The sequence below is a fragment of the Gopherus flavomarginatus genome, chromosome 8 (assembly GCF_025201925.1).
Source record: "Gopherus flavomarginatus isolate rGopFla2 chromosome 8, rGopFla2.mat.asm, whole genome shotgun sequence".
Lineage (NCBI taxonomy): Eukaryota > Metazoa > Chordata > Testudines > Testudinidae > Gopherus > Gopherus flavomarginatus.
The window spans coordinates 40054269-40176164 of record NC_066624.1 but is presented as its reverse complement, the minus strand read 5'-3'; the positions used below and the strand labels follow the sequence as shown (position 1 = coordinate 40176164).

Genomic DNA, 121896 nt, shown 5'->3' with positions numbered 1-121896 from the left:
TCAGTTTTAGATGAAGGTTTCAAACCTCCTAAAGGATTATTCTGCAATAACCTGCCGCTGGGGGAAGGTTTTGCTAACCCCAGGCAGTCAGTGGTATTATATATTGTTTGTATCAACTCCAAGAGGTATAAAGCCATCCTTCACTCCCGTAACCGACAGCGAGCTGCTGGAACATGTGCTGGTGTGTAGTGCAGACGCTGAGGCAGGGGATCTTCAATCCACAGCCTCTGATGCACGAATAGGAGTTGTACCTCCTGGACATCTCTCCTTTTCCTTTCTCCTGCTGCAGGATCAGGGCATCTCTCAAACAAAAGGGGCAAACTGGTTCACCAGTTCGCAGCTTCTCTGTTTCAGTCTCCCTTTCCTCTCTAACAGGCTGAGAGTGAGACTAGAAGGAAGCAGTTCTAGTGGACCCACTCAGAGTTTGCCCAATGTTCTTAAATCCTGACCTAAAGCCTCCCCATCTATTCTGGCCCTGGGATCCACACACAAGAACAGAATTCATGTGCAGCATGGAGCCCTCGACTGGATTTAGACAGGTCATGGCTTAATTCTGACATGCTACCCCCCTGCAGTTCCAGGGTCTCCATACAGGTCTGACAATGCTTCTGATTTCTCACATGTAGCACTACTTATCTTCTGGCCTGTCCCTCCCCTCAAACAGCACCTGGCATTCAGCATAAATGGCATGGTGCTTTTCATGTTCCGACAAACAGTCCAATGAAAATTTGGATGAGAATAGCCACCTCATCCAAATGTACCACTGGAGGGGGGCACGTGCCTGCTGGGGATGCCTTCTCTTGTGCTCCCCAGCTCTCTCCACCACCAGTGATCCTCCTCTAGCCTGATCTCTCTCTTTCCAATAGTACTGTGACGATGCAGTTCTGGCTGGACCCAACTGAGAGTGCCAGTTCAGGACCAATTGCTCAAACAGGGCAGTCACAGCCCAAGGCTGGGTTTTTTTCACCTCTAAGGCAAATCAAACCAGCCAGACAAAAAGGACTTCAGTTTCACCCCACTGGCTAACCACAAGTCACAGAAGCAATTTCCTTAGACACTCCAGTCTCCCAGTATCACCACCAGTGCCACCCCTCCTGGGGATGAATGGTTATGAAAACCAACACCCCAGTAAAAGAAAAAGGTTCTCTCGATCTCAAAGGACCAAACCCCAGACCCAGGTCAATATACACATCAGATTTAACCCACAAATCACGCTGTTGCCAATCCTTTAGAATCTAAAATCTAAAGGTTTATTCGTAAAGGGAAAAAGGTAGAAATGAGAGCTAGAATTGGTTAAATGGAATCAATTACATACAGTAATGGCAAAGTTCTTAGTTCAGGCTTGTAGCAGTGATGGAGTAAACTGCAGGTTTAAATCAAGTCTCTGGCGTACATCCCCTGCCGGGATGGGTCATCAGTCCCTTGTGTAGAGCTTCAGCTTGTAGCAAAGTCCCTCCAGAGGTAGGAAGCAGGATTGAAGACAAGATGGAGATGAGGCATCAGCCTTATATAGGCTTTTCCAGGTGTAAGAACCTCTTTGTTCTTACTGTGGAAATTTACAGCAAAATGGAGTCTGGAGTCACATGGGCAAGTTTCTGCACACCCTGCTGAGTTACAAGGCATATCTGCCTCCTCTCAATGGGTCAACTGTGTAGCTGATGGTCCTTAATGGGCCATCAAGCAGGCTAAGCAGAGCTAAAAGACTGTTACTCACCTTTGTAACTGTTGTTCTTCGAGATGTGTTGCTCACATCCATTCCAGTTAGGTGTGCTCGCCGCGCATGCATGTTCGTCGGAAACTTTTTACCCTAGCAACTCCAGTGGGCCGGCAGGTCGCCCCCTAGAGTGGCGCCGCCATGGCAGCCGATATATACCCCTGCCGGCCCACCCGCTCCTCAGTTCCTTCTTGCCGGCTACTCCGACAGTGGGGAAGGAGGGCGGGTGTGGAATGGATATGAGCAACACATCTCGAAGAACAACAGTTACAAAGGTGAGTAACCGTCTTTTCTTCTTCAAGTGATTGCTCACATCCATTCCAGTTAGGTGAATCCCAAGCCATACCTAGGCGGTGGGGTCGGAGTGAGAAGTCGCGGCATGGAGCACTGCAGATCCGAAGGCCGCGTCCTCTCTTGACTGCTGGACCAGGGCGTAGTGGGAAGCAAAGGTGTGGACCGATGACCAGGTCGCTGCCCAACAGATTTCCTGGATGGGCACATGGGCGAGGAAAGCCAGCGATGACGCCTGCGCCCTGGTAGAATGCGCAGTCACACGGCCCGTAGGAACGTGGGCCAGCTCATAGCAGGTCCTGATACAGGATGTTACCCATGAGGATAACCTCTGCGAGGAAGTGGGAAGCCCCTTCATGCGGTCCGCTACTGCCACAAAAGCTGGGCGGATTTGCGGAACGATTTGGTCCTCTCCACGTAGAACGCGAGAGCCCTACGGACATCAAGCGAGTGGAGTTGTTGCTCCCTGCCTGAAGAATGAGGTTTCAGGAAAAAAACCGGGAGGAATATCTCTTGGTTGACGTGGAAGGCTGAGACCACCTTGGGGAGAAAGGCAGGGTGTGGCCTCAGCTGCACCTTATCTTTGTGGAAGACTGTATACGGGGGGTCTACCGTGAGAGCCCGGAGTTCCGACACCCGTCTAGCTGAGGTAATAGCTACTAGAAAGGCAGTCTTCCAAGAAAGATAGAGTAGGGAGCAAGTAGCTAACGGCTCGAAGGGGGGCCCCATGAGCCGAGACAACACCAGGTTAAGATCCCAGGTCGGGGCAAGGAGTCGGACGTTAGGGTATAGACGTTCCAGCCCCTTCAGGAATCTAGTCACCGTCGGGTGAGAGAAAACGGAGCGGCCATCCCCACCCGGGTGAAAGGTGGAGATAGCCGCCAGGTGGACCCGCAGGGACGATATCGCCAGGCCCTGTTGTTTGAGGGACCAAATATAGTCCAAAATATTGGCCACCGAAGCTTCCATCGGGAGGAGACCTTTCTCCACGCACCAACAGGAGAAACGCTTCCACTTGGCCGAGTATGTCGCTCTAGTGGAAGGCTTCCTGCTGCCCAAGAGTACCTCACGTACCGGGGTGGAGCAGCGCAACTCAGAACTGGTCAGCCACGCAGGAGCCACGCTGCTAGGTGCAGCGACTGGAGGTCCGGGTGACAGAGAGTTCCACATTCCTGGGTGATCAGGTCCGGGTGAAGGGGCAGGGGAACTGGGTCGGCTATGGCCAGGTCCAGCAACATGGGGTACCAATGCTGTCTGGGCCACGCCGGGGCTACAATGATCACGCGGGCCCTGTCCCTGCACACCTTCAGAAGGACCCTGTGGACCAGCGGGAACGGGGGGAACGCGTAGTACAAGTGGGTCGTCCACGGAATAAGGAAGGCATCCGCTATAGACCCGGGTTCCCGGCCCTGAAAGGAGCAGAACGCCTGGCATTTCCTGTTCCCCCCGGACGCGAAGAGGTCCACACGGGGACAACCCCACCTCTGGAAGATCGAGAGGGCGACATCCGGGCGAAGGGACCACTCGTGTGAGAGGAAGGATCTGCTCAGGCGGTCCGCCAGCATGTTCCGTACTCCGGGGAGGAAGGAAGCCGTGAGGTGAATGGAGTGGGCTATACAAAAGTCCCAGAGTCGCATCGCCTCGTGACATAGGGGAGAGGATCTGGTGCCGCCCTGCTTGTTGATATAGTACATGGTCGTCGTGTTGTCGGTAAATACCGCGACACAACGACCCTGAAGCTGGTGACAGAACGTTTGACAAGCAAGGCGGACCGCTCTCAACTCCCGCATGTTGATGTGCAGCTTCACCTCCTGTGGGGACCACGGGCCCTGCGTTCTCAGGGTTCCTAGGTGGGCCCCCCAGCCGAGATCTGAGGCATCCGTCGTTAGGGACACCGAGGGCTGGGGCGGGTGGAATGGGAGCCCCGCACACACTACGGACTGGTCTAGCCACCAGCTGAGAGAATCCAACACCCCCTGGGGGATTGTGATCAGCATGTCTAGTGGTTGCCTTGCCGGCCGGTAATGTGCGATGAGCACGACTGGAGGGGCCTCATGCGGAGCAGAGCGTAACCGGTCACAAATGTGCATGCTGCCATATGGCCTAACAGGGTTAGACATGTCCGTATCGATGTCAAGGGGGCTGCCCGCAAGCGCTGAACGATCGCAGACAACGCCTGGAACCTTGGCAACGGCAGAAGGGCCCTGGCCACTGTGGAGTCCAGGACGGCCCCAATGAACTCCACCCTCTGCGAGGGGAGCAGGGTGGACTTGTCCACGTTGATCATGAGGCCCAAGGTAGCAAACAGGCCAGTGATCCTGCGGACGTGGCTGCAAACCTGTAGCTCCGACGTGCCCCGAATTAGCCAATCGTCTAGGTAAGGGAACACGTGGATACGACTGCACCGAAGATGTGCCACAACGACGGCCATGCATTTTGTGAATACCCTCGGAGTCGTAGAAAGGCCAAATGGGAGGACTGCAAATTGGTAGTGAAGGCGGCCCACCACGAATCGAAGGAATCGTCTGTGGTGTGGCCATATGGCAATATGAAAATAAGCGTCCTGCATGTCGAGGGGGGTATACCAGTCTCCTAGATCCAGGGATGGAATAATGGTCCCCAGGGATACCATGCGGAACTTCAACTTCGCTAGGTACTTGTTGAGCTCTCGCAGGTCGAGGATAGGCCTGAGGCCTCCCTTGGCCTTGGGGATCAGAAAGTAGCGGGAATAAAACCCCTTGCCTTTCTCGTTTTCCGGAACCGCCTCTATAGCTCCTTTGTCGAGGAGCGTCTGTACCTCCTGCCGAAGGAATTGCTCGTGAGAGGGGTCCCTGAAGAGGGACGAGGAAGGGGGGCGGGAGGGAGGAAATGATACAAACTGCAGGCCGTATCCCGTCTGCACCGTGCGTAAGACCCAGCGATCGGATGTTATTTGGGTCCACGTCTGGAGGAAAAACGAAAGGCGGTTGGAAAACGGGGGGGAAGGATCCGTGGGGGAAACTGGTACTGCGCCCTCGGGCGCACCTTCAAAACGAAGGTTTGGGCCCAGGCGGGGGCTTGGAGGAGCTTTGATTCTGCCCCCCTTGGTTCCCCGACTGTCTGCGCCTTCCATTCCTGCCGCGGCGCCTATTAAGGTCCTGCCGCTGGCGGAACTGGGGGTATGGCCGACGCTGCTGCTGTTGTTGCGGCCGGAAGGGTCTGCGCTGCGTCCCAGGTGTGTGCATCCCAAGGGAGTGCATAATGACCCGATTGTCCTTAAGACTTTTCAGTCTGGGGTCTGTCTTTTCTGAGAACAGGCCCTGGCCTTCGAACGGGAGGTCCTGGATGGTGTATTGGAGCTCCGGTGGAAGGCCAGAAACCTGAAGCCAGGAGATGCGGCGCATTGTTACCCCCGAGGCCAGGGTACGGGCAGCCGAGTCTGCAGCGTCCAGAGAGGCCTGCAACGAGGTTCGTGCAACCTTCTTGCCCTCGTCAAGAATCGCCGCGAATTCCTGACGAGCCTCTTGTGGCAGCAGCTCTTTAAACTTGTCCGCTGCCACCCATGAGTTAAAAGCGTAGCAGCTAAGAAGGGCTTGCTGATTGGAGACCCTGAGCTGAAGGGCCCCAGCCGAATAGACCTTGCGGCCGAGGAGGTCCATACGCCTGGCCTCCTTGGATTTGGGGGCTGGGGCTTCCTGTCCGTGACGCTCCCTCTCGTTTACCGACTGCACCACCAGGGAACATGGTGTCGGGTGAATGTGGAGGTACTCATAGCCCTTGGAGGGGGCCATGTACTTCCTTTCGACGCCCCTCGCCGTAGGGGGGATGGAGGCCGGTGACTGCCAGATTGTATTGGCATTGGCCTGGATCGTCCTAATGAAGGGAAGGGCGACCCTGGTGGGAGCATCGGAGGAGAGGATGCTGACGACGGGGTCCTCGATCTCAGAGACCTCCTCGGCTTGCAGGCTCAGATTCTGTGCTACGCGCCTGAGGAGGTCCTGATGTGCCCTGAGATCTAGCGGAGGAGGGCTATTGGAGGAAGTGCCAGCCACCGCTTCGTCAGGAGAGGAGGATGAGGAGACCCCTGGCAAGAAAGTGTCCAGCGGGGGGTCCGCCTCAGCCCTCGCCTCTGGCTCAGGAGGAAGACCAGGGTCTTGCTGCTTCGATCCTTCCTCCCCATCCGGGGAGGGAGGGGGGCGGGACAACGACGCCTCCGGCACCCTGTGCTCTGCCGTTGCAGGCCTAGGAGGAAGCTGTTGGGGGCCCTGGGCTTGATGGTATGCCCAGGGTGTCCAGAACCCCCACTGCTGCGGACCCTGGTCCTGTTGCGGAGGGTCCTGGAAGACAGCCGCTTGTCTGTCGGTGCCCAGCGCATATACGCTGTCCGCTTGTGATGACACCAACGGCTGTCTGGAAGGCCATGGTGGGGCCGACCGCGGCTGGTAAGAGTCTCCGCGGTCCGGCACCGAAGATGTTCTCGGTGCCGGGGACCGGTACCGGGAGTCATACCGGCGCCGGGATCGGGACCGGGTTCTGTCTCGGTGCCGGGATCTGGACCGGTACTGGCCGCTGCTTCGGTGCCGAGATCGGGACCGGGACCTGCCACCAACGCGGTGCCGGGAGGTCGACCGGGACCGGGACCTGCCACCAGCTCAGTGCCGGGAGGTCAACCGGTGCGCTGAACGACGGCGAGACTGGCTCCTAGAGTCCCGGTGTCTGTATCGGCGGCTGGAACCAGACCGTGACCGTCTGGAGGCCGATCGGTGCCGCGAGTACGACCGGTACCGCCGAGGGGAGCGGTGCCGGGACTGCGAGCGGCAGCGGGATCTCGAGCGACCGTGGCGTCGGGACCTCGATCGCGAGCGTGAGTCCCGAGACGGCGCTGTCATCATGGGTTTGCCCCTGGACGCTACCCGCACCGGAGGTACCGGGGGTGGCGGCTGAGTTGACTCAGTCAGGGCAATGAGGTCCCGTGCCGAAGCGAAGGTCTCTGGAGTGGATGGGACCAATAGCTCAACCCCAGATCTTATGGGGGAGCTCGGCGGGACCGGACTCGACGGACCCACCGGGCCCGGAGTTGACGGTGCCGGTAGCGCCGCGGCAGATGTCGATGCCGGGCGCTCCACTCGAGTCTGCCTGGCTGGAGTTGCAGACTTCGATGGTCTTGTTTCTGCACCCGGTGCCGGGGAAGGTCGGTGCCGGGGAGTCTTTCCGGTGCCGATGCGATCCGGTGCCGGTGTAGAGATCACGGTCTGCGAAGCTGCTGGGTCAAGTGCCGCTTCCATTAGGAGAGTCCTAAGTCTCTGGTCTCTCTCCTTCTTTGTTCTGGGCTTAAAAGCCTTGCAAATGCGGCACTTGTCCGACCTGTGCGATTCCCCCAGGCACTTTAGACACGCGTCGTGAGGGTCGCTGGTCGGCATAGGCTTCTTACAGGCCGCACATTGCTTAAAGCCCGGCGAACCAGGCATGAGCCCGGTGCCGGGTGCCGGGAAGGGCTACGGCCCAAACCGGCTAACAACTATGTACAATATTATTTACACTATAAACTAAATAACTAACTATACTTAACCACTAACTAACAACGGTAGTAACAAGGAGAGCTAGGGACGTGGAGGACAGCAATGCCGTGCTCCACAGTTCCAACGACCGACACAGCGGTAAGAAGGAACTGAGGAGCGGGTGGGCCGGCAGGGGTATATATCGGCTGCCATGGCGGCGCCACTCTAGGGGGCGACCTGCCGGCCCACTGGAGTTGCTAGGGTAAAAAGTTTCCGATGAACGTGCACGCACGGCGCGCACACCTAACTGGAATGGATGTGAGCAATCACTCGAAGAAGAACACCAACTTGTCTGGGGTGTCACCCAGAACTACAGCACCAATTTGAAATACAGACAGTACATAGCCAATATTTATAACTTCAGCTACATAATACAGACATACAGACAGCATAATCATAACCAGCAACCCATAACCTGGTCTTAGACACCTTATATGACCCCCTTCACATAGGATTTGGTGCCACTACAAAACCTTGGTTGCAAACCATGTTCTATATGGTCCCAGTTTATATCAATAACGTCACAGGCACATCTCCACTGCAACCCCATATCTTAGTTCCTCTGCGCAGCTCTCTCCACTCCACATGGCCTATCCCTCCTGCCAGCACTTTCCCCTCTTCCCATGCTAGCCCCACTCTACCACCATCCCAAATTCTTACTCCTCCACCCAACACTTCCCTCCCCACCCCAGCAAACGTGCCCCTGCCTCCTGGCTGCCTTTCCAGTCCTCACATCCTCTCACCCTTGTTCCACCAGAACCTCGTTCCTCTCACATCACACAAAAACAGTGCCCTCCAGTTGTTAGGAGCTGCTCCATACCTCGTCCTGTTCCATCCATCCCCTATCCACCTCCCTCATCGCCATCAGCACCGAGATGGAAACTCAAAGGAGGTTAAATTCATCTTCACAAAGCATAAGCCCAAGCCTCCAGCTACCTTTTGTATGTTGGGAAAAGATGTCCAGTCTAGAATACCATCGCCATTAGCAGAGTCATCCGGAGGTGGAGTATGACTAGATGATGGAGTGCTCCTCACCCTAAGGCCATGCTGAATGTTTGGAAGATGATGCATGTCCCAATTAGAAAGGACAGCACCCCAAGCATCTCTGTATTTTAACACCGCTCTTGGTGGAGGTACAGTAAATGCAGTTCAATATCCATGGCATGACCGACAGCAGCTTTGCACTGTACTGAGCAGCAGAAAGGTGGCCCTCAGCCAGGTTGTGTAACAATGTTTACATTTAACTGACCCACAGTAACATTTAACAAAATGTTTGGTTTAAAGTTGCTTATTCAACCCAGCAGAGAAGAAATGAGAAACAACAGCTAATTAAAAATATTGATCCACAGCAATCCAAAGCTGTGCAGCTGGCCAGGAGTTAGACCCTCAGCAAACTTTGCTTTTCAAAGCTACCCAATCTCCATGCTTCTTGAGTAAGGACAGAGCAGACTTCCTTATAAATACCATGGCTGTGATTTGAGTGACAGTGCCAGACTCAGAAGTGCCCTGGTCCTCTGTGATTCCTTGCCAGTGTGTGTGGGCGGGGGGAGAAGAGGGGATTATTCATATTGTAAATATCCAGCCAGTATAGGGCAGTCACATGATAAATAAATGAACCACTATATGGCACTTGCCTTACTGAAAAAAAAAAAAACTCTGCAATTCTATGACATTTACTCTGTAAATATCCTGGCATACCACGGAACCTTGCCTATTTTTATATGTTGAACAGTCACCTGGGATGTCAAAAGTCCTGAAATAAGAGAAATAAATAAGAAATCAAAACTGCCTGTCTTTATAAGTGAGATGCCCCATTTCAACCACAAGTTGCTAGGCTCGATACAGGATTCGCCGGGCAAAATTCCCTGGCCTGTGCAGGAGGTCAGACTAGACTGGAGGATCACAATGGCCCCTTCTGGCCTTTGAATCTGTGAAGAACTGAGCAACTCACAAAGGTAAGTCATCATCTGACTCCTACACAGACGGGCATGCACCAGTCAATTATTCAGCAAGAGCTCAACAGCTGTACAGGCTATTTTCTACAGAGGGTGAAATGAAACTGCCTATGTCTGGTCACAGCACCTGTGCTCTGCTTGGATGGGGAGAAGCTCCTGACTCCTCATTTCTGGATGGGAACAAAAACATTCTGTCTTAATTAAGAGATAAACAAAGTGACGAGCAGCTTGACAGCTCTGCGCCACTAACAGCGCTATGAATAGACCCAAACACCTGCCCATGAGGCAGGGAGCTGCTGCGCCCTTGTACCGTGTTACCCTGCACCTCTCGCCTTGTACAACCTACAAACTGCTATCCCATGAGCTGTGAAAGGAGCCAACAACTGAAACTAGAAACTCGGGTCAGTCCCTTTTGCTCCCAGCTCCATTGAAGTCTGCTGTAATCTTCCTTTGATCACGCGCACTGTGCAGCAGCTGGCAAAATTCATTACGTTGGTGTAAGTGAGCTGTGAGCAGGCTCATCCACAGCAGTAGGATCAAGCAGAGACTAGATGTCTCGATTTTATAGGGACAGTTCCGATATTTGGGTCTTTGTCTTATATAGGCTCCTATTACCCCCCACTCTCTGTCCCGATTTTTCACACTTGCTGTCTGATCACCCTAAGCAGGGACTTACAGGCAACACAGAGTAACCATGGAGCGATGGCGGATGGTCCAGGCTGAAGATTGGGTTTGGACAATCAACCCACTGTCTAGACCCCTCTATGAGCCATCTCCAAACTTGGGCCTCCAGCCCTGCGCTGGTAATCTTGTAGGCAGAGGCACACTCAGGAATGCTATCTGCCGTGCTCTGTCTTTTACATGAGCTGAACTTCGTTTCAACAGTCCCATGAGTTTCAGGCTGATTTTATACAGCCCAGATTGCTGCTCCCCATAACCACTCCCAAGCACAGCCAGGCAACCTCCCTAAGCATCAGTTGATCTTTCTGAGCAGAGTGCTCTTGTGACTTCAGGGAGCTCAACCAGTCTTCGAGAATGATAACGGAAAAGCTGGTGACAGCATCGGCCCCTCTCACTTCTGCCCATGCAAACAGCCATTGCAGATCCCTGGATTACCCATGTTTTTACTCAGGCATGTCTGTATCTGAGTGCCACCCCATCCCCCTCTTGCAATCTCCCACCCCTCAGTCACCAAGATCACAATATTACTGTGTTCAAGGGTCCTACTAAAGATACAGATAATCCTTGGAGCGAAGCAGCCAGGCAAATTCAGTTCTCTTTGCAGACATTATCTGACTCCAGCTCCAGGAGACAATCTGGCATCTGATTTAGACTGAAATACAACATTAGAGAAAGGCATGAGATAGGGACGGCTGTTGGGACAGGGAGGAGGAGGAGGAGGGGAAGGGACATAGAGTGGGGCACCAGAGGGGAATCTGAGAGGGAGGGAGGCCTGTAAAATAAAAACATATCTCAGGATGGAACTGGTAATATCCTTGCCCCACAACTCTGCTCCTACAATGCCAAACCTTCTGATGAAATGGCATCCATGGGCACTATCATGCACTATCATGCTTGAACCTGGCCAAGTTCTAGGCCTTGAATTCTGAGTCCTCCCAGGAAATGCAGCACAATGAGGATCTCCTAACCAAGGCAAAGTTACAGGCACCCTGATCCCACCCATCTACCCACTCCAGGCAGAATTTCATCCACCATGCTGCTCAACTACTTTGGTAGCAGCTCGTACAGTCCAAGGTTCAGTCTAGCCCACAGGGACTTTCCATTTCTTCTTAGCTCCCACCACATCCAGCCTTGCTGTGATTGACCAACTTCTGCTCCTTGGCATGCCCTGAACTAAGACAGCTCAGCTCCCCCTCAAGCACGGAGCAGGCCCAAGCAGATGAGCAAATCCTGGTGGGTTGGGATTAACTAGATTGCATGCCTTTTCAAAGGCAGTGTTCAGAAGAGGTTAGCCATACCCCCATCCATACCCCTTTCCTTCAGCTATGAAATGGCAGGTCGCCACCAGTGCCAATCCCGTATGAGTTACAGGGGGCTCTGCAGAGACAGACCCTTCTCCCCTCCTCCTGGGAGTAAAGGAGAATTCGCACTTGGGATTCGGAATTGCAGCCTGGAACTCAGCTGCTGCTGCAGATAAGTGCCATCTCCCTGTAAGAATGAGTTAAGTGAACAGCTGTCTAGGTGTGCTTCCAGCCCAATGTGTCTATGATTCTCCATCCACAAGGATATTTGGAGGGTTGAGGACAATCGCAGGCCATATTTCCAGCCTCTGTAATCAAACTATTCTCTCTCTTCCCTCCCTCTCTCAGGAAGTGAGATGTCTCCCCCCAAGTTCTAACAGAGGGTTGCTCTGGCTCATTTCATGTGCCATGCTCTTGTTGCCCATCACCGTTGTCATGACAACTCGCTCTTTGATCTGGGCAAGGAACCAACCTGTGACTTGTGTTTATTTAAATAACTAGAAAGTGCCCCTGACATTTTGAATGTAAAAGAAGAGACTCCGAGAGAAAGAGAGAGAGAGAGAGAGAGAGATCAATCCCTAGCTGGTACTCCGGAAGAACTGTCCTGTGAGCCTGATTTGCTCCTTCCTGGTGTAATTAAATAGGGCTACTTTCAAATGTTATTGTCCCATGGAGCAGGTGGAGTCTCCCATGCCCTGGGAGTAAAGATTGCTTAGTGCCCTCAGAGCAGGTCATTGCCGTACGACTTGGAGAGGTCACCATGGGACCTGGTGAGGCTGCACCATCACATCTTATTGCTCTTGGGTCCGGCCATGGCAAGACATTATGATGTGACAGAGGGCCTGAATGCCTGCAGCTCTCTGAAGTCACAGGTGCTCAGCAACTCTGAGGGTCAGGCCTAGATCTGCAATGTTCCGGGAGGGATTCTGCCCTGGCGTGCCAGCAGCAAGAGAGGCAGTGTTGCCCAGTGAGTAGGGCACTGGACTGGGATTCAAGATACCCAGCTTCAATTTCTGGCTGCCTGCTGGGTGGCGTTGAGCAAGTAACTGCCCCTCTCCGGGACTCAGTTTCCCCACATATGAAGTGGAGATAATACTGCCCTCTGTTGTACAGCACTCTGAGATCTAAACACTGTTTAGAGCTATCTTTGCCACCCCTTCCCCAGGCTGTCTCTCTGGCAGCACAGCCCAGAATCTATTCTTCTGTGCCCCTCCTCCTGCCTGCATCTGAGTCAATCAACAGGATGCCAACTTCTCCTGGGCAAAGACAACCTCACAGAAGAAGGGTGACTAATGGTGCTGTAGGAAACTGCCCATTCCTTTACAGCAAGTGTTTGCTTCAGGAAAGCTTTGAGGGGACTTGCAAATCCAGGCTAGCGGCAATGCATCTTTCTTGCTATTTCTACCAGCAAGCATGAAAACATTGCAATAACGTGTCAGCCCTGTGCAGGAAATTTCTCCTTGGTAAGTTGCTGATTTATATCGCAGGGAATTTTATCCTATCGACGTAACATCTCATCTCACCTGCTCCAGACTGTGGGTCTGAATGGCATTTCCCATGGCTGAACTCTACAGACTTGCTTCTCATGGATGCTCTAATTCCCACTTAGAAGCATGTCATGAGAACCCTCAGCCACTGGTTTGGACCACAAAATACAGAATTATCCAATGTTATCTTCATGTTATACATGACTGCTGCAAAGGACACATGTGAAGACAAGCACAGCAACACACTCAGACTTGCATGCATGCATACACACAGAGGAATAGGAGAGAACCGTGACAGACAGGCCTATTTGCATAAACCTGCTGACACTAGTGTACACACTCTACAATAATGGCACACGCACTCTGACACTGGAACACTGGCACAAAGACACTGTGCCATACACATGGTCACACTGATGTACGCAGAGGCACGGATGTGCACATGTACGAACCCCGTCCTGCACTTGGCCCTGACCTTGGCCACCCCTCCCCCAATCAGTACATGCTCCAGTGAAGCTGTGGCCTGTTGCTTCACATGTTGAGCTGCCCTAAGACCGGCTGACCACACCTGGCAAACACAGCAATGCTCTTCTCCAGGGCTTCCTGTGGGGAGCTAGGAAATGAACTGCTGGTGGGAATTAAGAGGGCAGCACTTGGCTTCAGCTTCAAGATCATGGCTGGGAGGGAAGGGGCAGGGAGCTGGGCACTCTGTGCCAGGGTTGAACTCCTATACACGCTGCAAGTTCAAGGGGGAAACAGTGAGCAGCTGCCAGGGCTATCTTAGGGCCCAGGCCTGCTCAGACTGACACCAATAGGCATTTTGCCATTGCCTCCAATGGAAGCAGGACTAGGCCTTTCCTGGCTCCATTTAGGTTCCTTCATAAACTATGAGGGAGTGCAGAAGGGGTCCCTCACTCTGTCCCCACACTGTACCTCAGCACATGGGCAGGGGCCCCTCTTCAGAAGCATTGCCCCATCCAGCACCAGCACTGACAGCAGCATAAGGTCAGAGCCTTTATTTATATTTTAGAAAACCCAACTCTGCTCCCTTAGGAGGAGAAGAAGAAAACAACAGTTCAGGTTTACAGCTAATAAAGTCCAGCTGCTCTTTGGCCAAGCCTCCAAAGCCTCCCCTGGATGCAATTGCCTAGCAATCTGGTGCCCTCACAAGCCACCAAGGGAAATCCTGCAAAGCCACAAGGTAACTGATTGGAGTAAAAACTTCACTATCAGAGGATATAATGCAGCCAGGTGCAAGGGAAAGGGAGGGACAGGGGACGGATACTTCTACAGATGCAGCCTTCAGCGCTTAGATAAGCTCATGCTGCAAAGTTTGGATCTTGATCTGAACTTTCCTACAGCTCAAGGGATTCAAATCTAGCTGGTCACATTGTGCAAGTAAGGGCCAGCTAGGAAGATAGATCGAGATTGGAACCTGCCCATTGACTCAGGTCCATCTCTCCTCCTAAACCATCTGAGTAGGTGAGGAGAAGAGGATGTTAGCAATGACATGCAGTGAGGATGTACACTGCAGAGATCAGAAGCTCTTCCGAACTGCCTGAATCTGTTGCATTAGCAAGAGCAAACTGGCACTCAAGCCAGAGCAGAGATAGCCAGCACTCCCTACTTCCCAGCAAGCCAGCAACACCACAAGCTTGCCCAATGTTATCCGCTGACCCCAGACAGTGCAGAGAATGACAACAATATGTAACGGGGGGGTGGGCAAGCCACATTCAGTGAAAAGGTCTGGTTTCATGCTAGAGATGGACCAAAACCAGAACCTCCCCCAATCCCATACACCAGTGATTCAAATTCATTAGAACCTACATCCAAATCAGCTCAGTTTGGAGCTTGGGTTTGCCAGACTGAGACCTTCCACCTTGCCCATTCTGGAGCTGGAACAAACCCAGAATCTTTTATATGCACCCTACCTCTGAGACCACCAACTTTCCTGTCCACAAACCTAGGGGAGAACTAGGTTAACTGGAAACCAGTTCTAAGCCACATCTCGCTTGGGAGTCAGAAAATCAAAACCACCTCCTCACCCCATCAGGCTTGGAGATAAAGCACAGGAACCAGGTTCCATTCCCAGCTCTGTCACTGGGCTCCACTCACCACTAGAGCACCTTCTCTTGGCTGCTGTGGGGGTCCAATGCCCTCTTCTGCCACTCACACACACCACCTTCCTCTCTCTCTTTGTGGCCCAGGGTGATCTTTCTTCATGGCTCAACCCTTCAGCCCGGTGACTATAGTCCTTTCCTTCCATGTTAGCAAAGCCCTATCAGACAACTGTCTCAGTCTTCTGCTCCATTGCCTAGTCTGTGCCACTTCCCCAGTGAGTGGTAGGGGAACGGAGGCCTGCCCTCTACTCCAGATTCCAGCCCAGGGACTCTGTGTCTAGCAACTGTGGTCTGCTTGTTCCCAGACCCTATTCCTCTTTCCCTGGATTCCTTCCTACAGTTTCTGGCTCTCTCCCCCAACTGTGTTTACCAGTCCAAACTTCCCCCCTCCCACGTGGTGACTGCAGACTACTTCCCCTGCAGCCCCTTTCTGCTCCCAGCTACCTGACTCTGTACCAGCCCTGCCTATTCCTTCTCAGCTGGGCTTTATCTTCAATCAGCCTTTCTAAACCTGGCTCTCCCAGGTGCAGCCTATCAGGGTAATTAACCTAATTTAACTTGCTCTGCCACCCCATCACAGTGGCTATCTGGGTGACTTTAGGCAAGTCACAACCTCTCTGTGGCTCAGTTTCCCACCTGTACAATAGAAATAATGGTCATGCCAGCCCAGATCTAGCCTCCACTGACATCAACAGCAAGACTCCCCTGGCTGTCCATAGGAGCAGGACAGGGCTACTCCTTGGGTGGGTAGGTTGTGAGGCTAAATGAATTAATGTTGAGAAGGTGTGTGGGAAGGCAACAGAGCTACACAAAGTATCATTAGCAGTGACTTATTCTACCTGCACTGCCTCAACCATCCCTAGAGAATATGATGCTGTTCATTTACACATAACCCCAAAGGAAATCCACATTCCCTGTCCATCTCTTTTCTTGAAGGCAAACTGGCAAAATATTTGCTGTCATCCTCTTCTTAACTCTCTCAGGCCAGCGCTGGCAGCTGATAGCAGCTAACGGTGTATTTTGGCTTTTAGAAAAAGCAACCTTTAATAATCCAACATATGAATCCACTTGGGAAGTTTGAAGCTGTTAGACAAACATCATCAGAGGATGATGTTAAGAATTCTGAACAGATCCCGCCAGGAAATCACAGGGTGATGAACTGCTCGATGAGAATGTTAATGAAACAAACACTAGCTTTAGGGTTTTCCCATGAGCAGGATGGAGGTGGGCTTGCAGGGAAAGGAACAATGGCACCGATGCACCGCCAGGCACCCTCTTTCCTAGCAAAACAGGGCACCCTGTTCTAGTATGTGCCCAACTGAGGGATTACATTGTGTAATGTCTTCTTGCCTGAGGGGTGGGGATGGGCCTTGTTAAATGACTCTGTGCTCTGTGTGCTAATAATGAAAAGGAATTTAATCAAAAATGACCTCCCACTGAAGAGATGCAGAAGAAAGAGTGTCAACAACACACAACGTGGCCTTTCACAGACAGGCTGTATCTGGGGCTAGGGGGGTGCTGAAACCTTAACAATAATCTTAATCACTGCTGGCTGGAGGTGCTTTGGTGAATGCAATAAAGTAGGTGGGGTAGTTCACAGCTGCTCTAGTTCTAGTCTTCCCCAGCAGGAGCCACTGTAAGGGGTGGTTTAGGAGCCTTGGCTATGGAGAACTCTCACCAATATTCCCATCCTTTCCCAGCAGGAGGCACTGCAGAGAGCAGTGTTGAAAGCTCACAGCTCATCTATTCCTAGTCCCCATTAGTAACAACAACAAACTGAATGGGGACATGGGACGTTTCAAACCAAGCTGGGACAGTGAACTGCTAAATCCCCTTCCCCGAATTCCATGTCCCTGTTTTGCTAGGAAAGAAGGTGCCTGGCGGTGCATCGGTGCCATTGTTCCTTTCCCTGCAAGCCCACCTCCATCCTGCTCATGGGAAAACCCTAAAGCTAGTGTTTGTTTCATTAACATTCTCATCGAGCAGTTCATCACCCTGTGATTTCCTGGCGGGATCTGTTCAGAATTCTTAACATCATCCTCTGATGATGTTTGTCTAAAGGCTTTAAACTTCCCAAGTGGATTCGTATGTTGGATTATTAAAGATTGCTTTTTCTAAAAGCCAAAATACACCATTAGCTGCTATCAGCTGCCAGCGCTGGCCTGTCAGGGCTGCAGGGCTCGCATCCCTGGAACTAACTATAGCTGTAGCTGCTCCCTGCAGCCACTGTCCCAGCGCTGAAATGTCTATAACTGAAGGCATCAGAATCCAGCCCTCTCTAGGCTCCCTGCAGCCACTGTCCCAGCGCTGAAATGTCAGTTAGTTGTGGATTAGTCCCCTTGAAACTGAATCTCTCTGCTCCCCATCATTGGTCCCTCGGCATCTCTGCCAGCTCAGGACTGTAAATCTTTCTCTTCCCTGCCCCAATCTCCAGGAAACCTCTGCCCTAGCGCTGGCCTGTCTGTGCAAATGCTCCTGAGATCCTCTTTTAAGCTGCATCCCTTCATTTCTGCCACCCGCTCCCGCTCGGATCCTCAGATCTCCAATGAGAAGATGGGACTGGCTCAGTGTATCTCTACCCCCTCGGCTGGGACAGCTTCCTTGTCTGTGGAGAAGGAATCAGATCATTTCCTGAGGGTGATATCTGAGTGGGCTGGAGGGATCCAGAGCTCAGGGGTGAAACCATGACCCACATTCTCCTTCTCTCTCGTTATTCCAGTCTATCCCCATTTTAGCATTGCCCTGTCACGGAGCCAGCTCTGCGTGCAGTTCTGTGGTTCACAGCACCCTCTTGTGGCTCTTTCTGCATCCACACGGTGACAGCATCCAAACTGGCCAGGGAATTGCTGTTTCTAAGGGAGGGGTGTGGACTTAACGTTTGCCTGCGTTTGCAGTGACAGGACACAGAGGTGCACATGGCTGGGGAGGTCACATGGCATTTTATTTTGGGGGCTTATGGGCTCATTGTGGTTTGCCCTTAAGACAGGAGCACAAAGATGTGGGGGTACAAGGAGAGGTCCAACCCATCGTGTGCTCCCACCTAGTTCTGTTCCATCTCCTTGTCCAACTGCAGCAGCAATAAAAGAAAGTGAAGGCTTCATTTGCACCATTCTTTCCTTAAGCCTAAAGCAGTAGCCGGGCAGGACCAGAGTTGATGGAAATACCAGGCCCTCTAGGGAAGTTTCCAAGGGTGAGAACTCAGCTGGGGTGAGCCTGAGGGGGATGACAGGAGCCCAATCTGCATTTTCCCTATCTAGGCTCCTACAGTGTATCCATCACCATAACATCTGAGCACATCAGGAGGACTCTAGCAAAGCTGCTGTACAACAAAGGACCAAAAAGAAGCTGAAACAGCCAGCACCAAGACAGAGGAAGGCAGGCCTGGTGGTTAAAGCACAGGGCTGGAGCTCCGAAGTTTTGGATTCAGCTTCTGATTGCCCCAGACACCCTGTGTGAACTGCTTTATCTCTCGGTGTTTCAGTTCTCCATCCAGAAAACAGGCATGAGGATTCCTTTCTCCTCCTCACACCAGCTGTCTTGTCTGGTTAGGTTAGATGTCATGCAGAGACTCTCATTCTGTGTTTGTAGAGCAGCTAGCACAATGGGGCCTCAGTTTCATTAGGAGCCTGTAGATGCTAGAGTAATACACGTACTAAGTTCCCAGGGTATGAAGGTGCAGGGACCAGGAATAAGGGAGTCTGATTTTATAGGGTGAAGACAAAGCTCCTGTCCAAGTTAACTAGGCGCACCTGATCCCACTCTACCATCTGGGACAGGATTCATAAGACCTTTTGGCTCAGTCTGGGCCTGGATTCTAGGGAAACAGACACAGTTGTCACACCATCACAAGGGAATGACATAATGGGCATGGTTGTGCAGAGGTGTGAAAAGTGACCCATTTTCACCTCCCACATGAAAACCAGTCGTATCACAAGTGTTTGAAAATTGTCCACAGAGTGGATCCAGGGTGAAATGTGACCTTTCCTACCAGCAAATGCAGCTTTTCATAGAGAAATTCAACTGCAGGGAGGGGCTGGACTAGTCCTGAGTTTACATTAATTTGATGGAAATTGACAAGATATTAACCATTTGGGGTTGGAGACCTCTCCTCTTGCCCTGAAAAATCAGGCTTCTGATCTGCAAATATGCAGTGGGGTCACCAGGAGGCATGTACACATCTCTACAACATCTCTGCTCACTACTTCTATTCTAATGGGTCTGTGCAGCCCCCCCTGCAAAATGTCCACTATGGGAAGGGAGAGTGACACTGACTAGCATGACAACAATAAAAACAATAAACAAGTGAGATGAACTGCATCTTCTTATGTGAAGGCGCTGAAGTCAGGGTCATTGGGGCTGCAGCAGCAGGAAGGATGGCTCCGTCATCTCCAGAGGCCTGATATATTTTTCAAATCCTATTAACTTCATTGCGTTATAGGCCAGATCCAACCCTGGCATAAAATTCCCTTAGCTTCAATGGATGGATGAATTTGGCTCACTGAAATACAACAGGAAGCAAAACTATGCAAGTCCTGTGAAAGAAGCACATCATTTGTGTTGCAGAGAGAGTGAATGGGCCATGTTAACAGATCATGTTTTCCCAGGGGGTTTTCTCAGAGATCAGTAACACAGGGGTACAGGTAAGTATCCTTTGCTGTGGCTTGGGGAAACTGTCAAGCTGCAGAGGCGCACACACACACTAACCACCTAACCGGCATGCAATCTCCAGGATGCCCAGTTTCTGCAAGCAGGGACATTACAGGCTTACTGTGGCTACAGTGCTCGGGCATTAACTAGTTCAGAGCAGTGGGATGGCAGTCCACACACCCAGTGTACCTTAGTTCTGCAAGCACAGTGATGTTACAGGATCCTTTGGGGGCTCCAGCTCCCAGAATGCTTAGTTTGTAAACATGCAGGGTGCAGATGGCCCATCCTGCCTGGTAAGAGTCATTGGTATATAAGAGGTGGGAATGAAACTGCTATTACAGCCACACAGTTTGTCATAAACAGATAGCTAAGGGTTAATGTCTCTTTCACCTGGAAAGGGGTAACAAACAACACCTGACCAGAGGACCAATCAGGAAACAAGACTTTCAAATCTGTGTGGAGGGAAGTTTTGGGTGCGAGTCCTTTGTTCTTGGTCTGTTCCTTTTCTCGTCTCTGAGAGTCATCTTTCTATCTCCTGGCTTTCTAATCTTCTGTTTCCAAGTTGTAAGTACAAGGATAGTAAGACAATAGGTTTATATTGTTTTTCTTTTGTAGTTACATGTGTGTAGTTGCTGGAATGTGTTAAATTGTATTCTTATGGAATAAGGCTGTTTATTCACTTTTTTTTCTTAAGCAATTGACCCTGTATATTGTCACCTTATTACAGAGACCATTTTATGTCCTTTTTCTTTCTTTTTATATAAAGCTTTCTTTTTAAGACCTGTTGGAGTTTTTCTTTAGTGGGGACTCCAGGGAATTGAGTCTGCAGCTCACCAGGGAATTGGTGGGAGGAAGAAGTCAGGGGGAAAATCTCTTTGTGTTAGATTTACTAAGCCTGACTTTGCATACCCTCTGGGTGAGGGGGAAGAGAGATTAGATCTCTCGGTACTTGTGTTTCCAGGACTGGAAGCAGGGAATCTCCTAGGGTCATCCAGGGAGGGGAGCCTGGGAGGAAGTAACAAGGAAACAAGGGGAGGGGATTATTTCCCTTTGTTGTAAGACTCAAGGCATCTGAGTCTGGGGGTCCCCCAGGGAAGGTTTTGGGGAGACCACAGTGAGCTAGGCACTGTATAATTCCTGACTGGTGGTAGCAATTACCAGGTCCAAGCTGATAACTAAGCTTGGAGGTTTTCATGCTAACACCCATATTTGGACGCTGAGGTCCAGATCTGGGCAGAAATGTTATGACACAGGTCATTACAGGGAGAGTGTAGGCTAAAGCACTCGCTGGTGGGCAGAGAAACCTTTCAGAGGTTCCTTTGTATCACAAAGCAGCTTCCCCTAGGCAGGGTTGGTGGCCAGGCTCATCGTTGAAGGCCATGTGGTCCCAGGTGAGGAGCTTGGATTAGGGGATTTCCCAGCTGAAGCTCAGGAGCTGAGGCAGAACAGGGAATGGCATTTTAAGCAGCAAGCTTCTAAGAGAGGCAGAGGCCACGCAAAGCTGCTTCTTGTGGACAGAGCAGAGGTGAGGTTGCTGCAAGAGGGAGTTGCCTGGCTGCTGTTTATTTACTAGCTGTTTCCTTGGTCACTAACAGTTACACCAAGAATACCCAAGGGGTGAAATCCCAGCCCCAGTGAAGTTAACAAGTGTTTTGCCATAGACCTCAAGGGGCCAACATTTCATCCCCTGACCGTAGGTCACCAATTCCTCCTCCAAACGGATCTGCAAAGCCCTGACACCTACTGCTGCTTGGAAAGGGGAACATCATGTAGAAAAATACATGGGCTCTGCTAACAGCCCATGAGTTATCCACTGTAAATAAAAGGCAGATAGTTGGGTCTTGCCACAGCTTTATGTCTTTAGAACATGCATCCCTGGTGCATCTAGTCATGATTAGAGAGCAGAGAGAGTTTCTTATTTTTGCACCTAAAGGAACAGGTGCTGTCAGACCCAAGCACACTGCTAATGTCACCAGAGGCTTCTCCAGCCCAAGTAAAATTCAAGCTGTACCCAGTGGTTTGAGAACAGAATGCCTAGCAAAAGGCCATTCTTCAGGAAATCATGACCTAGTAAAATCCATCCAGGAAAATTGCTCCTCAACCTCATCAGCCAAGAACTAAATACACACAAGAGAGTTTCTGCCTATTAAGTAAGATGTTCATACAGGAAAATACAGCCTGGTTTCTCCTATCCCCACCATCATCTCCTGTTCAGGGCTACAGTGAGTCTGATCTACAGGGCTACGCTGAACCAGAAGACATTCCATATGCAGACAAACAAGGCTTGGGCTGGATTTCGCCCCTCCCCCATCAGATTTTAGTCTCTTGAACATATGGACTCAGACACTGGAAAAGTAGTATTTACATAACATAGTGTGTGTGTTAGAAAAGCAGATACCAAAATACATTAATGAGCATCTGGTTTATGCTTCAGTTTCTCTCTTGCGATTTAGAAGGACCAGCATTCCCATGAGATAATGAAGGGCATCCTCCTCACCAGCCCCACCAAAAAAAGGGAGAAGTGAAGATCTCTGACTACATCAATGCTTATGCACCCCCACCTCGGCAATGCCAGGGTCCAGAAGTCCTCACTGACTCCCACACGCAAGGCACTGGGTTAATGGAGTCCTGATCTCTAAGGCCAGAAAGAGGCCAGCAGGCTCCCTGCAGGAGCTTAAAGGAAAAGTTAGCAGCAGCAGAGGTCAGTCTCATGCTTTTACGGATCTGTGAGGTCTTGGATAAAGGCAGCAAGGAGAGAGAGAAACCTGAGTGAGAGCTACTGGAGTCACCTGACTGCTCTCTACTCAGTTCCCAGCCATCCAAGGCCGCAGCAGCACTTCTATGGGTTCAAGATAAGTCTCATATAAGGCAGTGCGCATTCCTGGAAATACCATCTCAATACCGTGCACACAGCCAAAGCTAACATCTGTGGCCCTCACTCCTGCCCTTTGAATTTAGCTACTTCTTCTTCCTCCAGGGGGCTGTCTGAGCTGTCTGAGAAGAATTCCTCCTGGTTGTACTGCTTTACCCTGGATTCCAAGACAGTTATGCGCTGTTTGAGCTTCTGCTGGGCAGCATTGTACTCAGTTAGGAGCCGGGCAAAACGGGTGTGCAGCGTGTTCAGATGGGACTCCAGCCTCTCCAGTTTCTGCTCAGTGTCCTTCCCTTCCGAGCTCTCTGCAGCCGCAGACTCATCCAGAAGCCCTTCCTTGATCAGGATCTCCCGGCCACGCTCCTCCAGGACCCGCTTGGCATCAGGGTACTCAGTCACTGCTTCCATCAAGTCATCCTTCGACAGGCAGAAGAGATCGGAGTAGCCAAGGCTTCGGATGTTGGCCGTGCGCCGGTTGCCCATTTTGCTCCCTTTGATGTTGAGGATGCTGATCTCGCCAAAGCAACTTCCTGTGGTGAGTAAAGCATACTGAGTCACGCCATCGTCTGCCACCACAGCCAGCTTTCCTTCCTTGATGATGTACATCTCCTTGCCAATGTCCCCCTTCCGGCAAATATAATCTCCTGGGCTGAAAACCTGTGGTCGAAGCTTCAGCACTAGCTCCACTAGCAGACCAGCCTCACAGTCCTGGAAGATTCTTACTTTCTTCAAAGTCTCCAGGTGGACATTGATGGCAATCTCCGCCCTCAGCTTGTCAGGGAGGTTCTTGAGGACCTCACGCTCATCCACAGCCTTCTTGTTGGTCCACAAGTAGTCAAACCACTTGATAACTTTGGCCTCCATGTGCTTGCTGACCTTGCGGAATTGCATGTAGTGCTTGATGGCATCTATCTTGGCCTGGAACTCTGCCCTGGTGGCATTCATGTTGGAGATCATGGAGCCCACATTCCCCACGATGGTGGCGAAGATCAGGACACCAATGAGGAAGTCGACAATGACAAAGAGGTACTCCTCATCGCGCTCCGGGGGCGGGGTCTCACCAATGGTTGTCAGGGTCAGAGTGGACCAGTAGAGGCAGTAGACATATTCTCTGGCAAGATAGCCATACTCAGGGTCGGTGATATTGGGGTACACCCAGGTGTCTGTCCCAAACCCAATGGCCTTGGAGATGGCATAGTAAATACAGGCGTTCCAATGGATGATTATCAGGATGTAGAGAACCAGGTTGCTGATCCTGAAGATATTTGGGTAGCTGGTTCTGGTCTCGGTCCGGTCAAAAAACTCAAACATGCGGGAGAAGTGCAGCAGCCGGTTGAAGCGTAGTTCAGGCTGATGTAATCCCACTGCAAGGTAGGCCAGGTCTGTTGGCAAGATGGAGAGGACGTCCAGCTTGAATTGTAAGGTGGTGATGTAGTTATCCCGTAGCTTCTTCGGGTCCCTGACCAGCAGACCCTGTTCCAAAAAACCTACCAGAGAAACAAGGGGAAGAATTATCCTGGCTCAGGTATGTTTGTTCTCCTGGATTTGGGGTTGCATTCAACCAACATACACATATAGTAATTAAAATATTTCTAATTCCACCTGATCTGCTCAGTCTACAAGCCTTTGCCAGCCCTCGAGCGCTTCATCTGGAAAAAGCCACAAAAAGGTATTACTTAGGGCTTTACTCTGATGACACAGAGATAGGAGGACATACTGATGTTTCTGCCCTGCATATAGTGAATTAGATCAGAGCTCTTCAGTGACAGACAGAAATTGCAAAGCAGCCAGCTGCGTTCTGGGAACATTAAATTCTACCATTTTTCCATTTAGATTACTCATTCACGTAACAGATATCAAACCAGAGACATAGACCTAAAGCTGTGCCCGAATACTAATGGTCATGTGGGTAATTTTGTACAATTATTCATAGGTGAAGTTAAAAGCTGTGGATGATGAATCTTTCATTTTGAAACTTAGTCTATTTTACAGAGCTTTTAATGAGATTCTTTCTCCAGAGGCCATTTCCTGCCAGCTAACACCAAGGCATGGATTAAGCCAGTGGCTCTCAACCTTTCCAGACCACTGCACCCCTTTTAGGAGTCGAATTTGCCTTGTGTATCCCCAACTTCATCTCACTTAAAAACAACTTGCTTACAAAATCAGACATCAAAATACAAAAGTGTCACAGCACACTAGTACTGAACAATTGCTGACTGGTTTAATTTTACCATAGAATTATAAAATAGATCAATTGGAATATAAATATTGTACTTACATTTCAGTGTATAGATCAGTATTAACAAGTCATTGTCTGTATGAAATTTTAGTTTGCACTGACTTTGCTAGTGCTTTGTATGTAGCCGGTTGTAAAACTAGGCAAATATCTAGATGAGTTGATGTACCCTTGGGGTACGCAGAGGTCTTCTGTGGGGTACATGTACCCCTTGTTGAGAACCACTGGATTAAACCACTCCTCCTAAAGGAGCCCCAGATCAGGCCAGCCCCTCACAGCTTATATCAAATCTCGGGTAATGACATTAAAACAAACCCTTCCCAGGCTAGGCTGCCTCTTCTGCTCACCTGTGCGCAGCCGAATGACAATATCGGCGACGTAGATACAGTCTGAGACATAGTCCAGCACCAGCCAGTGGATCCAGTAGTCCCTCTGGAGGTCACTGAAACAGGATCTGCAGGAGAAGCACATGGCAGTAATTAGAGCGGGGGGTGTTATCAAGATACCAAAACCAATTCATCTCCATCACCTATACCGAACAAAGGTGGATACTGGGTTCCTACAGGCTGTGGTGTCTCGGTGGGCACCAGGGCTGATCTCTGACAATTGCCAGCCATTCCCTCGCTCCTCGGAAACTAAGTCCATCACATCTGGGACATTTGCCTTCCACTAAGCTAAGCAGTAATGCTACGGAAACTGACTCCCACACGCAACAGCACAATGCTGCTCCACCACCCCACACTCAGTTGTTACCAACCCAGCACTTACAGCCAACCTAGCTGGAAGAGGCTCTGCCTTTCCTGAGCCGTGACAACAGAAAAATGTGGGTTTTTTGCCATTGATGCAACAAGATCAAGCACTTCCCCTCTGCCTTCTCATGGCCAGGGATGGTCTGCCTCAGTTTCCCTCCTTGGACTCCTCAGATATTCCCAAGACATTCACAAGTCCAACAGATGCTTTTCTGGGGGTCTGGCTTTTTAGCATAAAGTTCAAAAATGAACCCAAGAAGACTTCCACCCCGGCCTTACTCCCAGCACAACCCCACCTCCCCAAGGTACTGTCTCTTACTGCTCTCAGAGGCACTGGACGAGATGCAAGGCCTGGCCTGCTTTCTTTGTCCGCCTCCCCAAAAGGAAAGCAAAACTTCCAACCCAGGCTTTCTACCCAGCCATAACTCCCTCCCAGAGGGACCACTGCAGGAGACACTCTTCCTGCAACTTCACTCTACAGTCACCGCCCCCCAACTGTCTACTGGCCACTGCTTCCCCCTACCACACCTCCAATTTAGACACATGACCACCTCGCACATGATCTAATTCATCCTCTCTGCGCTAGGAGGCAAATCAGCTGTATAACAGGTGGGCCGAACCCTCTCTGCCTTTGAATGGGCCAGCCACCCAGTGACAAGCAGCCTCAGAAACAAACAATGCAAGACATAAGCCAGTTTTCAGCTGGCCGATGCTAGTCTCAGAGATAGCATCTATGGTGGTGGAAGGGTTACAGAACAGAGTTGCCCTGGAATGCTCCCTACTCACCTTGCCACGAGTAAACACCAGTTGTAAAGGACGGGCACTGCAATGACAAGCAGCCAGTGGTAATACCAGTCTTCTGCAGGATCCACCACAAAGAGCTCCCATTTCTTCCTGAAAATAGAAACCGAGGCAACTAGGGCATCGGAGACTGCATGTGGTTAATGGCACAAGCAGCATCAATTACAGCTTGGTTTAATTATCATATCGAGCACTGAACCCCTTCCATCTAAAAAGCACTAAGCATCTGCCAAGGTTGCTCAGTTAACCATCCCCCACCCAACACCCCTTTGCACTAGGTAAAAAATGAGCTCACTCAATTTACAGATGAGGAAACTGAGGCACAGAGCGGCTAACTGACTTGCCCAAGGTCATGCAGCAAGTCAGTGGCAGAATCAGGAATTTGAGTTCCAAGCTGCTGTTGCCATCACTAGACAACATGCTCTCTCATATAGAATGTTGGGACAATATGTGTCAGTATAATAGATGCAGCTCTGAGATAGTTTATAACTCTAGTATTGATTAGGCAGAGTGAAATGCATGTCCATGCAGTTTAGGGGCATACAAGGCACCACACTAAGGAAGGAAGTGGGTTGCTGTGGCAGCTAGTACTATGGAATTGCCATTTCCGTTCTGCTGTATGCTGCCTGCAGTCTGCTCACTGAATCGCTGGGTCCAGCCTTTGAACTGTTCCCAAGCATTTGATCCTGCTTATCTAGGGACTGAGCAGTAAGATGTGTGTGCTGCAATTGCTAGATTTCACTGGAGGAGATAGGGGACAGAAACTCTGCTTCCCAACTGATAGGCTTGTCTATCATTCACTCTGTGCCAAGAGGACAAAATTCCCCCCAGCCTTTGAGTTTACAAAAATCCCTCTGAGAAATAGAAAACAACTCATTTGCCAACAAATTTCACTGTTTTCCATGTGGCAATTGCCAGTTCCCTCACCCTCTAGTGCTGCTTCTGCCACCTTCAAAACCAGCATCTTCTGGCCTTTTGTTTATACCTCTGGTTTTGCACAGCACAGGCATCATCAGCAGGAATGCACCGAGCTTTGAGAATAACGCATTTGGCAAAGCCTGGAGAGCAGGTTCTCACATGGTTTTGGTAGGGCCACAACAACAGTAATTGTTCAACATGGCTCCAAAAATGGGTCAAGTGTTTTCAGAGAAACAAACTGTCTTCTACTGTGTCTGCACATCACATAGCTGATCTCAGAGACAGCTAAGCCACCAGCTCCCAAACTGTGGGTCATGACCCCAAATGAGGTTGTGCCATCAGCAGATGGTGTTGCACTGATCCCTAGTGTGGACATAGGTGCTGGAACTAGGGATGCTGCCACATCCCCTGGCTTGAAGTGGTTTCCATTATATACAGGGTTTACAGTTTGGTTCAATGGCTTTCAGCACCCCCACTGTACAAAATTGTTCCAGCACCCTTGAGTGTGGAGGACACCATTTTGCTCCGTACATCGCATATTGCGCCTGCAGGATCACGATGTATGGAGGGTGCTATTTTGCTCTATGAACCCCTGGTGGTCATCATGGATGGGTCAGCCCCAAGGGGAAATAATTGCTTGAGGATGCCGAAATGCTGCATCACAACATCACATTAGTGACAATGTCATGACAGGTATTGGCTTGATTTCTGTCCCCAATCTCTGGCCAATGAGATATTTCTCCCTAGAAAATGATGGAAATGGGAAACCCCCACCCTTAATCATCCCTGTGTGCACCAGGTGGCCAGGGAACCCATCCTGAATTTTGTGGGACTATCCTGAATTTACAAATCCTCAAATGGACCAATGGCCCCACATAACTACAGGCTGACAAACATGTAACAACCACCGTCTTTGCCATCCTGTCATATAACATTATGGTGACATTTTTGTTGCATCACAACAGGCAGACGCAGACAGATTTTGCCTGCAAACCAAACCTCAGCAAGGTGGCAGCCCCCTGTCCAGAGCTCATTCTGGTTGAAGAACCTCACTGTACCCCTTCAGAATATACTCCAATTCCATCTCTCTGTATTCGAGTTCTAAGCCTATTGCCTCTGATAATTAACAAGATACCCTTAACCTCGCAGGGCAGAACATTTTCTTCTCTGCCTATTAAAGTCTCAGATACAAGCCTCTGATATTTTTCTCCCGCAGAAAACAATCATTTCTCAGTGTTCTAATTACCATTTATAATGGAGGGGTCCATACTAGTCAGTGACCTTTGCCCTTTAATTATTGAGAGGAAGAAAAGCTAGGTTACTGTTTTTCACCATGTGAGAGTGTGTAGAGCAGATGAAAGGACTGGATTTGAAAGAGCCTTTTAGAGAACTAGCCCTCACAAAGTATGTTCTGGAAGAAGGCTTGGGCAAGGAACACACTTCCCTTCCTCTCCTGCAGATGATGAAACAAGACTTACAAGCATCAGCCGGGTGACTCACTCACTTTGTCAAAATCCCCTGGGGAGTTCCTCCTGGAAGGAGCTACTGCTGATGAGAAGTAGCTGGGCCTAATAGCTGGAGTTTGGGTTGGGGAGCTGGGAGACTAGAGACCATTTCAAACTTTGCCTCAGATTTCCCATTTGAGCTTAAACACCCAAAACCAGGGGCTGTCAGCCAGGGGATCATGAATAGCCACATTGCCTTCCCATATTGCAACATGGAAGAGTGGTCACGGCTAGATCAGAAGCGGGTCGTGGTATAGAAAAGGGGGCCACCATATGAAAAAGATAGCAAACCAGTGCTATTAGCCTTAGTTTTGCCCTTCTAGAAAATGGGGACACTACAACTTACAGATCCTTATAAAGTGCTTTGAGACCCTGTGATCAGGATGTGCCAGCTGTGAGCACTGTGGCAAATATAAGTGATTAGTGTAAGGGTCTAGTACAGAATCACAGATGGCATGTGAGACTAGACAGCGAGTAAAGGGTACGCACCAACTACAGGTGCAGGTGCTCACGTCTGGGCAATGGATCAGGCACAATGGATCATACACTTCCTCTACCAGGGCCCTGTACCAGCTTCCAAACAGTAAACACACTGATACCAAACTGTTCAGAAACACAGTTAACCAAGCTGGGTCTGGTCCTCTGACTTAGCACAGCATGGTGACCCCAGTCACTTCTAGTTCATGCAACCGTCCCGCTTGTATCAGGGCACACAGTCAAATCACTTAGCCCCCTTCATCATGGGAGAGAGGAGCCCAGAGGGTGGGGGGAAGAGGTCTACCACCACATGCAAGAAACATTTCCCTTTCTGCCAAGATGTTTTAGAGAAAAAAACTCTACTTTTTGCGTTTGCTGCTATCATTTTCTTGGTCCCCTTGGGCATTGCCATCTGCTTCGGTCACCATCTGGAGCTCCGGCCCATGGAACCGCTCAAGAAATGAGTCTGGCCTTTGCTCCTCCTCTCGCAAGCCTTTGTTAGCCCAGTCTCTGAGCACCACGACCAGCCGGACTATCCTGGCCAGGGAGAGAAGAAGTCAGAGTTAGGAATCTGTGCCGTGACAGAAAATAACACATTCCCGGCAAGCACATTGTTCAGAGGCGTCGCTGTGCGGTTCCAAGTGCAGCTGCATGGCTGCTTGTGGACTGTGCACACCTAAGCCAAATGCCTATTCTAAACCATGAACGTACAGCATGAGCACCCTCCAGCCCCCTGGGCTCACTTGCTCGGCATTCTAGCCCTCCATACAGCTGGACACGCTTATTACATGCCAGGTGAACCTGTACAAAAAACAGCAAGTCTGAATCCAAGATCTTCAACCCCTGTAAAGCCAATGGGATCCAGTGTGATGCCAAATGTCCCCAACTCCCACTGAATGCATCGAGACAGGAGGGAGCTCAGCTCAGCAAAGGACTAAGCCGTAAGCCAGGAAAATGTCACCTCTTCAGGGGGTGAATGAAAAGGCCACAGTTGTAACAGAGCCCACTTTGCCGAGTGCGGCTGGAAAAGGATTTGCCAGAGGTGACAGGTTAATACTACACTTTGTAAGCACAGAGTAGCTGGGCCCAAACATGCTGGTCATCTGGAACCCCACACAGCCCCTGCAAAAGCAGTGGTGGTTGAACAGTACTCAGTGCTCAACCCTTCATCCTCCACCTGGCTACATCCCACAGGCACATGTACCTGGACAGAGCTCCTCTCCCTTGGAAGGTGGAGCGGTCTGGCTGATCTGCATTGTCCAACGCAGCCACCCTCTGCAGCTCCGAGGAGGTATCATCAGCTGCAGACAGGGCTCTGCAGAAGAGAAAAGAGATCAGGATAACTCTCTGCTTGCTCGGTGTCCACCACCAGTTACGTTAGATGAACTAGACCCTGAGGGAAGAAGAGACCTGACATCATGAAGATCCTGCCCTCCTACTTCCCAGCCCTCTGCTCCTTCACATGTGCAATTGCCTAGAGTCCCCAGGTTAATTCAGACATAGACTTCCCCCTCACACACCTGTGCTAGAACTGTTATTTCAATCCTTGATTTCCTCCCCTCAGCCTGGAGAGGTTGTTCATGGTAATATCGTCTCCTCAGTGTTCCCCTCCAATCATGTGAGCCCACTTTGCTTTCTGTGGAGAATAGGGTGGGTGTCCAGGAGGAGCTGGAGTAAAGTGACCAGGCTACTTGCACAGTGAGGTCTGGATTTCCCTTTGGATACTCACTGGTTTCACCAGCCCCTGGGGTATGTGTTCAATGCTAAAGTCCTGCTTCTGAGAGGGAGAATGGTCCAATGATTAGGGTGCTAGCCTGTGATTCAGGGGACAGGAGTTCAAGTCATTGCTCCTCCAGAGACGGCCAGTGTGATCCTGGGTAAGTCACTTAGCTTTCCGTGCCTTTGCCTCCATCTGTACAACAGGGATAACTGCACTGCCCTGCCTCGCAGACATCTGCGAGGGTAAATACATTAATGATTATGAACTGCTCAGATACTAGCATATTATTGTTATTCTTCCTCCCTGGCTCTACAGAGCACAAAAGTCCTTGGCTCCTCTCACAGTTTGCCCCCACCTCTCTCTATCTTCCGCTAAGTCAGCCACCAGGCTGCACACCACAAAGACAGGCTCAATTGGCCTGCCTTCCAGCATCCTAACCATGTGCCCTGCCCACTGAAATCACTGGGGCTTCTTCACTACATTTACTATTCTTGGTCCATAGACCTTGCGCAGGTCCCTGTTAGATCTTCTGCATGTGTCATTCTCCCTTACTGGCCCCAAAATTCATCTCAACACTTCATTTTTAAAGGTAATTAGCATCTTTCTTCCTTCTTAGTCAGTGCCCGGGCTCACGTCCGTATAAAACTACCATCTTTATGCATCTAAAGCTTGGGCTCTCTCAGTAGTAGTTTGGAGCTGAACATTCCCTGCCAAGCAAAGTAACAGGTATTCCAGCTCAGTAACTGGGCCTTACTTTCTTCTCCTACCAAACTGTTCATGGGCATCAGTGTGCATAAGTACTGAACCTGTCTAACTTGTTACTATTTCAATGGGGGCGTATAAGTATCTAAGACAGATAGCACCTTCAATGTTATTGACTACAGTAGGAGAGGTTGGGACCTCTCAGCAGCATTCCCCAAAGCTCCAATACATTTTAAGTAGGTGGTGTATGCACCCTTTTCTAACACATGGCACATACTGTGGGCATTGCCTGACCCACACAGAGCCTTCCTGGGATCTGCCCAATGCCTCAGCCAGGACTGGAACTCCAAATCTAAGCCTCATCCCTCAGGCTCCTACCTGGATTCTTCCTGCAGGACCCACCACTCTCTGGCCTGAGAGAAAACGACTCGGCTTTTATCTTCGGGAGCAGCATTAACAAGACACTATCTGGTCTGCCTGCCAGGCTGAGCCAGCAGAATAGCTCTGCTCCCCCTTCAAAACTGGGTGTCCAAGATACACCTTCTCACATACACACACACACTTTTCCCATATCAACTAGAGGTTCCCTATACCACTCTGGTTGCTTTCAGTTTAAGTTCCCCTAGATCTGGGTTGTGCTGTCCAGATCCCTCTATTATGCCATGCCTGAGAGGGCCAGATACCTGCCGAAGGAGTCTGAGGCCCATCTGTCCTTTCACCCCTACTAATAGACTCCCCTTCTCTAGCAGACCATTCCTGTTCCAAACTGAAGAGCAGCCTGACCTGCTGGAGCCGAGCTCAGTCCGCTCCGGATCATCTTCAGTACTGGTTGTGACAGACAACTGGGGAGGGTGGCTGGCAGGCGAATTCTTCAGACCATTACTCTGTCCCTTCATCCTCCATGTGAGAAAGCCACTGGCATGAACCCTGCCCCAGGAAGCAAGAAAGAGCAGAAAATAACTAAGATCTGAAACATATGGCACACACATAACACACTCCATGCAGGGCTGTCCCCAACCCCCTATACACAGCACTCGTGAAGGCTTCTGCTGTTGGAAGAGGATGCATCCAAGAACAAAGGCTTTGCTGACCTAGATCATACTAAAAAGGCATTCCCCATTGTGCCTCCAACAGTAGCCTCTGCTGGAGGAAGATGAAAATTACCCACAATGCATTTCATGTAGGGTTGCCAGGTAGCTGGTTTTCAACAGGAATGGCCAGTCAAAAACGGACCCTGATGAGCCGTTAGCAGTCCGGTTGGCAGTGCAGCGCTGGCCCAGGGCTAAGGCAGGCTCTCTGCCTGCCCTAGCTCTGCGCAGCTCCTGGAAGCAGCCACCAGGTCCTTGAGGCCCCTAGGCGCATGGCCAGCTAGGGAGGCTCCATGTGCTGCCCTCACCCCAGTACCAGCTCCACAGCTCCCATTGGCCAGGAACCGCGACCAGTAGGAGCTGCAGGGGTGGCACCTGCAGGCACAAGGGCTGCGCACAGAACCTCCCTGGCCGCCAACACACCTAGGGGCTGCAGGGACCTGACGGTCGCTTCCTGGGAGCCATGTTAAGTGCTACAGGGACCCCAAACTCCAAACCCTCTCCCACACCCCAAACCACTGCCCCAGCCCAGAATCCCCTCCCACATCCAAACTCCTTTCCGGAGCCTGCGTCCCATACACACACCACGCCCCAGCTCTGAGCCTCCTCCTGCACCCCAAACCCTTCATCCCCAGCCAGGGTCCTTACCCCTGCATATATACCCCAACCCCCATCCTGGAGCCCCCTCCCACACCCTGAACCCCTCATTTCTGGCCCCACTCAGAGCCTGCACCCCCATCCCAGAGACCATACCCCCTGCACCCCAATCCCCTGCCCCAGCCTGGTGCCCTCTCCTGCACCCCAAACCCCTCATTCCCAGCCCCACCCCAGAGCCCACATCCCCTCCCACACAAACTCCCTGCGCCAACCTGGGGAAAGAGAGTGAGGGTCGGGGAGAGTGAGCAATGGAGGGAGTGGGGATGGAGCAAGCAGGGGCAGGGCGGGGGTGTTCAGTTTTGTGCCATTAGAAAGACGGCAACCCTAATTTCATCATCACAGGCAGCTATCCCAAACCATGGTTTTGTGAATAAATCTCATCATGTACTATCCACATGCAGGCTTGGGGTTAACCCACGGGGCTGGAAACGGGAAGTCTGGGTTCTAGACTCCCCAAAGGGCTGTCAGCAAAGTAGTTTATCTCTGTGCTTGGCAGTTTCCCCATCTGTAGTCTAGCAAGAACCACACTTACTAGCCTGTCTCATGGGACATGGCTGGGAGCAGTCTTTTGACCATCTTTTAAAAGCACGTGCATCTCCTGACAAGGGTGCAAGTGTATATGTGTACAGAGAGATCACATGAGGCAGAGGAAAAATTGTCTCCGCTCTGTCCTCTGTACTGATCTTTCCCTATTTCTCCCTCATTTTCCTCTTCCTTAATCTCTGCCTCTCTCTCTTCCTCCCTGCCCCCATCGCCTTTTGCTCCACTCTGCTTCTTCCATGCCTCCCTCCCTTCCCCCATCCCCCTCCCTCATTGCCCTTCACTGTGCTGTGTGAATGGAAAGATGCTCTCGCACTAGCTCTAATCTTTGCACAGTTACCAGGGTGATGGCATCAACATCAAGCACTGCCCTAACAACAGGTGCCAGCTGCTCCAGGGGCTGCAACCTCAGCAAGATAATGAGGCCCTAAAGAGGGAGCTTGCAGGGAGGAGCAGCTCCTTCAACCCCCCACCCCCTTGTGAATACTCAATAGTTATGAAAGCAGAAGACTCCAGGCAGTGAAGAAAGCCAAAGCCACCCTGTCACCGAGGTGCTGCTGAAGGCCTGTCTTGCAGCCAGGGCTGGCAACGCCTGGTACCTGTCTGCTTACAAAGAAACCTGACCTGCAGGGCAGCACAACAGCCCGGAAGTTTGCCCAGCAAGCCACGAGCCTCATCAGGCACAAGTTCTCTGCTGCGTTTGAAATTAAGGCTACTCATTAAAATGGGCCTTTCTGAGCCTCTGACTAGCAGCTGTCACTGCCCTGCTCCAGATAGCAGCAGGGAAACCATAATAGATACATGAACAATGCTGCGGAATTGTTAGAGCAGGGGGTCTCCAGGTTTATCATGGTGTGCACCACATCTTAGTAGAGAGACTGCTGCCCTCCCCACAGTCACGACTCCGGAATTTCCCTGTGGCAGCCACGGCACCAGGATTCTTTTAATGCAATTTAGCAGCTGGAAACCAGGAAGAGACTCAGCCCAGCTCTCCCCATCAAGTACCCCATAGACAAACTCTGTATTAGACAGTAATAGCTTGTTTTATTTCTAGGGGGAGGAGGGAAGATTTTATGCTCCCCCAGAATAATCCCCAATTCACCTTTATAATGCACCCAAGGCTAAGCTTTGTCCCCTTGTTCACTCAAAGTTTTAGTGCAGTGTCTCACAGGTGAACTGTTTAAATATCTAGGCAGACTCAGGGGGTGGAGAAGTTTGTCCTTATACCTGACGAACTGTGCAGAGTGGAACTATCTGCCCATGATACAGAAGCAAAAACAGGACTTAAGATGCACAGGGTGAATGAACCATTCCAGAGAACTCATATTCAAATGGGTCCAAGCCCCCCCTCCCTTACATTATAATACCAATTGAACCAATGATGGCTCAAGGATTGTGTAGCTGGACAGAGCCCACGGTGTTGTTTACAGGTCCTTAAATAAACCTCTGACTGGCACAGAATCTCAGATCCTCCAGAATAAAAACTCCACGTCCTCAAATGAATTGGGGAACAGGCCCAGGTGGACCCAGCCCTATCTCAGGTAGCATGGAGGCAGGAGATGCAGGAGCTAAGGGATCTGACAGTCCAAGGCAGCTTTGCTCTCCTTCTGCTACCCAGCAAGTTATGACAGCTGCCCCCAGACTCAGGAGATACAGCTCAGTTTAACTAGGGGCCCAGCTAAGAAGAGGGCAGCTGCTCCAATTCAAGCAGATGCTTAGAAGTAACATCTCAGCTGGCTCTGCTGTTTCATCTTTTCCAGGTCCTGCAGCACACTGCTGAAGTCCTCGTACATCACGCCCTTCCCCAACACACCTGAGTCCTGACTTGGGCAGTCACTGCAGCAGAGGAGAAGAAGGGTGTTTGGGTTCCAGGCCCCACTCTCTGCTGAGGCTGCCTATGAATGAGCCAGGTAAGGCAAATTCTGGTTTCTTTGGTATGAACACTTATCCCTTAGGAATGGAACTGAAAACACAAAACTCACATCGCAGAGGCCACCGTACAGGAGCTTAGACATAAAAAAAACCTCCACACTCTCCTGCAAAGGTCTGGAGCCTTTGTAGCAGAGAGAGTAACGTTCCGGTGGGGCGGGGTGCAAACTGGTTTCCAAGTGCTAACCTCCTGCTCCCACTGCCAGTGTCTCCCAGCATTATTTCCCAGTCATTGTTACTGTGCCCATTTCACACTGACCCAGGAGCTTTAGGATCCGTGCTCACTTAGAATATTAGGGTTGGAAGAGACCTCAGGAGATCATCTAGTCCAACACTCTGCTTGGAGCAGGGCCAGCACCAACTAAATCATCCCAGCCAGGGCTTTGTCAAGCTGGGACTTAAAAACCTCCAAGGATGGAGATTCCACCACCTCCCTAGGTAACCCATTCCAGTGCGTCACCACCTTCCTAGTGAAAAAGTGTTTCCTAATACCCAACCTAAACCTCCCCCACTGCAACTTGAGAGCATCGCTCCTTGTTCTGTCATCTGCCACCACTGAGAACAGCTTAGCTCCATCCCTTTTGGAACCCCCTTTCAGGTAGTTGAAGGCTGCTGTCAAATTCCCCCCTCAGCCTTCTCTTCTGCAGACTAAATAACCCCAGTTCCCTCAACCTCTCGTAAGTTATTTGCCCCAGCCCCTTAATCATTTTCGTTGCCCTCCGCTGGACTCTCTCCAATTTGTCCACATCCTTTCTGTAGTGAAGGGACCAAAACTGGACGTAATACTCACCAGTGCCAAATAGAGGGAAATAATCATTTCCCTCGATCTGCTGGCAATGCTCCTACTAATACAGCCCAATATGTTGTTCGCCTTCTTGGCAACAAGGACATACTGCTGACTCATATATAGCTTCTCGTCCACTGTAATCCCCAGGTCCTTTGCTGCATAACTGCTGCTTAGCCAGTTGGTCTCCAGCCTGTAGTAGTGCATGAGATTCTTCCTTCCTAAGTGCAGGACTTTGCACTTATCCTTGCTGAACCTCATCAGATTTCTTTTGGCCCAGTCCTCCAATTTGTCTAGGTCAATCTGTACCTACCTCTCCCCGCAGCTTAATGTCATATGCGAACTTGCTGAGGGTGCCAATAGAGACCCAGCTTTGGTGCTCAGGCACTTCCCTTCCAAGACAGCAGGCCCGGAGCAGTAAATCAGCTAGGTGAGTCAGTCCTGAGAAGGAAGAAATTCCTCACACCACTCCACAAAGGTCATCGTGGCTGAGTTAGGACCCCCCTAAGGGCTTAGCAGGGAGTCCCCCCGCCCCCCAGCCACCCCTCAAGAATTAAAATCTTGTCATAATGTAGACCTCATCTCTCCCTGTGAGCACAAAATGGGGAAGGGTTTATTTCTGGAGAATTGTGAATTCGTCCCTGCACTTCTCAAAACAGGGTCCTGGAGTCAGTCACCTGCCATGCACTACAGAATCCATAGACCATTCTGCAGCTCAGCTGGACATGTGGGCATCTGTTGCCATTAGGGCAGTCAATTAATCTCAGTTAACTCATGCGATTAACTCAAACAAATTAATCATGATTAATCGCACTTATAACAATAGAATACCAATTGAAATTTATTAAATATTTTGGATGTTTTTCTACATTTTCAATATTAATTTCAATTACAATACAGAATACAAAGTGCACAGTGCTCACTTTATATTATTATTTTGATTACAAATACTTGCACTGTAAAAAACAATTTTTTTCAATTCACCTCATACAAGTACTGAAGTGCAATCTCTTTATCATGAAAGTGTAACTTACAAATGCAGATTTTTTTTTGGTTACATAACTGCACTCAAAAACAAATCAGTGTAAAACTTTAGAGCCTACAAGTCCACTCAGTCCTACTTCTTATTCTGCCAATCACTAAGACAAACAAGTTTGTGTACATTGATGAGAGATACTGCTGCCTGCTTCTTATTTACAATGTCACCTAAAAGTGAGAACAGGCATTTGCATGGCACTTTTGTAGCTGGCGTTGCAAGATATTTACATGCCAGATATGCTAAACATTCATATGCCCCTTCATGCTTTGGCCCCCATTCCAGAGGATATGCTTCCATGCTGATGATTCTCGTTAAAAAAATAATGTGTTGATTAAATTTGTGACTGTACTCCTTGGGGGGAGAATTGTATGTCTCCTGCTCTGTTTTACCTGCATTCTGCATATATTTCATGTTATAGCAGTCTCAAATAATGACCCAGCACATGTTTGTTTTAAGAACATTTTCACAGCAGATTTGACAAAAATGCAAAGAAGGTACTGATGTGAGGTTTAAGAATCTGAAGTGACGTCCAAAATCTGAGAGGGACAAGGTGTGGAGCATGCTTTCAGAAGTTTTAAAAGAGCAACTCTCTGATATGGAAACTACAGAGCCCAAACCACCAAAAAAGAAAATCAACCAACTTTCTGCTAGTGGCATCTGACTCAGATGATGAAAATGAACATGTCAGTCTGCAATGCTTTGGATTGTTATCAAGCAGAACCCATCATCAACATGGAAGCATGTCCTCTGGAATGGTGGTTGAAATGTGAAGGGACATATGAATCTTTAGCACATCTGGCACGTATATATCTTGCAATGCCAGCTACAACAGTGCCATGCAAACACCTGTTCTCACTTTCAGGTGACATTGTAAACAAGAAGCAGGCAGCATTATCTCCTGCAAATTGTAACCAGCCTTGTTTGTCTGAGTGATTGGCTGACCAAGAAGTAGGACTGAGTGGACTTGTAGGTTCTAAAGTTTTACATTGCATTCAAAAATAAAACTGGGTTTTGGAAAATAATTCTACATTTGTAAAGTTCAACTTTCATGATAAAGAGATTGCACTACAGTACTTGTATGAGGTGAATTGAAAAAATATTATTTACAGTGCAAATATTTGTAATCAAAATAATATAAAATGAGCGCTGTGTACTTCGTATTCTGTGTTGTAACTGAAATTAATATATTTGAAAATGTAGTAAACATCCAAAAATATTTAAAATAGATGATATTTTATTGTTTAACAGCACTTTTAATCACTTGACAGCCCTAGTTGCAATGCATGCTGTACAGATCCGTCTCAGCGCAAAGTGCAGGGGTCACTAGGGCTGGTCGAACAAGGGAGATGGCAAGCTGAATTTGGCTGCTTCCTTGCTCCTCAGGGACAAGTGCTGCCACTGCCCAAATTGTGCCACTTGCCAGCAGGGCTTCAATTTGTGCCTAGATGGAGCCACAGTAGGTGTGACTGAAGATACTGTGGGGTTAAGACACCCCTGTTAGCATCACAAAGGCCATTGGCAAGAACTGCATTTCAGCGAGGGCCAAGGCTCATCAGACTGACTCAGGGAGAGGGTGCCAGGCACGTGGCCTACAGTGGAAGACCCCTGGAGAGAAGAATGGGAGGAAGCAGAGGGAGCAACGATGAACTGGTTGAGGAAATAGCAAGGGGAGAGTAAAATCAAAGCAGACCAGCGGTAATCCACGGGGACCCTGCCAGCAGTGCGTGAGTGCACGGGTAATACAACATTTGGCTACGACTGATTCTTCTCCTTGTTTTATCTACTTGCAGCAGTGGCACCTCTAACACCCCAGAGCTGTGTGCAGCCAGACACTGGGGCCATCAGGCAACTGCAAACACACATCACCTTCATCTCCAAACACAGGCCCCGGGTGAGATAAAGGAGCAGTTCCAGCAGCACAGAGAGCGTCTAGATACGCACACACAGGCCTGGCACATCTCCTTCAGAAGACATTGGAGAGCAACGAACATCTCATCCAGCAAAGAGCTCAGCCTATTGCCTGTCATGACATTAAGTCATTAATCATAGAATCACAGGACTGGGCGGGACCTCGCGAAGTCATCCAGGCCAGACCCCTGCACTCATGGCAGAACTAAGTATTATCTAGCATCCTAAGGCAATTATTTCCCCTCGGGGCTCACCATCAACGATGACCAACAAGGGTTCGTTGAGGACACATCTGGAATACTGCATGCACCATAGCGGAGACTTTCTACAAGGGGTGATGGTAGAACAGAGACCCACGGAGATGCCAGGGCCTGACTGGTTCAGAGAGGTTAGTGAAACCACACCTGCAAGAGCTGAAGTAAAGGAGATTAGGTTGGAGGATGAGGGAAGAAGAGAGTGGAGGCTTTGTAAGACTTCACGCAGTCTGGAGGGGACAGAGCAGAGAGGAGCTGTAATGCTAAGTCAGAACAGGCAGGTGGGAGTTTAAAGGGATTTCATGGGAATTTCTTGGCACAGAATAAAGCTGATATATAGGACAGTCTGCTAAAGGCAGGAATGGGAGCAACAAGGACGGACTCTTGCACAGTTCAGGGAAGAAGAATTCACGCTGGGTGTATAACTGCTGCCTGAACAATTAGGTATGGGGAAGAAAGGAGGGAAGAACAGGCCTAGTGTTTCCCTGGCCTTCCTTACTTCTGAAGCCACCTAAACTCCAGCCAAGGAAATTATACCCAGCTGGCCAAAAAGAGCACCAGTGTTATGAAGCCGACATCACAGGACTGTCAGAGTCTGATATGAATACGGTTAGTTGCTAAGCCTCCCGTCACCAGAGTAATGGGGGATGGTGCAGGTCAGGGAATTGAGCTGCAATAAGAGGTGTGAAGGGTGCAGGGCTGGGACTGCGGCAGGTCAGGACTGAGGGGCTTCAGAGTGTGGGGAGGACCCTGCACTGGACAAAGGGCGGGGGCTGTGCTGCAGGTTAGGAATCAGATCTGATGGCAGAGCTTACAATGCCTTACTGTTCTGGGCCTCGTCAAAGGCCGTGCTCTCAGTCCTGGATTTGCAGACACTGAGACTCACCCCAGCTTTAGGAACATGGCTGCAGAAGTCCTAGTCACTGGGGGCTCAAGCAGGGGCAGCTCTAGGCAGCCTGGAGGAGGTCTGCCGAAGCCGCGGGACCAGCTGACCCTCCGCAGGCAAGCCGCCGAAGGCAGCCTGCCTGCCACCCTCGCGGCAACCGGCAGAGCGCCCTCAGTGGCTTGCCGCCCCAAGCACGCGCTTGGCGTGCTGGTGCCTGGAGCCATCCCTGGGCTCAAGTCAGAGCAGGGAGGGAGTTCACCCACTGATGAGATGAGAGAATTGCTGCGTCAGCCACAGCTTCCCCAGACCAGTCATGCAGGGGACAGCTGCAGGGAGTGAAACTCCCGCAGGACAAGACATTTTATAAAGAACCTAGTCAAACTCTTTGCGGCAGAAGTGAGGCAGCTCGGTAATAATTAATGAGCACTGTCTCCTAACCTGGTTATTGGGATGTTTACTGGAAGATTATATCGGCTTTAAACTACTGGTGTTGTTGGGAAACAAGCAATAAGACAGAACAAAGGCTCAAGACAAAACACCTCTCAGCACACGCTTGTGGGTTGTTAGGACAATGGCAGAGTCATTGGCCATGAAGAGACTGACTCAACCTGCCAACGAGCCCACCAAACTGTTTTTAGACAGCAGGGCCCAAATGCCTGGGAACTCCAGCAGAATAGCAGTGACTCTCTCATAAGATGGTAGGGCTGTAGGTAAGATAGAGAGGCATGTATGTTGACTACGTTGTTTTAAAATCCTTTTCTCTAAATGTTTTATTCCTACTGTTCAGATTAAACAATACTTTGGTTTAAGCAGACCCTCTGGTCAGTCTAGTCACCAGAGATCAGAGATCTCTGCAGGGCAGAACTGCAAGTGTTGAGCCCAGTCAGACCTGGTGAGTAAGCACAGTCAATACACACAAAGTGCTGTAGCCCAGGGCCCAGTCTGAGAGTGGGACATTCATGGGATTCTGGCCCAGGAGAAGAAGGCCCACGTCCTGAAAGCTGAGAGGTGAACTCAGAATCCATGAAAGGGACGAGGTGCAGCTAGCCCCATAACTGGAACACTCTTCACAGAGGTTTCTCATTGCCTATTAAATCCAGAACATGTCTCAGCAGAGATGGGCCCTTGACCACACTGGTAGGAGGAATGGGCAGTTCCAGCCCTGACAACCTTCAGGGCTCTTGGCAGCTGGATGGGTCACCTGTCACTGCCCTTGTGACCAGACCACTGCAGCTCAGAATGCTAGATCAGACCCTGCTTAGGGGGATGATATCAGAGCTGTTCCTACCAGAGGGGCTGAGCAACTGAAATTCTCACAATTGCTCAAGAGACCACATATTCCTAATGCAGTCACAGGGCAGAAACCAAACTTGAGGCACCTAAAGGAAGTCTGTAGTCTCTTTCTGCCCAGCTTAGCTTTAAACTATATATACACATGGAGCTATACCTGTCTCATAGAACAGGAGGGACCCCAAAGTGTCATCGAGTCCAGCTCCCTGCCTTCACTAGCAGGACCAAGTACTGATTTTGCCCCAGATCCCTAAGTGGCCCCCTCAAGGTTGAACTCACAACCCTGGGTTTAGCAGGCCAATGCTCAAACCACTGAGCTATCCCTCCCCTGTACACATGTATCCACAGTGGGCAAACTCCTGGGTACTCCACTCCACTGCAAGTAATGTATACAGCATGCAGAGGTGCTAATAATAGATAAGTACGGAGTGGACACACCACAAACGATGTGGCAGCTTAAAAAGAAACTCCATGGAGATACAGGCATGTGCACTGAAATACACAAAGACCCATGGACAATAGCCACCAGTACACATGCACTAATAGTGATGTATTCCCTTAACACCACATATTCCTACATTAAAGACAGGCTGCATGGACATCATTAAATATACCAGGGGTAGGCAACCTGCGGCACGCGAGCTGATTTTCAGTGGCACTCACACTGCCTGGGTCCTGGCCACTTGTCTGGAGGGCTCTGCATTTTATTTAATTTTAAATGAAGCTTCTAAAACATTTTAAAAACCTAATTTACACTACATATAACAATAGTTTAGTTATATATTATAGACTTATAGAAAGAGACCTTCTAAGAACGTTAAAATGTATTACTGGCATGCAAAACCTTAAATTAGAGTGAATGAATGAAGACTTGGCACACCACTTCTGAAAGGTTGCCGACCCCGATATACACACACAAATTTCTCATTTACATATGCACCATACACTAAATAATACGCATATAGATTATATACAGGAAACGCTTATGCAGCACGCAGAGGAGTTGAGCACATGCATACATACATGCATGCAGTGCATTATAAACTGAACTTCTTTGTCTACAAAGAAAACATACATAGCAACATACAACAGAGGGACAACACCCAGTCATAGGCATACAGAGTGCAATGCATCTGGCATACGTATACATCCAACTATGCATGATGAGTAGATTCATAGACTTTAAGGTCAGAAGGGACCATCATGATCATCTAGTCTGACCTCCTGCACATCGCAGGCCACAGAACCTCACCCACTCCTGTAATGGACCCCTAACCTCTGGCTGAGTTACTGAAGTCCTCAAACTGGGATTTAAAGACTTCAAGTTACAGAAAATCCACCATTTACACTAGTTTAAACCAGCAAATGACCTGTGCCCAATGCCACAAAGGAAGACGAAACCCCTCAGGATCTCTTCCAATCTGACCCAGGGGAAAATTCCTTCCCAACCCCACGAACATGCACAGGTCGGTCCTACAGCCACTAGGCATATGCACACTGTGAGATGGGGGAACAACCACATATGGGGCACTCCAGGGGCAGAATAAGCCGTTGTACTTACTAATCAGATGTCCCGCACAGCATCTAGTGACAAAACTCAACCTCAGAGCAGCCTTTGCTAGCACAAGCGATTTGCTCCAATTGGCTCAGCCTCTCCAGTGCACTGCCATCTGACCCAGTCGCTCGCCTCCAAGTTCCTATCTCAGTGCAGAAGGTGGATCCAGCAAACCACATACAAACTTGTTATCTCCAGGGGCAACCAGGAGCTGACCAGGGATTCATCACCCCAAAAATTTTCAGCAGCTTCTAGGACTGAACTAATTTAGGATTTTAATTCCACATACTGATTTGAAAAGAAACAGCTCTGTCCCTGTTCCAAGGCGCTGCCTTTTGCCTGGGCTCAGGAGCTTGGCCAGTAGCCCATGGGGCAAGGCTCTAGCTTATAGCCAAGAAATGAAGTAAACTTGAGGTGAAAGGGGTTGGGGCAGGTGCCCCCAACAGTAGCGAAAGGGTCTCCGAGCTGCTCTGAGCTGGTCTCTCTCTCCCACTGCTACAGTGTGCGCATCCCCTGCACGGACCCAAAGCGCTAGGTGTACTTCACAGGCGTTAATCACAGATGGCTTTGTGTCTGGGGAATGAAAGGGGAGGAGAGATAAAAGCTCTCCCCCGGCCAACCCCCCTTCTGATACCACTGGGCTGGGACTGCTCTACTTCCCAGCAAATTCCCACTCGTCTTTCATCTGCGTCTGACTGAGTCTCCACCTGCCTGGAAAGAATATAGGGGTATCCATTGTCTTCCTTTCCCCTGCCCTCCTATGATGGGAGGTGGGGAGGCAGGCATTTCACAAAGCATTCAAGGAATAGCGTGGCTGGACAGAATAGCCATCCAACACACCTCCCTAGCAATTCTGATACGAGGATCTCCAAGCACTTCACAAACCTTCATGAATTAACCCACTCAGCCGCTCTGTGCCTCACAAGGATGTTAAGTGACTCACCCACTAGTTCCAAGACCCAAAGAAGAGTTCTGTGTAAGCTCAAAAGCTTGTCTCTCTCTCGCCCCAACAGAATTTGGTCCAATTAAATATGACCTCCTCCACTGTGTCACACTGAGCCAAAGAACTACACAATAAACTGGGAGAGTCAGAACTAGAGGTCCCACCTCTGCACAGCACCTCCTGCTGGCTTTAATCAATACAGCATGGGATACCGCAATCAGCCATAGCACTAATATTTTTATTTCCATTGTGTCTCTGCCATGCTACAGCTGTCACTCGGCCTCAAAACCACAGGAAAAGGCCAATATTTTAGTATCATACGCCTCCATCACCACTTTAGACACGCATTTACACAGAAGGGAGCAGGAAGTGAAATCTGACACACAAGCTTACCAGGGAAGCGAACAGGTCAGGGCGGAGATCATCAGGAGGACAGATTTATGTGGGAGACATTTCATGGGGCCATCTTTTCAGGGGGTATTAAAGCTTTCCAGAGGCCATTGTAATGAGAGACAGTGGGGGAGGGAGGGAATTCTCCATTTGCAACTCAGAACATCTACAGCCCAGAGGTTTATATAAAACGGGTATTTTATCCAATCCCCAACTATGTTAAAACATCTGTAAGGTGCAGCGGCTAATTACTTGGCTAGATCAGTTGGTTGCCACCTCCTACAGGAGTCTCAGGAGTCTTTGGTGTTTCTCTAAAAGTCCTAGGCTCTGGTGTTATGTGATTACATGAAAAGTCTCAGCTTACATTGAAAACAAAAAAGTCTCTAGCCATTATGGTTGCAGAGTAAACCTGAAAATATGAGTCCTAAAGGCTGAAAACTCAAAAGGCAAATGAAAAGAATCCAAAAAGTGTACTACAATTATTCTCAAATTTTACGATTTTGGGGGCCTAATTAATGATTTCTGCATGTCTCAGGTTGGTGATAGTGCTAAATGTATGCCTTTGCCCATCATGCCTGCCTCAATCTGGCCCAGGTTGGCAGTTCCATCAAAGATTACCTCAGTGCCAATCCCACTATCCCACAAAGCAGAGCTGGGCTGAGGGGTGTGAATGGAGCAAGCACTAGCTAACCATGCTTAACATCTAAATTCTGGTCTCATGCCAAAGGCTCTTTACTTGGCACCAGGGGAAGAGCTTGAGCAGCTGAGACCTGCCCCTTCACCCAACTCATTTCATGGGTGAAGGAATGTGGTGCGGCAACAGTAACACACTAGCAGTTAAGCCCTCATTTTTGCCACCCCTTGCTCTTAGATTGCCCTGGTTTTTAGCACCTTGTGGCAGCAGGAGTCTCGCATACGAACAGCGAAGATGCCCTTGGGACCACGAAGGATGAATCTGATGCTCCTCCTCTTTATACCAGCACGGTGAAGGAGAGAGACAAGGGAATCAGACACAGACCCCACAGACACCTACCAAAGCTTCATGGGAACTTCAGAGGCCTATTTGTTTCCATTCCTGTGAATCATGGCCAAGCAACTGCCCTGAGCACCTCTGTCACACAACCTGCTTCAAGCTTCCCCTTCCCACCAGCCTCTCCAGGGAAGCATCATTACAGACAGGGAAACTGAGGCATGGGGGTTAAGTGACTCACCTGAAGCCACTGTGGAAATTGTGCTAGCAACTTCCCTAAAGCCAAGGACAGTCTCTTTCTGCTACAGAAAAGCTGCCTCCACTCAAGGGCTCAGGAGCTCATCATGGACAGTGTCAGCCTGCCAGATGCCCGCAGTTCCCTGGCAAATCATTATGGAAAAGGGTCAGCAAGAGCAGCAGAACAGGACTTACCTTAGCAGAACAACAGTGGCTTAGCCAGTCTCATCTCCCGTCTCTGATGGAAAGGATGCCCCGAGGAGGAGGTGGCTGCTCCTCACCTGGAAACAGCAGCAGCATTACCAAGCAGCCTCCAGCCATGAATTCCCCATGGCCTTTGGCTTGTGTCATTTTTTTATTTTACACCAGTTGGCCAATTTCACCAACATGCTCTTACACAGTAAGAATACTGAACCCTTGTTAAATGTGTGGCTACAATACCCAGTACAAGGTCACAGCCCTGCAGCCACCAGGAAACTTCCTGATTATTCCTACCCAGGTTGATATGGTGAGTGCAGGAGTGCAAGTAGGGCAGTACCCTTCAGTACACAGTATCGGCAAGAGATTTTTAGCAGGTACAGGGTACCTGAATGACTTGGGGCTAGCCCCCTCCTCTGCCCCCCCCCAGTAGAGGAGGGGCTGTGCTAGGAAGGGCATTCATTCTTTAAATTGATTTAACAGCACACTACATATGCTAACAAACTTAAACAAAGGCTTTGTTTAAGTTTGTTTGTTAGCATATGTAGTGTGCTGTTACCTTGGTCAGGAGTCCTCAAGATGGTGCGAGGGGCAGATTCTGTTTCTCCCGATTGGTCTGAATTATCCACGATATCCATACTGCATCACATCAATTCCAAATAATTAGAGGAATGCCTTTGCTTGCACTGACCAGAGGATGTTTGGATTCTGATGTCAGCCCAGTTCTGCAGCCTGACAGGAATCAGGGTATTGCCCCCAGTGTACACAGAATTCTTCTTTGCAGCCAAACCAGTCTAACATGCATTTTGTTAACTAGAACTGGAGCACCAAAACAAAGAAAATAAATGCCTCATTTTCCAGCTTTGTGGGTGAGAGAACTATAAGTGAAGATTGATAGAGCTAAGACTTATTGCACATCTTTCCACCTTTATTCGAATGAAGCTCCTTCTGATCTGACAGCTCAGGCATTGTTCTGGATGAAACTGACAATTTACAAATTTGGCACCTAATCCTGTAAACCAGGGGTCTCAAACTCAATTTACCTTAGGGCCAATGCCAGTCCTCAAATCCTCCCAGTGGGCCAATGTCACTCATGCCACCTAGAACACCCCCCCTCAAAACTCCACAAACCCCCACCTGCCTAAGGCTCTGGGATGGAGTTTGGGTTGGGGAGGAGGTCTGGGGTAAGGGACTGGGGTGCAGGCTCTGGGAGGGAGTTTGGATGCAGAAGAGGTGAGAGGTTGGGCTCTGGGAAGGAGTCTGGGGTGCAGGCTCTGGAATGGAGTTTGGCAGCTGGAGGGAGTATGTAGGCAGGAGGTAGGGGTGCAGGCTCTGGGAGGGGGTCAGGGTGCAGTGCTTACCTAGGGCTCCAAGGCGAGGCAGGCACTGCCCCCACAGCATCCCATTGGCCGCAGGGGCACTCGGGGCAGGAGCAGCATGCAGAGGCATAGCCTCCCCTAGGCTGCAGGGCAGGGCCAGCAGCCACTGGAGCGAGCAGGCAGACACCGCTCAGTTCTGCTGCGCTGCCAGGGCCCCTGAGGGGGGAGTGCCCAGGGGCGGCAGGTGGGGCCAAGGAAGAGACCTGGCCCCAAAACTGCTGGAGGCCTGCGGGCCACATTGGGAAGGTTTGCAGGTCATAGAGGCCCGTGGGCCAGGGGTTTGAGACCCCTGCTGTAAACCCTTAATCATTTGATGGGTCCCATTGAAGACAATGTGACTATTTGCATGACTATGGACCACTTTTGTGGACTGGTAAGAGGTTCAGGAGTCTGTTCCTATAAAGGAAGTTGAATCCTCCATTGAAATGCAATGTTTGGGTACAATACCATAGAGCAGTTTAGAATACAGTTCTACTTAAAATGTGTCTTTTAATAAGTCATACATATGCTGAAATGACTCCCCACCTAACTCCCATATAAACAGACTGAATGCTACATATCTGGGGAGAAATGAATAGTTAAGCATGTTGATGTTTGTATATGCAAGAGGGAGTGTCAGAGGGGATGAGGAGAGAGTGGGGGCCCTGGGCTAGGGGCAGGGCCGGGAGGAGGCACATGGAGAGTCATGCGGGGATGTCACATGCCCCGCATTGTCCCTCCCGTGAGTGCAGTACCAGCAATAAAGGATTTCTACTTACACCACTGGGTGAGTGGGTTTAGAGGCCACCTCTCAGGGTCAGGATGCAGGTGGCCAGGTCCAGTGGCTAAAGCAGGAATCAAACCAAGAGTCAGAGCTAGAGCCCAGGGGCAAGAGTTAGAAACAGGGCAGGACGCAGGGAGTCAAACAGACAGGCTCCAATGTAGCAGCCAGAGAGCCTAATTGTGCAGAGAGTGACCAGATAGCAAGTGTGAAAAATCAGGACCTTTTCTTTTTTCTTTTTTTTTTTTTTTTGGGGGGGGGGGGGGCCAGCATAGTTGCATATATAAAAGACAAAGCCCCTAATAGTAGGAAGTCTGGTCACTTTAGTTGTGCAGACACTTCCCCATACCTCTCTTTGAGTTTAAATAGGAAACCCTGGCCAACCAGCGGTCCTTGTGTTCCTCCAGTCAGGGCCCTGGCGAGGCGTCCCTGATGTAGCTTCAGGTTTCATGGTCTCTCTGCTCCATCACTTTGTAGCAAGCTACTTGGTGGGAGCAGAGAAGCACTAGTCGCCTGGGAATCTTGCAGATCCAGGTTTTGGAGCTGTGGGGTCGTACCACCCTTAGCCAAGGGGCTGCTAGCACATACCAATGCCTTCGTTTAAAAATGCATTTTATTGATTGATATTTCCAGATTTACATACATACACACACACGAACAGCAGGACATTTGCCTTATACAAAATAAATCCATATTTCACCCCTGGTGGCTGCTCACCAATTGCCCTCTGAGTAGGCACCACAAGCCTGATCCTGGAAGTTGATGATTTCAAAAGAGCATGAGGGCACTGGACGCCCCACAGGATCAGTCTCTAGCCTGGATTGGAAAGCACAGCTTCCTACTGCAAACATCTCCTCTTCTCCGGCTAGGGGCCACCACAAGAGCACACACATTTCCAGCAAAATAGTAGCAGATTCTTCCTTGACATTACATGCAATTGGAGTGATACAGTGAGAAGAGCAGGCCCATCTGACCCCTGTTGGAATGGGTGGTCCCCTTTGGGGGCCCCACCCAAAAAGAAATGAGAGAAACTGGAGTTACAGCCCTGCAGACTAAAAATCCAATCACCCCAGAATAACCCAGACAGAAGTACTAGAAGATCCCTGCCATACTCCCTCACCCATGTTCCTTAACCTTGAGATGCAGGAAGCACCTGTAGGCAGACAGCCATCCCACGCCAGGCACTCACCATCATTTCATGATGAGACAACTGAACAATCAGCAGATCTCAGCTTCTGCTGTAATAAATCTTGATGTTCTCCTCAGCTCAGTCCCGAGGCACAGTTTGCACCCACAATTATTTATGGGTCGATTATTTAGGTGCCCAAGTATCTGATTTATAGGCCTGGCCAGTTGGTACAATGTAAGTCATTTAAACCTCTACATACCTGTGCCTGTAAATCAGGTACTTAGACATCTAAACGACCTAAACTACATCCATGTTTATTTATAGATGGAATAAGAGAGGTCTGCTTACAACTGGGCTAATATGGGTGTATGTAACGATATATACATCAGAATGAACTGGAAGTGTCCCCATTACAACCATGAATTGCTGTGAGAGTATATGATATAAGTGCACACACTAAAATACACCATTCAGTTGCACTGTTTCCTGCTACATATCATCTATTCCGTTTCTTGGCTTTGTACCTTGTCTGTTAAGTTTGCAAGCCCTCTGGGGCAGTGTTCTTGTCTTCCTACAGGTCTGTAAAGTGCTTATCATGTTGGCGCTATATAAATATTGCTGAACACAACCACCATTCGAAATGAGGGGTGAAGTTAGATGCCTCTGCAAAAACCATGGTGGGCTGCAAGTGAGCCAAGCAAGTGATTTGCATACGTGAGCCGAACGGTTACCATTGTTCCAAAAGAGAAGATTGCGGAGATCCAAGAAGGTAGATGGCAGCAGCTTCCAGAATCATCACCACGTGACAGTTTTTTAGCCAATAATGAGCCAAGAATTGTCATTGTCAGCATCTTAGGGCCACTTCAGTTGCTCAATATGTCTTACTGACAACAGCTCCACATCAGTTACCACAGCGCAGAGCCTGCACAATGCTTTTCTATCCCAGCCCAGCACCTGGAATGCATGGGGCTACAAGAATTGATAAACCATTCTCTTATCCAGCTGATATGCTCTAAGCGGGAGATCCCATTTATCCCCCTTTACACCCGAATACCAAAGTCATCGTCCAGGCTCCTAGACAACACCTGAACACTGACCACAAAATGCAGCCTTCCCCGAGATGAGACATAGTAACCATTTAAAAGTGTACAGCCATCCAACATAAAATTTAGGCCAGGAGATGCAGAAGGGCCTAAATAAAACTACAGGGGACTCTTAAGGAGTCAAAGTTTAGTTGTTTGGCTGGAATTTGGCCAGGAGGCCTGGGCTGATCATGTCCAAAATGCAGTGGCATTTCTGATGGCCACAGGTGCCCAGAATGTCAGTTTTGTCTCTCCTCTGAAAGATGGAACCAATAGCAGCCCAGGATCCCCTAACAGCGGGCTGGGGTGCCAGTTCAGTGCAGATCCCAAGGAAATAGAGGACCAACTACTGAATGCCCAAGGCTACTTCTTGAAGCGCCTGGGATATCCCTGGAGGCTTCCCATCTAGGTACTGACCCAACCCAGTTTACAACACCATTGTCAATCTTATAGAATCATAGAATCATAGAATCATAGACTATAATTATAGAGTCACAGCCCAAAGCAACATGGCTGCAGGACACAGCTTGCTTATAAAACAATGAATTTTGGTCTATCTCCTCATAGTCACTGGTGGCACAGGCAAGAGAACCCAGCCCTGCAGTTCTCACTCCTCCCTCCAACCCCATTTTCCTCCAGCATTGCAGGTACATCCCTGTCTGTTCATCTTCATTCCAACAGGGGCCAAAGGTCTCAGATCCTCAGGGAATCTACACTAGGAGAAGTGGGCCAGTCACTTTAAGCAGCACACTGAGTTTACTGTTCATAAGTGCTCTAGTGAGGATTCCCCCATCACACACACACACACACACACACACACACGCTGTCTCTCCTGGGATGGGTAGGGCTCTTTATCTCCTTAGCCAAAGCCAGGTGCTGATGAGACATGCAGAGACTAGCACAGAGTAGACTAGAAGCTCCTTCTGACGCCAGCCAGTACATTGCTCTTCCAGAGTCCGCAGCCTCCTCGAGATCTTGTTCAACTGCAGAAAAAGCAGCCAGGTCAGTAACAAGTAATGCAGCAAATGAGGGTATAAAGAAAGCTGCCCCTAGCCTCTACCAGCAGGTGCCTCTGTAGGGTTGGTGCAACAGCACTGAGCACAGGGGTGGGAGCTCCCAGTTACTCCAGGTCTACTTCTCCCAGCAGGAGAGACTGTCCTGGTGTGGAAAGGGTCGTCATCTGGACCACACAAATACAGCAGGAAGCAAAATGTTAGGGTCCAGCAGAGCATCAGGGGCCATTTAGTGTCAGTGACTGGAGTCTGCCAGGGTCAAGCACTTTCCCAGTTGCCTTAGAACAGTAAAATCTCTACTAGAGTGACCAGATTTTATAGAAACAATCAGGACAGTCCTAATTTTTGGGTCTTTTTCTTATATGGGCTCCTATTACCCCCCACCCCCTGTCCTGATTTTTCACACTTGCTGTCTGGTCACCCTAATCCCTACGGCCAGCTCCGAGTATAGGAGCACTAGTTGCAAGAGGAGCTCTCAAGCCCACTGCCCTTGAGGGTACCCCTGATAAGAGGAGAGACTGGGATCAAAGAATGCTAGCTGTGGAGGAGCTCACTACTGGTACTGGTGGCACCTGCTCTCATTATCCCTTAGGCAGCTTTCACAGAGTCCAGTTGCAAAATGTCTCCTCTCTTTCTCACCTGTTTCCTCATGGCTATAATGTCAGTCACACCAATCTCCTCCAGGGAGCTTTCTGAGGCTGGCCCTGCGTTCTGGGAGCTAGGAAGAAGGAAAAACAGAGAGATGCAAATGTGCAAACAGAAATCAAAAGAATGCAATCACATCAGCTCGTGTACACAGCCAGGAAGAGGTGAGGGAAGGGTTACCCATGCAAAAAGCACACCTGTTGGATGGGAAAAAAATAAAAAACAGAGGAAAAAACACCAGATGTTATTGTGAAGATCTAGCATGTCTTTGTAACCACACCACAGCCACTTAAAACCTATCTACATGCAGCTCTGTTACCATCATTGCAAAATATACAGCGATCCTGCAATGGATAGTGTTATAAAGCCATGCCTATATTGTTAGAAGCCCAACATATGGAGCGTAGAGAATGTGATATTTACCAATTGGCAGTTTGCTATATATACGTAGAGTGATTAAAACAGCCCATGAAAACACAAATCAGGGCCAAGGCCTCAACCGGCATAAACTGGCATAGCTCCATTGAATTCTACGGATCTGTGCTGGTGTAAATCAGAAGATCTGGTCCATAATGTATAAATCTGCTATTTTTTTCCATTAAAAAATCAAATGGTGATTATCTGCCCCAGTGCATGAGCCATGGATCTCTGTTAAAAGGAGGGTTCTCTAGTTACTTTGCATGATCGCCAGCAGTGTCACTTCACTAAGCAAAAGGACCTTATTGCCTTCAGGAGAAATTCTATGTGAGACCTGGAAAAAAAAAATAATCCGTCTGTGTTCTGTCTGCTTCTTACATCACCAGTAGTGAAGATTTAGTTGGGGAATCACCAGTACTGGCAGATTTAGTTGGGGATTGGTCCTGCTTTGAGCAGGGGGTTGGATTAGATGACCTCCTGAGGTCCCTTCCAACCCTGATATTCTAAGATCCTATGAATGAGAGATACAGAAAGAACTCCAGCCCACTCTCCCATAGCTGTATTGATTCTGCAGGGCTAGTGGGAGTAACAGCTTTGTCTCAGGAAAGTCAGTGGACAGGACTAGAGGGGACAGGCTGGGTAAAAGGGAGCTGCCATTTTCAGAGTCAACTTCTCTAACACGGTGCTCCAAATCATATCTCATTGTAATCGTAAAACCAGATTCTCAGCTGGTATGAACAGATGTCATTCCACAGACTTCGGTGCTCCCATTTACACAGTCTGAGAGGCTCTGGCCCAAAATGTGGACTATGTTGGATAACATACAAAACAGACAGGATCTCTTTGGATTTTAATTAGTTCGCAAAGTTTGCTCTGGGGAAAAAACCACAAACAAAGACAGTTTAAAGAGGTTTAAGAAAATGGATGCTAATCAATTTTATATCTTCATATAACACTCTATAATACGAAAAAAGTTAAAATTAATTGTGATGCAGCAGTGTTGATGTCTCCAGATGTAAAATATCAACTGAAACAACCCACAATTTTTCATTGAAAAAATCATGGCAGGTCTAGGTAGTGCCCATTATGGTATAGACTGAAAATTACCTTTAATTCTAACCCCCTTTTTCCTATGATGCAACTTTCAAGAATGTCATCTAGCAGTAGATTTACCAAAGGTTTGTTTCTGGTTATGAACATTGGATCAAAAATCAATTGTCATTTTTTACTATGTGTGAAAATAAACTTTTCATCTAACAGAAAAGGTGCATTTGGATAAGAGAAAAAAATAGCCAAAACTCAGTTTCAAACTATGCTGGTTTTGTAGACAAAACAGCCTTCCAAAAACAAGCCAGGTTTGAAGAACATTGGTCAAGCAGCTTTAAATGTGTGAATGTCACTTTGCGTCTACACAATATAAACTTCTGTTTCCCCTGTTCCTTCCTCAAAATCATTTGATTAGGGAGATCCTAGCCTGCTCACAACAGAGATGATGTGCAAATTCCAGGGGCTGCATAGCTTAGCATAACAGAATCCTGAAAGAGAACTGAAGGATGACTGAGTTATAGCCACCGGTGTTGGGAGCCTTAAAAAAAACAAACAAACTCTGCAGAGAGGAGAGCTGCTGGATCAGAAACCCATGTCAGAGGCTCAAGATCTTGGAATCTGCTGCCAAATAGCTCTGGATTTTGAGACCCTTTCCTGCCCCAAACCCATTTGATAAATTCAATTAGGCAGCGTAAATGCAGAACCCCTAGCACTCGTGTAATGTTAAGGTAACAGCTGGAGTCATGTGCATGTCACAAGAGGCCTTAGATAATTTGGGACAGTCAAGTGAATTATTGATGTTAGCAGACGCAGGTGGCCAAAAGCCTGGCTCAGAGAGTTTCAGATAGTCCAGGCCAGAGGTTCTCAAACTGGGGGTCAGAACCCCTGAGGGGGTCACGAGGCTATTACATGGGGGTTGTTTGCTGTCAGCCTCCACCCCAATTTATAATGGTGTTCAATATATTGAAGAGTGTCTTTAATGTATAAGGGGGGGGGGTTGCACTCAAAGGCTGGTCCAGGCTGACTGCACAGGTAGTTCCCCCCACCCCGTCATCATAGGCTAGCAGTTGGGGATGTAAAGCAGCGAAAGAGCATGAACGGCCCCAAGAGAATATGCTGAACAGATCCTCTCCTGCTGTGCTGCCCCCTACGGGTTAAAAAGTGCATGCCCGCTTCATGCCATGTTATGTCTGAGGAAAGCAACAGCGTCTACACAGAGTTGTGCGGATACAGGCCTGAAGCAAGCCAGACAGAGTCACCTGGGCTGGGCTCGGTCTTGGGCAGACTTCTTAACATGGTGGAAGAGTAGGTGACCTAGGAAGTACACCATCTGGAAAATGTTCTGCGGGGAGTAGATCCTGGCATCCTGAGGGAATGGAGGGCTGGGGCTTGGTAGTGGGCTTATGCCTGGCCTGCAGGGCATATACAGAATCATTCTAGTTATTCCCTTCTGTGCTGCATTTTCCCTCCCCCTCCCTATGCACTGGTGCGCCGGGGACCCAGGATTGGGTTGTTCTCAGTATCCTTATGATGGCACCAAGTCTTTCTGTGGAATGTAGTTAGCAAGGGTACTGTCTCACTTACAATCAGGCATCATGGAATGGACACTTAATCTCAGAACCATTAGCAATTATCTTCAAGAACTCATGGAAGACAGGTGACGTCCCAGAGGGCTGGAGAAAGGCAAACATAGTACCCGTCTGTTTTTTTTTTAAATGAGGAACAAAGAGGACCTAGAAAATTATAGCCCAATCAGCCTAACTTCAATACTTGGAAAGATACTGAACCAAATTATTAAACAATCAGTTTGTAAGCACCTAGAAGACAATAGGGTATTAAGTAATGACCAACATGGATTTTTCAAGAACAAATGCCAAACCAACCTAATTTCCTTCTTTGATAGGGTTACTGTCCTAGTGGACTGGGGAGTGGGGGCAGTAGATGTGATATCTTGATTTTACAAAGGCTTTTAATGGTCCCACATGACTTTCTCATAAGCAAACTAGCAAAATGTGGTCTAGGTGAAACTACTATAAAGTGAATGCTCAACTGGTTGAAAGACCATACTCAAAGAGTAGTTATCAATGGTTTGCTGTCAAACTGGGAGAGTGTATCTAGTGAGGTCCATCGGGGTCTGTCTGTGGATCTGGCACTATTTAATATTTCATTAATTACTTGGATAATGAAGTAAAGAATATGCTTATAAAATCTGCAGATAACACCAGGCTGTGAGGGATTGCAAGCACTTTGGAGGACAGGATTAGAATTCAAAATGCCCTGGACAAATTGGACAATTGGTCTGAATTTAACAAGATGAAATTCAAGAGAGACAAGTGCAAAGTACTGCACTTGTGCATTTTATTTTTTCCTTTCTCAACTACAAAAAAAAAATGGGGAATAACTTGCTAAGCAGTAGTATTGCTGAAAAGGATCTAGAGGCAGTATTCAAGCAATCAGTGATTTACTATGAGCCAAGAATGTGATGCAGCTGCAAAAAAGCCTAATACTACGCTGGGGGGGGGGTATTAACAGAAGTATTCTATGCGAGACCAGCAAAGTAATTATCCCATGCTACTCGGCCCTGAGGCCTCAGCTGGTGTATCAGGTCCAGTTTTAGCCACCATGTTTTCAGAAAGATATGGGCAAACTGGAGAGAGAGAGTCCAGAGGAGAGCAACCAAAAAAGGATCAAAGGTTTAGAAAACCTGATCAATGAGGAAAGGTTAAAATAACTGGGCGTGTTTAATTTTGAGACTAGATGGCTGAGGGGAGACCTGCTAACACTCTTCAAATATGTTAAGGGCTGTTATAAAGAGGACAAAAATGAGTCCTGTGGCATCTTGTAGACTAACAGACGTACTGGAGCATGAGCTTTCATGGGGGAATACCCACTTCATCAGACGCATGTACACCCACGAAAGCTCATGCTCCAATACGTCTGTTAGTCTATAAGGTGCCACATGGCTCTGTCACTTTTTACAGATCCAGACTAACACGGCTACCTTTCTCATACATAAAGAGGACAGTGATCAATTGTTCTCCATGGTCCACTGAAGACAGGAGAAGAAGTAATTAGCAAGGGAGATTTAGATTAGCTATTAGGAAAAAACTTTAAGTCTAAGGATAGTTGAGTACTGAAATAGGTAACCAAGGGAGGCTGTGGAACCCTCATCATTGGAGGTTTCTAAGAACAGGTCAGACAAACACCTGTCAGGGATGGTCTAGGTCTAGGTCTACTTGGTCCAGTCTTGGAGAGGGGGATGGATTAAATTATCTTTCAAGCTCTTTGTTGCTACCATTGATATGATAGTTATACTCAACCAGGATCACCAGCTCAGAGTCTATAGATTGGTGACCCATCTGCTTATACCACACTCACCACAGTGGTATCTGACTATTAGCTTCTGTGAACGATGTCACAGAAAGTCAGCCTTCACAGCATTAGCAACAGGGGAAGGATGATTGTTTCCAGGGGTCAGCGGGCCAGAGGTCTAGCCTTGGCTCTAATACAGATGTACTAGTGTAACACTGCAGCAACCTCTCAGTAAAACAGAGATGACACCAAGTTCAGGAAGGTGCTCAGAGTCTTAACATATGGCTGGTGAAGGGTTCCAGCCTTCTCAGATGGACGGTGCGAGAGAAGGCCAGTGCGTTGTTAAAGATCAATGAGGGAGATCAGCATGGCTATGGGAAACACGGCCTGTCCAGCCCAAGCTGGTTAAGGCTGACCAGGCTGTCATAAACAGATAGTTAAGGGTTAATGTCTCTCTTACTTGTAAAGGGTTAACAAACAGGGACCCTCAACACCTGACCAGAGGACCAATCAGAAGACAATATAGTTAAAATCTCGTGGGAGGGAAGCCTTTGTTTGTGGGTTTGGGGTTTGGCTTTGTTCTCTGAGTCCTGAACGGGGCTAGAGATGTAACCAGGTTTCTGCCAATCTCCCTGCTACAGTCTCTTATCTGTTCAGAATTGTAAGTAGAAAATGCGGTCATAGTCTTTTAGTTTGTTCTCTTTTTCATTTGCATATGTGTACTTGCTGGAAGTAGCTTAAATTGTGTTTCTGCTGGAGAAAGTTTCTTTCTATTGTTTATAAGTTGAAAGACCCTGTAACTTTTTACCATCTAAAGTGCAGAGTACTTTTTTCTTTCTTTTTTTATTAAAAGCTTTGCTTTAGACCTGTTTGAGTGTTTTCTCCTAGTTAAGGCTCAAAGAAGCTTGAGTCTGTATTGCCTGAGGAAGGGAATAGTAAAGTTCCTCTTTGTGTTAGATTCACGGAGTTGAATCAGGTGATCTCCTAGTGTTCCCAGGGCGGGAAGGAGCTGGAGAGGAAGGAGGGAGGGAGGGGGAAGGAAATGGTTTATTCCCCTTTGTTGTGAGACTCAGGAAATTTGGGTCTTGGGACACCCAGGGAAGGTTTTTGGGGGAGACTAGAGTCGATCAGGCGCTCTACTCTAAGTCCTGATTGGTGGCAGCCTATCAGATCTAAGCTGGTAATTAAGCTTAGGGGAATTCATGCTAATACCCATATTTTGGACGCTAAGGTCCAGAATTGGGAATTATATTATGACACAGGCACCAGCCACACCTTTCAGCATGATATAGTCAGGCCAAGTGCTGACAAGACCTTGAGCCCTCAGTAAGCCGAGAGCACCTCGTACAGAGGATCACACATGAGAGGATGGATCATCTGATGCTGGGACATCATTTAATAAGAGCACTTCACTAGAACTTGCCAACATGGACTTAGTCCCTTCCTTCCATGCCATTGCCTGTCAATACCCTTAGATTGATGGAGATCATGCCTCCCATAGTGTGTAAGTACTGTCAGGCCAATGGGCCATCTAACACAGTAAGAGAGGCTGAATGCTCAGCGTGTGAATTAGCCCCTGGCAGTTCTCACCAGTCAGGCTTCCGGCTTGTGCTACGCAAGGCGATCTGGGGGGTCTCTCTCGTTCTCTCCTTTTGCAGTCTGCCATGGTGGGTCTGTTAGAACACGTACACAAAACGAGAATATTAGTACTGACACTCTGCAAGACATTCTCCTCATTCAACCCTCCAATGATCCCACGGCATCCCCTATGCTCTGCCACCATCAGCTGGGGCAGGAGGCAGCAGAGGGCAACAACCCCAGTAATTCAATAGAATTGCTACAGCTCTATTGCAGCCCCACCATAGCTACTGTGAAACTGCAGTGCCAAGTGAGTTTTAACATGGTAAATGAATGTGCTTTCACAGCCACATGGGCCTGATCCCATGGTCTTTACTCCAGTAAAGACCCACTGGCATCAGTGGGAGTTTTGCCTTGAGTAAGGACCATAGAAACAATTTCAAATTCATACTCTGCCACTGGGGTAGCATAATAATAACCTATTTATGCAACAGCCTCCCAGCCTACACAGCAGTTATCTTAGCCCACTTCTTATCCAGTGCAACACATTATGTCATAATTATACAGTCATTCAGGCCATAAAGGTATTAATGTGACATATTGTGTTTAGATCCCAGAACAGCATATGCCCGAACACATCTCCACACCAGCCTTGCCCATGATCAGCCTTGCTCCACAAGAATACATAATAAAGACTCTGTCTCGATGCAAACATCATATTCAAATGAAACCCCTTATTGAAGCTGAAAGAATTTGTATACAACCTCGTTTGAAGTTTGTTTATTCTCTTGCATTTCATTTGGCTCAGACAGCAAGGCAAGACTGACCTGTTTATGCCTTGGTTTGATCACAGACTAGCCTCCTGCCACAGCATCTGAGGAGGCTTAATATACCATTGTGGGGGAGGAGAAACAGATGGAGTTTTGCCAATCCATAGGAGAAGGAGAAGGCCCAGTGATCCAACCTTTCTTGGAAATATTCCCACTACCATCACGTTGTATAGAACAACCTTGACCTTGGGCCTGAAGTGCATATGTGACCATCCCACACAGTGTCGTCCTTTCCCAGCAGCAGTATTCCCTTATCACCCACAGTAGAGCTGCATGAAATTTGGTAGCTTCTTTTCACAGCCAGTTGTGGAAGCATTTCCCTTGGTTTCAGTTCACAGCCAGGGCCTGACTGGAGCCAGAAGTTGGCATTTAGATCAATGAGTGAGCTCTGAAGAGAAAGAAATTAAGCTTTACATGTCCTAGCATTCCTGTATCACTCTAGTGGGTGAAGGCACCTTAGAGAAGGCCTGGTTCGATGGTCTGGATGACTAAAGATGCAAGTCTCTATCTGTAAGCAGTGGAGAACCAGAGACAGCTTCTTTCTTCTAGATTAGTTTCGCATTAGAGTAAGATTTGTCTCTGGATTATCAGATACTGGATTTTTGAATAATGTTTTGATCCCAAGTACTAACAAAACTAACTTCTTTTCCTGTTTGACACAGTAGGAGGGTTGAAAAGGGATCCCACAGCCCAGTTGGCCTATATTTGGGACACACTCAGTGTTTAATTTGTGCCAGGGCTGAGCCCTAGCACCACTAGGCTTGGCAGTTAGTAGCCCCGACACCTCTGGGCTTGGCACTTCGTAGCCTCGGGGGGTGGGGGGGGAATAAGCATGGTGAAATAGCATTTTTTACTAATAGCTTATTTTTCCGCCCCCCCTACAGTTCCTCACATCTCCTTGTCAATTGCTGGAAATGGGCCATTTTCATTACCACTACACACAGTTCTTTTTCTCTCCTGCTGATAACAGTTCACCTTAATTGATCACTCTCCTTATAGTGTGTATGGTAACATCCATTGTTTCGTGTGTGTGTGTGTGTGTGTGTGTGTACACACATCTATATCTTCCTACTGTATTTTCCACTACATGCATCCGATGAAGTGGGCTGTAGCCCACGAAAGCTTATGCTCAAATTTGTTAGTCTCTGAAGTGCCACAAGTACTCCTGTTCTTTTTATGGAACAAAGTGGCACCAGAACACATTCTGCCCAGAGGATATGATAGCGGTGGACATTAGTGGTGGGACAAAAATGAATTTAGAAAGAACCCCTCCAACGATCTCTTGCTCTGGACAGAGCCAGAGTTCATAGGAGTCAGCTACAACATGAGTCATCCCATCAATCTATTCTGCAGAGGTGGGAATTCTCCTTTTACACATCTGTCTTGTCACTTAAATCAGGGCTTCACCACAGATATGGGGCACTAGCTATGGGGCTATGGGACGCAGGAGGAAGACGACACTGGGGACATTTCACTATCCCAGGAATTTTTCTCCGGGACACTGCCTTGTTATGGGTGCCCACATCTGTTCTAGATACAGTACCAATCGCTTGCGTTTCTGGGTGCCTGATTGGGTTGTGGTGTCCATAAACAGGAGCTCCCCAAACCCTGCAGGCTGGGTGGAGGTGTCCTGAAGCATATGCACAACAATAGAGGGGTGCTGCCTTAGCTGGTCCAACAGGAAAGGCCTTCGACTATCATCCATCATCTCTACAAAGAGGAAAGAGAGGGCAGTTAGAAACATTTGCATACGTCCCAGAACATAACAGCATCGTGTTCAGACTGGGTGCAAGAGGGGGGAAGTGATGTCCAAATTCCTGGGAGAAGCAACTCTGTTTCTATGGCTACCAATACAGTACTCCACGGGGGGGGGAGGCGAGGTACACCACCTTCCAACCCCCCTGAAGCTTTGACAGTCATTGTCTGCAGTCTTTATCCAGTGCCTGTTCCAGGTTTTCCGATTGAAATCCATTTCAGGATTTCCTCCCCACCTCCCTCCAGTATCACTGGAGCACTCTCTGCTTAGCTGAAAGTGGGGCAGGCTTCATTAACAGGCACTATTCACCCACAGGCACATGGAAATCCCATGCCGGAATTCTTACACCCACATGGCTCGGAATCTGAATGGAGAGCAATGACAAAACTCCTCTGACTAAGACATTCACTGCTTCAGGCAGAGTCTAACCATGGCCTTCTTGGCTCTACTTGTTTTCACGGGCCTTAGAGGCTCTTGGGCACTGATGGCAGCAGTTTGAACACACTGACTCATAGCCAATCTCCCCAAAAGCCAGCCCCCAGAGAAGTAATCAGAGTTTTAGCTTCAAATCTCTAAAACAAGCATTCCTCGGAAACACACCACCAGCTGTGCAGAGGATAAGCCAGCCTTCCTCTCAAGGAACAGAGAAGGAAAGTCACTTACTATACAGCTCCAAAGCTGCTAGTGCACTGCGGTTGGGGACTTAGTGTAAAAAGAGTAAGGGCCCTAGGTCCTCCTCCTCCTTGAGATGCCAGGTAGAGACTCTACCAAGGAGTGGAGAGGGGAAAAGATATGGATAATGCGGGTCGTAGCTCCACCTCCCCCAAGCAGGGACTCAAGGATATTAGCCAGCTTGAGTGGCACCAAGAGGATCTTAGAACTTTCTCTCCATCACCCTTATCCCCCTCTGAGTTCATGCACGCACACTAACCACCTCAAGCCCTCTGCCCCCAAGGCCGCACACTCAGAGCAATTCTGGATCCCAAACATTTTTGCTCCCACATCTGCAAACCTGCCTGTCACCAGCTCCACAGAAACAGCCAGAAGCCAGCCTCACCCTGATCCTGCTTTAACCCTCATTCATATCTCCAGCACTTCCTCTTAGGCTGAGTCAGTCTCTCTTGGGTCCTTGCTGACTAGGGCCCAGAATGCGGCAGCAGGACTACTCTGCTGCCCCAGAAAGCTACATTAGTCCTGCCTCCATCACCATCTCTAGCTTCCTACCCACTTCCAGACCTAATCCACAATTTCCCCACATGGCCTCACGCTGCTCCAGCTAAACATCCACACTGCACAGCTACCTTCTCTTGCCTCTTCACTCTGCATCTTCTCTCCACACTTGGAAAATGTAACCTCTCTCATCTCTCTGGAGCCCATTCCCTGCCTGCCATCGGGCCCTTTGGCACCTTTACTAGTGTGTGAAGAATATCACTTCCCACTCGCTTTCCCCATCATTCTAACACTCCTCCCCACACCTCCCTCATGCTACAGGAAGACACCAAGATCTTTTGTCTCTCACACAGCAGCAGCTGATGCAATTCTCAGAAACAAACACTCTGTCCCCACTCTCAGGGCAAAGCCTGTCAGGATCAGCTGATAGGGGATGCTACACAGAGTCCATTGCATTCTATGCTCCATGCTAGATCATGTCCAATCAAAGCCAGCCCATTCCATCACCTGCCAGTGACAGCCTATCAGGGATGTGCATCTGGAAGGACGGGCGAAGCTCCTCAGCTTCTCTCTCCTCATCCAATGGGTTGGACTCATCTGCCACCTTCAGCCTGTTGGGCACCTGCATGCGCTGATTGATGGCCTCCATGAAGCTCAGGTCACATGGGGCTCGGTTCATTTCCAGACCCCGAAATGGCCACATCATTTCATTCCCAGCCTCACTTTGGCAGCCTGGAGGTCACACAATAAAAAAAAAAAAAAAGCCAGCACGGCACTGAAAGAAAGCTATCAACACCAAACGCTCTCACATCCTGCCATGATGGACACAATTTAAGATGCAAATGTAAGAATAATCCCTAACTTTCATACAGTGAGTTTCATCGGCAGACCTCAAAGCATTTTACAAGGGTGCCCTTCTGTGAAATGGGGATGATACTGAGGAAACTGAGGCACAGAGCAATGCAGTGAGTTGCCCAAGGTCACCTAGCAGGCTAATGGCAGAGGTAATCAATATTAAAAATGGACACTGTTTTAAAAGCCAAGTAAGGGCACACCTTAAGAATTAGCTGGTGGGAGGAGACAAAGATTCTGATAGTGATTAAAAATGGAAAATTCCTGTAGGAGGGGAAAAAGCATGTTCTCTCTCATTTACATTCAGCAGTAAAGAAATGAGCAAGAAAGAAGTAAAGTGTCCATAGGAAAGAGCATAGTATACGTGATACAGCCAGGCAAAATTTTTCCACCAGAACTGTTTGAAGGAAAACTGGGTTTTCAATTCAACTCAGAATTTTTCCATGAAAAAAAAAGAGTGTTCTGTCCACACACAAATTTCAAGTTTTTGTCAAAAACCATTTTTTTTCTTTCAGGGAAAAAGCTGAAATTTTCCCCTGAGAAATTTCAACAAAAATGAATTCCCTGCTGCCATTTTTGGCACAATTTTCTGCAAGAATAGGGCTGCTCAGAAAACAAGCCTTTGTGTGCTTTTAAGAAGAAAATGGTCACAATCTCTTAGAAAGATAGAAGATTAGGGTTGGAAGAGACTTCAGGAGGTCATCTAGTCCAACCCCTGCTCTAAGCAGGGCCAACCCCAACTAAATCATCCCAGCCAGGGCTTCGTTATGCCAGGTCTTGAAAACCTCCAAGGATGGAGATTCCACCACCTCCCTAGGTAACCCATCCCAGTGCTTCACCACCATCCTAGTGAAATAGTGTTTCCCCAATATCCAGCCTAGACCTCCCACATTGCAACTTGAGACCATTGCTCCTTGTTCTGTCATCTGCCACCACTGAGAACAGCCGAGCTCCATCCTCTTTGGAACCCCCCTTCAGGTAGTTGAAGGTTGCTATTAAATCCCCCCTCACTCTTCTCTTCTGCAGACTAAATAAGCCAAGTTCCCTCAGCCTCTCCTCATAAGAGGAGGAGCTTTTCAAAGCTTAAAGGTACAGTACTCAGCAAACATAGGTGTAACAGTTTTACTGTTTAAAAAGCTACCAGAAATGAGCAAGATAGTATTTCTCAAACTGTAGGTCAGGACCCTAAAGTGGATCATGGCCCTGTTTTAATGGGATTGCCAGGGCTGGTGGGTGTTAGACTCCTGGGGCCCGGGGCCAACGCTCAAGCCCCATTGCTGGGACCAATGTCTGAGCTCAGGTTACAGGTCCCCTGCCTGGGGTTGAAGCCCTTAGGCTTTAGCTTTGCCCCCCCACCCACCCAAGGCAGCAGGGCTCAGGCTTTGGTCCCCCCTCCTGGGGTCATGTAGTAATTTTTGTTGTCGGAAGGGGGTCGCGGTGCAATGAAGAAGTTTGAGAATCCCTGAACTAGAGGGAAGGCTTTGGTGGGTGGGAGAGTAAATGCCCCGTGTTCCAAGGCACCCAGACAAAAGCACAATCCCCTATGGTGATTAAAGGTGTGCAACAGTGAACTTCCTAACAAGTGGGTTGTGTCTGAGCAGAGATGCTTGTTAGGACAAATGACAAGGAGAGGATCCCAAAAGTAGCCAGGGCTTTGAAAACCAGTAGGGCCACTGGTGTCAATCTCCCACTCGGTAGGCAGCCAGTGTGCCTAGATAGGGGAGCAACTAGTCAACAGAACTCAAGCAACGTCCAGATTGGTGTTATGCCACATGGTTATCCTGTTAGGATAGTTCTCTCCCTTCACTAAGTGTCCATGGCAGGCTGGTCCACAGGCCTCTGCCACTGAGCACAATGTGACAAGGACTTCGCCCCACTCTGCAGCCAGCTGCTTGTTGAAGAGCAGCACCCAATGTGACAAAAGGATCTGGACTAGACCTGGGGAAGGGGCAAGTGCTGGGGTAAGTGGGGAAAACCCCAAGGATCCAGGAGGTGCATGCAGGGTCTGGCTTGGGTGGCTGGAACACTGTAAGTACACATGGAGCTTTACCACCATGACGAACCTGGGTAGTCCCTAGGCATGTCTGTGACAAACACGCTTAATAGACTCATAGACTCTAGGACTGGAAGGGACCTCGAGAGGTCATCGAGTCCAGTCCCCTGCCCTCATGGCAGGACCAAATACTGTCTAGACCATCCCTAATAGACATTTATCTAACCTACTCTTAAATATCTCCAGAGATGGAGATTCCACAACTTCCCTAGGCAATCTATTCCAGTGTTTAACTACCCTGACAGTTAGGAACTTTTTCCTAATGTCCAACCTAAATCTCCCTTGCTGCAGTTTAAGCCCATTGCTTCTTGTTCTATCATTGGAGGCTAAGGTGAACAAGTTTTCTCCCTCCTCCTGATGACACCCTTTTAGATACCTGAAAACTGCTATCATGTCCCCTCTCAGTCTTCTCTTTTCCAAACTAAACAAACCCAATTCCTTCAGCCTTCCTTCATAGGTCATGTTCTCAAGACCTTTAATCATTCTTGTTGCTCTTCTCTGGACCCTCTCCAATTTCTCCACATCTTTCTTGAAATGTGGTGCCCAGAACGGGACACAATACTCCAGTTGAGGTCTAACCAGCGCAGAGTGGAAGAATGACTTCTCGTGTCTTGCTCACAACACACCTGTTAATGCATCCCAGAATCACGTTTGTTTTTTTTTTTGCAATAGTATCACACTGTTGACTCATATTAAGCTTGTGGTCCACTATGACCCCTAGATCTCTTTCTGCCATACTCCTTCCTAGACAGTCTCTTCCCATTCTGTATGTGTGAAACTGATTGTTCCTTCCTAAGTGGAGCACTTTGCATTTATCTTTATTGAACTTCATCCTGATTACCTCAGACCATTTCTCCAATTTGTTCAGATCATTTTGAATTTTGACCCTGTCCTCCAAAGCAGTTGCAATCCCTCCCAGTTTGGTATCATCTGCAAACTTAATAAGCGTACTTTCTATGCCAACATCTAAATCGTTGATGAAGATATTGAACAGAGCCGGTCCCAAAACAGACCGCTGCGGAACCCCACTTGTTATACCTTTCCAGCAGGATTGGGAGCCATTAATAACTACTCTCTGAGTACGGTTATCCAGTCAGTTATGCATCCACCTTATAGTAGCCCATCTAAATTGTACTTTCCTAGTTTATCTATAAGAATATCATGCGAGACCGTATCAAATGCCTTACTAAAGTCTAGGTATATCACATCCACCGCTTCTCCCTTATCCACAAGGCTCGTTATCCTATCAAAGAATGCTATCAGATTAGTTTGACACGATTTGTTCTTTACAAATCCATACTGGCTATTCCCTGTCACCTTACCACCTTCCAAGTGTTTGCAGATGATTTCTTTAATTACTTGCTCCATTATCTTCCCTGGCACAGAAGTTAAACTAAGTGGTCTGTAGTTTCCTGGGTTGTTTTTATTTCCCTTTTTATAGATGGGCACTATATTTGCCCTTTTCCAGTCTTCTGGAATCTCCCCCGTCTCCCATGATTTCCCAAAGATAATAGCTAGAGGCTCAGATACCTCCTCTATTAACTCCTTGAGTATTCTAGGATGCATTTCATCAGGCCCTGGTGACTTGCAGGCATCTAACTTTTCTAAGTGATTTTTTACTTGCTCTTTTTTTATTTTCTCTTCTAAACCTACCCTCTTCCCGTAAGCATTCACTATATTGGACATTCCTTCAGACTTCTCAGTGAAGACCGAAACAAAGAAGTCATTAAGCATCTCTGCCATTTCCAAGTCTCCCGTTACTGTTTCCCCCTCCTCACTGAGCAGTGGGCCTACCCTGTCCTTGGTCTTCCTCTTGCTTCTAATGTATTGATAAAAAGTCTTGTTTCCCTTTATTCCCATAGCTAGTTTGAGCTCATTTTGTGCCTTTGCCTTTCTAATCTTGCCTCTGCATTCCTGTGTTATTTGCCTATTTTCATCCTTTGTAATCTGACCTAGTTTCCATTTTTTATATCACGCCTGTTTATTTTGTAGGTCACGCAAGATCTCGTGGTTAAGCCAAGGTGGTCTTTTGCCACATTTTCTATCTTTCCTAACCATCGGAATAGCTTGCTTTTGGGCCCTTAATAGCGTCCCTTTGAAAAACTGCCAACTCTCTTCAGTTGTTTTTCCCCTAATGAACAACAACGAGGTGGGAGGGAGGAGGAAACAAACAAACAAAACACTTATGGGCCCTGCCCCAAGGGTTCCCAAAAAAAGATGAAAGACAGGAGGGAACCACTTCTGGTAATGGAGAGTATGGAGGAGACCAACCCAGGAAGGATTCAAGGAGCATATTTCTCCAGCCAAGAGAGTTTCACTGTGGATTTATTTTAAACAGTGCAATTCCTTTTCCCTAGAGAAAATTAATATCATCAGATGGGTACAGGGCTCTAGCCACAGGCCCCCCAGCAGTTGCTCTTTTGAAGCTAGAAACCTTGCAGAACAAGCCACACTGGCTGGGCACAGCAGGATGTCAAGTAGAGAGGGGTGCTCTCCATGCGGATGCAAGACGGTGAGAATAAATGCTGGGGAGAAAAGCACCTGCGTACCAGTCTCACCTTTGCCGCCAGGGCCAGCTCCAGGCACCAGCATTCCAAGCAGGTGCTTGGGGAGCCAATCTGCACGAGGCAGCAGTCCGTGTGTTTTTGTGGCCCCAAGCAGCATGCCAAATTACCGCCACGGACGGCGGGGGCATTAGGGCCCCGTGTGCCATTAGGGCGGCATGCGCATTTCCGCAGCGGCGGCAATTGGGCGGCAGCTTCTGTCTTCAGCTGCCTGCAGCGGCAATTCGGCGTGCTGCTTGAGGCGGCAAAAACAATAGAGCCAGCCCTGTCTGCTACTGACTCGCTGAATGACCTTGGATAAGTCACAGCCTCCCCACGCCTCCATTCCCCAGTCTGCACCAGGGAGAGAATGTCAAATTCATTCAGTTTGTGGTGCAATCAGCTCTCTCTGCGGCAGGAGTGGAAGGGAAGCACAAAGTTGATTTGGGCTCCCCAGCTCACACCGTCACAGGGGAGGCAGAATAGCTAAGTAGACAGAGCACTGGGTCGGGACTCAGGAGAACTGGGATCTATTCCCAGCTGCCTAAGTAGCCTTCAGCAAGTCACTGCCCTTCTCTGTGCCTCAGTTTTCCCTCTGTAATGAGGGTGAGGACACTGCCCCCTCCTCCCCCTTTATAAAGCTCTTTGGATGTAAAGCACTTTATAAGAAGGCGTCAGAGAAGGTGTTGATGGCCAAGGAGGATTTTAGCAGGGAAGAAAACATGCAGCATGACTTGTCCCAAAAGCCTCCCCCAGTTTTTGTTCTCTTTATAGGTGCAGCAGCAGCAGGGAGAGGGAAAAACTGAGAAGCAGGCCAGCACCAAGGCTATTTCCATAGAGGGGGAGGGAGGGGAAGAGGAGACAGAGGAGATGGAGAATCCAATCAGTCACATCTCAGACCGATCCCTCTTCTCAGCCCTCCCAGCAACCTCCCACCATGCACCGCCGCCACATCCCCTGTCCCCTGCTAGATCAGGATTTCCATACCAAAGGCTGTGGTTCCCCAGGGAGCCCAGCAGGGCGCCATGCGGCTCAGAACCTCAGAGAGGAGAAGGACCACACGAAGGATGGCAAGAGGGGCCGAGGCACCAAAAGGGAGAGGAGGTCAGACGAGGAAGCGTTGGGAACACAAGTGAGGGCACTGGGGCCCAACCTTGATGACAGTTACGCCCCCGGGTCTATTTTTAGCAGCACTACCTTGATTTTCTGCTCAGTCGCCCACTTGCTTGCCTTCTGAATCCACCACGGTGCCGAAGCATTCGGCTCTGTGTGCACATCAGACCCTACAAACTCCTCCCTCCTCCCCACCCTCTGGCACCCGCAGAGGTGTCAGGGCAATGGATGGCAGTGTGCTACCCTGCAGAGATGGCAACTTCTCCTTGTGAAATCTCTGCTTCCTACAGGTAGTCCCCTCTAGTCCCTTCGCCCTCACAGGCTGGACAAACAGACCCCAAAATTAACATGCAGGCAGCACAGTCAGAGAGGCCAGAGGCTTGGCTCAGTAGATGTTCCGGGGGTTGGCTGGGCCCAAGGCTGGCCGCAGACAGGCGGGAAGCATGGTCCCCTCTGGCTGAGTAAAGGGGCTCTGCTGAGCCAAGCATGGGAGTTTCAAGTAGTTATCGTCCAGCTGCAGGGGCTGGTCACTTTAAAAATGTGTCTAGTGGGTCATTAAATCTATCAGCCAGGCAGTTGCTCTCGACAGCCTGCTGCTGCATAGGATAGAAGGGCCAGATCTTGGCCCATACACCCATTGCCTTTGTGCCACTCGGGTGGTCCAAAGAGCACAGGGTTGTTGGGACTGCCCCAATGTCGGGGGAATTCCAGGGTGCTGTAAAGCCCCGGTAGCCAGTTCTATGCACCCTGTTCCTTTGGGAACATGGGGGCACCCTGGGTGGGCTGGGATAGCGTGGAGCCAGAGTACAATGCGCTGCAGCCATCCTCAGCTGGCAGAGGAGACTAAATGGCTTCATGCAGAGCAGCCCTCATGCCGCTCGAAGTCATACCGGCAGCTGATTCATCCCCTAGGCTGAAGATCAACAGAGCCAATAGGGACCTTAGAGCCACTCCCCACCCTGACCCTCACTCAAGGCTCTACACTGAGCACAGCTCGACCAGGCCCAAAGAATCTATTGCAGGAGACTTCCAAATCCATCAGACGGCAAGTTTTTATTATTTGCACTATGGTTGCACCTTGAGGCCCCCTCAATCAAGAATCAGGGCCCCTTTGCGCTAGGCACTGTACCAATAGTATAACAAGGAATCCCTGCCCCAGAGCTCACAACCAGGCATGAGAAAGCACAGCAGGTAAAAGAAAGAGGAGTGGGTGAGATGGAAGGACCAAGTGACTGTGAAGCGACCTGTTTCCATCATAATCAGCAGTCTCCCTTTACCACCTGCCTCAGTCAGTCTCTTCTCTCTTCATTAAATCAAGTCAATCCTTACTTAAAAAAATAGAAACTTATCCGACATCAGCTGTGACAATCTCCTGCTTTCAAGTATATGCTCAAGGTAGCTGCGTCCCCTCAGGTCTGTTCCGCAGCATCAAAGTGGAGGCTTCTCCTGACAAGTATCAGTACAGTGGCATTTACTGAGCTGTTCCTTGGAGCCCCATTATAAGAACAAGAGAACATAAAAATGGCCATATGGGTCAGACCAATGATCCACCTAGCCCAGTATCCTGTCTTCCGACAGCAGCCAATGCCAGGTGGCCCAGATGGAATGGACAGAACAGGCAATTGAGTGTCCATCCATCCCCGTCATCCTGTCCCAGCTTCTGGTTGTCAGAGGCTAGGGACACCCAGAGCCTGGGATGAAGTCCCTGACCATTTTGGCTATGGTCATTGATGGCCCTATCCTCCATGAACTGACCCAATTCTTTTTAAAACCCAGTTATACTTCTGGCCTTCACAGCATCCCCCGGTAACAAGTTCCACAGGTTGACTGTGTGTTGGGTGAAGAAATACTTCCTTATGTTTGTTTTAAACCTGCTGCCTATTAGTGTCATTGGGTGACCCCTGGTTCTTGTGTTACGTGAAGGGGTAAATAACACTTCCTTATTTACTTTCTTCACCCCATTCAGTTTTATAGACTATTATACCCCACCCCACCCCCAATAGTCATCTCTTTTCCAAACTGAGAAGTTTCAATCCTTTCAATCTCTCCCTGTGGAAGCTGTTCCTAATGTGCCTAATCATTTTTGTTGCCTTTCTCTGTACCTTTTCCAATTCTAATATCTTTTTTGAGATGGGCCGACCAGACCTGCACACAGAGTGGGCATGCCATGGATTTACGTAGTGGCATCAGGGCACACCAGAAAAGCAATACAGCTGCTGCTTAACTTTATGCATATGATTAAGTCCATTCATAGACTGTTATGCAGGAGGTCAGAATAGATGATGATAAGTGGTCCTTGTTGGCCTAACAAAGACCAAGAGAGTCACTGTACCAAAGACCTTACAATATAAAAATATTATGCAAGGTGTGGGGGGGGGAGAAACTGAGGCATGGTGAGGGGAAGTGACATGCCCAGGATCATCCAGTAAACTAGTGGCAGAGACAGGAATAGAAGCCACATCTTCTGAGTCCCAGTCCACTAGACCAGTTTTTATCTGCTGTATTGAATCAGGGCCTGAATGCAGATTCTAAAGCAGTGACAGGCACTTTTAAAAACCTGTCACAAGCTATAACAGCACATACCCCACACTGCTACCCCCTAACGGCCTGCAGAGCACATCCTTGAGCTAGCTCTGTCCTCTCATCTATCTCAGCCCCAAAAATCCTGAAAAAATAAGAGGTGTCTTGCAGTGAGCCTTGGAGATCAATAGATCTAGGCTCTGGTAGACCAAGAGACTAAATAAATGCCAGAGTCACAGACAGACCCTTTCTCTAAACCCCTAGCTCACTGATCACAACTGTAGTGTATGCGATCTATGGTATTTTCCTTCAGGTTTTTGCTGTGTTATAAAGCAATGTGGGTAGTTAGAAAACAGATATTAAAACAAGCCATGCTGGATTCATGCACAGTGGAAGATCTGTTCATTTTCTAATCACCAATGGAAATACTACAGCTTCCAAAGAGCTCAGGGACCAGGGGGGAATGAGGACGTAGGCCCCAAGGAGAGTAAGACTATTAAGACTCAAAATTCAGCTGTCAAAATACATGAAAAATGAAGCACTCAAGCAGATGGATTTTCTTCTTTAAAAAAACACTTTCTTCAGGGCTTTTCTTGCAGCCACAGAGCAATCCCATCACATCAGCAGAACAGGAGCGGCTTTCAGGCTGATTCTCTACATTTTAAGCATCAAAAGTTAGAGAGAGTTTCTGACTCAGCCAACCCTTCCTGAGGGGGGCACTCAGGAGCCCCTTGTCTAGAGGGAACCACCTGCCCCTACTGCATGAAAAACTTCGCCAGGTAATGTTACCCCATGAGTGCTGGATGGGGGGTTAAATGGACTGTGTGTAAAGGACCCTGTGGAATATCTGCCCTTCTCCTCTGAAGACATAAGGTCTAATCCTGTTCAAGGCACATATGGAAGTGACTTCATTGGCCTCAACTTTGTCCTTAGCAGATGGGCATCAACCTTACTGTAAAGAGAGCTTAGAGAAGACCGGAACACTAAGGCAACTCCCATTGCTGGAATGCAGAGTGCTGCAGGGCCAGGGCAAAAGGGCACTGACAGAGCTGCGTGGAGAGCCCAGGGATGAATGAGAGGTGCTGGAGCTTGGAGGTCTGGGACTGAGATGGATAGACAGAGCGAGTGGGTGGGCAGGACTGGAATGGCAGGGAGGGCTGAGGTGCATGAATGGAGCTGAGAGTGCCTAGCAGGGGGACGGCAGGAGGCACTGACCTCAGATTTAGGCTAGAGATGCATTGGCAGAGCTGGGGGACAGGAGGCACTGAGGGGTATTTCAGATCCCCCACCCCACCCCCCGACACTAAGCTTTGACCAAAACACTAACCTTGCTAGGCACTGGCAAGGGGACAGTGCATTGCTAACAAATCCGTTCTTTGGATCAGATGTTAAATCGAGCTCACTTTGGGCTCCCTGTACTGGGAAAATGTCATGTGCTTCACACAGAGAGTAAAGGATGACCAGGGTTTTGTGTTCAGTCTCATTAAACCCCCATGAACTGTGGCAGTTGGGTAGGAGCTATTATTGATTGCTTAACAGGCCACATTCTGAGCCAGCGGGGGTAGAAGTAACTCTCCTGACATCTGCCTACACCAGACTGGAATTTCATCCAGTGATTGCTATGTCTGCCTGCACAGTCACTGCATTCCCACAGGTAACCCACCCCTGCAGAAAGCACTCCGGGACACCTCAAGTGGCAGAGGTGCTATCGGAAACAAAGTGCATTGTCCTGCTTAAGGTATCAAGCTCTCCCCTTGGTGCCAAAGGCTTCTGGGAGCAGCCTGGCTTACAGCATGGCATGGGGCCAAGGAAGGAAAGGCAGGTGGGCTCTGTGTGCAAGGTGAGCAATAGCAAGGGAGGCAGAGTGGAGAATGAGCTCTGCTGACATCCACAAGAGGGGACCTCATAATATCACAAACAGCAAGAGCTGAACTCCAGCCCTGAGGAACAGGAGGGCTAGCTTTGCCCTGTTTGAAGAGCGTGATTTCATATGCCAGCCTAACACAAATCAGAGAGAAAACCCTCACTTCCAAAACCAGAACTTCTTGTTTTCTGTAGGGAAAATTAAACAATCCAGCCCCAGCTGGAAGGGAAACAGCCCAACCTAAACTGCACCAGACTTATGCTGAAATCAAGAGGCAGAACTTCAGTCAGGAGAGAGATTTGTTTTCAGCTCACTTTAGACGGCAGCCAGTCGCCCCTGCTCCATTTCCTCCTGTCCTGATCCTGTCCCTGGAACATACAGCAGCCCTGTAAACACACTTCTCCCTGCAAGTCACAGACATACATACCTGCCTGGGGTAAAGTCAAGCAAGCTAAGCCAGGAGCCTGATGTCTTTGTCAGGCCACAGCTAGGAAGAGAGAGAAGCTAGAATCGTTCATATAGTTAGCCCAGGCAAATCCAGAGTGAATTGCTCCACAAAGAAAACTAAAACTTTCCTACATTGTGCACCCTCTCTAAAGCCACAAACCCACCAGCCCCCTTTGCTCTAGCCAACTTTGTCCCCCTTTCAACTCACTAGTTTCATGGTATTTTTGTGTTATTTCCAGTTTGTTAATGAAACTTACTAACCTGTAAACAACTTTTCTTCCAGCCCCTTACAGTCAGCTGGATGGTGATGTCAACCCCAGAATTTCTGATCCCTCCCATTTTGGCAGCTTAGGCTCCAGGAAAGCTGTAGGATTGGCTGAATGATAGAAGCTGTCCTTCGTTCTTTTAAAGAGACAGAAGGACCGGTTAATGAGACATGGCAGGTGGCTAATTAGCATCTGTCTTCTTGTCTGTGGGAGTTTGAAATCCACTTACCTTGTTGCACACACAATATGTTCAGCATTTTTCCTCTGGCCTCCTGTCTGGAGAGTTTCATACAGCACTAGTCCCTGAGATGGCAAACAGCTAACTCTTCGTGGCCATGTGACACTTTGCTTTTCTACACGACTTTGCATCTGAGGATCTCCGAGCATTTTACAAACAATAATGACTTCACCCTGTCAGGGAGAGGTAAGTAGATACTATCTGGCAGACTTGGTGACGTGACTGGTCTAAGATCATTTCACCAAGGCAGAGCCAGGAATAGAAGTAAAATCCTCACGCTTTAACCACTAGGCTGTTCTCCCTCCCATAAAGGCCCTAAGATAATGCTCTTCTGTCATTCCCAGGAGACCACTTTCAATTCTTTGTCAGGGAGTTATTAGTTGTATTGCCATAGTGCTTAAAAGCTCCAGTCCTGGACTAGAACTCCATTGTGCTGGATACAGTACAAACAGAACAGAGAGCTTCCGATCTAAGGATTACTGTGAACAATTCCTCTGCTCCTACTGTGTTTTCCCCATCTGAAGTTATAATCCCCTGTGTGACATTTTAAGGTGCTTTCCATCTACAACACCCTGGCTGCCCATGAGGCTGCTCCACCCTTACAGCCAGGTGTTCCTGCTAACAGTCACTAGATTTGCACTCTGGGGGACTGGAAGTGGGACAACAGCAGTGGAGGGCTCTCAGCTCTGGAATTCAGTCCCCAGATAGACTGGGACTATGCATTTGCTAGAGGGGCAGCGGTGTAAGAGAAACATGCTTTCTGGGGACGCGATGGGGCTGGTGTCTCAGCTCTGTACTGTATCACAGCCCTATCACTGGGGAGCCTGGCTGTTAATCTCCCCACTTCCTCCACTCCACAAACTATCTGCCATTCAATGGAAATCCTTCTCAGCAATGCTGTGATTTTGTTATTAAAAACGTGACATGGTCAGGTTAAAATATATATTTTTAAAAAAGAGATTGGGCTTTCTGAGCTGCTGAGCACCTATGCTCAGTGGCATGCTAGAGTGTGGAAACTGAAGAATGTTACCCTCTAACTTCCTTTGCCCCATTTATTGCGGTTGTTTACTTTTTGCATCTTTTACTCTGGACAATGTACGCTGGTCGGGTTCAGTGGCACATCTCTCATCAGTTTTACTTGGAAAAGCTCCAGCAGGGGCATGTCCTTATGTGGGCTGCAGACATGGCAGGGAAAAGTTTAAATCCAAACAAAAGCCCACGTGCCAGGCCTGAGCTAGCCTGACGGAGTCCCTGGATCGATCTCTTACCTGTAAATGCCCTCAGAGAGCCTCAGCAATGGGTGCGGGTTTTATAAAGGTAAGAAAACAAAAAGAAGGACCCACCATCAGCACCACATCAACCTGTCGAGGGTTACTGCCTGCTAAGTGGTATGAGACGACGGAAAAGTACAGCCAGTTTTAAGGAGTTCTGAATCCCCTTCCTGGAGCCATGGGCTTGAGATTCAATTCCTGGCCATAGAGTCCGGTCACAAAAGGGCTTAAGATAAACCCCAAGCTGCCTCTGTCCTGCTTTTATGGGGGAGATTCTCAAAGATGCCTAAGCAACTTGGGAGCATAAGTCCCACCAAAAGTCAATGGGACTTAATGCTCCTGAATGCTTTATATGTCCCTGTGGAAATCTCACCCCACATCACCACAACATACATTTAATCAATCTTAGCCTGGGACGCTGCTTGAAAGCTCATGGCAGCTGTTCACATCAAGGCTATAACTGCAGCCAATCAATATTACCCAAGAAACCCCTTGGGCCCTGCTTGTTACCAATATTTTCTCCATAAATGTAAGCTCCGTGGGGCCAGGACTGCATTTCATTCCCTGCGCTGAACGCGCCATCAGCAAACACCTTTCCCTCTGGTTTTCATTCCTGGTGCATTGGCACTGGGGAGGCTGTCAGGGATGGTCAGCCAGCCAGCCGATCGCTGGGTAGGGACGCTGGTAGGCAGAAACCAGAACAGTGCATATTGCCTTCCAAACAAGGTTCTCAAGCTGTGCTATAAATATCACAGCATGGGCTAATCTTCACAATGGGCCTGTGAAGTAAGCATTATTCCCACCTTACAGAGTGACAGAGGTCCCAGTGCAAGTCAGCAGCACGGTCCAGAACAGACTCTAACCCAGGGGTGGGCAACCTATGGCACATGTGCCGAAGGCAGCACGCAAGCTGATTTTCAGTGGCACTCACACTGCCCGGGTCCTGGCCACCGGTCCAGGGGGCTCTGCATTTTAATTTAATTTTAAATGAAGCTTCTTAAACATTTTTAAAAACCTTATTTACTTTACATACAACAATAGTTTAGTTATATATTATAGACTTATAGAAAGAGACCTTCTAAGAACGTTAAAATGTATTACTGGCACGCGAAACCTTAAATTGGAGTGAATAAATGAAGCCTGGGAACACCACTTCTGAAAGGTTGCTGACCCGGGTCTAGCCAGTGCTGGGCTGTAACCTGGGGACAACACTCTCCGTGTTTCCAGCACAGTGTTCTATGAGCTGCAGGTACAATTTCAAAGATGAGTTTCATGCCATCCTTTCTCTCTCAATAAGCATAATGCCAGCTCTAGCCCTGTATGCAGCATTCTTTAGTCCTTCCTTTCAAGCTAGGGTGACCAGATGTCCCGATTTTATAGGGACAGTTCTGATTTTTGGGTCTTTTTCTTATATAGGCTTCTATTACCCCCACCCTCTGTCCCAATTTTTCACACTTGCTGTCTGGTCACCCTATTTCAAGCTGAGTTTACTGGTCACCTTCATCCAAGTTAGAGAGCTAGTCCATAAAAGGCACAGAGGGTCCAGTTCATCCAGACCCCTTATACCTTGGGTAGCTATTTACACTCATACAATGAGGGTGAAAAATGGTACCCCTTGTGATTTCGTAGTGCTTCGCTTTGCACTGATGTAAATGACTACACAAGGCGCAAGGCTGAACTGGGCCCACAGAAAAATCCTCCATCCTAAATAGGAGCTGACCTCCCAGAGTAACCTGGAGCCAACAAGTTAGTTCAGTTAACAGAAAAGTCACACTAAACAATTTTGACAGTGTTTTTTTTTAATAAATATTTTGGCACAGAAATATACCAAGTTTTACAGAATACAAACTGCAGGGTTAATTATTGTGAATATTACAGAGAGAGAGAGGAAGAAATTCCCATCTATCTCCCTCTGTTCCTTTTCAGGCTCCGGTGGATCCTGATCTGGCTATAGACCATATATACCTCTCAGCCCACTAAGGCCCACATGTGGAACACAGACCCAGAAGGAGAGAGACACAACAAACAGTAGTGCAGCCATCGGCAAACAATGCAAGCGTGGCGCCTGGAACAGAAATAACATTTTCCCTAACCCTCAATTTCCAGAGTCCACCTTTCTGCTATCAGACATTTTCCAGAACAAAGCAGTGTGAAGACAGGGTGTGCTTGGGCCAGAGGCAAACCTTGGATAGTTGAGAGGTATATGTAGTGATGGGAGTTTCCACCCAGCTGAAATATCTTTCAGGTGCTCGTGGGGGGAGATTTGTGCTCGGTAACATTACAGGGATGGCAGTGCTGGACATTTCAATACTAGCAGTGAGACCACCACACTGGAGGGCTGCCAACAAGGAGGGGGAAGGATGAGGGAGAGAGCAGGAGCCCCCCTTGCTAAGCAGGGATCCTTGCAATGAGGAACTCACCTGCAGGGTTGTAAAGGAGCCAGTTGGAGGTGCAACTCAGAGAAGCACCTGGATTGCTTTCCAAGATGGCATGCAACAGGAGTATGGGCAGTTTCTTTCCCTCAGCAATTCCTTTCATGCTTATCCTAAGTGTGAGCTGTGGGTCCTTGTACCAATCAGGGCATACGTACACTGTGCAACTCAGGGGCACTACACAAACATCACCAATAATCCATTTCTCCTCAAGAAAGTAACAGAGCCAAACCATTGTTCGGATCCAGTAAGCAGTAATCAGCTACTTTTCCAAAGGGGACACCTTCAAATTAAATATCAGACCCTGCAAGACAGAATTAGCCTTCCAGTGTTATTAGCAACACTTTGGATTCCTAAAAGCAAACAGAGTTCACTTTATGCCATTTGTGTACTGGGTGCACTTCATGGCCACGCTGCCCTGGGTCACTTTCTGATCACTGTCAGTTTCACTGTCTGGCTCCTCTGCCTTTGCACAATGTTGCAGCTTTTAGATTCACAAGGCTGCAGAAGTTTAAAGAGTTTGGGGCACACAGTTTTTGTTGATTTCATTAAACCTTTTGCTGGGGTTTCTCTTTGATTTTACTGTCCTCATTGTGCTTCTATTTTCTGAAGACGGGGGAAGAGAAGGAAAGAATTTGGAGTGAGGCAAAAGCCCACCGGGAAACAATAACAAAGGTGATGTCAGTCAGAGAGCCAAATTCACAGCTGGTGTATGACAATGGAGTTGTGCCCTCATAAGAGTAGGGACTTTAGTCCACTGTTTAATTAAGTTGCTCTCTGTAACTACTCATGATGTTCGGTTCTCAATGCTCCGACCCCAATAAAAAGCCAGTGACTAAAACACAGATTTTGCAAAAAAGATATTTAGAAAACCAAACATGATCAGTGCGTCTGACACTGTTTCTTAAAAAAAAAAAAAAAAAAGCTGGCAAAATTCTGTGAGATCCAGGCCTTAGCCAAAACAGCCCACACCCTCAATTTCTGCACATTTCAGGCATTCTGAAATGGGCCTAAGAACAGATATGAGTGAGTGGCATGGGAGCGTGAGATCCACTATTACTGATGGAAGCTGGGACAGGGAGTGTGCACTGAAACTCTAGAAGGCCTGACAGCGCGTTCTGGTTTTAAATTGGTAGCCCTAGAGCCTGAAGTTCAACACAGCCCCTAGGAAAACCCCACAGATAATCCAATCCATGTCCACGCACCAAAGCACTCTTGAACCCAGAAGGAGAAGAGTCCTCTGCAGACAGATGAAGCTCAAAAGAACCTGCAGAATCTTATAGGGAACTTTCCTAAGCTCCGCCCATTTATCCTGTCCCAGATCCTCTGTACCTTGATCCAAGGATCTCAAAGCACTTTACATGCGGTGAATTTAGCCTCACAACACCCCCACAAGATACTGTCCCTCTGGAGGAGAAAACTGAAGCACAGACAGGGTAAGTGACTGTCCCAAGGTCACACGGTGCCTCAGTGACAGGACCGGGAACAGAACCCAGACCTTCTAGCTCCCCGTCCTATGCCTTAACCACAATCTGCCCCACAATATGCAGCATCCGTATGTTTCTGATGTTTCATAGATCTCTTTACAGTTACAGGTGACCAGAAGTCATAGGAAAGAGTGGAGATTTGACCTCCTGTTTGCATATAAAGCACAGTGCTGTGAACATGGGATCTTCAACAGAGAGTCACATTTGTGAAGCTTGGTAGTGGCTTGTATCAAACACGCACCATGCAGAAAATGCTTCCTACCCATATGGCCAGCCCCAGCCTCTGGAAACATTGTGGTGGGGAGAGGGTAAGAGTCCACCAGCCCCGACAATTCCCTGCACCCCACTTCCTGCTGAACAGAAACATTGCAAAGCACCTGAGTTGATGGCAGCACGGTTCAGTTGGCTAATCAGAGCAGCTGAGTGTCTAGGGGCTTTCTCTGAGTTATGGGCCGGACAGCACTGAGTTCCTCTTTCCCCCACTTTACTTCACAAGAGCATGTTCACCCACAATTCCCCTCTCCCCTTTCCTTTGTTCCTCTGCTCTCCCTCATCTGTGCCTCCTGCCTCCTCTAGCTCTGCCCTGCCAGCTGTGTGAGACCCAGAAGACAGCAAGGGGCAGCACAAGACACTGAAGCAAGTCATGCTTGCCTGACCCTGGCAGGTGCACCAGGCCCTACAGTCCCAAGTCAGCTCACCTTGACCTCACAAAGCCTCAGGGATTCCCTTCTGCCTCGGCAGGTTCTGTACAGTAGCCTCAGCATAGATCACGCTGTGGGCCTTAGAGAACAGTCTCACATCCTCACCGTGCAGAGCTGATGGTCCCACAGAAGCAAAGCCGCAGGCAGGACAAATGGACATGGGGAAGCACATCTGGAGTGGAGGACGGCAGGGATGCTGCACTGCATCTGCCTCCAGCCTGGTGAGCATGTAATTCAGTGCACCCCTTTCTTCAGATAGTTCACAGACTGCACTGGTAGAGGAAGCTGGAACATGGTGGGATGGGGAATGGGATGGAAAGACATCCTCTTTTAACTGCGTCCAATTTGTGGGAGAGGCCCTGGCGGAGGTCTGGGAGGGGGAACAGGGAAGGGTCAAGGAACAAGAGGCATCCCCAATCTTAAAGAAAGGGAAGAACCTTAAAAATCTGCCAGGACCAAACTCTGATTTGGCGTCATGCAAGGCAAAAGAACAGACCACTGCCCACCTGCTTCAGCCATACACAGAGACAGGAGGCACAAGAGAACAATCCCAGCTCAATGCCATTGTCCCCAATTGCTACAGAAGCATCGCTCCCTAGAACAGATGTTACGAAAAGCAGTGATCATTGAGACACAAACCCCAGTCCCCACCTCTAGAGACATTCTCTACACAGGCGCTAGCCCCTGGGATATTCCCCTTTGGAAATAAGATACAGAATCACAAAACATCTCCCTGGTTTCAGCTGCATCCCGCAGAAGATCACAACGATGCAGAATGCAGTTGGGCAGAATGAGCAGAGAAGAGGGAGGAGGCCGATATAAACTGCATCTCTCACTGTTCCAGGTAACAGAGCTAGAGAGTGGATTTGTTTCACTCCTTGTGCAAAGCTGTGCAGGGATCTCAAGTGTTTGACATTCACACACACATCCCTGGCAAGAAACCCAGGAAAAGTAAATCTTCCAAAGGCAAAATTAAATATTAGTGCTAAACAAGTGAGCAGTGAGATAGCCAGGACCATCCCCAGAACAAAGATCCCACAGTCCAGATGCAGGGAAAAACAAGACCTCATCCAGATGTACGAACAACAGGATTGTTGAGGCACAAACCATCATTGGCTCCACGGCTGGATGTTGCAAGAAACATTGAAAAGGTTCTGTCTGTCTGACCACTGATCCCATGTCTACGGGCGTCTCAGCGTCATGGATGCCAGGGATAGCGTGTGCATATACCGTGGGGCGGAGGTGGGTGCCGAGGCAGCAGTGTGGCTGTTTTAAACACAGGACGACACTACACTTATTTTTTGGATTGAACACACCGATGAGAACCCCCACAGGGCCAGCGACGATCTGCCACTCATCTCCTGCTGTTATGGCACTTATGGGAGAGGGATGGCAGGGCCGTTCTCCCTCCTCGCAGCCTGGTGCTCCACAGAGCATCCCTCCCCGCTTCTGTGAGTGCCACGTCACACGGGCAGAGCTGAGTGTTTGGGGTGGGCAGGAAGCACCTCTTGCCCCTCGGGAAGGTTTTGTTCATCCTGCTCCACTCTTCCCACTACAAAAAGAAATGGGGCATTGCTGGGATACAGGGAAAGGAACTCCACTGCTGCGAGATCCCTTCACCCCAGTGATCATGGGCACCAAAGAACCTAACATAACCTGCCAGGGTGCCTCTCGGGGGCTGGTCTCCCTCCATGCAGAGCCTGTGTGAGCTGGATTGTGGCTGCAGAAGAGAGGGGATTTCCAGGGCTTGTGCCTTCTTGCATCGGTGGCTGCTCTCCGCTGCACCCCAGCCTGGACTCTGGTGCCACTTCCTCCCCCCCCCCGGTTAGGGACGGTTATTTTTGGTGAGCGAAGAAGGTAAGGCTTTTCTGTGATGGCATTGTCTAGTAAAGGTGTGAGAGAGAATTACACCAAAAGGAGGGTCCAGGCGCAGGGAGTTAGCGTCACTATTTACCCAAGGCAGGGGTCACACCCACTATCTCTTCGTATTTGGGCGGTGGGTCATTGTAGGAGACACTGGTTTCCTCACCACTGCTGCTCTCCGGGTGACCGGTCACCTCCTCATAGGAAGGGGGAGGGGTGGCACTAGACAGTCTGGAGAGGATGGAGACGGAGTGTTCCGGCGGGTAAAGAGTGCCTCCTGCTCTGCCTCCGGCAGGCACCCTGCTGCCTGGCTCGCGCTGGGACTGGCCTTCCCCCTGGCTGTGAGAGGTCTCTCGGTACACCATGACCCTGGGGAGGCTGCGGCCCGCTCGGCTGGCCAAGTAGCGGTTCTGGGCGTACGAGGGACGGTGGCGCGTGGCCTTCTGCAGCTGACACCTCCAGATGATGAACAGGGCAATGACTATAAGCAGAGCCACTCCCAGGAGAGGCACCACCACATACATGGCATCTGAGCGCTCCGTGCCCTGCCCGGGGTCCTTGACAGAGTATATGGAGCTGGTGTATCCTTTCCAGAACTCCATCTGCAGAGAGGAACAAACCAGCACCTGTCACAGGCATCTGTGTCGGAGTAGCGCCCCTCAGCTTGGGGGCCAAAGGAAGAGGGCAGCTGCAAGGGGCTGCTCGCTTACATGCCCGACTTCCACTCTGTAGCTGAGGTAGAACTGTTCCCACTGGTTCCCCTCCAATAGAGCACAAACCAGGGAGCCAGTACCTGAGACATCATGGGAACCAGGGCACCAGTTTCTGGGCTCTCGCTCTGACAGCAGCAAGTGGCCCAATGAGAGGCCGAGGGTACCTGTGCTAGCACCACCTCCTGTCCTGGTTAGAGTGGAGGGCAGGGAGTGTGCCACAAGCATATGGTGGCAGTGCCAGCAATGCCTTGCCAACACCACGGCTCGCAGTGCAGGACACCTGGCAGGGAAATGGCCTTGCATGGGAGAGGTGGGTAAAAGAAAACTGAGCTCAGGTTTCCTGCTGACACCCAGGGAACAAACCACCTCATAGGCAGGACAATCCACTCTCTCTCCCCTCCATCTCCTTCACCACACCCCTCAGGGCTCGAGTTATTCCATCTCCTCAGGCTCTAGTTCCCACAGCCCCGCCCCCATGTACCGTTTTCTCCTTGTTCTCGAACACCTCCTTGACCTCCTCATAGCTGCAGATCTCCTCGATGCACTCCCGCTCGATGGTGCCCTGGCGGAACTCCTCCAGGAAGCTGTTGGCCCGGGGGAGGCGTTTGAGAAGTGAGTGGGCGTTCTTGGCCCCCAGGAACACTGAAACACACAACACAGAGGCGCTGAGGACTCCCACACACCCAGCCCCACAATGATCCAACCAATAGCCTCTTGCTACCACAGGGCACAGGCTACTACACAGATGGCAGCTTCGGATACCCAACAGCACAGGCACCCATTAGCTATGCTACACAGCCCAGTGCTAGAGTCCGCCCACCCAGTCCCACTAGCTAAGAAGGCACAACGTCCTACCAGAGAGAGGGTAGAGCAGGAGCTGAGCTGCCCTTACAGGCTCTCCTGCTGCCTAGGACCAAGCTGGCCAGTGCTAGTGTGATGGAGCCAGATGGGAACCGTGCGCTGGGCTGAGGGAGGACAATGGCAAGAGAGATTCACAAGGAGAGCTTTAATAGTCCCCACCCACCTACCAGCAGAACACAATCTCAGCAGTGCCACGTCACAGCCCATCCTCCTCTCTCAACAGCCCTGAACGCTTCAAAGAGTGTGTAGGACTAGATTGAGGGGGAAACATGTAACTCCTACACTGGGCTGGTTGTAACTTCAGGCCTTCGGTGCTATTGTCCATCCCACCCCTCTGCCCAAGGGAAAGCCAGTGCTGTTAGGATTCAGAGGGGGAGGAGATCAGAACCCAGCCCGCAACCAACCCACACAATGCAGCTCTGGCCCACCATCCATTAAAAGCATCAGCCAAGCTCCAAGGAGATTTCAGTCATGCCTGGGGTATATTGTTCATGTTAAAACCCTGCCCTTTGGTAGATTTCACAGTGCTGCTCCCTGAATGCGGCTGAGGGCGTCCTGTTGCAATATCACCCACCTGCAGTCTCCTATCTAATGGCACTGGAAACTGCGCAACACCCAATCTGGGCTGATGCAGCCATCCTGTATCAGCTGCCCTGGTTCCTTATAATAACACGTGCACTCAATTCAATAGGCTGGGAACCACCAGCTGGATTACAGGCAAAGCACCCACTGCAACAGGGGACCAGAGCACAACTGGTACCGCTATGGAACTGCCCCATTTATGGCCACAACAGGAGGAGGCAGCCCCAGGGCACAGGGAAGAGGAATGGATGGAGGAACAGGAGCTCCGAAAGCAGAGGGTCTGAGCCCTCCACTGGCAGGCTGCGTTGCCGGCAACACCACCTCTGCTCAGGAGAACCAATGTGCCATGTGTCTATCTGCTGCCAGAACCAATGACGAGCAGGGACTCTCAGTTAAGAGGCGCCACTATCTGAGGGAAGGAGAGTGGGGCTTTTGCAGCCCTTCTCTAAATCATCACCCTAGCCCATGCTGCACATTATAGGCCAGCAGATTAGGCGGCATCTGCACCAAGCGCTGAACCGCGGTAGCTGCAGCAGGGGATGATGCCAGTCTAAGTACCAACAGGCCAATGCACCTATGCTGGCTGTGTTCTCCCCCCCACCTTATACTGCATTACCAATCCCACGTTCCCAGCACACCACTGCAAAGTGGGAGATTCTAAAAGGCCTTCTGTGACCCCAGAGGGATTGTCGGAGATGAGGCCAAACTCCCATAGTTCCCCAGGAGTTGGCATTATTTCTGACTCCCTTTCTCAAATGGGCCAGGACAAACGCTCAGCTCAGGAATGATTCCAGCTGGAGCTTTGGAGAAGCCGTCCTGAGGTGCATCCGAGAGCTGCTACAAGGTACAGGAGAGCCCCGACAGCACCGGTGAAGAGGCAGAGACCAATACCAGCACTCACACAGCTTCAGCTGCAATGCTCATGCCCGCACCCCACCCATGGCTGGATCTGTGCAGTATGCAAGGATGACACTCCACAGACGAAATCTCACTTTGGGTCCACACATGTCACAGACTGGGGACACCAAGTGGTTCAGGACCCGTGAGGAGCAGCAAGCAGCTGCATAACTTCGTACTAAGGACACTTTTCAGTGCAGTGGGTGTGGGACTAGCCCCTACATGGAAGCACCAGTCCACAAGGAGGAGACAGCCAAACACCCTGCAGAAGAGTGGCAAGTGCCCTGTGGAAACTATCCACCCAGGACAGTTATTTATCCCTTGCGTCCCAGTTTGGGGATGGGGAGTCTCCTGCAGGCGCTGGTTTCAGACTCTCACAATGGCATGGTATTTCATGCACTGGCATGTGCTAGAGCAGCCAAGGTGGCAGAGAGAATTCATGGATTTAAATAATCAGGTTGGCTCCAATCAACAGAACCTACGCGCCTATTGTGTGCTCTGTCCCAGCAAGTCACGTGCTCATAGGAGGGGGTCCTACTCACTGGGGAATCACAGGAAGATCATGCAAACATACCCAGGGTGCTCAGAGCACACAGGAGAATGGTCAAACACTCTGGACTCTTCCAGGCGAACCCTACTCTCACTGAATGGCACGGGCAGTGATGGGGTCTCCATCCCCACAATTCAGGCCAACCAATGCCTCAGTTTCTGAAACATTCTCAGATGGCACAAACCCAGAGACCTGTACCCAGGACAGTGCACATTTGGGAGACAAGGCCAGGTGGGTTACCAGCCATGACACTTCACTGATTACTGTAGCAATTATATCTGCAAATCACATGCATTTTGCAAAATCCATGTGAAAGCAAAGGCAAGGTCTCCTGTGCACAGTGGAGTGAGAGGGCAGCAGGATTTGAAGCAACTTACACACAGCCAAACTGTTACACATAAAGCAGTTGTTCATCAGCACAGCCTGCAATTTGCCCAGATAACAAGTGCTCTGTGCGCAAACTTCTAACTAATGGCAGGACTTGGAAGAAGGATCATGCAAGCAGTTAACGAAAAATGTTACCTTGTCTTTAACTAGGAGTGATTTGTTGCTATATTGGTGGCAGGTTTCTCCTTGTTTTCATGTGACCTTCATTTCTCCTACTCTCAACTGATATGGTGAGTGGTTTTATGGAGTATGCTACTCCAGAGGCATTGATGTGTATTAGCAATTACTGCTATGACGTGCCACCATCTTTTGGTCATGATGGGATACACTTGATGGGTAACTGCATTTACTTTTTTCCCTGTGGTTTATTAATATTTGCTCTGCTGAGGGAGTTTAAGAGGAGCTGCTGTTGTATGGATTACAACACTGGTAGACCAGGTAGCAGCTCATGCTAAGGTCCCCATGTCTCAACTGAACACTGAAAAATACACAGCTGGAAGCAGTTTGGCTCACCTGTGTGTTAAGTGTTATTAAAATAGGTATTAGAATTTAATAACATGTTTAGACTTTACTGATTGCTTGTGAGTTGCTGCATGCATTAATCTCACCTTACAATATGGGATACAGACTCTATAAGTAATATTTAAGCATTTGTATTGTAAGCTTCTGTGATGCTGTAAATCACTAAACAGGAGAGAGACATTAACTCAGGGATCAGCAACCTTTCAGAAGTGCTGTGCCGAGTCTTCAGTTATTCACTCTAATTTAAGGTTTTGCGTGCCAGTAATACATTTTAACATTTTTAGAAGGTCTCTTTCTATAAGTCTGTAATATAGAACTAAACTATTGTTGTATGTAAAGTAAATAAGTTTTTTAAAATGTTTAAGAAGCTTCTTTTAAAATTAAATTAAAATGCAGAGCCCCCTGGACCGGTGGCCAGGACCTGGGCAGTGTGAGTGCCACTGAAAACCAGCTTGCGTGCCGCCTTTGGCACACATGCCATAGGTTGCCTACCCCTGCATTAACTAGTGTAAAGTGCTGGTCACCAACAGAAGGTGTTACGTCCTGACCAAGAGGAAGGCCCATCAACACCAGATGGACTACTGTAGAACATTAAAGAGAACAAAAGACATTTGTTGCTCTGCTCTCCCTCCCACTCCCCCGCCACTTCCACAACCACAAAGATGAGTCATGCAAGTGAATTCCTCCCATCAGCTGAGTTCACAACTCAGAGCACACAGAATCATAGGATTGAAAGGTCATCTAGTCCAGTACCCTGCATGGGGAGATAGGAATAAAAACACCTAACAAGAAAGAACCGGATCTCTATCCTGTTTGGACTCTCGGGGGCAAGATTTTCTATGCATAAGCAAAAGATCCCCAGAGCTTAGCCTGGGTTAGCCCTAAATGACATATAGGGCTTGCTTTTTATAGAAGCTTCTATTACCTCTTGAAACTTAAGATTGTAACATTTGTATATTTATGTTTAACTGCTTTAATCTTGTAATTAACACTCATTCCTTTTCTATTTAATAAATCTTTAGATGGTTTATTATAGCATTGGTTACAAGTGTTGTCTTCAGTGTGAGATCTAGAGTGCAACTGATGTACGGTAAGTGACTGGTCCTTTGAACTAGGGTAACCTGAATATTGCTGGGATTCTTGGTGTAAGGGACCTGGGTGACGAGACAGATGGGAGTACCCCAAGAGTCTGTTTGTGACTCCATATTAAGGCTGTTATAGTGCCTGAGGAGCTTACACTTAATAACTGACTGGCGAAATCTAAGTATAGAACTCACAGGCAATTTGGGGTTTGTGCCCTGGTTCTTAGCAGTCTGCCCTGAGGTTGGTACTCATGTTCCTGAGTCACTGCAGACAGCTTGACATGCATAATAAAGAACTGTGTGAAGGATGTGAATTACAGTGACTTTTCTCCAGAATCTACTTTATTATACAGAGATGCAGGCCAGCTGCAATACTAGACCAGAGCAACATATTTACAAAAACAATGGCAATGGAGACTATTTTACAGTCATCAAGTGCATCTTGCTGTGGCCCCAGCTCTCCTCTTTCTTCAGTGTTTGTGAAGGAGTTTCATGGGGAATGGCTGTGAGGGAGCTGTCCCAAGAGGAGCACTGGCCAGCTTAGCAGGGTTGTACTGAGCAGATGATGCAAGGATTGGTTTCTGGGTCAGCTTTGGCTATCGTCGGCTTTTCAGCCTTTGTGCACTGGATGGAGGTTTCACAATGGAGCTGTCTATCCTCAAGTCATTTCCTGTCTTTCTGGAAATAGCCTGGCATAAGCTTCTCGGCCTCCTGCCTCAACCCTTCCAGTCTTTCAGGAGCGCATCTCGCTTCCTCCTCCTTGCATTGAAACATTCGCTCTGAGCTCCTTTGAGTCTTCCTCTGTGTTTCCTGAAGTAACAAGCCTGTTCCCCGCTTCTCCTGGACCTCAGGTTTGCCAGCCTTTCCACCATTGTGCAACCTGGCCTGTTCCTGCTTTGGGACATCCACGGTGCTGTACTGGCTTCTATAATGAAAAGAAACAAATAAAAGCTTCAATAAGTGAAGGAAAAGCTCGATCGTTCCTTGGATCACCAAGGAACACAATGGAAGTTTCTGTTCTAGCCCAATTTCGAATGCCAGTGCCTCCAGAATTCACAGCTGTTACAAGGGTGGAGATGCTAAATCATTGGACTTAAGGACAAGGAAGGACTGGGAAGCTATTGACAGTCAGTATAACCACACTACCAAAGGCTACTTATCAGGCAAACAGGAGCCTCGGAGACATGCGTGCCGATGGTCCCAGCAAGAGTAAGCAAGGGATGTCAGAGCAGGGGGGGGCTGGCAGGTTGGCCCTGGAGTCACTCGAATGGACAGTGGGGGACAGGCTCAGAGAAAGCAGGGGCTGCGTGAGCTTCTACAGCAGGGATGGGCAAACTTTTTGGCCCAAGGGCCACATCTGGGTGGGGAAATTGTATGCAGGGCCATGAATGTAGGGCTGGGGCAGGGAGTTGGGGTATGGGAGGAAGTACGGAGTGGGGGGGTGCAGTGTGCAGGAAGGGGCTCAGGGCAAGAGGTTAGGGTGCAGGACAGGTGCAGGGTGCAGGAGGGGGCTCAGGGCACAGGGCTGGGGTGAAGGAGAGGGTGTGTAGTGCAGGAGGGGGTTGGCGTGTGGGTTCCTGGCCGGCGCCACTTATCTCAGCAGTTCCAGCATGGCAGTGGCACGCAGCAGGGCTAAGGCCCCATGTCGCTACTAGAAGTGGCCAGCATGTCGGGCAGTGGCTCCTGAGGGTGGGGTGGGGCAAGCAGCTCCGCAGCACGCTGTCCTTGTCTGCAGGTACCACCCTCCCCAAAGCTTCCATTAGCCACAGTTCTCCGTTTCCAGGCAATGGGAGCTGTGGGGGACAGTGCCTGCAGGAGAGGGCAGTGCACGGAGCCCGCTACCCCCATTTCCCCCCCAGAGACCACAGGAATGCGGCGCAGGGACAGGGCAGGCAGGGATCCTGCCTTAGCCCCTCTGTGCCACAGGGCTGGCAATCCCACAGGCCGGATTGAAAGCCCTGATGGACCAGATCCAGCCCGCAGGCCATAGTTTGCCCTCCCATGTTCTACAGGGTAAAGGGGAATAAGCACTGCATCCAAACTGGATCAGGGGGGCTGATTTTCAAAGGCACTAAGACCAGTGAGCCCCACTGACTGTCAACAGCAGGGTGTGCCCCTGAAGAGCTCCCTTTGTACGCTGGAGCACGAGCATCATGAAAGGTTTACAGACACAGAGGAATAAGGATTGAGGTTAATTGGTATCCACGGTAGATTTCTTTCAATGCATTCAGTGCCTGACGGCAGGTAGGGTAAGCAGTAATTATCCTGACAGCTCCCATGGCCTGTGTTAGCTCTACATCACTTTGCTATCAAAATATGCCAATGACTGTCTTTCATGCATTAATCAGACAGAACGGCATGTGATTGAGGCCAGATAAGAGCAGCATGCTAATTGGATGCCATGGCCAAGGGGTCAACAGATGCAGTGCCACATAAATATTTGGCCACAGCAGCCAAGAGGTAGCTTCCTGCCACCCAGGTCTTATTTGTAGGCTTAAGCTGCAGTGTGTGTTATTTTTGTTTCCCTCCCTTACTTTGCCAGCTTCGAGTCCAGGCAGATGCCATTGCTCAGTGGCTGCTGGGTACGGTCACCCTAACAGCGAACACGACTCATACGGCCAAAAGGGCATTGAGCAGGGTTACTGAGCAGGAGGCCAGAACTGGGGAATTATTGGGGAAGGCCTGGTAGCTGTAGAGCCAGAAAGGGCAGGCGGAGAGGTGAGGCCTTCCACCCTTGTCTGAGGCGACAAGTGTCTTTTAAAAAACAGAAATGGCAGCATCCATAAGAAGCCACAAAACTCTTCCCCCTGCACCTGCACTCAGCCTCCTCACTGGCACAATACATATAACAAAGAGCTGCATACCTGGTACAGAGCAGCTCTCGTCCCCTGGGTCCTGCTGCTGGCTCAGCTCGACCGCTGTCTCCACTGTTGGGTCTGGATCCTGGCATGCCTCAAGCAGATCCCAAGATCCCAGCAAGATCCCTGGCCTCTCCCAGTCTGGCTTCAGAACCAGGGCTATCATCAGCTCTCAGTGGAGCACCGCACGCAGCCTCTGTGCCATGCAGCAGCACATCAGGCTGCACACAGGAGCGAGCAGGGAGGATTCAGTGTAGCTCTTTAAAGATCAAACATGCTTTTCCCACCCTGCTATTATTGTCTCAGCTTTATCATACTGAACCATTGGGCCCTCTATATTGTCCCAGCACAGCTTGCTAGTCCGAGCAGCGGCCATTGCAGTGGGTTACTGTGCTGTTCACTTACACAGCGACTGCAGGGCCTGGGTCACCTCCCCTCCAGCTAGTCACCAATGGCCACAGCACTCTCAGATCTGCCCCTACCATGCTCCCAGGAAATCCTCCTCAGAGCCATGCTGGAGATTGGAGCAAAACAAAGTCAAATTGCTGCGGAAGAAGTGGGTTGTGAATACAGTGCACAAATGAGCACCACCACCTGGATAGCACAGGTAACAGGCCCCAAGCCAAATGGCCCCCTGTGCCACGCAGCATGGAAAGCAGACCAGATAGGCTATGACCAGTACACTGTGGGAAGGGCAGAGCAGGACTTGGTCCATGATTGGGGCTATTAGACCAGCAATCCATGCCCATTCTGGCTTGGTAAGGTAGTGAGAGCAAAGCAGAGCCAAACGGTGGCATAACTAAAAACGCACAGTTGGGTGAGGGTGCCTGGTGCGTTACAGGTGTGCGAGAGGGACCAGCAATTCACCCAGCTTCTCTACTGGAAACCAGACTCTGACTCTGCAGCCAGGGAACACACAGCAAAGAGATGTGCAGGAAGAGATAAAGCCATGCCTCAAGACTCTGATTCTAGAAGGAGCCATGACACTGCCCCACCTCTGAGACCCAAGGCAACACAGACCATTCCCTACCATCTTCTCAAAGAGGAGGCTGCCAGCCCCTTCCTCCACCACATGCAGGAGACCCGTCCCCCCACACCTCTTCCTCCAGGAGGAGTGGAAAGACCATGCTTGCCCCTCCCTGCCCTTGAGACCCTCATTGGGAAATACTTACTTGCCATGCTGCCTTGCTCAGATACTCAGGGCTCTCACCTACCTGTTGGGAAGAAAATGGGAGAGTCATGGAGGGCTCTTGGTTCCAAGCCTTTGGTCACATGAGTAGCAGGGACTGATCCATGGGGAAAAAATGGCTTTTTCTGGAGCCTGGGCAGCTTGCTGCAGGTCCCAGCTGAGCTCTACATACTCATCGTCTCTACAGAAAACCATGACCCAGCCAATACTGCCTCCAGGCTCTTAGGTACACACTACACATCACAAAATGGCAGCTGGCCCTCGCCAGCTCATCCAACCCACTTTCAGCCCTCCCATCCAGGGCTGTCCAGAGGATTCAGGGGGCCTGGGGCAAAGCAATTTCAGGGGCCCCTTCCATTAAAAAAAAAAGTTTTGCAATATTATAGAATACTATATTCTCGTGGGGGCCCCTGCAGGGCCCAGGGCAAATTGCCCCTCTTGCCCCCCCCCCCCGTCCCTGGGCGGCCCTGCTCCCACTCCATATATACATTCAGCACCTGATCTGTCCCAAGATCCCCCGGCTTCAAGACAGAGCATATCAGCCGCTCTGCATAACCCCAGAGTGCCCAAGAAGCAGGCCACAAGGCCTACAGGGATTCTCATCAGTCAGCTCAGGGCATCTTTGTCTCTCAGTGAACAAATGTGCCCCACTTCAGTAGGAGAGGGTAAAAACAGCCCCATAGCTTCTGCTCCATCACATCATGCAGGGGAAATGTAGCACACTCCGGTCCTCACACATTAACTGGCTGCTTCATACAATCTAGCCTCATGCTGGCGGGCGAGAGGCATAGAACATGAAGGCTTGCAAAGTGCTTTACAACCTCTTCCCACCGCAGCAGACTTTATAGTTCACTGCCAGGCTACGTCCAACATCCGCTGCCCTAACATTAACTACCCTTCATCCCAAGGCCAGCGCCTGTTACGTGGCCAGGAAAGCTCTGCCAGCCAGTCTAAACCCACAGTGTGCACTTAGGAGCCTTACTGGTCTGAGAGCTTACAGCCCGATCCTGCAGCCTGCTGAGGCCAGGTCTTCACCACAAAATTTTCCTGGAATAGTTATGTAGGGCAGGGGTGTGAAAAATCCACACTGCTGACCAACACAGCTGGGCTACCAAAAACCTCCATGTAGATGCTGCTATGCCAGCACGAGTCCTTTTACCAGTATAGCTTATGTAGTTTGGGCTGGTGGTTGAACCATACTGGCAAAAGATCTCTTTATGTCACATCTCCTCCAGGCGGCTCAACAGGCATAGCTACTGGTATAGACTCCCTAATGTAGACTGCTTGGGGTGTTCTCAGCTCCCTAAGGCAGTAGGAATTGAGGATGCTCAACCACCTCACAGAATCAGGCCCTTTGAGAAGAGAGTTTGGACACCTGGGTGCACACAGAACCGTGTCCATAAAGTGAAAGATGAGCCAGATGGCCAGGAGCCCAGAGCCAAGCCAGAGGGTGAGAAACAAACAAGATTTCTTCAACCAGAGGTGCTAGATCAGGGGTTGGCAACCTTTCAGCAGTGCTGTGCCGTCTTCATTTATTCACTCTAATTTAAGGTTTTGCGTGCCGATAATACATTTTAACATTTTTAGAAGGTCTCTTTCTATAAGTCTATAATATAGAACTAAACTATTGTTGTATGTAAAGTAAATAAGGTTTTAAAATGTTTAAGAAACTTAATTTAAAATTAAATTAAAATGCAGAGCTCCCAGACCGGTGGCGAGGACCCGGGCAGTGTGAGTGCCACTGAAAATCAGCTTGCGTGCCACCTTCAGCACTCGTGCCATAGGTTGCCTACCCCTGTGCTAGGAAAGCCTATCTCCACAGCACACAGATACTGTACTACAGGCTTGAAAACTGCACCTGGCACCTGCTAGCTTTAGGCTGAATACACCAGTCACATGAAGGAAGAAATACCCCCTTTGCCCCTGCCCACAGAATGTAAGCTGTTTGGGGCAAGGACCATTCATTATGAGCTTGTACAGCACCTGGCACATAGGGGCCCCAGTAATGGATCAGGGCCCAAGGCACCACTTCAACACAAGTTGAGTAACAGTAATATAGTAATAGTATTCCCAGCTGCTAGAAAGACAGCATGCTCGAATGCACTGCTTGGGGGACTGAGCAGCCTGCTACTCTATCCTTCCCCCACTTCCCAGCTACTGCTATTCTACCCAAGCCCCTCAACAGCCTCCAATTTATTTTTGAGCCCTTCTCCTCCATGAACAGTTCCAGCGGATGCTTCTGCTGTTCACAGCTTTCCCGCATACCTGCAGAATGACAACTGTTGACTGTTTCACTGCTGCTCAGCCTACTGCATAGCAGCAGTGCAAATGAGAAGAGTTCCATTAATGCTGCACAGCAAAACTAACAGCACAGTCGTGGTGCTACAGCTGCCAGCAAACTCAGGAAGGCAATACTACATTTGGAAGGTTAACTTGCTGTAAAAAATGAAAACACATTGTGTAGAAGTGTCTGGTGTCCCTCCACAAACAGGAGCCATTTCCTATTCACCAGTGACAAGTGGATCCTTCAGACTCTATTCTACCACCACCTCCCCATTGTACTCTGCTAGCCAGCTCAAGCCCATGATGTATCATTACAGGAATTCCCTGCTTTTCTCCCCTCATCTCAGATCTGCACAGCAGAACCCACCCCTCTCATTCTGATCATGTAATATAGTGGCACAATTCCACCCAGGGGCTCTAGTGACACTGCAAACCAGAGAAGTAAAAAGATTTTTACCGGACTTTACTTGTATTATTGGGTGGGTGGGCGGGGGGGGAGACAGAAGAAGAGGAGAAACAAGAAATAAAAACTACACTAGTCTGAGGTCCAGGATTTACAATACTCAGATCTAGATCAGTCCTTAAGTAGCTCAGCGGCAGTTTCTAAGCCCAATTACTTTACTCACCGGTGCTAGAAATAAATGTTACATCTCTTCAAAACCTAGGAATCTAAGGCTTCCAGTAGCACAGAGCAGTTGTTTCTCACCCCAACCCCGCAGGGAGTAGTGAACCTTGCACACAACCTCTTTTTGGTTATTACTAACATTTCTATCCACCAACACCACAACTATGTCTTACATGATTTTAGAAGCTGTTGTTTCAAGAATGGTTAGACACAGAATATAAGTCTGTAGCCATGTGGAATGCACATTTCAATGGCCTAAAGCATTCATCTCTAGCAGTCTGCGAAATATTGACTGCAAAATACATGCTGGAATTAAAGTGGGGATGAAGGAAGAAAGCAAGATAACCTGATTTTACAGTCTGCTACCTCACATAGCACCAGGGGCTAGGAAGACAGACTGGACCAATATAGATGCTTTCAACACTGGAAATTTTTTCTAAGCTCTGGTTAGCCAAACAGAGAAAACTTTGGTTCCTAAAACATTGATGTGACACAGGTTGAGAACTTGTAACAATCCAGTTGGATCTTCTATAGACTGTAACATGGTCAGTTGCATCAGCTATAATCAGAAGTTACTTTGCTCTGGTTAATTTTTGCTTATGTTTAGTTTTCATTAAGAAATAAAAAAAATATGTGACAACAGGAGAGGGTTATACATAAACCCTCATCTTCATCAACAATACTTAGAAGGGACAAGGGGGTCTACAATCATTAATTTATCCTCACACAAATCAGTGGCAAGAGCTGGGATTAGAAATCAGGAATCCTGGCTCATTAGGCCACATGGTGTCAAGTATCAGAGGAGTAAGCCGTGTAAGTCTGGATCTGTAAAAAGCAACAAAGAGTCCTGTGGCACCTTATAGACTAACAGACGTATTGGAGCATAAGCTTTCGTGGGTGAATACCCACTTTGTCACGAATTCACCCACGAACTCTTATGCTCCAATACATGTTAGTCTGTAAGGTGCCACAGGACTCTTTGTCGCTAGGCCATGCGGTGTCTCTGATGAACAGCGGTATACACCCCTCTTCAGAAAAGACATTTCAGGGGGCAGGGGTATGAGTGTGTGGGGAGGGGAAGGGGATCATTTTAAGAAGAGCTGATATTTTGAATTTAATTATAAGCTTGATGCCAGGCTGGTAATACTTGAACTATGCATGCAAGGGGCCAGTTGATGGGATGCAGGTCGTGTGAGGAAGGAGAATATATTCCTAGCACAAAGGAGTAGCGCTATTTAATCCAATGGAAAAATAACCTGGTAGATATGAGCTTCAATATTCATGTGTATACTATACACATGATTGGCGTGCATGTATCATAGCAGCAAGTGACGTAGATTATATATAAATACATTTATATTCTGGGCATGTATTTCACATTTCTAAACACACCAGCATTATAGGCACCCATACAAAACACAAGGTCTAGAACACAAAATACTCCACCTCAAAGGACATTGAAGAGTTAATTTTTTCTGCCTAAGGATACCAAAAACCTAAGGAACCCAAACCCCGAGTCCAGCCTCAACGCCCACCCGATTGGTTCCCCTCCCTCCTTCTCCGAACAGTGTTTTCCTCCTCTATAAATACACCATCAATAGGAGGTTGCCATGGCAATAGTGAGGAGGCGTTAGGGATACAGCAATAGCGATGCTGATGCAGTCACACATTCGTGTCTTCCAGATCTCGCAACCCCCGGGCTCCCCCCACTCAACGATGATGCTGAGTTTACCATGCTGGTAAACTATGGTGTCCTCTGTCTCTAGCAATACAGTCAGACTTTGCGTGGGTATGTGGTCTGGGGGAAGGATGTACACAGACGGAGAGGTTAGCCAGAATCCCCGATCCTCTTGCCAGCGCAGGAGTGGGTTGTGGGATTCCGTAAAACCATTGACGTGTGGTGGCACGTTGGGAGGCTGCCGGATTGCTGGGCATCATACTGCCAAGGATGCCAAGTTCGAAGAACTATTTTTGTTTTCAAAGCCAAGACCAACACATCAGGGAAGGCTCCAATTCTCAGAGACCACAAAGCCCTATGGTGACCAGAATGCCATCCCCACAAACCAATCCACAAACCCTCAATAGAACCAGAATTCGTCCCCACAAACCAATCCTAAAACTCACCAGGTTTGGAGCGTATGCTCACAAACAGCTGCGTAAATTGACACATACCAGCCAGGCACCCTCCACCTCCTGGACCTGCCCCAAATCCTACTGTAGCCCCAGTGAACACACCTTCCCCCACAGTCCACAGCACCCACACACCCTAGCTGATACTTTCCCAGCTCCTCGGAGCTTAGCACTCAAGTACTGATTCGTTTCACTCTTCCCTCCATTGCCATTGTGCTTCTCCTCCCCGCCACCCTCCATCCCAATCCCTCTTTCCTTCCCCACCACTTCCCTGACATTCCCACCTCCCAAAGGCAGACTCAACCCCCTTTCTCTCTACTCCAGTGCCCAATCCCACCCTCCCCTTCAATCCCCTCTTCCAGTACTGTCCCTCACCCATCTTCTAGCACAGTCCCTCAGCCTCCAACTCAGTCTCTACTGCACCCCCAATTCCCACAGCCCTGGCTTGTCTCCAGCTCCTAAAAATTCATACTACTTCACACTACCCTGCCCCCTCATCCCCCTTCCCCTGCACTCCCCAGTGCCCCCACCCCAGACATCCATCTCATTCTTCCTCCAGCCCTCCTTCCCCATCCCCACTCCTCCAGCCCCCCTTCCCCATCCCCACTCCTCTATCCACCCTCCATCCCTACAGACCCCCTCCCATTGTCCTCTCCTCCCCCTTTCCTCTAGCCTCCTGCCCCTTCTCCTCCATTTCCCCACCCCCTCCAACCCAAACCTACACCCCCATCCCCCTCCACTACCCTCCCCAAAACTCTTATCCTCTCATCCCCTGCCCCTTGCCCTATTCCCCCACCCCATGACTCTACCCCATGGCCCTCCCCTCTGTCCCAGCCCTATACACCCTAAACCCCACCCCTTCTCCCCTCTGCATGACACCTCCCCATCCACCCCATACCCCTCCCCTCCAACCTTTCTCCCATCCCCATCCAACCCATCAGTCTCACCCCTATCCAACCCCATACCCCTCCCCTTCACCCCTTCCCCATTCAACCCATACCCCCACCCCTTCCCTCCTTCAACTCATACCCCCACCCCTTCCCCATTCAACCCATACCCCCTCCCCTATTCAACCCATACCCCCTCCCCTTCCCTCCTTCAACCCATACCCCCACCCCTTGCCCCCTCCCCTATTCAACCCATACCCCCACCCCTTCCCTCCTTCAACCCATACCCCCACCCCTTGCCCCCTCCCCTATTCAACCCATACCCCCACCCCTTCCCTCCTTCAACCCATACCCCCACCCCTTCCCCCCTCCCCTATTCAACCCATACCCCCACCCCTTCCCCCCTCCCCTATTCAACCCATACCCCCACCCCTTCCCCCCTCCCCTATTCAACCCATACCCCCACCCCTTCCCTCCTTCAACCCATACCCCCACCCTTTCCCCCTCCCCTATTCAACCCATACCCCCACCCCTTCCCTCCTTCAACTCATACTCCCACCCCTCCCCTATTCAACCCACACCCCCACCCCTTCCCTGCTTCAACCCATACCCCCACCCCTTCCCTCCTTCAACTCATACCCCCACCCCTTCCCTCCTTCAACTCATACCCCCACCCCTTCCCTCCTTCAACCCATACCCCCACCCCTTCCCCCCTCCCCTATTCAACCCATACCCCCACCCTTTCCCCCCTTCCCCATTCAACCCACACCCCCACCCCTTCTCCTCTCCCCATTTTTCCCACCCCTCGCCATGACCCGCTCCTTGTACTTCCCATTACCCCCTCGCCTTGCCCTAGTCCCTCCCCCCCGGTACCTCATGCCCGCCGCAGCTCCGGGCTCCCCGCGCGCCCACACACAAAGCCGACAGCTCCTCGCTCGCCCGCCCGCTCAAGCCTGCAGCCACCAGTGTCCACCAGGGCAAGGGGCGGGGTGGGGCGGGGCGAAGCCGTCCTTTCTGTCCAATCACAGAGCGGGGGCGGAGCTGGCAGACGTCTATGACCAATCATTCAGCCGCTAAGGAACGAGCGCTTCATCTAGTCTGCCCAGTCACAAAATGGGAGGGGATGGACGCCTCTCCACTGTGACCAATCAGCGTGGCAGAGGCGGGCCTTGCCGCCTGTTGTGTCCACTCAGAGGACAGCCTTTGAAGGAAGGTCCGTCCCACTTCTGGGTTTGACGGCCTCTGCGCCGCAGGGTGCTCTGGGAGCTGTAGTCCTAATGGCTGGGTCATGCCAGGACGCTGCAGGGGCTGGGAGTGAGTACGAAGCGTTGGGAGGCGTCTCCGCCTGGTGCGGCTCTGATGCGCCCCTCACCGCAGTGTCTGGGCCCATGGTCGCACCAAGCCAGGGCCTTGTTGTGTGGCTGCAGAGGGACCTGGCTCCACTGTTCATGTTCAGCACCACTGTTCTCCACTTGCCCCAGACTGGGAAGGAAGTTGCCCCCAGTGGAGGCCTGCCTGGCCCGAGAGCTGCTGGGGTCATAGGGAAGAGTCTCTTTGCTATAGGCCACAGCTGAGATCCCAACCTTGTTGTGCCTTGTGCTGTATCCACACATAGTAAGGGACAGGCCCTGCCCAGAGAGCTCACAGTCCATGCCGACAGGGCAGTTAAAGACATGGGGTGAGATGGGCCAAGCTTCACCTTGCTGACAGGTAGTAGCGCATCCCACTGCCAGCTGAGCTCTGACCCCAGAAGCATTGGTGCTGTTGCTGCCAACAACAGAAAAGGGCTCAAACCAAACACTTCCGAGCTGCAAAAGTTGGTTCCAGCACCACGTTGCAGCTTATAAATAACTAAAACGATGATGACCGATGATTCTCTGCACTTCTACAGTGTCTGTCATCTAAGGCTCTTACAACAACACCAGGGAGGAAATGGGGATAAACTGGCCACAAATAAACTTAGGCTGGAAATCTAATCATCATGTGAGGGAGGTTCCAGAACAGCATCCCAATAAGGACTAGTTTTAAAATAGAGCTTTGTATATTTATGAACAGGATAATATGAAAGAGCTGCCTGCAGTAGCAGGCAACTGGACCTGATGACCAAGGAGGTCCCTTCCAGTCCTGAGGGTTGCCACTTGTCCAGGTTTTCCCAAGATCATCCCTTGTGTGAGGTAGCTATCTTGGGAAAATCTATAACAGGGTTCAGTACACCTTGGCAGCTGTCTAGGTTTATGGGTTTAGCCTCAATATCATCCCCAATGTCCTGTTTTTTTGCACCTCAGAGGAGCCAACCCTACCAGTCCTTTGTTCCTAACACTGTACAAACAGCCATTCACTCATTGCGTAGGAGTCACATAAAACCCAGCTTGATTCTCAGACTTTAGATGGAGACTAGAGTGCAGTATTCTTTTTTTGACATATAAAATGAGGCCCTTTCTATGGGAGTTCAGGGGGCAGGGTCCACACAACTGTAGCTAAGAAATATTGATTTAAAGGGGAACAGCAAAGTGTTGTTTAAATTGAGGGTATCAATGATTGATGCATAATATGGAGAGCATAAGTTGTCTATTAACTGGAAATCAACATTTTCCCTAGATGAATCAAACTAAGAGGGATCCATGCTCTTAAATGACAGAAGGAAAGGTCTGTGAACTCGAATGGGCTTTGCCAACTCGAGAAATAGCTCAAGACGTTCACATAATCTCCAATCCTACAGTAAAATATTAACTAAAGTGCAAGACGCCTAATGTCCACTAGGTGTCAGTAGCTGCTAATATTTTGAAAAGGCCTGACCACACCATAATTAGGATGGGTATCAAGTAGCATAGGTTTTTGTTTGGAGGCTGTGTTTTAGAACTGGGACCCTTATAACAATATTAATACCTATAAGAACATAAGAACGGTTATACTGGGTGAGATCTATGGTCCATCTAGCCCAGTATCCTGTTTTCCAACAGTGGCCAGTGCCAGATGCTTCAGAGGGAATGAACAGAACAGGGCAATTATTGAGTGATTCATCCCCTGTCATCCAGACCCAGCTTCTAGCAGCCAGAGGCTTGGGGATCTGAGAGTCAAACTGGATTCTTCCTGGTTCATGGATCCCCAGCAGGATTAAAGATTCTGCAGTTGGAACGTAGCTGACAATAGTATGGATGATCCTTGAGCCAGAACAGATTCAGAGCTTGGGTGGTTCTGCAGGGCTGCCCGTAAAAGCTCAGAGGCAGCAGCTATGACTTGGGAAGGGCTGACACCTGAACTTGTACCAAAACCATAACTCTGCTTTGGAGTCCCACCTCTTGTTATTTCAGTGTAGGTCTGTGTATGGACACCTGTTTCACCTGTTCTGATTCGCTCCTGACTTAAGCACACTCAGAAGAAGGCACTTTGACTCTGGGATAAGAGTGCCCCTCCCCAGGGTTTGTCTACATCAGTGGCTCTCAAACTTTTGTACTGGTGACCCCTTTCACATAGCAAGCCTCTGAGTGTGACCCCCCCATTATCAATTAAAAACACTTTTTTATATATTTAACACTATTATAAATGCTGGATGCAAAGCAGGATTTGGGGTGGAGGCTGACAGCTTGCAACCCCCCAGTGTAATAATCTCACAGTCCCCTGAGGGGTCCTGACCCCCAGTTTGAGAACCCCTGGTCTAGATGGACATTGCACCAGTCAAACTGTGGTGGGGTCCCATTGCAGCCACTTTAGTTAAGCTGCTGCAAATGCATGCATGGGCCTAGCATTGGCCATCTTCAGCAGACATGACCCTCATCCCTTCTATGAACCTGCTCACTCACTCTAAGAGCCAGCCTGAAAGAGGGGCAGGTGGGAGAGGGGAACAGGTCTGAGGAGATAGGGGCTTTGGATGTTCAAACAGCAAATATGCTCACCCCTCAGTCAATTCACCAGCATCTTCTAGCAGCGTGACTAGAACTCAGATCTCTGGATTCCCGATGTAGAGCTTTAACCACAAGACAGGGGTCGGCAACCTTTCAGAAGTCATGTGCTGACTCTTCATTTATTCACTCCAATTTAAGGTTTCATGTGCCAGTCATACATTTTAATGTTTTTAGAAGGTCTCTCTCTATAAGTCTATAATATAGAACTAAACTATTGTTGTATGAAAAGTAAATAAGGTTTTTAAAACGTTTAAGAAGCTTCTTTTAAAATTAAATTAAAATGCAGAGCCCCCCCGATTGGTGGCCAGGACACAGGCAGTGTGAGTGCCACTGCAAATCAGCTCATGTGCCGCCTTTGGCACACATGCCATAGGTTGCCTACCCCCCAGCTAGACCTTGCAGTCACGATATTAGTTCAGCGAGTCACAGCTAGTTTTGTAGCGAAGAATGGGCAGGCGTGGTTCCCCTCTGTGGCTCTGGGCCGTGCTGCATTCGGCCACTAGATGGGGCTATTTAAGCAGTTTGACATCAACTGAGAGTTTCCTGTCCCCGAATGCCACTGTGGAGTCTGCTCTGAGCCCGGCCGCATGGCAAGGCTGGTATAGTGGCGGGCATTGGCACCCCCTGCAGCCTCCCCCGACCCCGTTAGCCTGCAAGGCTGCAGTGTCCTTGCCTGATGACACCTGCCCCCAAGTGCTAACGGAGAGGGTGTCCCAGGTCAGAGCACAGATTGGCACCTGGCCTGGCCAGCAACGTAATCCTCACCCTACCCAGAGACTGGCTAACAGCCACCTGCCCCTTGCAGACAGAGGTGTAGGTCGGGGACACCATAATTTTGTGCCCGGCTCCAAGGACAGCAGTCAGACCTTGGAGCAAGGGGGTATATGCTAATCTGGCACTTCCCTCTGCCTTGTGGGGCCCCCCGCATCCCATCCTCCCCACCTTCTGCTGGACACGTTGATGACCCTGCCCTGCTCCCATCAGGTCATTCCCCCACCCACAGCCCTCTCCCTCATCACATATGTGCCAGCTTCCCCATGGCAGGCAGATTTCCTGGCCATGGACTCCAGAGTGCCATGAATCCTGATGTTAGAGCATCACACGCTTTATTTCACTTGTCAATGCCCTGCTATATAGTAACGCCCAGAACACAGAGCCTAAAACCCAGGGGCACAGCTGAGCTCCACCTGGGTACCAGCGCCCCTAGTGGGGGCATTACCCCATCGGGGCTATGGGGAGCAGGCTGGAACACTCGCTCTGAGCCCAGCTCCCGCAGTGTTGTCTGGGCAGGCTTCTTCTCTGAGGGCCCTCGCCCGGCTCCCAAAGGGGCTGGTGCAGCAGGGCAAGCTGGCCTCTGCCCTCAGCCCAGCAGCGCTCCCCAGCACTAGGCAGGCATTGCGCAGGGGAGGTCATGGTTTGGAATGGGAGAGTCCTCTCCCTGGCAGACACTTAGCTCAGCCGCCCCGAGCTCTGACTGCTCACCTGGGACAGGCGCGGGGGCCTCTCACCTCCAGCAGGACTAGCTTGGAGTTTGAACTGTGCCCCCTAGTGGAGAGACATGAAAATGCTTCCAAACAACCCTCTGGCCCCCATCACCACACACACACACCCTGGTGTAGGGCAGCAAGGGCTGGGGTCCTGGCACCGTGGGGTGGAGTCTCTGGCAAGCTCCTTTGCTGGCAGCACTGGGGAAGGTGGTGTGGCATTTATCCCCACAGCTGAGTCTTGCCCAGGTACGCTGGGCACTGTGGGGGTCACTTCAGACACAGCTTTATTGGCTGGCTGGCCCCAGCTGGCCCCTGACGGCAGCCTGCCTCCTGCTGTAACACAGACTCCTCCGCCTGCTGCCCCCCCTCCTCCACTTGCCCTTCCTCCCCCAAGCCTTCCTCCTCTTCCTCTTCCTCGCTGTCGGAGTCCTCATAGAGGCTGATGGTGGCTTGTACGGGGAAGTTCTCCAGCAGCTTCTCCCCCTCACTGTACAGGTAATCGAAGGACTTGGAGCGGGGCCAGAAGAGTCTGTGGGGAAAACACACTTGAGAAATGCAGGTTCCTTCGCTTCCTCTTTGGAAAGCCCAGGGGTGTGAAAGGGGCAGCCCATTCTGCATGGGGCCCAGCACTGGGCTAGCAGGGGGCTGCAGGTCAGGAGTGAGAGGCATTGACACAGCCGTGTGGGGGGAGCCCAGTGGTAGAGTAGCAGGAGTGGGGCTGCAAGGCAGGCTTGTGGGGCCTTGGCAGAGCTGTGGGGCAAAGGCAGGGCGGGACTTGCCAAGCAGGGGGGCACTGCAGGGATGGATAGTGGGGTGTTGGCCGAGTCAAGTGCACAAAGCTGACGCTCCACTCTAGCCAGCACCATGAGTACTGGTTACCCCCCCAGCGCACAGAAACAAGCAGCCTGCGAGCAGGCACCGTGGGGTACACGTACCTGACAGGGTGCCGGAACAGTGCTGATGCCTTGCCTGAGCCACCATCCACCAGCATCTCGCTGCCACGGGCCTTGGGAAACACAGAACAGGAATTTGGATCCATGCCTTCAGCACCTACGCTGCAGCCTCCCCCCAGCATGGGGGCTGGGGGCAAGTTAGGATCCCTGTGGGGACTGATGGGATTCCAGAGGCTAGGATGGGGGATGTAGTAGGTATACCAGGAGAGCCCGAGGGTCTCTAACTGGGAAGAATAGGATGTAACTAAGCAAAGGAAAAGTTAGTTTGACTAGCAGGAAAGATTGGCCTGCCAGTGGGATCTCTTGGGCCATGGGATCATCTCTCAAGGGAAGCAGGGGCAGCTCCGGCACACAGGACCCACCAGCCTAGATCAAAGATTGGACATTGTTGTTTGCAGTGGTGTTGTAGCCTGGTTGGCCTCAGGAGATCAGAGAGACAAAGTGGGTGAGGTCATGTCTTCTATTAACATCTCTCACCTACAGAAGTTGGACCAATAAAAGATATGACCCCACCCACTCATCAGACTAGATCAGAGGCTAGGTCCACGTGGCCTGTCTCTGGCAGGGGCTAGCAGTCAAAAAGCGAACAGAATGTTGGGAATCATTAAGAAAGGGATAGATAATAAGACAGAAAATATCATATTGCTGCTATATAAATCCATGCTACGCCCACATCTTGAATACTGCATGCAGATGTGGTCGCCCCATCACAAAAAAGATATATTGGACTTGGAAAAGGTTCAGAAAAGGGCAACAAAAATGATTAGGGGTATGCAAAGGCTTCCGTATGAGGAGAGATTAAAAAGACTTGGACTTTTCAGCTTGGAAAAGAGACGACTAAGAGGGGATATGATAGAGGTCTATAAAATCTTGACTAGTGTGGAGAAAGTAAATAAGGAAGTATTATTTACTCCTTCTCAAAACACAAGAACTAGAGGTCACCAAATGAAATTAATAGACATCACATTTAAAATAAGCACAAGGAAGTATTTCTTCACACAATGCACAGTCAACCTGTGGAACTCCTTGCCAGAGGATTTTGAAGGCCAAGACCATAACAGGGTTCAAAAAAGAACTAGATATGTTCATGGAGGATAGGTCCATCAATAGCTATTAGCCAGGATGGGCAGAGATGGTGTCCCTAACTTCTGTTTGCCAGAAGCTGGGAATGGGCAACAGGGGATGGATCACTTGATGATTACCTGTTCTGTTCATTCCCTCTGGGGCATCTGGCATTGGCCACTGTCGGAAGACAGGACACTGGGTGAGATGGACCTTTGGTCTGACTCATGAGGGAGATCCTGCAAGCAGGGAGAGAGGGACTACTCTCCCCACAGGGAGAGTGGCATTCTTACCCCCAGTAGTAAGAGTTGGGCTCATAGCCCAAATGTGGAGGGATCAGACCTTTTGCAAAGCTCTAGCTGATTTAATTTTGCCATGGTGCCTGTTTTAACCCCAGAATGTTAGAATCCTTTTATGAGCCCTACTAAACTCTCAGCCTCTGCGATGCTTTGTGGCAGAGAGCCGCAGGCTAACTGTGTGGTGCCCAGAAGGAAAGTATTTCCTTGAACCAGTTCTGAACTGGCCTCCCACCAGCGTCCCCTTGTTCTTCTGTTAGACCCAGACCCAGCACCAATGCATGCGCTGCAGGGACCAGCCTGCACTGGCCGGGAGAGGACATGGGTCCTTTCCCAGCTCTGAAGTGTCCTGTACTTTCTCTGTGGGATCAGGCAGGATAGGAGAAGAAGCAATGGCATGAGATGAAGAGAGGGGACGTTTAGGCTGAATAGCAGGGAAAGGTTCCTGCTCGTAAGATGGGGGAGGCTGTGGGACCTGCTCCCAGCAGACGGTGGAGAGCCTTGTTGCTAGCCCAGCCGGGACAGCAGCCTTGGCATGAGGAGCCAGCTGCACTTCTGGGGTTTTGTCGTCTCTCCTGGGCTCTGTGGTTCCTTTGCCTGCTGGCAGGACCGGCGCTAGGGGTTTGAGCACCCTAGGCGGACGGCAATTTCGCCGCCCCGCGTGCTGGTCCCGCAGCTCCGCTGGAGCTGCCGCAGTGCTGCCTGCGGAGGGTCTGGCGCTCCGTGGCTCCGGTGGAGCTGCCACAGTCGTGCCTGCGGAGGGTCTGTGGCTCCGGTGGGGCTGCCGCAGTGATGCCTGCGGGCGGTCCACCGGAGCCGCGCGAGCAGCCGACCGTCCGCAGGCACCACTGCGGCAGCTCCACCGGAGCCGCGTGAGCAGCCGACCGTCCACAGGCATCACTGCGGCAGCTCCAGCAGAGCCGCCTGCCGCCCCCTCCGGCAAAACGGCAACCACCATTTATTCTGGCTCCCTAGGCGATTGCCTAGGCTGCCTAAATGGTAGCGCCGGCCCTGCCTGCTGGTATTCTCCAGTGGGGCAGGGCACATGAGCGGTGCAGGGAGTAGGGAGGCCATGCTGGCCGCTCCCCATCCCTAGGGGGATCACGCCCAGCAAGGCAGTTTTCCTTTCCTTCTGGCTGGCTGCCACCCGTGCTGAGAAGTGAGCCCACTGAGGGGACGCGGCCCGGCCTCCTCCACCCACCCCACCCTTGCTGAACATACTCCCTGGTGCCCACAGCAAAGAGAGCCAGGGACGAAGCTGGCTCTACCCTTGGGACGGCTTTATCCATTGTAATCTCTCCCCCATGCCAAACTCCTGCCCACGTGCCACTAACCCCTGAGAAATCTCGGCCCTGGCCAGGGAAGAGGCATCCCTTTCCCACCACCTTGAGCCCTCTGAAATCTAATCCCCCACAGCAGCTACCCAGGGAGAGCCAGCCCTGCCAGCAGAGGAGCCAGCCTGGCACTGGCCTACACTACCCACTGCAGGGAGGGGGTTCATTTCACAGCCGCTTGCCTTCAAAAGGAGAGACTGTGCCAGCTTGGAGGGGTGAGGGAAGGTGCCCTGGCTTCCAGAGAGGTCTGCCTGCCAACCTCCAAGGTGCACCAGATGGGGGGTCTGCTCACCAGCCTCCAGGGACGCCAGCATGAGGAGCGGCTTCTTGCCATCCTCCAAGGGGTTCCAGCGGGGCGGCTCTGTCCACTAGCCTCCAGATGGCACCAGCCAGGGGGAGGGGTCTGCCTGCCACCCTCCAGGGGTCATCAATGGGAGGGATCTGCCCACCAGACTCCAGGGGGCACCAGTTGGGGAGCTCTGCCCCACTCGCCAGCCTCCAGGAGCTGCCAGCTGGGGGAGGTCTGTCCACTAGCCTCCAGTGGAATGTGAATGGAGACTACTCAACGGATCCTATGCATCAGGATGCCAGGCTCTGTACTCAGGATAACATTGCTTGGCTCCCACCTCACACCCCGCTCAGGCCTTTTCTGCCCCTGCTCCCGAGTGGTCCCTGTGTGCAGCCCAGCAAGCCCGTGGAGCTCAGAGGTTAGAGGTGGAAAAGGCCCAGCAGCTCAGCCTCTCCATCTCCTGAGGCCAGCACAGGATCCGGCCCTGTCAGGCGCTGTCCAGCCCTAGCTGAGGGATGGATCTCCCTTGGAGCCAGTTCCCCCAGTCCCCTGATCTCACGGCCAGGCAGCTTCCCACAAGCTCCATCCTGAATTCCCACTCTGCAGTGCGTCCCTTCAGGTGAGCTGAAGTCCTGGGCCTCATGGAAACAGAATCCAGAGCTGGAGGTCACCCAAGACCAGCTCCCTGGAGCCCCGATCAGTCCCTGCTGGACAGCGACCAGCAGTCTGGGGCCCAGAGCTGAATGCAATAACCCCAGGGGTTGGGGACAGCAAAAGAACCCAGGGGAAATACCTCGGCAACAAGGCTGCTCACCCTTGAGATGATGTGATGCAGAGGTGAAGGGCGAGCACCCAACCCTGCCTTCCGACCCACCTTGAGCCCCAGAGGGACCAGGTGAATTCTGGGGCTGGGCTGAGCTGGATATCCTCTGCTCAGGAAGGGTGAAACTTACCGGGTCCGTCTGGTCCCTGCTCTGCCTGCACAGATCCTTTGCAGTGGGAAGCCAGGGTCTCCAGAGAGGAGGGGATCTGCAAAGTGAGACAAGGAGAGGGGGCTGAAGCAGGGCCAGTCAGTGGTCAGCAGGCCCAGGGCATTATCATACTGAAAAGCCCCAGCTCGTCACAGCTGACAGAGCCATGGCATTGCACAAGCACCAAGGCAAATGCAGGCCCATAGCACCCGCGTGCCCACACAGGGCGAGGGTGTTCTCAGTACTAAGATCCCTTATCCTGCAGCCCCCCATCCACAAACACAGCCCATCCCCAGGCCTCCACCTCCCCCACTCTGGGGGATCTGTTGTTTGTGGGCAGACCCTGCCCCCAGACTGCCAGTGGCTTCACTGCCAGGGAGTAAAGGGGGACTGCCTCAGAAGCCGTACGCTTTGCAGTGCCAAGGGATGGGGGGGCAGGGGAAAGCACTGCACAGCAGTCTCCACCCTAACACTCCCCAAAAAGTAGAGCTCAGGGGTTAAGGGCTAGCGGTGACAGAAGGAGAGTCCATGCATCCTGATCCTCTGGCATGGCCTCAAGGTGTTCCCTCTGGGCCTCAGTTTCCCCATCTGGAAGGTGGGTTTGGACATGGGGGTTGGGGAGCCTGTTTCTGAGCCCCCAGGGCAGAATGGGAGAGAAGTACAAAGCCCTTATTAACAATCACAGACAGATGCACCCCGTTCTGTATGAACCCCCGCCCCTCGCCCCTTTGCCAACAGCAGCGAGACAGAGCACCACGCTCCCTACTCTGCCAGCCCCATCTCCTCCGACTCAGCTGTGCCAGCCACAGAGCGGGCAAGGGGCACTGTGGCCACAAGATCCTCATTACCTTCCGCCTTGTTCTCGGCCCTGCACAGGGTGCCCGCAGCCCCAGGCACCCAGGGGGCCCTGGAGCCAGCCGGCCAGCCCGAGGGGAGCATGGACAGAAGCTTCCATGACGTGAGCTGGCAAAGAAGGAGCGAGGTCTCTCTCTCCGGCCTGTCCTAGGAGCCCTTTATAGCCCTCCCGGCCTGGTCGGGGCTGGGGAAGGGGGGAGAGCAGGAGGTCCCAGGGTGTCCAGCATGCCCCAGTTGAGTAAATAGTAGCTCAGCGGGAGGCTGCGGGGAAACCGTCAACTCCAGTGGAAAAACAAAACACAGAAGGGAAAAGTTAGACACCATTTGTGAGAAATACCCCAGGAGGTTGGGGGAGCAGGGAGGGGACAATTAATGAGGGTGATTAGGAGCTTTGTCCGCATTACCCTAAGGGAGGGGGCAGGGGGCAATAACATGGGGAAGAAATGGGTCTGTGCAGGATGCCACAGCTAATGGAGAGAGGGCCAGAAGGAAAGAGAGGGAGGGGGGCAAGGAACAGAGATGAGGAGTAGAGAGAAGCGAGAGATTTCAGGGCTATAACAAAGCGGTAAATAGGGAAGTGGGCCTGGCTTGGTACCAATGGCGGGTTTCTCACTGCGGACCCCATTCAGCTGCCAGGGACACACACGGGGCAGGGGCAGGCCTTGGGCTCAGAATCCCTGCTCTGACTGCACTGAGGTCAGGCCACTGCTCTGCAGGCTGGACAGCACCAGGGCAGCCCAGAGATTCAGCCCCAGCAGCACCGTGCGGGGCTGGATGCACATAGTCAAAAGGATTTGCTGTCTGGGATGTAGAAGCGCAGGGAGCAGCCCTGCAAGGGAAAGCGACACTTCAGATCCTCCTTCTCCTCCAGGGCTGAGCTGCATCATTGATTGCTGTTCTCAGTGGTGGCAGATGACAGAACAAGGAGCAATGCTCTCAAGTTGCAGTGGGGCAGGTTTAGGTGGGATATTAGGAAACACTATTTCACTAGGAGGGTGGTGAAGCACTGGAATGGGTTACGTAGGGAGGTGGTGGAATCTCCGTCCTTAGAGGTTTTTAAGGCCTGGCTTGACAAAGCCCTGGCTGGGATGATTTTGTTGGGAATTGGTCCTGCTTTGAGCAGGAGGTTGGACTAGGTGACCTCCTGAGGTCCCTTCCAACCCTGATATTCTATGATTCTATGATTGCGGGAGAAACAGGCAGCTGGTGCCTCTGGGGCAACACAAGGCAGCCAGGTCCCCCTAGGGCTGTGTGCTCTGGCAAGAGAGGGATGGATAATTCAGCAGGGGTGACCAATGGGGCAGCCCCACTGCAGCTGGGGATGACAGGCCCTGCTTTTGTCTAGCTCTGTGTATTCCAGGACCTTCAGGGAGCCAGCTCCCGCTACCCAGCCCCACGGCTCTGCAGGAGAGACTCTCTTTCCCAAGCACTCTGCGCTCCCAGCCTGGCATGAGGCCATGCCACTGCTAGGGGCAGCCCTGTGTGTCTCCCTAAATAAGTTTGTTTTCAGCTGCGCATTGCTGGCAGGTGCTGGGCCGTTAACAGGGGCTCCCTGGGGAGTGGGACTCTGGAATTTCCTGGCAGACCAGCCGCGCAGAGCCCTCTCACCCGCCCAGGGTGGACAGGCCATGCACCCTCCACTAAGCCCCTGCCAGAGCTGCCTTCCCAGCACTGGTCCCCCTTCCTGCCCCCACCCCTTCTCATTGACAGTGCAAAGGGTGTGCAAAACCGGCCCAGGGCTGAACGGCACCATCTCACCCCCGCTGCACCAGGCCCCTTGTCTCACCCCCACACACACACATGCCCCTCTGCTTCCCAGTCTGCTGGTCACCCGACTCCTCCCATCTGGCCTTTAGGAGGCATTGCTCTAGTATCGGCAGCACCAGAGGGAGCCTCTGATAATTATAGCCCCAAAGGGGCCCTAATGAAGCTTTAATAGGATTTGTTATGGGACTCCGATTAACACTGACTCTGCAGTGACATCTCCACCTTGTGCCCTGCGCCAGGCCAGCTTCCCCTTCACCCAGCCCTGGGAAATCTCTACTGCCAGGCTGGGGCCACAGCCCCCACTCCCCCAGCCCCAGCTTTGGGCCCGGAGGAAGGAGTTGGAGGGAGCGTTCCCTGCTGAGTCAGCACAGCCCGGACAAACATGCAGGGAGGGATTTTGCACACGGCGCACCTAAGAGCACCTGAATCGCTGGGCGTTGCAAGCCCCGAGACAGCCTAATGCTGGGTTGGGGGCACAGTCTCCCCTTCGGAGCTGTATCAAGTCAGGTGCATGCTGCCCCCTTCCTCACTGTGGCAGCTGATTTTTCACTCACCTCTGAGGCTGCATGTCTGGAAGCCAGCACTCCGGTTCTTTACTGTCCATGGTCACAGAGCAGGGATCCGACTTCAACAGGCGGCTCCGACCCTAGGGCTGGCCACTGCTCCTGGCAAAGCAATCATTGGCCCTGGAACAAGAAGCTGGGGAAAGGATCCTGTGGACAATCCAGCAACAGAAAATGCCTGTCGTGAGTATTTCTGAGCTGAGCACTGCAGGACTGAGCATGCTGCTTAGCTATAAAGTGTGCATCACACCCATTGATCACACAAGAGTCTCAAGCTACGAAGCAGTCCCTGCTTTCAGTGCAGCAGCTTGCTCGTGTCTGATTGTTAATACTTCTTGGGACAAGCTGCTCCTCAGCTCTGTAAAATGTCATTTAAAGTTTACCCCTCAACAGTATCTACCATTACCAGAGAACTCGCCAGCTGCAGCTCTCCGAGCCCTTTACAAAGGGGAGATCAATAAAACAAACCAAAGGGTAGCCCAAGCTGAGATAGGACACTTCAGAAGGAGCCAGGCCAGAGATCCCAAGTCCCCTAGCAACCTCCCAATTTGCTGTCAATTTCATAGGGAAGGTGCCCACATACAAGGATGATGGGCAGCCCGGCAGTATAAAATCATTAGCTAAGCTGTATCGTCAGCCCCATTTTGCAGTGGAGGAAGCTCAGACATGGGGAGGGAAAGGCCCACATCCTCAAAGGTATTTAGGCATCTAGCTCCCATGTCAAGGGGATTTCAGTGGGAGTTAGGTGCCTAAACTCGTCTGAAGATTGGAGCGTATGTGACTTGCTCAAGGTCACTCTGCAAGTCAGTGGGAGCTTTGACGGCCATGAGACGTCTCCTTTCTGGGCCCACGTGGCCACTGGACTGGTGCTGTCCTTCCACCTGTCCATTCACACAGCAGCCTGCCATGGAGGCGACCCAGCTCCCACTGCTTGTTCAACAGACATAATCAAGGGAAAGAACTTGGGGATTCAGTGCATGGATGGGACCCCAGCGCTGGCCATCTGCCCCTCCCCATTATGTTGGCTGCTCCAGTGCCTCTGACTGCCCTTTGATTCCAAACATGAGGGGCCTGCTCTCTGTTCTTTCTGTGGCACATTTAGGGGATCAGTGCTGCTCGGCCTCTGGGGAGTCACGGGGGTTATTCCCCCTCCCAACCGTGTTTGCTCAGGTGCTGTAAGGCTAGAAATGTTACCTCCTCTGTGCTGGGCCTAGCCCCCATCCCCAACCCTGGGGCTGGGGTGCCATGCGGCTATCCATAGGAGAGCATGGGCTGTGGGGCACTTCACATCACGCACCTGCCAGCTGAGACTAGGGGAAACTGACGCAGGCAGGCAGGGAAACAGCATGCGTCTGATTCCAAACAAGGCCCATTGTGCAGAGCTGCCAGTGGGTGTTGTACAGCAGGGAAAATAAACCTCTTTCCAGGGACGCTCCATTTGAGGGTCTGATCTGGAGGGGACTCCATGCCAGACAGTTGCTTCCCACCCCTCTTACTCCATTCTCTGTCCTCATTCTAACCCCAGATTAACTGTTATTCACTTTGAAACAGAGTCAGCAACCATCCCCCTCAGCCTCAGCATAGCATCACACCAAGAAGCACATGGGTCCTGGCTGATGTAGGGCGTCCAAAGAGATAAATAAAAGCAACCTAAACGTGATGCTGTAGGATGCCCCACTTTATCCCAGGAGACGTACTCCAAAGATCTGCCTCTTCCCCATTTGCTATTCTCATCATCGGGTGAGACCCAGATTAGAAACACACGTAGGGTGGGGATGGGGGCAGGAGGCAAAGTGGGGTCATAGGTCAGCCTCCTCTCCCAAGATGCCTTCAATGTGGAAGAAGGAAAGAAAATAGCAAATGGTCCCGTCCAGCCTCTGCCTTCTGCGTCCAGCTGTCCCAAATGCTCCAGCTCTGGGAACAAGCACTCCTGACTTTGCTGGGCCCTTCTGGAGAACACAATTTGTCACCCCTGGGGCTCCCCTCTGCCCCCCATTTGTGATGGTGGTTAGGTCTTTGCCTGCATGGCAGCCTGTGCAGGGCTTATTACATTTCCCCATTTGTTTCTCATTTGGGCCAGGAGTCTTAGAATAACAAACCCTGGGGAGGGCAGAGAAGGCTGCTGCTGAGAGAGGTATTTCAGCCAGTCAGTCCAGATCCCCCGTCCTCCTTCCCTCCCTGCTACCCTGCTCCAGAGAGCCCTGCAGCCTCTGGGAACTAGCCTGAGTGACCTGTCGCCATTGTTACACTGGCGGGGGATCACATCGGGGTTATTTGTACGCACCAGACAGATGGACACCACGGCGCAGATTTTCAGGATCCCCTCCACTCCAGTTTACAATGCTGAGGATCTGTATTTAGGGGCACTCCAGCTTGCGTGTGCATTCACACTCCTCTCTCCAGCCATTGGGGTCTGCCTAGCCAGGCAAACCATAGGGCTAGGGAGACATGGGAGTAACAGCCCTTCCCTGCCTCCCAGGAGCGTTAGGACACTAAATATATTAAGGTTGTGAGGTGCACAGATGTGAGAGGGTGGTTAGGAAAACATGGGCCTGCCCTGGAGTAAAGAGAGCGAGCGCTGAGCCGACACACCCTGGGCATTGCTGAGCTCTGTGTGGAAGCACTCCAGCCCTAGCCATGGCATCCTCATCCAGGACTCAATCTTGCTCTCACTGCTGGCATGAGGTGCTCTGGCATCGAGTTCAGTGGGCGCAGACCCCGTTTTGTCCTCCCCATTGTTTCTGACACCGGATGGACAACTGTTGCCTTTCAGCTTGTTTTCCTCAGTCCTGTTCAGGAGCCTGAGTTGTTATTGTAGGTTTGCTCAGGAGGAATGGACACCTCCTCCCAGCTGGATGACTTGGCCCACTGTCAATGTTGTCTTGGGCCAACTCTTGGTGGTGTGGGGACACATACTCCTCCTAATACACAGCCTTCCATTCCCCTGGAGTGCCCCGTGTACCAAACCCAAGCTCATTTCCAGCCAGCAGCTTCGACCCTGACACCCCGATAATCAGAGGGGCTAAGCGCCAGTAATTCCACCTGGAGTCAGCAAGAGACACAGCTGCCCAGCATTATGGAGAATCAGGCCCTACAGGCTAGCCCTGGGCAGACAACTCACGACTTGAGCCAGGGCGCTGCCGAGTCACAGCAGGCCAGAAGGGGGCGCTCTAGAATGGCACACCTGCTCCACAGCACCCCCTTTCCGGCTTGGTGTGCCTCAGCAGCAGCCCGCCTCCGGTCTCTTTCTTGCGCCCCTTATTAACTCCCCCCAGTAGCACCCCTTCCCCTATGGGCTAATTTAATGGCCTAAATCACACAACAATGCTCAGTCCTGGGGCTTCTCTTTTCTCCCTGATCTGCTCTCTGCAGCATTTCCCTGCCTTGGCAAGCCACTCCCAGCCCCCCCTGGCTCCAGTCCTTTCCTATTCTGCTCACCTGACTCTCAGCCCTTACCTCTCTAGGCTGAGCAAGCTCCACGGATAGCAGCTCTCTGCAGTCTGCAGGAGCCTCAAAGCGTCTGCAGCCCTCTGTCCCATTCCTCTTTACGAAGGCCCCAGGGCCTCCTTGTAAACGCCAAAGGTGCAGCAGGTCAGCAGCCCCCATGCACTGGCCCCTGCGCCCTCTTCAAGGGCCCAGTCACCCTGTGACACCTGGAAACCTCTCTCCCCTGCCACTCCAGCCAAACCTCACATGCCTGACTAGCTTTCTGCCCCTACCCTCCCACCCCAGAGCTTGGCCTCCCTGCCCACACCTGTGTCCCTCCCCCCCGGCTTACATTATATTTTATACAACAACCACGGTACAAACAAGCCGTATGCACACGCCCCCGCTCAATCCCTTTGCCATCACCAGTGCAGCCCTTCTCCACCTCCCTTGGTCTAGACTTGGCTGTTGTCCTTTGCAAGCTCTTGATTCAGGGACATTGTCTCCTTACCTGGGCTCTAAAGCACCCTACAAACTAGTCATTAAATCAACTTGTGGTCACGTGAGGGAGGCCTGACAACTGCACACCATAGCAACCTGCCCTGTCATGGGATCCAGCCCAATTGCTTCCAGCATCCCCCCCATGTACCGCCTGGCTTCCTGTGAATGGAAACTGGGCATGGTGACCACTCCCTTGGCCCTACAGCTTCTCTTGACAAAGCAAAAACACTGACAGGAATTCTTTAAAACGCCAGCTCCCGACTTTCAGTGACTCCCACCAACAGCAGGTCCCATTGCTCACCAATGCTCTCCTCTGCAGCCTGCCTAACAGGGCTCTCTCTCTATCCCTCCTCTTTGCTACTTAGTGTCACTTTCACAGTAAAGAGCCTGAGATTTTGATGCAGGTTTGAGGCCCTGGGAAAGCCCCAAGGCTGAGGTTAGACAGGTCTGATGTACGGCCGTACCGGCTGCTTTGTCAGTGCAGCGATTCTTTGATCACACTTGCCAGGACCCTGTAGCAGCGTTCACCCATCTCATGTCTAGCACCAGCAAAGATAGGATCAGCGGAGTGGACAGGAGTCTGGAAAGCGTAGCCTAAATGGGAGACTTCACACCTCAGCCTCCCAAATGGTCTCTCTTGCCCTTTTCACAGGCGACAGCTTGGCCTGGGAAGGTGTTGGCACACTCTGCTTAGGTGTCACTTCTCCAGACCTTTGGACCCAGAACACTTCGGAATTTGTAGCACACAGTCAGACAAAGGTCACAGGGTCATACACCCCCTTTCTGCATGCCTGATGGGTCTGGATTTCTCACACCCCATGGGGCTGAGAGTTTGCAGAGCCCTGGCCTATCTACAGCAGATCTGCCATTATATTGGTGACAGAAGTACCATGCCTGCAGCAGCATCCCTGTGACCTTTGATCTTGAGAATCTGAGTTCATCAGCTAAGTGGGGCTGCAGTTGGCCAGTGCCTTGATGGCAGCTCTCCAAGGAAAACCCGTGTGCTGACGGCTATGCCACCAGAGGATCTAATGGGGGCACAATGATGCATATGTCGGGATGGAGGTACGAGAGCAGTAGCAGAACGACACTTGCACTGACTCAAGAACTCTTACATTTTGCCACTACTGTGTCTAATTTACCTTCAGTTTTGAGACGCTTCCCCATGCACTGGCTGAGACAATTCAAAGGGATGCTTATGGGATGCTGCTATCTAAAATCAGCTCTGTAGGTTTAGGGGCAAACCTATATTCACCAGTAAGAGTCCCACCTTCTCTCCACCACCATGGGCAGCTCTCACCATCTGCGTCATGCCACGCCTAGTCAATTTCCTACTTTGGCACAGATTGGAGGCTGCACAAAATCAGCACCCCAAACTCTGCAGGGAATTGCACTTTTCAGCTTTGCCCCAAACCATCTTCTTGCTCCATCCTCCCTGCCACGCCCCCCACGAAATCACATGGGCAATAAACCCCAAACCCCTTTGCCAAATATTTACATTTTTAATTAATTGTGGGGCAGCACATAAACAAAAAGGTGTCCCCAACTCCTCGATGCTTTGCATCCTCTCAAGGATTTAGTTCTGATCTGGAATAAGCCTCTGACCCCAGGCTAAGATTTGCAGATGGATTTTGCAAAGCTGCAGTTAACTACTTGAAATCCTTTATCCCCTGGGCCTCAGCCTGCTCTCTGCTTGCCCTGTCCCGAGGAGACATGGTCCTCCTGCACTTGGATACTCATGCCTCCTGTGCAATCTCCGCTGGGCTACTCCATCGCTCCCTCCAGGTCCTGTATTTCTGGTAAGTATTTCAGAGCCACTGTGCATTTTTCTCTGGGTGCCAGTTTGTCTGTATGAGATTTCCCCCTGTCCTTTCTTCACTTCCTGGCCTGATACTCATGGAGTGTCACTGAGCCATACGTACAGGCTGCTGCTGGCTTTCAACACTCCTCTTTCATGCTCAGTCCTGCCGTGAGTGCAGGGGACTGAACTAAATGACTTCTTGAGGTCCCCTCCAGTCCTACGATTCTATGATTCTTTTCCTGGCTGCATTTCAGGGACCGGGGATGCTGCTCTGCCTATGTCACTTGGCAGGGCCTAAGCCGTCTTTTGAACAAACACGTCTACTCCACCTTTGGAGTCCACACTGCAGTCATCTCCAGAGATCACATCAGAGTTGGGATCCAGCCCAAATGGTTGGCACCAGTGAAATGCCCTGGGACTAACAGAGGCAGTGCCAAGATACAGAGGCGGCTCTAGGCACAAGCAAAGCAAACACCTGCTTGGGGCAGCCCATTTGCAGGGGTGGCATGGGAGCTGATGACCAACGGGGGCTCTGGGAGCTGTAGTTCCTTGGTTAGCTCCCTGTCTATAGAGCCAGCCCTGGAGCAGGAAAAGAACTACATTTCCCAGCATTCCCTTGGCCACTACCAACTGGAAAGGAAGGAGGGGGGACCTCATGCAGCAGCGTGCTGTGAATGCTGTGAAGGGTAGGGAGACCATATTTTAACATTCAAAAAACAAGACACTCCATGGGGAGGGAAGCCCCACCCTGCCACCATCCACTCCCTCCGACTGCCCCCCTCAGAAACTCCAACCCATCCAACTTCCCCCCCCGTCCCCTGATTACCCCTTCCTGGGACCCCACCCCCTATCTAAGCACCACTGGTCCTTGTCTCCTGATTGCCCCCTCCCGGGACCCCTGCCCCTAAGTGCCCCCTAGGACCCCACCCCCTATCTAAGCCTCCCTTCTCCTTGTCCCCAACTGCCCCCTCCTGAGACCTCCTCCCAACTTCCCCCCAGAACCCCACCCCCTACCTGTCTCCTGATAAACCCCTGGGACTCCCATGCCTATCCAACCTGTCCCCTGACTGCCCCCCCCAAACCTCCACCCCATCCACCCCCCCTGCTCCCTGTCCCTTGACTGCCCCCCCAGAATCCCCTACCCCTTCTCCAACTCCCCAGCCCCCTTACCATGCCACTCAGACCAGCTTGTCTGGCTCCGCGCAGCGCCAGACACGCTGCTGCATACATGCTGCCATGCTCCCCCGCGGAGCCACAGCCCCCTTCCCCCCAGCACCTGCCTTCCAGATTTGAACACCTCAAAATTCAGGCGTGCTCAAGCTCAGTTCGGGCAGCTGTTACTTCATTTCTCCCAATCAAATATACTGATCCACTGTAACTTGCTGTAGAAAAAGTAGGATAAAATTGAGCAAGAAATGCTTCCCAGTGGTTATTAGGGCTGGAATTGCTATTTTCAACAGCCATTGCCTTTTTGTTTGTTTGCTTAAAAGGAAGACAGTGATACTGCATTGGCAAATTCCCCATAGAAAGAAAGAGTGGAACAAAAGAATAATAAAGGCACCTCAACTTTTCCTCATTTATGGAGGACAGTCTTATAATATGCATCCAGATATCCTCCAATCACACAAGCTGAAAATTGTTCCACTTTACTGCAGCTCTATAACCATATGGGAATCAATCCTGTCTGTGTTTTGTGCACATCCAAAATTCCTGCTGAATGACCCGCCCTGGGAGTGAGTTACCAGTGACCCAGGGCTGTGGCGGAAGGAGGTGCAGGTGGGGGAGGGAGAGCCCAGGGCTGGGGCAGCAGGACGGGGGGGGGGGCTACAGGTGGGGAGGAAGGGGTGAGCCCAGGGCTAGGGTGGCAGCAGGGTGTGGGAAGGGCACTGGTGGGAGAGAAAGGGGGAAGCCCAGCACTGGGGCGGCAGGGAGTGTGGGTGGGGAGAGCCCAGGGCTGAGGCAGCAGGGATGTACAGGGGGGAGCCCAAGGTTGGGACGGGGGGCAGACAATTTTTTTTTTGCTTGGGGCGGCAAAAAACCTAGAGCCGGCCCTGCCAAGGTACTACAGTGGTGTGCTCAAAGGTAGACAGCTGAGATACCATCAAACTGCTAGGCTGGAGGGTGGGGGCACTGGGTGACAGGGAGGGAAACAAATGTTGGGAAAACTTGCAACAAAATGATCGAGAGGCAGTTCTGAGGGAAAGGGGACAGGCCAGAGGCTCTTTTGGTTCATTCTATTCTCTCTCGAGTTGTGGCTTTCAAATAGGGTTGCAACCTTCCAGAATCATCCCAGCATCTTCAGGAATTAAAGATTAATCTTTAATTAAAGATGATGTCACGTGATGAAACCTCCAGGAATATATACAGCCAAAATTGGCAACCTTACTGTTGAAGCCTGCTGCTGACTTTCCCAGGGAAAGAGGCAGCTGGCCTGCAATGGTTGTGTCATTTAAGGGTGCCAGCCCTCATTTCTGAATGCACCTGTGGGGATTTTTGGAACAGACGGGGAAAGACATTGATTTACTGCAAAACTCCAGAAGCATATGCGCAATGCAGTGGGCTACTTGTCCACGTTGTGGTGCCATGCTGGGAGGAGCCTGGCAGAAGCCAGTCACAATGGAGGGCCCAAGAGAGGGGCTGCAGCTGGAGAAATACCCCAGCAGAGCACCGAACAGCAGTGTAAGTACAGAACAAGAGCAGCCCTTAGGGACTGTTCACAATGCCAGCCTGGCTATTGCTATTGCCAAGCAGCGGGCACCCACACTGATGTTCAGTTGTTTCCTCCTTGTGCCAGATGAGGGGCTGCTAATAAAAGGATCCCTCTCTCCACCTGAAATCAGCAGCCGCGGCTCACCCTAGTGCCCTTGGACAGTTACAGAACCTCTCCTAGGCTGACATTATTATAAACACTTTGCACTTGGGTGGTGCTTTTCCTTTGCGGATTACGAAGCACTTTCCTGAGCCAGGAGACCCCTGGGTTGGGATGGGAATATCGAGGCATAGACAGGTGGCTACCAACGTTTTCAAAATATCATTTCCACCAACTCAGGCATCTCCATTTTTAGGTGCCAGCTGGAGACACCGTTGGTGGCCAGGAGAGACATGGGCATTAAGTCAGGCGTTAGGCATCTCAACTCACCCATTAATTCCAGATACCCACATCTGGCCTAAGTAACTTGCACACGGTCAACAGCAACTCACTAGCAGAGGCGGGAAGAGAAACCAGGTCTTCTGACATCCCAGGCCTTAGTCACTTAACTGAAGTGTCTCTGTGGCCCAGGCTGTTAGCAGACAGGGTTTGCCTGGGACCCGGTGAGGCCGGCCTGAGAAGGGAGTGCACCTGGCCAACACAACCAGCAAGTTTAACTTCTCCCCACTAACGTGACAATCCAGGTTGTCACTAGGCAATAGAGCACCCCCTGCTGGAGGCCTGGGGCCCTGCTTGGTCACCAAACGGAAGACAAAAAACGAAGCCTGTCTCTGCAGCAGTTAATTCCCAGACGACGTCATTCCCTTTCAGACCCCAGGCCTCTCGCACAGTCACGAGGCGCTGGCGCACGCTATGGGTCAAGCTCAGAACTTCAGTGACCCCCAAATGTAGCCCCAAACCCACTGGGGAGCCGGCTGATTGCAAAGGGAGGGGCTTATTCAGAAGATGTTTTAAGAGGGAAATGGGCTGAATTTGAAATACAGATTTTCCCAAAGCGGGACAAGCAGGGTGATCAGATCCACTCCCAAGGGCCGTCCCACTGCTCTCTGGCATTTCCCTAGGAGTGTCCCAACTGGACCGTGTTACCTACTGGACTCTAAGCAGTGCGACAGGACGCAAGGTTCCCCTCCATGCTCAACCAGAGCCACCTGGGGTAGCAGGACCTGAAAACACCACATGGAACAGGAGACGATACAGGAGAACGAGCCCTACACTGAGCAGAATGTAACTGGAGAGCAGAAAGCATGGGGCTGGGGGACCTTTCCTCACTCCATCCCAGCGCTCAGAGGCCTATGCATTGCTGTGCTGTATGCACCAGGAGCAGCAGGAGCCCCAGCAGAAGTGAATTCTGCTCCTACAGCATTAAGAAGTGCTGAGTTGGCCAGCGAATGCCAGGCAGGAGCCGAGCAGCTCCATGCCCCAGAGGAGACAGATTTGTGGCTTAGGGTGGGGAGCAGTCTGAGAGAGCCCAGGATCAGATGGACATGGAGACCTGAGCTGTCCCCTCACCTCCGAAGGGTCAGGTCTCTGCTGTCACCTGAGACGCCACAGCAGAGCTCACAGGGACAGCGTAGTGGAGCTGCGCCTTCTCACTAGTGCTGTTCCCATCAGGCAGTTAGTGAGGGAGCCTAGGGGATCTTCTCCAGGAGGGAAACACATAGCCTCCTCCCTGGCCCAGTCACTTCTGAACCTAGGGACCGAGGTGGGGTCATCCCAGATGAGCGGAACCTCGGAGCAGGGATAGAGGGTCTCTGTTTTAAAGGGCTTTGCATCCTGATAGCACTACCCCTCAGGCTGCCTTTGCACTGCTGCTCAAACTGGCCTGGCCTGGCACTTACAGCGCGCTCTTTCCCTATGTGCATGACATTAGCGATGGCTGGCGGAGATGACTCCGGGAAGGTGGTGTTCTCAAACACCGGGGGCTGGAGGGGTCAGGATCTGTGGGCAGCCATGAGCGATTCCCCTGCCAGGCTGCAGGAGAGAGAGAGCGTCTGATCGCAGGGTGCCCCAGCTCAGGCAATGCAATGGCACATGCCACTAGCTACTGATCCAGCAGCCGGGCTGGAAGGGAACATGGAGATGTGAAGCAAAGCTCTGATTCATCTCACATTTCTGCAGGTGAGTGTTTTGCCAGGCCCTGCCACCAAAGCACATTTAGACTCCTTTGGCAGAGTTTATGATCTGGGGGGCTTTTTCTCTCGAAAGGTTGTTTGAAATGATAGCGGAGGTGAAAGGGCACTTGGCATCTCTCAGGAGTCTCTAGT

At 50.3% G+C, this 121896-nt stretch overlaps 4 protein-coding genes across 18 annotated transcripts; all 4 read right to left on the bottom strand.

Moving 5' to 3' along the window:
• Nucleotides 1-22069: 22069 nt before the first annotated feature.
• Nucleotides 22070-49289, bottom strand: CNGA2 (cyclic nucleotide gated channel subunit alpha 2). Of its 9 annotated transcripts, XM_050964334.1 has the most exons (13): nt 48870-49289; nt 48519-48584; nt 47073-47200; nt 46379-46464; nt 45868-45945; nt 43650-43785; nt 37025-37152; nt 32497-32640; nt 30496-30606; nt 29655-29828; nt 26377-26484; nt 25189-25295; nt 22070-24092 (listed from the first exon to the last, which is right to left on the bottom strand). In XM_050964334.1, exons 7-13 carry the CDS (start codon nt 37045-37047, stop codon nt 22669-22671), a joined length of 2091 nt encoding a protein of 696 aa, XP_050820291.1. In that variant the 5' UTR covers nt 37048-37152; nt 43650-43785; nt 45868-45945; nt 46379-46464; nt 47073-47200; nt 48519-48584; nt 48870-49289; the 3' UTR covers nt 22070-22668. The 9 variants fall into 9 exon arrangements, with proteins under 9 accessions (XP_050820291.1, XP_050820289.1, XP_050820288.1 ...); XM_050964332.1 differs by having other exon boundaries at nt 48519-49289; XM_050964331.1 differs by having other exon boundaries at nt 47073-47194; nt 48519-49289.
• Nucleotides 49290-51214: 1925 nt separating this feature from the next.
• On the bottom strand, nt 51215-74236 carry LOC127056489 (mitochondrial fission factor-like). Of its 3 annotated transcripts, none has more exons than XM_050964390.1 (7): nt 74153-74236; nt 63007-63231; nt 61117-61283; nt 58756-58838; nt 55113-55265; nt 52384-52462; nt 51302-51714 (listed from the first exon to the last, which is right to left on the bottom strand). In XM_050964390.1, the coding sequence occupies exons 2-7, from the start codon at nt 63203-63205 to the stop codon at nt 51583-51585; spliced, it is 813 nt and encodes a 270-aa protein (XP_050820347.1). In that variant the 5' UTR covers nt 63206-63231; nt 74153-74236; the 3' UTR covers nt 51302-51582. The 3 variants fall into 3 exon arrangements, with proteins under 3 accessions (XP_050820349.1, XP_050820347.1, XP_050820348.1); XM_050964391.1 differs by lacking the exon at nt 74153-74236 and adding an exon at nt 73759-73812; XM_050964392.1 differs by lacking the exon at nt 55113-55265 and having other exon boundaries at nt 51215-51714; nt 74153-74235.
• A 3228-nt stretch (nt 74237-77464) lies between these two features.
• On the bottom strand, nt 77465-98692 carry PRRG3 (proline rich and Gla domain 3). 5 transcript variants are annotated; one of them, XM_050964397.1, is made up of 5 exons: nt 98589-98692; nt 91774-91815; nt 83344-83504; nt 82316-82751; nt 77465-81838 (listed from the first exon to the last, which is right to left on the bottom strand). In XM_050964397.1, exons 2-5 carry the CDS (start codon nt 91778-91780, stop codon nt 81750-81752), a joined length of 693 nt encoding a protein of 230 aa, XP_050820354.1. In that variant the 5' UTR covers nt 91781-91815; nt 98589-98692; the 3' UTR covers nt 77465-81749. The 5 variants fall into 5 exon arrangements, 2 of the variants coding, with proteins under 2 accessions (XP_050820354.1, XP_050820355.1); XM_050964398.1 differs by having other exon boundaries at nt 81750-82751; XR_007775825.1 differs by lacking the exons at nt 77465-81838; nt 82316-82751; nt 83344-83504 and adding exons at nt 88068-88668; nt 90608-90860.
• Nucleotides 98693-102628: 3936 nt separating this feature from the next.
• Nucleotides 102629-109130, bottom strand: RIPPLY1 (ripply transcriptional repressor 1). Its single transcript, XM_050966234.1, has 4 exons — nt 108858-109130; nt 107992-108067; nt 104040-104110; nt 102629-103633 (listed from the first exon to the last, which is right to left on the bottom strand). The coding sequence occupies exons 1-4, from the start codon at nt 108962-108964 to the stop codon at nt 103372-103374; spliced, it is 516 nt and encodes a 171-aa protein (XP_050822191.1). The 5' UTR covers nt 108965-109130; the 3' UTR covers nt 102629-103371.
• Between the last annotated feature and the right edge of the window lie 12766 nt (nt 109131-121896).

Excerpts from the sequence above, each read along its gene's own strand:
- PRRG3 (XM_050964397.1), bottom strand. Across the intron at positions 82,752-83,343 it reads TCGAGAACAAGGAGAAAACG|ATGGAGTTCTGGAAAGGATA; the intron begins GTACATGGGGGC and ends TCCTCTCTGCAG. Across the intron at positions 81,839-82,315 it reads TCACCCGGAGAGCAGCAGTG|TGGGAAGAGTGGAGCAGGAT; the intron begins GTGAGGAAACCA and ends TTCTTTTTGTAG.
- RIPPLY1 (XM_050966234.1), bottom strand. The coding sequence starts at position 108,964 with ATGGAAGCTTCTGTCCATGCTCCCCTCGGGCTGGCCGGCTGGCTCCAG. Across the intron at positions 108,068-108,857 it reads GGCCGAGAACAAGGCGGAAG|ATCCCCTCCTCTCTGGAGAC; the intron begins GTAATGAGGATC and ends CTCACTTTGCAG. Across the intron at positions 104,111-107,991 it reads GCAGGGACCAGACGGACCCG|GCCCGTGGCAGCGAGATGCT; the intron begins GTAAGTTTCACC and ends GTGTTTCCCAAG.
- CNGA2 (XM_050964340.1), bottom strand. The coding sequence starts at position 34,675 with ATGAGGCTCGTGGCTTGCTGGGCAAACTTCCGGGCTGTTGTGCTGCCC. Across the intron at positions 30,607-32,496 it reads ACTGAGCTCGGCTCCAGCAG|AGCCCTGTCTGCAGCTGATG; the intron begins GTCAGGCTGCTC and ends TCTCTTCTGCAG. Across the intron at positions 24,093-25,188 it reads TGTCATTCGGCTGCGCACAG|GTTTTTTGGAACAGGGTCTG; the intron begins GTGAGCAGAAGA and ends TTTCTCTGGTAG.
- LOC127056489 (XM_050964390.1), bottom strand. The coding sequence starts at position 63,205 with ATGATGTGGCCATTTCGGGGTCTGGAAATGAACCGAGCCCCATGTGAC. Across the intron at positions 58,839-61,116 it reads CCCAGAAACGCAAGCGATTG|ACCCACCATGGCAGACTGCA; the intron begins GTACTGTATCTA and ends GTGTTCTAACAG. Across the intron at positions 52,463-55,112 it reads CAAGACCGAGCCCAGCCCAG|CTCCCAGAACGCAGGGCCAG; the intron begins GTGACTCTGTCT and ends CCTTCTTCCTAG.